General features: G+C 42.0%; 4 protein-coding genes across 11 annotated transcripts in view; 1 reads left to right on the top strand and 3 right to left on the bottom strand.

The window, feature by feature from the left end:
• The window catches only part of MPHOSPH9 (M-phase phosphoprotein 9), a 47,168-nt gene extending 36,421 nt beyond the window's left edge, over window positions 1–10,747 (bottom strand). For all 4 annotated transcript variants that reach the window (XM_027853527.1, XM_027853528.1, XM_027853529.1 and 1 more), the window contains exons 1-5: window positions 10,476–10,747; window positions 7,443–7,602; window positions 2,632–2,721; window positions 1,841–2,379; window positions 123–246 (exon numbers count right to left, since the gene is read on the bottom strand). In XM_027853527.1, the coding sequence (XP_027709328.1) occupies window positions 123–246; window positions 1,841–2,379; window positions 2,632–2,721; window positions 7,443–7,602; window positions 10,476–10,585 (1,023 nt within the window). In that variant the 5' untranslated portion in view covers window positions 10,586–10,747. The remainder of the gene's footprint in view (window positions 1–122; window positions 247–1,840; window positions 2,380–2,631; window positions 2,722–7,442; window positions 7,603–10,475) is intronic.
• A 1,812-nt stretch (window positions 10,748–12,559) lies between these two features.
• Window positions 12,560–34,850, top strand: CUNH12orf65 (chromosome unknown C12orf65 homolog). Of its 5 annotated transcripts, none has more exons than XM_027853531.1 (5): window positions 12,560–12,574; window positions 12,968–13,023; window positions 26,045–26,184; window positions 32,534–32,823; window positions 33,581–34,850. In XM_027853531.1, exons 3-5 carry the CDS (start codon window positions 26,100–26,102, stop codon window positions 33,827–33,829), a joined length of 624 nt encoding a protein of 207 aa, XP_027709332.1. In that variant the 5' UTR covers window positions 12,560–12,574; window positions 12,968–13,023; window positions 26,045–26,099; the 3' UTR covers window positions 33,830–34,850. The 5 variants fall into 5 exon arrangements, with proteins under 5 accessions (XP_027709332.1, XP_027709333.1, XP_027709335.1 ...); XM_027853532.1 differs by lacking the exon at window positions 12,560–12,574 and adding an exon at window positions 24,572–24,708; XM_027853533.1 differs by lacking the exons at window positions 12,560–12,574; window positions 12,968–13,023 and adding exons at window positions 23,915–24,239; window positions 24,572–24,708.
• A 1,464-nt stretch (window positions 34,851–36,314) lies between these two features.
• On the bottom strand, window positions 36,315–61,672 carry CDK2AP1 (cyclin dependent kinase 2 associated protein 1). Its single transcript, XM_027853454.1, has 4 exons — window positions 61,360–61,672; window positions 44,965–45,062; window positions 42,320–42,446; window positions 36,315–37,118 (listed from the first exon to the last, which is right to left on the bottom strand). The coding sequence occupies exons 1-4, from the start codon at window positions 61,412–61,414 to the stop codon at window positions 37,051–37,053; spliced, it is 348 nt and encodes a 115-aa protein (XP_027709255.1). The 5' UTR covers window positions 61,415–61,672; the 3' UTR covers window positions 36,315–37,050.
• Window positions 61,673–81,961: 20,289 nt separating this feature from the next.
• On the bottom strand, window positions 81,962–131,410 carry SBNO1 (strawberry notch homolog 1). Its single transcript, XM_027853580.1, has 31 exons — window positions 131,346–131,410; window positions 120,600–120,734; window positions 118,445–118,757; window positions 113,793–113,893; window positions 111,988–112,084; window positions 110,904–111,064; window positions 110,573–110,706; window positions 110,183–110,273; window positions 108,486–108,647; window positions 107,785–107,920; window positions 107,570–107,675; window positions 107,304–107,457; window positions 106,670–106,852; window positions 106,067–106,164; window positions 104,910–105,061; window positions 103,173–103,370; window positions 102,732–102,896; window positions 102,459–102,631; window positions 101,983–102,114; window positions 100,312–100,447; window positions 99,699–99,811; window positions 99,509–99,580; window positions 99,005–99,104; window positions 95,554–95,628; window positions 94,889–95,035; window positions 94,707–94,801; window positions 94,464–94,556; window positions 92,069–92,206; window positions 91,721–91,797; window positions 89,883–90,076; window positions 81,962–88,483 (listed from the first exon to the last, which is right to left on the bottom strand). Exons 2-31 carry the CDS (start codon window positions 120,732–120,734, stop codon window positions 88,341–88,343), a joined length of 4,074 nt encoding a protein of 1,357 aa, XP_027709381.1. The 5' UTR covers window positions 131,346–131,410; the 3' UTR covers window positions 81,962–88,340.
• Between the last annotated feature and the right edge of the window lie 12,769 nt (window positions 131,411–144,179).

The raw sequence follows: 144,179 nt of genomic DNA, 5'->3' as shown, positions 1-144,179 counted from the left end.
TGTCAGTGGAGCAAATTAACAATAAAATAGGATAAAAACAAACAGAAATAATGACTATAATAAATAACTATCTCATTCTAATTATTAGTGTAGAAACATGCCAGCTTGAAGTTATTACTTACATTCTCAATTGCTGATTTTTTCCTTTGTTCATTTCCTTGAACAGATGGGATATATCCCTCTTCAATGTGTACTCTCTTCAGGTGATTTTGTTTCAATTTTTGTGCCCATGACGTTAAAGATTTGCTATTAAAAAGTAGAAAACAAAAGTTAGTCCTTTTATATGCCAACTCCCACAGAGAAAAAGAGCCTTGACCTTCTGGAAGTAGAGAGAGAGAGAGGGAAAAAGAAAAAGGAGGGGTGGAGGGGGGGAGAGGGAGAGAGAGGGAGAGAGAGGGAGAGAGATAGAGAGCATGTGTGTGTGTGTGTGTGTGTGTGTGTGTATGTGTGTGTGTGTGCGTGTGTGTGTGTGTGTGTGTGTGTGTGTGTGTGTGTGTGTGTGTCCCTCCCTAACTCTATGAGCTCAGCTTTTCCCCCAACAGTGGTGATGACGTATCATTAACTGGCATTTTCTACCTGTAGTTTTTTGCTTACTCTCCTTTAGCGTAAAAACACACTGGCTGGTGATGACTATGCATTTTGTGGCCATGGAATACACATAACTAATTGACCCATGCAGACCAATGCTTGACCTAAAATAAAAATACATTTTGTCACTGCCTAATAATGTCTTTAAGATTATTATACTAACCAGTGGAAAGGGTCTGTATATTACATTTCATTTAAGCAAATCACATGATTTGCTTAAAGCGAAATGTAAATATATGTGTATATGAGAAATGTATATGTGTGTATGCATTATATATAAATATATACATATATACATATATAAAACTGAGCTTTATAGAACAGATAAATTGGGCAGTAACTTCACATTTTTTCAAAAGAGTATTTGCTTTATGAAATAGATTCACTATAAAATTCCTTTATTAAATAATTAACTCCCTGGAGAAACAGAAATGTAATCCGTTTTACAAAAATTACAGTTACGTATGTTTCGTTAAGACATCAAATATATAAAGGAGGGTACCCTTATAAACATTTCTCTATTTCAAACACACGCACAACAAAATTCCACTATTGAAAAAATATAGAAATGTGTTTTTTAATGGCGTCAAATTATTGGAAAATACAATCGGGACTTTCTAATTATTCCTATTTTGAGAATACAACTTGTAACAATCTAGCATAAACTTGAAGGAATTCAGATTTTAAAAGGTGCATTTTAAAAAATTATTTAATCAGCCAACAAGCATTTATTAAACATTTACCACGTGCCAGTCACTATGTTAGCCCTATCTAGATGTTAGAGATGCTTCAGGGTAATTTGGCTGACCATCTCTACTAAAGAATCCTACTCTGATGTCTAATAGTGACACAGAAGTGATCCTGGGTTCTCACAGGCTATGCCAACAAGGCACACATATCTGACAAATCCTATCCACCAAGCTGCAAAGGTTACAGATAGAGGGCAGGGTGTATGTATCTAGGAACACAGGGCATATGAGAGATTACCATCTGCATCTTGGGAGGGAGCAACCACAGTCATGAAATCACAAATCTTTGAAGCGTTAAAGTAATCTGACTGATTAACTTCAATACTAACTACCTGTAATCTGCCAACTAGCACATCTGTTTTGAAAGGCTCTACCTCAAAAATATTTCAGGTATCTGGTCAGCACTCTTGACAATATTCCAAATGAAAGGATTTATAAATTATGCTCAACTTAATAAATGAACAAATAAGATTGTTTTCAAAGCATGAAAACTGATCACTCACCTGTTTGATTTTCCACAGTGTGCTTCAAAAATCTTATTTTCACTGGTAAAATTATGTTCGTATTCACCAGGAAAAACAGAGACATCCTCTTTGAGTGCTGAGGCATACTCTTCTGGAGTCTGGATACATAGGCTCTTGTTCTTGATATCACTTACAAACGAATCTTTCTGGGGCATAGGGGTTATATGTTTGCCTTTGGAAATGTCTTTGTGCTCCTTGAATTCTTTTGTGTCTTTAGATTTGTAAGGATTTCGTTCTGAGATAAAAAAATTACTATATCCACTATTGTTCATTGAAATACTATCCATAATGCTGTCCTGATGTGAAGAAAATGTTTTTGGCCGAATTTCAGTTTCCTTAAGCTTTGGATAACTGACAACGTACTCATTTCTTTCACAGCTTTCAGAACACAGCCCCATTTGACTTTCTGATGTAGAAAAATTGTCTGTCAGTTTGTCAGGGAAATGTCTGTTACAGGAAGAGCAAGAAGCATTATTCTTCCGTAACTTAATTAAATTTCTTATCTCTTCCTCAATATGCTGAAAATAAAATGCAGGAAAATATGTAAGAAAAATAAGAAAGCACATGAAATAATGCCATCTGAACTTATCATAATACTTCATCACAATTTGTAAAAATAGATGAATATGTTCTTGCTGACATATTTATTCTAGAACACTCATTTATTTGTACAAGACATATTACGTAAGTCATTGTAGTTCAGGGGGACAGCAACGCGAAAATACACAGAGGAAAAGAAAGGAGAGCAGAACATGCAAACAAGTTCTCACTTTGATTTGGTTACTGAACTGTTCTTGCTGCGCAAAGATCTGCTGCTGTCGCTGCGCCTCCACCAAACTGAATAGCTGTAACCACTGAGCCTAGTAGATTTAAAAACATTAAAAAAGAATGATTCCAAAGAGAAAACTTTGTGTTAGTCGTCTGACAGCACAACAGGAGGCAACGTTTCTTAACAAACATGTCGTAACTGAATAAGCTACAATAAAGAATTTCTAAAAAGAAAGATGACTGAATACAGGAAATCTTCAAAACTATTATATTTTTAACTAGAGTTTGGAGAAAGCAAATAAGAAGAACATCTTCCAAGTGACCTTCATTATCATTTGAAATGTTCCCTTTCTGGAGGCTCTTCAATGATGACTTTAACTTAAAGTTTTCCTCCAGCTTTATTCTCCTTACCCCACCCAGATCAAAGAAGTAATGATTTTGGAACAAACACTTAAATGTTCCTAATGAAAGAAACCTTATACCATAAACCCAAAGAATTCTTCTATACTGTGAATAATTACTCCAAAAATATATTCTTTAAGTTGATATAATCATACAGAGAGTTTGTTTGTTTTAAGTAAAACAAGTTATAACAGAGATAAATAAGCTATTCCATAGATCGGGGATCATAACTGTAGTTCCTTTGGCAGGCTGGTGAAGTCTATGGACCTCTTCTCAGGATATCTTAAATATTCTTAAATGCATAAAATAAAATACATAGGATCACAAGAGAAAGTATTATTATAGTCATAATAAAGATGGACTTTTTTTCCCATCCAGGTTCATGGACCCTCTAAAATCTAATCCCTGCCATACATGGTCTTGGGGCACAGTAACAGTTCCCTCGCAGCTTCCTCTAGACTTTTCTATTGAACTCAACAAACCCTCATTAAACACCTACTACGTTCAAGGTACTCAAGCTATAAAGAAAAAGTTTTTTAAATGGTTTCTGCCTCAAGGGGCTTTACATTTTCCTGGAATTCCATCACCCCTTGTTATAAATGGGACAAGCGTTTAAATGATTTTGTCCACAGCGGAACAAAGTGGTGAAAATCAAAAATGGAAAAACTAAGTTGTCAGGGTAGTCTGTGTTCAATAGTAACTCATTTTTCCAACATTAAGATTGCTGTGGCTTCAATGAGTCTAAATATATTATCACATATTTTAGCTCTACACAATAAAATCCTAAGGAATGACATAAATCAAATTTAAAAAAAAAATCAAATAGAACTGAACACCACACTGTAGATGTGATCTGATCAAGGTAGAGTATATACCTTGAGGTAAGAATAATTTAATTTACTAAATCAATTAATAATAATGAGATAATAAGAAAATCAAGGGCAAATTTTTATCAGAAGTGCCACTCTTTTTGGTGTTTTGTATTAGTGAACCAATCTTTCAGGCTAACTTTGGTCATATTTGTGTTACAAAGCTTCTTTCTCAAGTCTCCTCCTGTTCTACAATTTGAGAGAAATATTTTTTTCTAATTTATAATAAGTTAAATTGACAATAAAACATGAGAAGTAAGGGAAAATATCTCACAGGAAAATAAAATGCTATTATTTAAATAAGTGATATTTAGTATTTCTCCTAAACCAAGTAACTCTGGAACAAGGTATGCTAAGATAAATTAAACCTTATTTTTTCAAACTAGACTAAAATCTAAGTAAATAATATAAACTGAAATAGGGAAGAGACATATAGACTATACGATTGACTTAAAAAAGAGGCTAATAATAATGCAATAAGATGTTCAGAGTTTCTACAAATGAAAAGCCAAAATGCATTAATGTTTATTGAAATACAGTGAATTAAACTAAATCAAAACAGCAACTTTTTACTCAGGCCTGAGAGAATGAGTGAGAAAAGCAGCAAGCATAAAGACAGCATGCTGATCTTAAAATAAGGAAGACCTCGCTTCAAATTCCTCCTCTAACACCTTCCATCCACTCTGTATAAATCTTCCATGTATATGTTATCCGCTTCATCAAAATGGGAGTTCCTTGAGAGAAATAACAACAGTAGTTTTGCCTTTCTTTGTATCCCAAGCAGTTGGCATAATGCCTGGCAAATAGTAGGCACTTAATAAACACTTGGTGACTGACTACACGTCCATGAGTAAGTCATTTCGTCTTTGTAGGCCTCGTTTCCTCACCTGTAAAATAACTGTAGTACATTAGCTTAATTAAGATAATGTATCTTTATAAAGCACTCTGTAAATCTGAAAGCACTATATAAATACCAGGGATTATTATTATTATTATTGCTATTGTACATCCAAACCAAAATGATTTGTGTACACCTGCTATGGCACTATATTATTGCTATACTTTTATTACTTTGGGATATAGACTATTGAAAAGATAATTGTTCTTTCACATTAGACTTTATTGGATATGAAATATCTCAGAGATACATGAAGTGTAGATGTATTCTCTATTAAATATTTTATACAAAACCTGCTATTAAAAGCATGTAAAGAGGTGGGTATAATTAAATTATAAAATAAAAATATAATGTTGGCTATTTTTTAAAAATATTCTTAAAAGGCCTATCATTTATTTGTGGTAAATCTTAACATTATTTTCATTTTACATACATTTGCACCATAGGCACAACTACTTGGAACTCTCAAATTATACTTAATTTTCAGCTATTTAACTTTGAACTAGATTTCTGCCTTAATCTGATCTTTTGTTTCATATCATAACTGCCCAAATAAAAACAGGTTTGCTTTTTTTTATACTTTGTATCAATTATTTGTACCAAAGTAATGGAAACATGAACTGCACTCTCAAAATTTCTCTCAAGAAGATGAAAAGAATATGAAAGAATCATAAATTTGGGGTTGATAAGGACCTCAGAAATCCCTCATTTTACAACCAAGGAAGATGAAGCACAGAAAGGACGCGTGACTTCCCCAGCATCCTGAAGGTCACAAGTGGTAAGGCTCAGATTTGAACCAGAGGTGGATCTGAACAAAGGTTCACTTCCTCCAAATTCAAGTTCAAAAGTACAAAATATTTTAAGCAACTCTTCACTGAATTGGTGAATTAATTAATAAGCACAGAACCAAGCGGTTCTCCCAAATTCAAACGAAAATGATTTAATGCTTACCACATATACCAATAAGATGTGTTTTTGTTTTGTTTTTAACTAAACTGAGAAATAGGAAGAAAAATTTGGATGCCAATATGGTGAGTGAATTTGAATGCTTCCTTGGGACTTAAAATTGAGTTATTCGTAGGGGGAAAAAACCTAAAAGCAGCAGATTGACAAACAGGAGTGTGTCAAAATTAATAAATCCTCATCTACTTTAAAGCATACCAACAGATAGCTTGTTGTTCCAAGCAAATAAAAAGGTGTTTTGTTTCACATTTTTAATGATAAATTAAAAGCCTTTACCTTAGCACAGGCCTGCACAACTTGTGGCACACTGGGATTTCCTCTACATACAAAGGATGTTTTCCTCTACATTTCCAGGCCCTCCCCACCAAAATCATTGGGCTGGCCGCAAGTTCTGTGGGCTTGCCTTAGCAAATACTAATGGGAAATAATAATAATAATAATAATAATAATAATAATAACAATAGCTAGCATTTAATTTACATAGCGCTTACTAGGTGCCAGGCTCTGTGCTAGGCACTTTACAATTACTATCTCATCTGATTCTCACATCAACCCTGGGAGGTAGGTACTATTATCCCCATTTTACAGAAGAGGAAACTGAAGCAAACAGAGGTTAAGACTTGCCCGAGGTCACATAGTTAGAAAGTGTATGAAGCTGAATTTGAACTCAAAGAAAAACATAAACAAAAAATTCCTATTATCCCTTTATAAAATTTTTGAAAACTATTGATTTTTAAACTTTATAACATGTTTCATTAACAAAACTTCAACAATTACTTATACAACTCCTAGTGATGGCTTTCATGGATCTTTTACTATAACCCACATTTTATCTAGTCTTTCACTATAGTAAGAATTTGCTGCTTGAGGTCTCCTTTATGAAACATTAATTTGCTTTTCTTCAATACAGTACTAAATATAACAAAAGATAATTTTACAATCCTCACTAGTGTTTTAAAGCAAACCCATTGTTTTGGCCAAAGTGAAGAATCCAATTCTAACAACTGCTATAGTGAAAATTTTATTATAATTTAAATGTCATCAATTCCAGCCAATAATGAAGAGTATTTTGAGAAAAAATTTCAATATACAAATAAACAAAGACCACTATTGTTATTTATGAAGAGTTCATATGTAACCTGCATTCTAAAGAAAAAAATATTCAGTGACATAAGAAACAGAGAAAGACTATAGGTAAATGTGACACAATACTAGATAAAAACTTAGGTTTATAATTATTTTTAAAAATTTTACTTCAAAGAAGGCTTTGGGTAATTTTTTTCAACTAATTAAAATATGAGGTATGTACATCCAGGATTTTTTTTAAAATTAGATTACCAAATTTAAAATCTTACGGGCTTTTCTGCTGCTCTGCAGAAAGATATCATACAAGTAAAAATTCAGTACTACAAGAACAAATTAGCATTGCAAAACACATCTGCTTATTGTGATATAGCAAAGACAAGCATTTTGGTTATCTTCTGTTCTTTAAACATCCAACAAATTACAGAGAGAGGAAGGAAGGAAGGATGGGAGGAAGGAAGGAAGGAAGGAAGGAAGGAAGGAAGGAAGAAAGAAAAAGAAAAAAGAAAGAAAGAGGAAGAATAAAAGAATTAACAAAGCTATGAAGTCAAATTTTTCTCTTCTCTATGAAGAATTCTATGGAACCCTCCATAGCTACCTCACATTTTCTCCAAATTTCAGAATCCGCCTTGCCAGAGTTTTGCAGATCTTGCATAAAAGAGGTTAGGACTTCGACTGCACTTTGAATTAGAGAGATGCTGGTCTTCCCTGAGAAAGAGGACAACCCATTTGCACTAAGGGGATCCCAGTTTCTGCTTCTGTGGAAACATAAATAATGCAAAAGTTTTCTTCATTCTACTGAACTGTTGAATAATTCACTAGTTCAGATTAAGCTAAGCAGCACAAAACCACAGTATTTAATTCTACTTAATGGGATCTCATTTGCTGAAAATCTGATCACAGGATTACACATAAAAATAAAAGAGAAAGAAATACTGATAGCTTTCATTTTTAAATACAAAAATCAAATATTTCCTCAAAGGTGGCAGCTTTCCTGAAAATAAAAAAAGAACAAAACAAAACAAAAAAAAATTAATGCAAGTGCATGTTAAAACTTCCAGTTTCTCAAAAGCATTATGAGAATCTTCTCACTAATGATTATTAAAACTTATACCACAAAACACCCTTTAGAATTACAGTAAAACCTCATCAACTAGAATTCACTAATTTAGTTTAATAACGATATTGGAATGAAATTTATCTTTACATCATCTATAAATAGGTGTGCTAAGCAAATTAATGATGTAAAGAAAAATATTTAGCCCACTTAATGTTAGGTTAAAAAGCTATTATAGCATAAAAACTCTTTTCAAATCTAGTGCTGCAGTTCAAAACATAAGATAGCTTTGCTTCAGATTTTTAATTGCATCAGTCAAGCTGCAGAACACTACAAAGCCTTCTCTCATTGAAGGCAACAGTAATCCAAAATAAATCTGTCTTATCATCCACACTGCAAAAAACAGTGGATGAAAAATGCAGATTACTCCAACCAAGACAGTCAAAAGCTATTGATGGGGAACCAGTTAAGTTAGTTCATCAGTGTGTATGTATACCAAGGACAGACACTACAGCTGGAAAAGGAGCTAGACTCTGAATTCCAGTATGAGATTAGGCGGGATTGACTTTGAGAAATCACACAGGACATTCAGTGAGGCCAGTCTCTTCAAGTTCTTCAAAAGGCCATCTCTTCAAGACCAATATTCTCCACATGACACTAACGAGCTGCAAGTCACAGAATACCATGACCTCAAAATAACCAAATTTATAAATCTGAATGGAAAATAGAAAGCTACAAGGTAAAAATAAACTGGCACCAACAAAAAGAGACATTTTTCAAATACATGTATGACCAGAAAAGGAAATGGTCAGTCAAGAGCAAGAATGGGCGAACAAGACATAAACAAATTTCCTTCACAAAATATATTTTAATCTTTGTTTCCTATATATGTATATATACACACATTATGTAGTGTGTGGGTATAGATACATACACATACACAGTGGGTATATATTTACATACACATGTATACACATAAACATATACACAAACACTTATAGTAAACAAATTAAAGGTCTTAAACTCATAGGTTAGAACCTCTGTAGACAATTTTAGGAAATACGTGGCCAAAAATTATGAGAGATGACATGGGGGAGTTGCCATCTAAACCTTTACATTGAGAGAGTATCCACATCAATGAAACCAGCAGCTCACCCTACTGAGCATCAGATTTATTTGAAATTGTTGTATAAAAATACGTGACATACAACAACATGGTTTTAAATATGAATTTTTTTAAAAGCTAATTTGATCAACATATTTATGATGTTTTAAGCTGTACAAGCTATGTTATATGCTAGGTATATTTTTCAACATGAAACCTCAGCTAACCTAAGCACTTGGGAAATGAGCCATCATGGATAATTAAGTTTTCCAGAAAGTTGAAGGTTCATCCTTTTTAAGCATCAAAATATTTATTTTAGCCATATTAAGTAGAAATCTCTCCAAAATGTTTTACAATTCCCACTTTTCCAAACTAACAGAATTTAAACTTTTCTTGATGTCTCAAACTCAAAAAACCATTATGAACAACTGCGTTATACAGTTGTTGTATACTGCAGTCCTTTCATGATTTCTAAAACATTTTACATAAATTACTTCATTTGCCCTATGACATAGTGAATAGATTAATATCCTCTGGGCTTTGAGGAGGTATGAGGACTGCTTCATGCTACATTAAAGACCGACTATCCTTTTGGGGTTTGCAGAGGTCTGGGAGTAAGTGCGGGTGCGTGGGTGGATGGGTGGGTGTGTGGGTGTGGGGAGGTGTGTGTGTTTTCCCAGTTTTATGCCTCTCAGGATATCAACTATGACTCCTTATACCATCAATGCAGCTGCCAGAGGACTCTCTCTCTCTCTCTCTCTCTCTACTTCTAATTTGCTATAGATTTGACTAAGTTGATCAGAACTCCATATAAAATAAACAGACTCTAAAGAGGAGCTACTGACTCTCTTAAGAGGCAAGTAGGTAGACTTTGTGATACCTATTTTAGATGTTCAAAGATCTTCTTCATTTCTTTGAATTTCAGTAACATTCTGGATAAGTGATACTGCTGAATACTGTAGTTCCAAATAGGAAGAGTATTATTATAATATAAACCACCAATTCTGTAACTTTGGGGAGACCTGAGACATAAGACTTCAAAGAAATGTGATTTTCAAAAAAAAAAAAGAAACAAAAGAAACAAAAATCTCATGTATAAAACCACAGGTAGAAAAGCAAGTTACTATTTATCTGTTCCCCAGATAAAATTTCTCTCAGATTAAAATATATCTTGAAAAAGTGGGCAACACAAAGGGGAGTAGAGTAAACCAGACTGACATAGTGCATAAACTAATTAGTTACACCTAAATAGTTCCTGGTTATATAAATATCACTAAGAAACTACAAATTTCAAAGGCCAAAAAGGTTATGACTTAGGGTGAATTGGGGTACTATCCAAATATACATAATGAATAACACATACTGTTTGAGATGTTTAACATATTGCTGAATTGAACTGTTTAACTGAATTAATACATATTACAATACATAACTACTTTTTTAAAAATTTCACACTTTTCCATTGTTACCTGTTTGTATTTAAGCTATCTCCAACAGAATTGTGAGTATTTCTGACATCGGATTCTACAGAAGATGGAAAGGTTTCTCGCTTAGCTTTCACCAAGTCCAAATCTTCCATAGTTTATGTCTAATAGAAATGTGGTTACATTCTTTTATTTGGAAAAGTCGCTTGACTCCATTGTTTGAAGAAACTGAATTCGATTCATCTTCAGGTACTTCATCATCTAGGGACATTTTCAGTTCCTAACATTCAGAAGCATAAAGTCCTAAGCTTCCAACAGATTCTGAAAAAATGAATGGAAAAGACTTAAAAGCGACTAAATATATCCTCTGTTCTTCCATGACTGGAAACATTTTAATTTTTGCACATAAATCCACATTTCAAATGATGAAATTAGAAAATGACATCACCTTTTTAGTGATATTACTGAATTTTCTAAAAAAAATAAATAAATGGCCGAGACACTATTCTGTTACATAACCAAATAATGATAACAGTTGACTTTTAGCCAGGGAACATGGAAAAGTAACTCATTTTGCTATCTGTGGTTTTGCATACAGATAAGATACTTGTTTGCAAAAACACCAACATATCTTTTGTATAGTTATTAATTTGGTTTTTTTAATTAAGCTCTACAAATTAGAACTACTTCTATATCAAAGGCTTCTTGTGCTACATATAGGCAGGCAAATAAATACTCGATTTGATATGTCAATTCAAACCATATGCCTCCTTCAGTAACCCCTGGTCCTTAAAAAACACACCAAAAAAAAAAAATTAAAAACCGAGAATTGCAAAATGCAAATTATTGCAATTTATCCAACAATTTTATACAGTTTTGTTTTTTTTTTAACTACTTTCCACCTTGAAACCTATTCATAAAGAGGGCATGATTAGGAACACCAGCACACAAAAGGGAGATTTCCTGAAGGTACAAATATAAGAATAAAAGGGGAATAGAACCCAGCTAAGCAGATTTCTCCTCAGTGGCTTGGGCAGTCACACCAGCTGACCAACACCATATATACAAAAGAAAAAAAAAAAGGCCAGACAGCATCTGCACTAGCGACAAGAAAAAAATAATCTCGATTCAAATCAGCTTGCCTCTCGTGTGTTGGATTTCTATCTGGAAAAAAAGCCTTCTGAGAAGATGGATCTGCATGTCAGGCTATTCCTTTCCCAGTGAGGTAATCTTGATGCAGTGGATGGAGATGTAAATCCAGTTGAAATTCAAAGGTGCTTTTCTAGTCAGGAGGCAAAGAAGAAAAGAGAAAGAAAACCGAATAACCAGGTGCTCAATGTGGAATCTGTCTAAATCCTGATACTGCAAACCTAGACCCGGGAATGGGTTTGGCGTGGCTTGCGTTTTTTCCCTTCCTCAGCCACAGAACACGGGTTTATCAGCTTTTGCCTCATCCTGCGGAAAGGAATGGAGGCGAGGGAGGGGGGTAGGGAAGGGTGGAATTGAGGCCATCAACCACCACCCCACGAGCTGACCTCGCGCACGAGGTAGGAACGGGTAGGAAGGGGGGAAGGGAATGGCCTGATGTGTCACCCACAGCCTGGCTCATCCATAACGGTCGGGCTGGAGAGCAAGGGGAAGGGGGACGGAGATGGCGCACCAATAAAGTAAGAGTCCGGTTAGCCGCACCGCGCAAGGCCAGGACGAAGGAGGGAGGGACGGACGGAGGGAGTCAAGCTACCACTGACAGCTCCTGCCCGCTACCTGTGGTGGGGAAGAACACACCAGCCAGCCAAGACACGGAACTCCCGGCAGGAGGTTCCTCCGCAAGCCCCGCCCCTGGAAGTCGCTTTGTAATTGGACCACAGAAATGTCACTCACAAGCAGGGGGCGGGGAGCCTAGAGAATGGGTCCCAGGTCCCGCCTTCTCCCCCCCCCCCGTGAGGTAGCTTTGGGGAGGCTGGGCTGCGACAGCTAACGCTCCGCCCCGCCCCCCGCCCCCTCACTCCTCCATCCGTTCCCCTCTCAGCCGCCCGGGGTCCGACGACTCCTAGCCATCCCCAGAAGCCCTGAGGGGAACGGCCCCCGATCCCTGACTTCCTAAAGCTCAGGGGCCCTTTACCTGGCGAGCGCCCCAGCCGATGGTAAGGGCCAGACGAGCCGCCCAGCGCTACAGTTAAGACTCGAGTGCGCGCGCCCGGCGCCCCGCCTGCGATTGGTCGCTCGGGTGTTGGGAAGGGGTGGGGGGGACCCGGCGAACGGGAGGCGCGCGCCCGCGCAGTTGCCACGCCCACTCCCGGCGGATTGATTGTGGGGCGTGTGGAACCTGCCCGCAGAGGAGAGGCGGGGCTCCTCCCCCCGCCATTCCCTCTGATTGGCCTGCCCCGATTCTTTACCGCATCCACATAGGCGGGGACAACAACGGCTCCCATGCGCAAAGGGCCGAAAGAAAGACGTCACGGAGTTGGGGGAGCGGGGTAAGAGTGAGCGCATGCGTAAGCGCATGCTCTGACGGTACTTTTGGTTTTTTTCCCCAGCGGTTGGTCGGTTTACCCCCCTTAGAGTGTTCCTGGCGGCTCCTTCTCGGGCCCAGGTAAGAGACCCCGCGACGAGCTCGGCCAGCCCCTCGCCTCAGCGTCGCCCCTGACGACGTCCATCCGGCGTGCTCCCCGCACGCAGCCGTGCCGGGGAGGCGGGAAGCGTGACCTCGACGGGCCTCAGTTTTCCCCATCTGTAAGTGGAGGTCCGTCAGGGTCTGGAGGAGGAGGCGCCACCGCGGGCCCTGGGACCCGGCTCCCCCCCACGGCACTGCGCTGGACGCCCCAACGTGCCCGCCCTTCTCAGGAAATCATGTTTGTTAGGTGCCTAGCACGTAGTAGGCGCTTAATAAATGCTTTTCCCCTTCTCTTCTCCTTCCCTTGCTTCTCCCTTCCTTTCCTTCCACTCTCCTTCCTTTTCTTCCTTCCTCCGTCCCTTCCTTTCCCTCTTGACCTATTTTCCTTCCTCTCTCCTACCTCCTGGGGGCGGCCTAAACCCCCACCCCAGTTTCTACAAAACCTTTCCCCCTCAACCTTCACGAAGTGCCCGCCTCCTCGATGCAAAACTAGTCCCTGGCGTAGAGACACGTAGAGACATCAGCCCCTCACTCAGTTCATTTCCCCAAAACCATTATTAAAGCGCCTACTATGTGCCAGCTGTCAGTTTAGGAGAAAAAAATAACTAGGAGGGGGAGATATTCACGTGAACCTAAATGTCTAACTAAAATTATGCCGCCTGCTGTTTTGAAACCCCTTTCTTCTGATCCAATCCTGGAGAAAAGAATGAATGAATGAAAAAGCGTTTATTAAGTGCTTACAACGTACAATGTCCAATACAGTGGGGGGTTGAAATGCAAAATAAGGATCCCTGCTCTTAAGGAACCTACATTCTAATGGGAGGGAATACATAATATTTATATGTGTGTATGTACTATATATTTATACATAAATATATGTGTAGGTATATGTGTGTGTATGTATATACATATGTGTGTGTGTGTATCATATATATATATATATATACATACATATATGTGTGTATATATATGGAAGAGATTGGCCTAATGTGTATAGTAAAGTATGTTTGTCGTTTTGGGCCACAGTCATGATGCCTCTGTCCAGTGTGCCTGATTTGGGGCATTTCTTGCCTCTGATGCAGACTACGTGAGTGCCCCTGACAGTTCTCTATGATTTGCAGAACAGTTAATTGATCTTCTGGTGCAGGGAGGGAGATGGGGTTTCCTCACCTGGAGTTCCCTACACTAAAGGAATTAACAGGTCTGGACCAAAAAAACCACCTTGGTCAAGGGCAGTTTATCACCTTGATGGGATCTCTGAATCTTGAGGGGTCTAAAAACTTGCCTGGCCTTCATACATTCTGGGCCATACAGGAAAACAGTTTTGAGAGTCACTTGGAGAGCCCGAAGCAGGGCTGATAGAAGAACCTAAAAAAACTCAGGCTTTTCACCTTATAGGTACTCTGTAAGTATGACGGCAGATTTGTTTGATGGCCACAATACAGCACAAAAATAACAGGCTTTGCTGCTGACAGATCTACACATCATAAAGATGACTGAGCTAGGTGAAATCTTTGTTGTGCAGCAAACCCTGTTTGTTTTGGTGCTGTGTTTTTGACCAGTGAAAAAACCAATCTCCCTCCAATAGAAATTTTTGGGTTCAGGGACTAAAAATAGGACTGTTTTTTAAAACATCCCTCACATATTGTTTTTCTAAAGGCTGTCCAGCCAGACTAGAGTCAGACACTTTCCCCTTTTTTGTGTTTGAGCAGTGAATGGCACACTTTCCCAGAAGTGGTGGTAGTCTTGTTATCCATCAAGTAAAATATTATCTGTCCCATATCAGGCACTGTCTACATCTATAGATGAGCAACATATGGTTTTTTCATAGAAATATGTTATCGAACCAAATAAACTCCCCTCTGCAGTTTTGTCTGTATGTACCAGTCAGCCAGAAGTAACTGCTTGATTCTCTAAGGTTGTTTACTTTTTATATTACATATATATTTTATGTCATATAATAAATATATATAATACATTATATTACATTTATATTTATATGTGTTCTTAACAGAACTCAGGTTATTCCAAAGCAGTGGCTTGTTTGAATCCTACCAACAAGATTTGTTGTTTTACCTCCCATTTCCATTAGCTTCACAACCAATACCCTCTGTTGGAGTCCACAATCCTATATTATTTCATCAGTAAACATCAATTATACAGTCATACAACAGTGACACAAAACCACTGACTCCTAAAAGAGTTAGTAAACTACATTGATACTAAAGCAAAAGATGTGCTATTGTGACAAAAACCTGTGTTGCTTATAAAGTTTATAACGTGTGTTAACTGCAGCAAGTGCTAGTAATAGTTGTTTCGTGTACAGTAACTGGTCAGTTTCTACTAGAAAAATTCTTTCTTTTTTTATAATGAAATTTTAGAGTGCTCCTTACCCAGTAAAAATATCTTACTGAACATCTTAGTGAACCAACTTATTCAGGAAATAATGGTCATGTTAACTGAATTTTCCATTTAACCCATTTACTCATGCGTCCCAGGGCAGAGGTAGTACTCTGTCTGCCTTTATAGCTGCATCATCTATAGCTGCAACGCAGTTTGAAAAAAAAAAAAAAACTTGTAAAAAGTTATTTCTATACTATGGCTTGATCTAAACAGAATAAGCCTTAAAGGCTTAAAGATGTTTGTACCTTCATTTTGTGACCACTATTTTGTGGCTTTACGTAGTGATGATTAGCATATAATAATAGAATTTTGTTATTGCAAAATAGTTTTCCAAAGTGAAAGGCTTTTTCTTTGTCTGAAGGCTTCACATAGGCCTCTTTTGGAAGATCTTTGATCATCTTAAAGCAATAACTAGGAGACTGGTAGCTTACATGTTATTTTGAAATATCACAGTTGCCTATAACTCACTTATAAAGTCACTTTTAAGGTCTTCAGAGTGCTTTTCTCACAACCCTGTGAGGTTGAGCAAATGTTAAGCTGAAGAGTGAGGTAAAGGATTATTATACCCATTTTACAGATAAGGAAACACTGTGAAGTTGTGATTTGCCCATGATGACACAGATCTCTTGGGCCAGGTCCAGTGTTCTGTCTACTGCAGTATACTGTTAGCATGCAGTAGAACATAAGATTGAAGGTAAGGACTTGGGTTTTTGTCTTTGTATCCACAATGCCATGCACATAGTAGGTGTTTAGTAAATGCCTATTAAATTGAAGATTTCATTAACTTTCATATTCAAATTGTACCATTTGGGAACTCATCTCTCCAAAATAAAAGTAAAATGTTATAAATTGACACCTGCAATTTAAACATGAAAGGAAATGACATTTTCAGGGTGAGTGTGAATCGTGTAATTTCCTGTGTCATAGTTTTTCTTATAATTAGTGTTTAAACCACCGTACTTGCACTAATCTTGGTGGTCTTGTCTTCCTGTGTGATCCTTTATATTTGATATCATAATTGCCTCCTTGGCAACTGAATTCATAATCATTGAATTGTGATCTCACCAAAGATTTAAGCTAATGATAAATAGGGGTATGAAAATGATCCTTGACTAAGAAAATACCTCCAATATGTCCATTATGATCTTTTAAAAACCCAGGGAATAAGCTTCTTCCAGGAGAGCAGTTGTTAAATATAGTTTTCCCCTTGGTAGAGGGGGTGGAGAACTAGGGGTACAGTTGCTGCCTGTGTCTGTTTCAGTTTTTCTTTGTTCAAGAGAGGGTTTCATGTGAGGGGATTGTATCAGAAAATTATTATTGATATAAATTACTTAGAAAATAAAAAGTCAGTAAAACTTTTTTAAGGTAAAGTCATCCTAAGTAGCTTTTTGAGTACTTCAGTACCCAGTGATTTCTTTGATGTGAGTACTCCCTCCATTGGTGCAGATTATAAACCTTCAAGCCTTCTTCATCCCCTGTAATTCTTAGCCATGTCTGTAAATCCTCTTGAGGGCATCCACTCAGTGTTCTCCAGGGGGACTTCTGGTTCTTTTAATGTGTTGTAGACCTACCAGTGCAGCAGTCAGGCCGTGCATCTGTTTGCTAGCCTGCACTCTAGCTACCATAACTGGTCTGCTTCCATTTCTGGACACATATGTGTGCCCTACATAGTATCTTATTTTTAAGGAATAAAAATGAGAGATGTGAACTCACACTGAATGCAGTGAGAGATCTTTACGCAATACAGATGTAGATATGGTAACTGATCAACACAGAAAGCAGTGAAACTGTCCAATTATTTTGCAGATTGGGTTTGTTCTGTAAACAATCATACTGTAGTCATTTTACCTGTGCATGTGGGCCAGCTTTCTACTGTTCACATAGAGATTGTCAGGGATAGAAGATACTACTGAGCAAAGAGGAAATGAGTGACTGAGAAGTGGAGGGAGATATGAGATGAAGAGATTGAGGAAAACAGGCTAATAGTTGTTTATTGAGGAAGAGGGAAAAGAATCATCAACAAGTCAACAAACATTTATTAGACATTTATTGTGTTAAGTGCTCGGGATACAAAGAAAGGCAAAAACAGTGACTGCTTTCACGGTTCTAATGGAGAAGACAACATGCCAACAACTGTGTCCAGACAAGAATCTCAAAGTGAAGACACTTCACTTGGATCATGTGTCGTGGAGGAGACTGGCAAAGGCTTCTTATAGAAAGTGGGGTTTTGGTGGAGATTTGAAGGAAACCAGAACGTGAGGGAGGGAGATCATTCCAGGCATGGCAAACAGCCGGTGAAAATGCAGAATTGGGATTACAATGTTTTGTGTGAAGAGCAACAAGGAGGCCCGTTTCACAGGATGAGAAGGTGTAAGAAGCCTGGAAAGGTAGGAAGGGCTTTGAAAGCCAAACAGAGGTTATTGCATTTGATCCCAGAAGTAATAGGGCACCATTGGTATCTAGTGAATGGGGGTGGAGAACATAACGTGGTCACATCTGCAATTAAAGAAAATGAATTTGACAGCTGACTTGAGGATAGACTCGAGTGGGGAGAGACTCAAGTTTGGGAAACCAACCAGCAGGCTGTTCCAGTAGTCAAAAGTATGAGGTAATGGAGGGCCTACCTACTCCAGGGTGGTAATAGTGTCAGAAGAAGGCATGCAAAAGAGACGTTATGAAGGTAGAATCAATCGTAGAACTTGGCCACTGAGTGGCTACGGGGGGGTTGAGAAATGATCAAGAGTCAAGGATGACACCTCGGTTTCCAGTGCAGTGGTGGTGTCCTCAATAATAATAGGAAAATTAGAAAGGAAGGCTTGGGGAAAAAGCTAATGAGTTCAGTTCTGGAAATGTTGAGTTTAAAATGTTCAAGGGACAGTTCAAGATGTCCAGTAGACAGTTGGACATGCAAGACTCTGGAAGTTAGAAGAGAGATGATAGCTGGGTAAATAGATCCAAGATTCTTCTATGTAGAAATGATCCTTGAGCCCATGGGAGCTAATGAGATTGCCAAACAAAATAGTACAGAGAGAAGAGAAGAGAGCCCAGGGTAGAACCTTAGATGGGGCCTGGAAAGGGGACGGAGTCAGATCAGTCAGACAGGTAGGAGGAGAGAACCAGGAGAGACCTGTGTCATTAAAGCTTAGAGAGAAAAGAGTATCGGAAAAAAGGTGGTAGGGGCAGCTAAATGGCACAGTGGATAGAGCTCTGGCCTTGGAGTCAGGAGGACCTGAATTCAAATCCAGCCTCAGACACTTGACACTAGCTGTGCAACCCTGGGCAAGTCACTTAACCCTGATTGTCTCACCCAAAAAAAAAAAAAAAGAAAGAAAGAAAAAAAAAGGTGGTAATCAAGAGTGTCAATGGCTGCAGAGAAAGAGAATTGAGAAAAGAACATTAGATTTGGCCATTAAGAGATAATTTAATAGCTTTGGAGTTATGCTAGAAAGTAAACACTAATTAACTGTGGGTCCTTCAGGAAGGATGAATTTAGGTGTAAAAAAAATGCAACATCCACAGCCATTCTAAGCCATGTAACTGCCTTAACTAGATCACATAGTAGTTGTCTCTCAGTTTCCTTATTCTCAGTTTCCTTATTTATATGAGGAAATGAGATAATGGATATAAAAAGTGCTTTGAGATCTTCAGAAGAAAGATGGTGTGAGAAATGTAAAGTGTTTCTAGCATTTATAAGACTTTCAGAATAGTGTTGTATTTTGAGACGAACTTTAGTTAGTTCTGTTCTTATACTTGAGTCAATATGTCACAAGGCTACTGTTAAATAGGACAAGATCACTCCAGTGCTTTCAAATGGGACAGTTGCATCATCTTTGGAATTCAAAAAGATCTAAGCTTTCTGTCTGGATTTTAAAAGCAGAATGTTTTCTAGAAGGTGGTGGAGGGGGATTCTTTTTTTTTTTTTGGCTAGGCAATGGGGTTAAGTGACTTGCCTGCCCAGGGTCACACAGCTAGTAAGTGTTATGTGTCTGAGGCTAAATTTGAACTCAGGTCTTCCTGAATCCAGGGCCAGTGCTCTATCCACTGCACCACCTAGCTGCCCCCAGAAAGGGGAATTTTGTAAAAATTGTTCTTTTTCCTTCTGTCTTATAAGACTAAAGTTAGAAGTCTGAATTTCAGGCCAGAGCCACAGTAATCCCATTTCCTCTTACCTACTTAAATTAAAAATAACTGTTTCTATATTTCCTGGTTAAGCCTTTGTGCTTTTCCTGTTTGGAACAAAAATTCTCTGCAGACACTTGAAGCTGGGGAGAAAATGCTATATTCCCAGCCTGGAAATCAGGATCCTACGCATGGTTGTACAGTGACAATGATGGGCCTCTGCTGTAAGCAAGCTGCAGCAGCGATCTCTGCAGTCTGACTGTTCTTTTATGGGGCTGCCTTGATCTGGAAGAGTCAAGATGGCTTTTTTAAATACAGCTTTGTAGGAAGTGATGAAAAGGCGCTCTAAGTCTGAAGTGCTGGACATTTCCCTGATCACCAGCTCCCTCCCATCAGCTGGCTTCTGGTGCCGTCAGCTCGTCATTCTGTTTCATCTTAACACTGCAACATTGCCTTGCCTCAGTTCTACTTTATTAATTTCTTAGGTTTCTTTGTTGTTGTTTTTCAAAGCTTATTGGAGCATAAGAGGCAGCGTGGCCTAGTTTAGCAGAGAGCCAGCCTCGGAGCCCACAGGACCTGAGTTCCAGTTCCACCTCTCTCAGATTTGGAGCCTCAGTATTCCACTCCAGAGGTGTCAGACACAGAGCAGCCGACAGGCAGGTAGCCACAGCTCCCAGGCCTGGAACCAATTTCAAATGAAGTTGGGAAAAATTTAACAAAACAGATAAAGATATAATAAAACACAGATCATGTTAATGTGGTTTTTGAAGTCAGTGTGTGCCTTCAGGGATCCTTATGTCGTTTATTTTCTATTTTAAACGAATCTGGTTCCATGTGGCTTGGACTCCCCGCTCTGCACATTCTCAGAACAGAAGTAGCAGAGGCAGTGCCAACCCTGTATTGGGTCAGTAGTCCTGATCCCTTCAATAAAGATGTCTTGGAAAACACTGTACATCTTTTAAAAGCAAAACAACTTGCTGCAGCCAATGGCAATTCTCTCTGATGGTCACTTTAAGAAATATGCCATAGTTGATGGGAAAAAAGCTGCTCATTGCATTGATGCTGATTTTATTAAACATGAGCAAATAACTCCTATGCCTGACCCAACTATTGAAGTTCTCCTGTCAAAACCAATCAGTCTAGCACAATAATGCAGTGGTGACCTTATTTTTGTCTATCTTCACTTGTCACCTGACCAAATTTTACATGAACTTTATTTCTTTTCTTTTTTTCTATTTTATTTTATTTTTTCCCTTAATCTTAATTTATTTACTTTTAGTTTTCAACATTCACTTCCACAAGATTTTGAGTTCCAAATTTTCTCCCCATCTCACCCCTCCCCCACCCCAAGACTGCATGCATTCTGAATACCCCTTCCCCTAATCTGCCCTCCCTTCTATCACCAGCCCCCTCTCTTATCCCCTTCCCCTTCTATTTTCCTGTAGGGTAGGATAGATTTCTATACCCTATTGCCTGTATATCTTATTTCCCAGTTGCATGTAAAAACAATTTTTAACATTTGTTTTTAAAACTTTGGGTTCCAAATTCTCTCCCTCTCTCCCCACTCACCCTCATTGAGAAGGCAAACAACTCGATACAGGTTATACATAAATTTTGCATGAACTTTAAATAAATGTCTTGGCTTTTTTCCATCAATTTTTCTCTCTCTCTATTCCCTACAAACATTTACTGACCCCTTCCTTGATTTGATCCCATTACAATCTTTTGAACTTTCCTTGATCCCCAGCAGTACTTTTGATTTCTTGTGGCCATGACACAAGGCACTGTGTTTGAGTGAATGTTTGAGTTAAAATAACCAAGGACTATTGGACTTGGGGTTAGAAGACCCTGGTTCAAACCTGAGCTCCCACACTTAGTAGCTGTTAGACTGTGAGAGAACCACTCCACTTCTTAGCGCCTTCAGTTTCCTCATCTGGAAAATGAGGATTATCATGCTTATGCATCTTTACCTTTTAAGATTATTATGGAAAGGGGCAACTAGGTGGCGCAGTGGATAGAGCACAGGTCCTGGAGTCAGGAGGATCTGAGTTCAAATGTGGCCTCAGACTTATTAACACTAGCTGTGTGACTCTGGACAAGTCACTTAACCCCAATTGTCTCACAATAAATAAATAAATGAATGAATGAATAAGGATTATTATGGGAAAAGTGCTTTGTAAATTTTACATGCGTAGGAGTTGTAATGTAAGGACTTGTGCCAGTTTCTGCAGAATCCCAGTAAATCTCAGAGCCTGCCATAAGGAAAACGACCTGGCACTTGTAGGAAGCTATGAAATCCTGTGTTCATGTCTTGAGTAAGACTTTTTTCTCAGCATTTTATTTGCAGTTGAAGTCAGTAGATTTAAGTGGCCACTATATGCAAAATGAAGACCTGGCTTCAAGCCTAATCTAGCACAGCGTTTTGCACAGTACGCACCTGATAAATGTTTATTGATTGATTGATTGATTAATCGCTGACATATATTTACGGGTGCATCTTCTCAGTGCTGCAGGCAGCTCTAAGCCTCTGTGTTGCAGAGAGGATACTGACCTGCCTTCCCCCTGCAGTTCTATGTGTCAGTGACACCACAGTTCTAGTCCTGTTCCCATGAGGAAGACACTGTTTCTGAGACACACTTGATTTTAATAAAGATGCCCATCCTCCCTGCTCTGGATGAGTTCCTTTCTACAAAGGTGGGACGTTTTTATAAAAAGTTGAAGTTAAAAGAAAAGATGTTTTACCTTTCTAAAATGACTTTGATGGTAATGAAATATGTACAAAAGGGAGGCTTACTCAACAAGCATTTATTAAGCACCTACTACTATTTGTCAAGCACAATACTAGTTCCTGGGGAAACAAAAATCAAACCACCTTTACCTGGTATTGTGCATATAACTATATATGGGATAGGGGATAGGGACTACACCTGTAATTTGATTGATCTAGGTCAGTAGTGTCAAACCCCAAGGGAATATTGACTTAGAAAACTATGAATTAACATTCTCTGTGTTGGTTATATTTTTGTATTTTTATCTATTTTGTTACTGTATTTCTACTTATTTTGTCAAACATTTCCCAATTACATTTAATCAGCTTCTGGCTGTGGACCCTAGGTAACTCACTTCTACTACCAGTGTTGGTGGGTAGGCACCTTCTCTGATACTGACAGTCTTCAAGAGTTACCTAGAAGCAGGTGAGAGTGGTCCCCCAGACAGGGTGTGTCAGAGCAGAGCTTGAATCAGGTCTTTGAGGTCAGGTCTCTGTGCGCTAGGCAGCATTGCCTCTCTGGTGCAAAATAAATGCAAGGGAATTTTGCGGGGGAGGTCTTAGTAATGGTGGATCAGGAAGGGCCTCAGGTAGAAGATAGAGCTTGAAGTAAGCTTTGAAGACAACTAGCAATCTGAAAGACAAATGAGGAATGCATTTCAATCAGGGGATACAGCCTGTGCAAAGCCCAGGAACCAGGAAATGAGTGGCTTGTTTGAGGAAGCACCAATTCGGCTGACATAAGACTGCATGAATGGTGGCATTGTATAATGAGGCTGGAAAGATAGATTGGAGCAAGCTTATAAAGAGCTTTAAATACCTAACAGAGTAGTTTGGCTTTGTCTCTAGAGTAATAAGGAGCTCAGAGACTAGAATCTTCCAACCCTGTGTAGCTTTCTCCCTTTCAGAAACACTGCAACAAAATGGAAGACACTGTTTACCTGTGTCCCTAACCCAAGGTTTAAAGGCAGTGGATTCCATCACCAGTTCAAATATCTGGTCTTACTCGTGCACCACAGTTCTAAACTACTGACATCATTTTAATCCTTGGTTACTGTTCAAGATAAGCTTCTCCCCTAACAAATAGCAGTTCTGTGGTGAATAATGTCATACTGAGGTCCTGCTTTCATTTTTTTCCAAGCAGCCTAGCATATAAGTATACCAAATGGTTCAGTTTCAACCTGCAAATATGAGAAATAAAACTAACATTCTTTATCATAGATCCAGAATTGTTAAAGGCCCAGTCAAGGTAAAAAGAGGCAAAATCTGTCAGACTTTATGAAAAAAAAGATGACCAAATATGAGATGCTTAAGCCTGGACTGAAGTCAGCTGTTTTGTGTGGAAGTATTCATGGATTGGGGGAGGGGGTTGTCAAGAGAAAATTCAGGTAGAGAACCAGCTCTCTACTAAAAATCTACCACACAGAAGGTAGGAAATGGGTCAGAGCTGCCATGGGTATTGGTTTCCTCTTACTGGAGCTTTTTTATTTTTCCTTTTTTCCCTTTTAAATGTCACTAGGAACAAAAATTTGAGCTGCTTTTATTGTTCCCTAAAGACTCTGAGCTCCCTCTGTGAGTGTCACAAAAACCAAGATCCAATCAGGATTCTTCATTTAGGCTTGGGGAAGTGGAACCATGGGCGTGTTGGTCATTTTTAGCAGCCTTTGGAGTGAGGCCAGAGCTCCAGAAGATGCTGGGAGTACCTAGAAGAGTCTGATTGGCTACTAGAATTAGCTGCCAAACAGAGCAACCAGTCAGTGAACACTGGGGACCTTGTTGAACTCCAGTTGGGTGGGAGTCTTTCCAGGGCATCTGAAAGCACTGAACCAGGACAAAAAGGTGGAGGCTTGAAGAAGAAACACAGTGGGCAACTGATAAAAGCGCTCTGGGCTCCCTCCTTTGTCTGGTAGGTTCACAGCCTTGTCTCAGAGTTGTTTCCCCTCTTTGTTAGTGCCCTAGACTCTTCACTGTCCTGCCTGCTCATATTTGCTAAGGGGGCGGAAGAGAAGCTGCAGAAAAATCAATAGCCCTGTGTTCCACACCCGGCCTCAATCAGAGACAAGCATTTTTCACAAAGAAACCTTGTTCCACAAGGAATATTTGGAGAAGATAGTACAAAATAAGCTGGGGATGGGGAGTTGGTGGGGGGGCACAGCCCAGGTTAGGAGGGGGGGAGTTGTCCAGCATTCTTCTAACATGAGAGAACCCAATCTAATCTACATCTTTATGTGTTTATAGTGGACAGTGTTGTTTCTTGTGGAAGTTACAAGAAAATGGCAGTGCTGATACTACCCACACTGGCTGCTTGATCCAGGGCATCATGATGTCAGTTTTTCATTTAGCTTACCAGCTCATGAAAAGCCTCAGTCAATTTAGTGAGTCATCTTCGTTTTCATTTGGCTGTAGTTGGACTATCCTTTGCCTCAAAGGTCTTCTCAGAGGCATGGAATTACTTCCTCGAATGCCCTAATTAGCATCCCATGGGGCCAGCCCAACTGAAAAGGAACAGGTTCAGACCATTATAATAGCCACACAAAATGATAATAGCTTTGGTATATCTCTATGCTTTGGATATGTTACGTAATCAATGCAGGGACTCCCTCCCCAGTGCAGATTGCAGCCCAGCCTTATCCCCCTGTCCTGTGTGATTATTATTGAAGACTGTCCATAAGCCATCCACAGAGAATCAACCCAACATGCTGGAGGTCTTCCCCTTGATTCTTTAATATCACCTGGATCCCAGCACAGTGCTTGGGCTATTGAGCTGTTATCAGCTGGCCCACCTCCTTTTCCATTCAGTAGCAGCATTGGCACTTAAAATATTCAAAACCTCCATGGTTTTATCATTACAAGAACTAATTCCATCAATGAAGGCACAACTCTTCCATGACCTGGTTGATGGTTTTCATTGCTTGCTTTGACCAAAATGCTAAGTCTGAAATTTGGTAGGCTGGTTGGTTGGTCCTTAGATGATAGACAGCACCTATTACCAGGCCTGTACTTGGCACCTTTGCAGTTTGGTAGAACCTGCCAGAGTTTGTGCCCTGCTGGCATAACATCATCATCATCTTCATTACTGACATTTCCATAGCACTTTAGAGTTTGTGAAAAGCTTTACAGGTCTCTTATTTAGTCTCACAACAATCCTGTGAGAGTATAGGTACTATGTGTATCATCCCCATTTTACAGGTGAGGAAATTGAGATTCAGGTAAAGTGACCTGTCATGGCCACATAGCTAAGTGTCTTTGAGAGGCAGGAATTGAACCTAGGGCTTCCAGACTCCCAAATCCAGCATTCTATCCAATATACCGTCCTGCCTTTTTGAGAAGCCAGGATCACCTGCATGTCACAAGGTATAGGAAGACTTTAGTGCAATGTTGACTGGATGCTTGAAAAATTCTTTGTAACATTTTCGATCATGTTTATTTAGCAGACAGGGAGAGTAGAAGTCCTGCACTTTACTCATTCAAAAGAGGCATTAGAACGCCATAAATAAGCAAATGTCTAGCAAACTTTAGAATCTGTATATTTACCAAGGAAGCAATGAATGCATTCCTTCATGTTTCTTCTTTTTCCTTCCTTCCCAGCACTGGACACAAAGGAGATAAATTTAATTAATTCATCCCCCCTAAAAAAAAGGGTAGATCCATTTGTAGCGGAACCACTCCCACCATTGGTTCCGCTACAAATGGATCTATCCTTTTTTTTAGGGGGGGATGAATTTTATCCCTCACTTTTGACATACGATGGCCAACCACGTTGTTGATGTTTTGTACTCGGCTGCAAATCATTGTTGAGTCAATCACCAAGTATTTATTGATGTCTTCAGAGCAATTTCTAATTTATACCAGTAAGTGTAATCAAATACATTTATTATTAAAATAATTAACTTATGTTTTCATACTGAAGAACAAGTTATAAATATGTCAAATATATTTCAAAAAAAGTTTTTTTAAATGGATCTGTATGCTTTTAAGTTCAGTTCATCACCAGACACTTGTGGGCTGAGCACTGTGCAAAAACACTGGAGATACAAAGAAAGACCAAAACCCAGCCCCCTGTCCCTCCAGGAGCTCACATTGTCATGAGGGATGTGACATGCAAGCAACTACATGCAGAAAAAACAGACATGGTGTGAATGGGAGGTGATCCCAGGGCAAAGGCAGGAGGGCTCAGAGGAAGAAGCAGAGTAGGAAAATCCTCTCGCCAAGAGTAGGGTTTAAGCTGATTCTTGAAGCAAGCCAGGAGGTGGAGGTCAGGAGGGCGGACCTTCCAGGCTTGTGAAAAGCCACAGCATTGGTACCTCGATGGAGTATCTGGTGCAAGGACCAGCCAGAAGGCTGGCTAATGGCTAGACGCCATTGGATCGGAAGACTGGGCAGGGGTATAAACAATTGAAAGCGAAAGAGGGACCAGGATGTGAAGAGCTTTGAAAGCCAAATAGGGCTTTATATTTGATCCTGAAAGTAATAGGGAGCCAGTAGAGTTTATAGACTGGGGGGAACATGGTCAGAATTTCCTGCATTTTACGAAAATCATTTGGGCAGCATAATGGAGGATGGACTGAGTAGGGGGGAGATTTATGGCAAGGAGACACACAGGCAGCTTCTGCAAATACTCCTGTCGAAGGGATGAGTATGTGCCTGCCAGGCCTCCTGCAGGGTGTCTGGGGATACAAAGACCAGTGAAACAATTCCTGCCCTCAGGAAGTTTACTTTCATTAGGTGAGCCAGTAGGCAAATACATATAAATATATGCAAAGTGCAAGACAATCTGGGGAGAGGTCACTAGCAGTTGGGATCAGGAAAGGCTTATTGTAAAAGCTGGCACTTAGGGAGTTTTGAAGGAAACCAAGGATTCGGATTGTTGGTAATATGCTGCAGTCTGCTTACAACTACCATACATTTTTGGTATCTTGGAGTCACCTGCAAGAGTGATGCTTCTGAGATAAAAAGCATCATGGAGATGTGCTTTTGCAGCAGCAGAAATAGTCTGACCCTTAAAAGCATTGCACTGCAGTACTGCCCTCTGTGCTCCCCCTCTTTGTACCAGGCCCAGCTCACTGTCCACCTGCAGCACCTGCCTAAGGAATGCAAATGGAAAGACTTACTGACTGACCAAAGGACCATGTCACTTTTGGGTCTGGATGTGTTTTCATCAGTAAAGAGAATTCTTGGGATGGAACTTCCTCTCAATTCAGATCAGCAACTCTTTTGTGCCATTCAGACTAAGGAGGTTGCTTGGGCTTGGGAGAATACTTGCCTTTGTTTATACATGTATATGTCAGAGCTAGAGATTGAGCCTAGGTTTTCCTGACCCCGTGGCCACCTTTGTACCCACTGTGCACTTTCATAATCAGGCTTATACCTGGTTTGTGGACTTTTTTTTTCAGTGTGGGTAGTTAGACCCCATGAACTAACTATTACCTGCTTTTAATTTTTAATCCAAGCAGGGGATCTTAGTTGTACTTAGAGTATTTGGGGGACATCTCACCAGTCTGCTTTTACAATCACTACCCTTCTCAATTTCACCAGAAGCATTCAGGTTATCTTTGTAATTGATGCCTGTCTGCATTTGGCCATTTCTGGGAAAGCTGTGTCCTCAAGAAGGAATTGAAATGACATTAACCATCACAAGTATCTCTGTTGTGTGTAAGGAAATCAGATTTAGGGCCTTACAGGTCATTGAGTCCAACTTCTCATTTTACAGAAGAGGAAACTGAGGCCCAGAGAGGTTAAGTGAGTCAGGATCACAGATAGTAAGTGAAAGAGTCAGGATTTGAACCCAGATTTTCTGACTCCAAATCTAGTACCCTTCCCATTGCTCCAGGCTGCCTTTCAATCCTTTCAGTATAATCCAGTATAATTCTACATGAGTCACCACCATACCTAACCCCCACCCCATTCTAAAGAGCTATTAGTTAGCAGCTTGAAGTCACATTTAAAACACATTTGCAAAATAGTGGGACACAATCTACGACATTGAGGGAAATCATTTACTACTTGTATTTGAAAATTTGGATGGTGAGCTGGGCCTGGTACAGAGAGGCTCCCTACTACCTACAATTATCCCATTATATTTCACAAAGAAGGCCCTTGGGAACAGCCTATTTTCTTCATATACAGAAAGTCTTCCTAGTAATACCAGGGGGATTATAGATTTTGAGAACAAGTCCATTCTGGGGGTGTCAGATGAGCAGGTCCAAGATATTCTACAGAAGGTACAGAGGTACCTTCTCCACCATTTTGCTACTTCAGTGTGTCGGACCCCATAGCAGCATCATGGTCATTAGAAGCACAATTTCCCAAAGAAACCTCAGCTTATTATATTTAATTCTGGGCCACTTTCAGATGGGTCCTTACCATTAGGAGAATCTATCCAACACACACACACACACACACACACACACACTAGCTTTGTAGGTTGTCATGTCTAACTATATATCCTAGTTTGAGTAATAGGCATTCTTCATCCACTTGGGTTTTTATATGGATAGTAAGAAAAAACTTTTGAGTGATTAAGTATCTCATTTAGGAGACACTACAGTGTTCTGAAGTTTGATAATATGAGCACAATATCATCCTCAAAACAAGAGTTTTTAGAAGACCTCACCTTCTCTAGGGGGATCTTTACCTTTGGACTCTGCTGGACATCATTCATGACAGTGGCAAACATCTCCCTGCTTTACACATATTTGATATTAGTGATCACAGGGTCCTTAAAGTCACCTCTGTTACCTCTTATATAATTTTAACATATGAATAGGAGACATATTGGGGGGTGAGCCTTTCAAGTGATGTTTTATTCCATTTTCTATAGATAACAAAGGAGTACAATAGAATCTTGTGTTCTTTACACCTTTGAGTCAATTGTGTGATTCTAAAGGTGTGATTGCTATAGAACGTCATTTGTGAAAGCCTGCCTGTTCCCTTCTTATACCTTCATCAAGGATGCCCTTGGTGGACATGTATATTATTCTAATAAGGATTTTGTGTAGAGATGGTAAAGTAGCCATATAGATGGGTAATTATGGCCATCCCTTCTTTGGGAAATTGTGCTTCTAATGACCATGGTGATGCTATGCGGCAGCTAGGTGGTGCAGTGGAGAGAGCACCAGGCCTGGAATCAGGAAGATCTTAGTTCAAATCTGACCACAGACACTAGTGTAATGATAGGGTCTGTAATCTTTATCCAAGTATTTTGAACCTTTCAGAATTCTCGAGAATTGATCCTTCAACATCCTCAAAACTGTCATGTCCAGAACAGACCTCCTGTCTGCAGATTTATTTCAGTTCAAGTAATCTGCCCATCTTTGATTTCTGTAGTACTGTTTCCACTTCTGCTTGCAGCAGTAAGGCACCGTGATGCTTTGTAGTCCAAAAGATGGGTGGCTTCACTGACATTGGTAAAGAGAATGCATTATAGAAATCCACAGATGTTTTCCATTTTTTTCTGTTGTGCTCCTTCCATTTTCACCCATAAATGGCTACAGGATGATCTGAATTAACTGACTCACTTTCTGTTGCCATGTTATTCTCTGCATTGTACTCAGTGTTTTGTGAAATTATACTTTTCATAATCTTCTACGATCATCCTCCCTAGGATTTTACAGACTTGTTATATTTGAAGTGGAGTTGATGTTGGCTAGCGTGTCTCTTTGCTTGTCAGGAGATCATCTTTGCCAGATGAAATGGTGTCCAGGCTCTCATGGTCTCCTCAGCATGATAACTCATTTATCAGTAAAACTGCTTAGGAAATGGTAGGAAAATTAATTTGATGTCTGTTCTTTTATCCACTTCCCAGATTTTGGCATCAATGTTTTGTTTCATGGTTAAGGTCAGAGTTGTCTTAACTACTCCCCTACGTCCATGTTCTGTTCTAATTAGATACTGATCTTGATCGTAGCTGAAGTCAATAATCTGACTGTACAAAGCCTGATGTTTCCCATTTCAGCCACCAATTGTTTCTTGTTAAAATAACCCATTCCATTTTTGTGGTGTTACTTGGTCCAGGCCCTCTCAGCTCTTAAGGAAAAACATTCATGAGTACAGGTGCAAGGCTTCAAAGTCCACAAGCCTTTGGCCTCTTTTGTTTCTTGCTTCTCACCCTTGCTTCCCTGGATCCCAGAGTCCTCATCTGTAAAAGGAGAGGACTGGACCAGATGACCTCAGAGGTCTCTTCTAGCTCTGATTCTATGATCCTAAGTTCAGATGATCCTTGTAATAGTAGCTAATCTTCCTGTAATATTATAAAGCTTGCATAGTATTTATGTAGGTTTCTACCTTCCCCTGTCTATGCCCACCTTTGCACCAAAGTCACTAACTCTTTTTTCTTTTTAAAATTTATTTTAAACTTTAATACAAAAACTTAAATACACAATAAGAAAAGAAAAATAAATATATTATAAACTTAAATATTAAAACTTAAATACAAAATAAGAAAAGAAAAATAATGCATTGCCAGGTGCACAGCAGAACTTGAGAGGATTCAGAATATATGGCAATAAATTTCCATTTCAAGAAAGCCTAAAAAGTCCATCAATCTAAAAGGTTTTCTTGATTTAATTTGGATGTTCTTCTCAGTATCTTCTTAGACCTATGTGACATCCTCACCCTCTGCTGCCTGTTGACACATACGCTACAGGTTTCCTCACAGACTTTGGGAAAATGCTGACCTAACTTCCCCACCATCCTCCCAGTTGTGCAGGCGGTCTTACCCCCCCATTGCTGAGTTGTTGAGTCTCCCCAACAAATTGGATATTCCTCTTTGTCTCTGACACTGCATCTACCCTGGTGCAAGCCTTCATCACTTCATGCCTGGGCTACTGCAGAAGCCTCCTGGGTGATCTCCCTGCCTCAAGTCTACTCCCACTCCAATTTGTCCTAAAGCACAGGTCTGATGATCCCCCCTCTCTCCCTCAATAATCTCCAGTGGCTCCCTACCACCATCAAGATCAAATACAAAATGTTCTGTTTAATGTTCAAAGCCCTTCATAACCCAACCCCTTTCTACCTTTCCAGTCTTCTTACACCTTCCTCCCCAGCACATAATCTTCCATCCAGTGACTCTGGCCTCCTGACTTTTCCTTAAAAGAGACACGCTATGCATATCCTCAAACCAGACAAGACTGTCACAGTCCCTCTGAGACTGTGCCCAATTATTTGTATGCATATGTCTTCCCCTTGAGACTGGCCCTGAACACAGAGACTTTTTTTTTTTGGCCTTTCTTTGTATCCCCAGTGCCTAGCACAATTCCTGGCACTCTGTTGTAGTTTCTTAGTCATTTTCAATCATGTCTGACTCATACTGGAATGGTTTCTTCCTTCTCCAGCCTATTTTGCAGATGAGGAAACTGAGACAAACAAGGTTAAGTGAATTATCCAAGCTAGGAAGTGTCTGAGGTCCTATTTGAACTCAGGTCTTCCTATCCCATATCACCCTCAGAAGGAATTGGTGCTTCTTTTTTTGAAAACAAAAAGGGAAGCCAAATGGTCCTGTATAGAGACTTGGAGTTAGGAAGTATCGGTGGTCGGGGAGGAAGTCCTCCTGGCCTCAGACATTTACTGACTCCATGTCCTGGGGGTAGAACAGTGCATATGCTTATTGTCAGAACTCATCTGATTATTGCTTTGGTTGAACTGCTCTCCTCCCCTCTTTTCTCACTTTTCTGTTCTTTGTTACAAGCAGTGACCTCTGGGGAGGGAAAAGAAATATTTGGAAATGAAGGTGAAGTAAAAACAACAGATTTCAAAAAAAAATCTTTTTAAAGAAATGTAAATGTCCTTATCAAGCAAGTATACTTGTTCATGTCGATCATGTATAAGCTTGGTAGTAGAGTGGCTATCTCACAGGACTTAAAGTCAGGAAAAACTGAGTTCAAATCCTTCCTCAATCACTTCAACCTCAGTTTCCTTATCTTTAGAATGGAAATACTAGCCCCCTACTTAACACTGTTGTGAAGATGAAACGTGATAGCCTGTGCAAAGTGTTTTTGAATACTTTAAAAGTCCTACGTAAACGCTGCTGGCTGTTATTGTTAAATTTCTAACAAAGCTTTAATTTTTTAATTTAAGAAGAGAGAAATGTCATCTGTTTATAAGCTCAGGATCCCCATTACTGTGAGCCCGAGGTTTCCGTAGTGGGGTGTGTTTGTCTTTTGCAAGTCACATGTGGTCCCACTCTTCTCATTTTTCTCACAGACTCCCTTATGAACACTTGGGCCTTCACTCACCTTCCAGTCTCACTGGGCAGCTTCAGCACAGGGTTGTGGAGGCTCTGGCCATGGAAGAAGCCTTCATTTTTATTCCCCAGGACAGGAGCTTTTGGGCCCCAGGTGGCAGGCAAGACAGACTCCCACATCCTCCTTCCTCTGAACGAAACCGACTTGGAAGAGCAGTTTGTGAGAGGCCACGGTCCTGGCGGCCAAGCCACCAACAAAACCAACAATTGTGTGGTGCTGAAGCACGTCCCGTCTGGCATCGTGGTCAAGGTAAGGGATGGGGGGGCGTCGTCTAACCCTCCTCTGCCCCAGAACCTGCCTGGCCAGAACTACGCCTTAAAAAGTGACCTGTGAGCCTGTCAGATGAGGCAAGGCCGTCTTCCTGTTCTTGTGGGAGATGCCTGTGCCCTGAAGCCCACTATTGATGGATCGGACCGGCCCTTCAGGGATCCATTCCTTGGCTTGAGGGCTGTGCTCCAACCAGGGCGTTCCAGGCCATCTGCCACTAGAGGGCGCTGCAGCACATTCCATGTGAGGGGCTGCGAAGTAAGACAAGTGAGCCCCCAACAACAGAGGCCCTTCACCATTAAACTCAGGCTACATCCCTTGTGCTTGGCCACTGTCCAGCAAGCAGTGACTGCCCAGAGCCGACTCATGGCGGATGGGGAGGCCTTTTGCTTGGCTCGGTCCTTCACACCTGCATTTGTGTGCTCAGTCAGGCCAAACTCTCCAAGTGACTGGATCTGTCAGGAGGGCAGATGGAGAGCCCAAGCTAATCTCAGCCCCTAAACTGACTCAGCCAGTTGAGTTAAGAAGTTCACCAGATTCTGTGACAGGCCGGCCAGAGCTCCAAGCTCCAGTGCCCGCTCTGGCCCCATCTCAGTGTAGACCGCTGGGCAAGCCAGGGCCCTCTCTGGGCCTTGGTCTCTCCTGTGTAAGACAAGCTCAGGGCCAATGAAGTGTACAGACCCTTGTCTCTGAGGGCCATGCCACAACTGCTTAACAAAATGCCGTTATGTTTTCCCAGTGCCACCAGACAAGATCGGTCGATCAAAACCGTAAGCTGGCAAGAGAGATTCTGCAAGGGAAGGTAGATCTCTTCTACAGAGGAGAAGACAGTCACATTCACAAGGCCAAAAAGGAGGCAGAGAAAAAGAAGAGAGAAAGGAAAAAAAAAGCAAAGGAGACCCTGGAGAAGAAGAGACTGTTCAAAGAGTTAATGTTAAAGGAACCGAGGCCCCAGCATCGCGGGAGGCGGGATGCCGCTGGTCACTGACACGGCGCAATGGCTGCTTCCTCTGCCAGCACCCGCCTAGCGGCTTCCAATAAACATTTGTGGACAAACTCCCGAGCCCCGCTTTGTTCTGAGCCAGGTGCAGGGGCCGCATGTTGGTGATGGTCAGTGGTCCCTCATCGCAAGCTGGGAAAAGTTGTCTCTGGGAGGTGGGGAAGTCCCCAGTTACCTCTGTGCCAGGTTATGAGAACGAGGTGGAGAAAAGCTAAGGAGAGATTTGGAAAGCTAACGTGTCACTTGCCCACTTGCTTACTCCCTCAGCTAGTGAAGGACGAGCAGGATGGGAAAGCGTCCCAGCTTGCCAAGGACCTTTTCTGATGCCCAAAGGTGTGGAGCTGCCCACTCAATCCACGCGTATTCAGGTGTGGCCCGGGGACCCCATGTGTTCACAGCCAAGCTCTGCATCCGCCCCTCTCTCCACATGGATCATCCAGTAAGGGAGGTGTTCACCTCATCATTCTGTTTTAGGCAAGGTTAGCGGCTTGGCTTGTGAGCACACGCTTGAGATTAATGCACAAAGGGAGAGGGAGAAGGAGAGAATATTTTTGTCCAGAGAATGACATCTGTGGGACAATAATAACACAAAGGTTGGTTTTATTTAATCTGTTACTTTAATCAGCAGACCAAGCAGCTCCCCCCTGCTGAGATGAGTCATTTACTGGATGTTAAGTTTAGGTCTCTAACCAAAATCAATTCAATTCAACAACTTATTAGAGTCGTGTTTCACTCAATCTGTCCTCTCTGTTCTGCTTTGTATGTGGAAATGTTCTGTCTTTTTTGGGGTTAGGGTCAAAATAATATTTTGAATAATCACTTATTACAACTTTCAGAGTTCATACCATAATTGATTTCTTCCTGTAACAACTAAACTTAATTTTTTTTAAGACTCACCACTTCATCATCTCATACCTAAATCATCAAAGATAGTAAAAGAAGGAAAAATTTGGGGCAGCTAGGTGGCGCAGTGGATAGAGCTCTGGCTTTGGAGTCAGGATCTGAGTTCAAATCCAGCCTCAGACACATAACACTTACTAGCTGTGTGACCTGGGCAAGCCACTTAACCCCACTGCCTAACCCCTCCCCCCCAAAAATATTGGTCATAAACCAATATGGGGCAGCTAGGTGGCGCAGTGGATAGAGTACTGGCCCTGGAGTCAGGAGGACCTGAGTTCAAATCCAGCCTCAGACACATAACATTTACCAGCTGTGTGACCCTGGGCAAGTCACTTAACACCCACTGCCCAACCAAAAAAAAAAAAAAAAAAAAAAGGAAAAATTCACTGTTGGCAGGGTTGTGGGAAACAAGGCACAACAACTCACAGTGGGTGGGGCTGTGATTTGGTCCAACCATTTTGAAAAACAATTTGGAATTATGCAAGAAATTTTTACAAAATTGTTCCTACCACCTTGTAACCCAGCAGTCCCACTACTGAATGAATACTCCCAAGGAAGCTACAGACAGTCAGGGAAAAACCATGTGTACAAAAATATTCACAGCAGCGCTATTTGTAACGGCAAAAAGTTGGAATCAAAATGTGCTTCACAATGGGGGAATGACCAGACAAATCATGGTATCTGAGTATAACAGAATATTATCCGTGCCATAAGGAACAACAGATATGAAGAATGTGGAAATACTTATGTGAAGTGAGGAAGGGGGGAAAGAAACCCAAAAGAATGCCAGACAGCAACCCAGGAAATGGACACTCTGAACAGCACAAGACATGGAGATGAGTTGAACTAAACATTCCTGCCAAGTCCCCTCCCAGACTTGAAAATCCAGGGTGCATCAAAAACGGGCGTTGTGGGTACTGATTTATGACTTGTCTCCTAAAGTACCAGGTTGACATAGCATTGGTTGGCATGGCTCTTAGGCCCTTTTAACTTTTCAGAATTAGCTTGAGTTTGGTGGGTTTGTACCATGTGTCAAAACAAAATCAGTGAAATTTTCAAAACTTGCCACCTGTCAATGAGGGATGTTAGAACTGCTTCTCCATTCTGCCCCTGCCCAAGCTTTTCAGTATATGTGACCCCCTCCCCAGCCCTGTAGAAAGGAGCTGAGAAAGCCCACTCAAGAGGTCCAACCCTACTGCTATTTGGGAAACCAACGTAATCAAGTTAGGAGATGGTGCATCTTCCCCTACTCTCCTTTCTATCAAACTGACCCCATCTCATTTTTAACTGATGCAAATCAACATTCAGATCACTCTCTCACTAGAAGCCTGTTGTCCGTTTCTACCCCTACCCAAAAGGCTTTGAAGCTACATCAGTCAGCACATTCCTCAGTGACCCTAGTTCAAATGAGTCCTGACCCCTTGACTCTGACCCTGCTTCCCTGGCAACCCTAACCCCATTTTGTCCAGCATCTCCAAAATGAAAGCAAACTTACATATATTTTGATACAAATTGTTAATGAAAATAAGCTTTATTACATCAAGTAATAAATACATACAAAGATGCACGTAACAGTTTTAGTCATTTATCCAGATTTTTTTTTTTTAATCATTCTATGGCAAACTCAAGACTTGAAATCTATAGTCTTCATCTGAAAAGTAACTATCTGGGTTCTTAATTTTTTTAGTAGGCTGCTCAGTCCTCTGTATTTATAACTCATGCATTTTAAATTGACTTCAAAGCACGAACAATCATGCAAATGCTCACACACCAAAAACAAAACACGAAAAAAACCCATGTTATTTTTTAAAGCAGGGTCTCTATCACGTAGCCCTAACTGGGAGATGCCCAACTGCCAGGGAGAACATGCAGTCAGCACTGACTCATGAAAAAATCCTTAAGAGTTATTGGAGATTCTGGAAAAGGTGCAAAAGAATGACAATTTGGGTGGTTTTAAGTGGACTCAAAGGAAGAAAATCAAAGATTGGGGCAGGTTAGCAGGGCAGTAAACTACAGTCGGCAGCAACATAAGCAGAACTTTCTACATGCAGTTTCTGGACTCAATGCTTAAAAAAAAAAAAAGTGACCTAGGTTGTTCCTAACTTACTTAAAACGCAACTCTTAACTGCAAAATTGCCTTTTCTTCTATTCTTACAGACTGTGGTGGGGATGGGAGGAAGAAAAAGGGAAAGAATCCAAACTTTTAAAAAGAAGGGATTCATACGAATGTTTTGAAAGTCACCAGAGGAGTAAGTGTTATTCTTTCTTCTTCACAAAGAAATGGAAAACTTTTGAAGTGAAGCGGGAGGCTAGGATCTTGCATTTCGTTCAGTCTCTGCCAGGCATTCCCGGACTAATCCTCGAGCGTGAATGATGCCTGGAAAAGGAAGCAAGAGAGTGGAAATCACTGAATTCATGTGATGGCTGCTCGAGCCAAATCGGTAGCAGGAGAGGATGTGAAGGCCCTGCCTTGAACCCCAGTCCTGGCAAGAAACCATAGGGGTCAGCTGGCCCATCCAGAAGACTGTGCGTCAATGCCCCCAAGCAGGTGGTTATCAATCCTATTTTGCTTAGCCTGCACTAGGGAGGGCTGGGGAAGTAGCTAGAGCCTGGAGGTTTTCCTTGGCTTCTGCCCATTCCTCACCATCCAGGTAAGGAAGCATGATCTGATGGAGTGGTACAAAGTGGGCTGTTTTGGGGACCAGAGGCTCTGAGTTCAAATCCTGACACTGCTGTTTACTAGCTGAAAAGTGGCCTAACCTCCTGGACCTCCCCATCCCTTCCACCACCTTTACTGCTCTATTCTAATTCCTCATTCTTTAAGCTGTGGAGAACCCAAGGGGACACAGTTCACTGACCAAAGACACCTCAGCAGAGCCATGATTTCACTGCTCTGGGCCTACCTGTTACTTCCACCTCTGGTAGGTTTCATGAATTGCTGTGGCTTTTTTTTTTTTAATAAAAAAAAAATAAGTGATTAACAGTGACCTTGGGCTGGTTATTTAAAATGCCCTGGGCCTCAGTTTCCTCATCTATATTAATTTCCAACCCATCTCCTGAAGTGATGTATTCAAGATCCAGAATGAAACATAACATTTGTGGACGTGGCCAATGCAGGAATTTCTTTTATTTGATTACACAGATTTGTTACAAGGTTTTACCTTTCTTTTCTTCAATGGGGAGAAGGGGAGGAATATTTGTTAATTACTTTTAAAAGGTTGAAAAGAAAAAAAAATAAGAACTAGTATTTACCTGGCATTTTAAAATGATTTTGCAAATCATTTTACAAGTATTATCTCATTTGGTTGTCACAACACAGTGAGTTAAGTGGCCATTATTACCAGCATTTTACAGATGAGGAAACTGAGGCAGACAGAGGTTAAATAATTTGCTCAGGGTCACACAGCTAGGAAGTATCAGAGGCAGAATTCAAACTCAGGTCTTCCTGACTCTAAGTCCACACTACATCCACGGCACCACTTAGCTACCGCCTGAAAGATGAGGGGGCTGGGCTAGCTGGCCTAGCTGGCCTGAGGTCCTCCCAGTTCAATATCTGTGATCCCATGGACTTTCTGCTACTGAGCTTCTCCAAAGTTCCTTAAGCCATCCCTCAGAGTGGGCATGGTGCATCCCCGATCCACATCATCTAAGTGTGTCCCCATTTGGAGAACCTGGCACAGGATCCACACTGCCAGTCCAGGTTGCCCCCAGCCCTCCATTCCAGTGAGCCCCCCGTACGGAAGGCTTTGGTGGGGGAAATGCCAGTCCCAGGAGAGAAGTCGCTTTTCTAACTCCTGGCGGGTCTCCCAGAGCAGCAGGGCCCCTTCAGCATTTGAATGAGTCACTGCACCATTAAGGACACAGCATGGTCCAGGAAAAAGAACACTGGCTCTGAAATCAGAAGATTCGGATTCAAATCCTGCTCCTGGCAACGATGACCTCTGCGTCCTTGGACAAGTCTTGGGAGTCTCTCCCAGCCTCGGTTCTCAGACCAGATGGCCTCTAAGGTCCCTTCCAGCTCTAAATCAATAGATGATCTTCAGCCTCTCTGGGCCTCAGCTGTCTCATCTGTAAAATGAGGGGTCTCTAAGGTCCCTTTCAGCTTTAGCTTGATAAACCTGTGATCCTAATACACTTCTTTCCTCCACCTCCAATGATGGCAATTTTTTGCAAATAATAATAGCTAGCATTTACATAGTGCCTTAAGGTTTGTAAAACACTTTACGAATATCTCATTTGAGCTTCACAGCCACCCTGGGAGGTAGGGGCTGTTATCATCCCCATTTTACAGATGAGGAAACTGAGGCAGACAGCAGTTAAGTGACTTGCCAGGGTCACATAGCTAGGAAGTACAGGATTACTCGTGTCTTCCTGACTCCAGGTCCAGTGCTCTATCCACTGGGCCACCTAGCCTAACTACTTTATTTCAAGGCTCCAGGGTCTGTCAGTGGGCCAATTCCCTCCACTGATGCCTATGACTCTTTTGAGCTGCTATGTCCAAAAAAATTCCTCTCCCCATCCCCCAGGATCAGCGTTCTGACGAGGCAGGCTGGTCCTGCCACCCCATTCCACTGACACAGCCTTCACCAGCCCAGGTCACCTGCACACGCCAATAAGGCTTCCAAGGGGAGGGGCAAGAAGAGGCCGCCATGGGAGGTATGTTCTTTTTCTGTGCACTTGGAATGAAAGGAGGACCTGACTCCTCTCATCTTTTGTTTCCATTTGACTTGGTCCTTTGCAATCATCACCCCCCTCCCCCAACCTCTGTTCTCCATGACCCGTTTAGCTTCATTTATAAAAAGGCAGCACGATGGCTCAGTGGATAGAGTTTGGGGGCCTAGGAAAACCTGAGTTCAAATCCCACCTGACTTACCGGCTATGTGACTCTGGGAAAGTCACTTAACCTGCCTGCCTCGGTTTCCTCATCTGTAAAATGGGGATGCTAATAGCCCCTACCTCCTAAGATTGTTGTGAGAATCCAATGAGATATTTGTAAAACTGCTTAGCACAGAGTAAATGCTATGTCAGTGCCAATTGTTATCTTTATAGTATTATTCTCCCAAGATCTGCTAATAGGTGACTCAGCCATAAAAGACTGAGCAGCAAGCTAAGTAGTCTCTTCATTCAGACCAATGACAAAGATGGCAAACTACACTAGGACTGACCCCTACACTGACCCACAGATCCCCTGGCTGTGCTGGAGCCAGCTCATACCGGCTCTCAATAGTCGACTATTGAATTTTCAATGTAAGCATCTACCCTTCAAAAATCTGCCAATGCTACAAATCCAAGCTTGATTTATTGTCGTCTAGATTGTCTTGACTTAAGAAAGTGATGAAGAAAATATCAATCACACAGGTTAAACTTAAAAGTGTGTCCTTGGGTCCCCCCACCTGTCCAGGAAAGTGGAAGTCACTGAGCAATGCATCTTGGGTACAGCCTCACACACCTTCCTTATAGCATATGGGCTGCCATGCCTTCTCTGTTCATTAAGCCTCTGGCGTATCTGAGAATCTCAAGGATTGGAAGGGACCTCAGAGGTCTTACCTGTCCTCTCTGGGCCTCAGTTTGCCCATCTGTAAAATGTAGGGGGGGGCAGGCGGGAGACAACCAGATGCCCTCTCTAAGGTTCCTAATAACTAAATCTTAAGCCCAGGTATCCTCTTTGGTCTAGGCTACATGTGGCCTGGAGGCCGCAGGTTCCCCAACCCTGCTGGCCTAGGTCCTTCAGTGAGAGTTGGCTTGTTTAAAGTCTACATCCCTAATCCTACCCCGGCCCCCAGGCCCTAGGCTTTTGCTCCTCTGAACTGCCACCTTTTAAATTAGAAAAGTTTTTTTTTTCTTCCCCTTCTTTTTGGGTACATAAGATAGCAACCTACTTAGGTCGCCTCTGCAATCACCCAGTCATTTTCACTTTAGTCAAGCTTTCATTTCATCTAATCCTCTTGGAGGAGAAACAATCCCAAAAGGTTCCCTGGCCCCATATCCCACACTCGGGCTCATCCTCCCTGGCACTCTGTGCTAAAGGAAGCCCAGCAGGAAATGTCCACTTTGGAACCCCTCAGTCCCATCCCTTCCTGCACGCTGCCCAGGAACTGGTCCCTTGGGAGAGAAAGCTGTGTCCATTTCAGGTGGACGGCGTCTTTTTGGGAAGCCAGTCTGCCCACTAGGAAGAGGTCACTCACCTCGCCAAGATGAGGGCTTTGTTTCCAAGGGGAGGTCTGTTTTATTTGGCACTCTCTGCCCCAGGGCTGGGACCAGTGTCAACTAAGTGAACCACAGGCAAGCTGGGGCTAAGCTTCCATGGCAAAAACCAGATGGACTCCAGAGAGACCTAAAAATTCCCCTTACGCAGGGCATTTTGCTGGGGAGAAAGGCCTTAAGCTTAACACTGCACGGCCACATGTGCCCAAGTCAGCAGTGAGACTGGGAGGTAGCTCTCCGAATCATCCTGCCACTTCACTCAGGGACCTCTGGGTCCCAAACTGGAGCCAACACTGGGTCCAAATCCCAGCTCTGCTGCTTACTGCCCGTGTAACCTTGGGCAAATCACTGGCCCTTTCTTTGCCTCATCAGTCAAAATCATTTTAAGAGCAGGTGCCAGTCTTTCATGTAGAAGGGGCCTCCACACTTGGAACTGAAGCTAGACTAATAATATCTCCCATTTCAACAGCTTTTTAAGGTCTACTAAGTCTTTTACAAATATGACCTCATCTGATCCTACTTACTGTTGTTTTTCAGTTGTGTCTGATTTGTGACCCCATTTGAGATGTTCTCGGCAGAGATACTGGAGTGGTTTGCCATTTCCTTCTCCAGCCCATTTTACAGATGAGGAAACTAAGGCAAACAGGGTCAAGCGACTTGCCCAGGGTCACATAGCTAAGAAGTCTCTGAAGCAGGATTTGAACTCAAATCTTCCTGACTCCAGGCCTGGCGCTCTCTCTACTACGCCACCGAGCTGCCCCAACAGAAACAAAGAGCCCTTTACAAATATGGCCTTATCGCATCTTCACAACAACCCGTCATTATTCCCATTGCACAGACCGGATTCCTCATTCCATTTTACAGGTGAGGGCGCTGAGGCTGAGTCAGGTGAAATAACTTGCTAATCATACAGCTAAGACGTGTGGCAGGCAGGAGTCAGGCCTGGGTCTCCTCAAATCCAAAGCTGGTACTCCATCCACTAGGTCAGATTGCCTCCCCTTCTAAGATCCCTCCCAGTTCTGGTACTGTGATACTAGGATTCTCACTGGTTAATGGAAGAACGGGGCTTCCCTTCCTTGGCCGCTCCATGCAGCCAGGGCCAGTGATGAATTCTGTTTTTGAAGCTGAAAACAGCAACAGAGGACCTGTGTTTTAATCCCATTTCTATCACCTACGTGACCCTGGGCGATCACTTCATCTTCCTGTGCCTCAGTTTCCTCATCTGTAAAGAAAGGAGCTTGGCCTAAGGTCCCCTCCAGCTCTGGGGCTCTGATCCTATATTCCTTCTGGCCTGTATCATCAAATGATGATTCTAAACCCCCTCAAATAAGCCCCACCCTCTGGGGCTGTGCCCAGAGCCCACCCAACACGTACCTCGCTTTAGCCTCTCCATGGCGCTTTTGCTCCCTGCATACGTGGGTCTGATCTCTTTGCCTAGTTCTTCAATGATAGCCAGGAGTTCTGCATATTTGCTTTGGGGTACCTGGCTGCTCCCCGTACCCTAGAGTCAGAGAGAAGTTTATTAGGATGACTGGAGAAATCCAGAGCTAGAGACCTGGCCTGGCTGCAGCCAGCCTGGGCCACCAGCTGGGTCATGTCATGTCCTGGCAGCTGCCAAAGTCAGGACAATATCCGAGAGCAAGGGACGGGGGTCCCCAATCACACCCCCATATGCCCCCCCAGCCCAGGCAGCAGCATAACAGGGAGCGTTGGGTGGGCAAGGCATGTGAGGAAGAGCATGATGGGAAAACAGTCTGGCCTTGAGAAAGGGAAACCTGAGAAGTGGGAGTCGGGAAGGCAGCCTGGCCCGGAACCAAGCTTCCAGGCCTGCTTCTGTCATTTGTTACCCACGTGACCTCAGGCAAGGACTTCCCTCACCTGTAAATGCGGGTGTGGGACTTGATGGCCTGCCAGGGCCCTTCCAGTCTACACCAGTCTACCCTTTGAGATCTCTGAGACGGGAGAAGGATTCCCGGCCTGAGCAAAGTTTCAAATCTCTCTGTGCCTCCATCCCCACTGGCAAAAATTAGTAAGAATACCATGCTGCCAGTGGCACAGCTCTGCTATCCTAGAAGGAGCAGCCCCTCAGGCCCCAGGAGCCACACATTAGAGATTTGTGGCCAAAGCCAAGGGGGAAGACCTGGGCTCTACAACTGGCTCGACTTTTTTTTTAAAAACGACAGAGGGACAGTGGAAGGCATTTTTATTCATCTTCTCTCTAGGCCTCTGTGATGCTCTTCCGAAAAATAAACCTTTTTTTTCCTGACAATTACAAAGAGTACTGCAAGGCACGCACCCAGATCAACAAAGCGGGGAATCCCAGGAACACAGATGTCTGTTGTGTTTCTCTCCTTTCCCTCTCCTCCTTCTCCTCCCTTTCCTCTCCCTCCTCCTCCTCTCCCTCCTCCTCGTCCTCGTCCTCCTCCCTTTCTGACAGCTGCGTCAGGGCAGCCACATCTTGGTAGAGTACTTTCTCCCTCTCTTCTTTCTTCTCCCTCCTCCGCCTCTTCTTGGCTTCACGGTCTTTCTTCTGCTCCTTCTCCTTTTCCTCCACGTTCTCCCTGCGCCTCCTCTTGGCCTCTTGGTCTTTCTTCCGTTCCTTCTCCCTTTCCTTCTCATTTTCCCGCCGGCACTTCATGGCCTCTGCATTCCTCTGCCTCTCCAGACTCCTTTTCAGGCCATCCTCCCGTCTTCGACGCTTTTTGAGCCGGTCCTGCTCCCTAGCCCTTGCTTGCTTCTCCTCCTGGGACAAGAAGGCTTGGCGGGGCATGAGGAGGGGAGCTCTTGACCCCACTGGGCCATGGGCTTCTGTGTTCCGAGGAACAATCACCCCATCTCTGAATGGCTAGATTCTTGGGCTGGATATGTAACAATATCCCTGCCTTGGAATCCTATTCTGCCCCGCTAAGGCTTGGGGACCCAGCTGCAGCCGATGGTGGGGGTGTGGGCACCTGGCTCCCATTCTTGGAGGAGGGTATTAGAATTAGGGACCCAACAGCCACCCTTCCTGTTTGATTAGACCAGACAAAGCACTGGTCTTCCTTCTCCCCCGTCCGTCCAAAGGGGTCAGAAGGCCCACACACAGGCCTTCTAGGACTTTGTTCTCCTAGGGAACAGCACTGACTCACAGGAGACTCCTTAGCTAGCTTAGGTTAGAGGAATGGTGCCAGTTGGAAGGAGCTGTCCTGGTCCCTGCCACTGTCCCCGAGTCTCTGACCTCCAGCATGAACTGGAAAAATCTGTGTCGGGGTCACTTTTGAAGCCTACACCTACTTTGGCCAGATGGGGAGGGAAGGCCTCTGGTCTTTTGTTAATAACCCAACGTTCTCTGCTGCCATCTTGGCCAGCGTGGAGATAGTCCCATTACCAGCCATCCCAAGCCGAGGATCTGGGGGCAGAAAAATGACTCCAACCTACTACGAACTATGTGGGGCCCCCAGGGAATCAAGAAGTAAGCTTCTGAAAAAACCATGAGGCGAGGGACACCTTGCCCTTTTCAGGCCCTGTTCCAAACTTCCTACCTCCAAGAAGCTTTCCCTTTATTATTTAATTATATATTATTTAAATTATTTAATTTATATATATATATTTATATATATTTATTAAATAATTTTTATATATTATTTATATATATTTATATATATTGAATAATTATTTAATTAATTATTATTTAATGCCACCCAGCCCTGGTCACTCCTCAGCTCCAAACTGTGTACCTCATGTGCTTGGTGGGTGTGGGTAAGGGCAAGGGCTTGTGTGCCTTCTGCTGTACGTGTTTATGTATGCCCACCTCTCTGCCTACATGGTAAGGTCCCTTGGGGGCTGGTGGGGATGCCCATCTTTATGGTATTCCCCTAGGACAAGACTATTTGAAGAAGGATATTGTGGTCATTCTCTCCAAGCAGGACAGGATCCCCCAGAGCACAGTGGCTACCTCTCCCACCCTTGCATCCCTCCACTTCCTGTCTCTCAGGCCTGACATAGCCCACGAGGAAAGATAAGGAGAACCCTTGCCTTACCTGGGTGTAGCCTAGAGATGGGGGTCCATAGTCGTTGATCAACTGCCGGTACTGGGTGGAGGCCGCCATGCTGGCAGAAGGAGAGTGTACACTCCCAGCTTTCAAAGGAAGGGAAATGATAGCAACAATTACCAGGACAGGCCTGGAATCCTGGGCTACCTTCACGCCCCCTCCCAACTCCACCCTCCTTTTCTGGCCTGATCTGTTTATTTCCTGTTTTCTATCCTCCTGGGAGACAGCAAGGCCTAGAGAGCAGGCCTCAGGCCAGAGCAGCCCCACTCTGACACATCCTGGCTGTGTGACCCTGGACAAGTCACTTAATGTCTCCATTTCTCAGGCTGTAAATTGTAGAAGTACAGATCTACATTGGCAGAGGGAGCTTCCTCACTGGGAATTTTTTAAATACCAGTGAAATCATAGGTGTGGTCTTTAAAAAATAAAAAAAATTAAAAAAAGTTTTCCTCACAACAGCCCCATTAAGAAAATAGTTACCCTATTTTACAGATGAAGAAACTAAGGCTAGTTTCCTTCTTTGACCTGAAATCTACAAGCTGCCTCTACACCCTGGGATTGATTCCTGGACAGATCTGAAATGTGAAGCTCCTGGATTGACCAAGCCCTCACCTCCTACTAACAATAACTGACTTAATTGACTCATGCTTGAAATGCAAAAACTAGGGCAGCTAGGTGGTACAGCGGATACAGCCCCAGCCCTGGAGTTAGGATGACCCGAGTTTAATTCTGACCTCAGACACTTACTAGCTGTGTGACCCTGGTCAAGTCACCTAACCCAGATTGCCTCAAAAATAAATAAATAAATAAATGAAAATAAAAACCACCAGACCTCTTATTAAGAGCTCTTAACATGGGGTTTGGAAACTTGACTTTTTTTATATATATATTTTGATGGCTGAATTTCAATATACTTGATTTCCTTTGTAAATCTATGTATTTCATATATGATGCATTTAAGAACATGCTTCTGAAAAGGGTCCCCAAGTTTGACCAAACTGACTGTCCGAGGGGTCCATGGCACAGACAAGGTTAAGAACGAATACATGAGCTCATCTGAGGTTCACAGCATCCCTGTGGCATGAGTACCATTTTACAGGTGAGGAAGGTGAGACCAAGGTGAAACTACTCACCTAGGAGGGTTACAAAGCCAATTACCTTGGACCCAGGGCTCCCTGACTCTGAGTTTAATCCTCAAAGCATTATGCCACAGAGTGTGAAAGGACCTCAGGGGAATCAGGGCAGGCAGCAGAACACTAAGTAAAAAGGGCACTAATTTGGCACCAAAGAATCCCAGTTTAAAGCCCTGCTCTACTCCTTACTTTCTGTGCGATCTTGGGGAAGTCTTTTAACCTCCAAAAAAAGGCTTCAGTTTCCCCCCTGTATAAAATAAAGAAGTTGGACTAGCAGTCTCTCAGGTTGCTTCCAGCTCTGGGTCTAGGAGACTATGAGATTGTGATTCCTCCTAACTCATGAATCCTTTCTTCATTTCTGGCAAGTGGTCATACAGCCTCCATCTGAAACGTGGGTGTTAGGGAACCCAACCCACTGGGAGACATGAAGCCTATTAACACTGTTAGACCAGGTTCAGGGTTCTCAAGTTCCTTCTGAGTAGCCAGCTATGATCTTTTCCCTCAGACCTGTAACACGGACCCTCATCACCAGCTCTGTAACCTCCCCCCATCCCTGACATTCATGTGGTTTTTCTTGGTTTGATTAATAGGTTATAGAGTGATGATACAAGCTGGCTCAAGACAGGACATCATTGCACCCATATTACATTCTGCAAAATATGGGTAGTGGGCAAAATCCTCAGGGTCACATGTGGAGCTGGAAGGGGCCTCTCAGACCATCCACCCCCAATTTTGTTGTTGTTTGTCTGTCCTTCATTCTCAAAGAGGACCATGACATCAAGGAGATGATGCCATGACGTGCAAGTGAATCGGACTTAAGTGAAGGAGGGCTGTGCAAAGTCACCAGCCTCACTTTCTCCTCTAGAGCCATCTGGGTCCAGTGGTCAGATACAGATCAGAACAACTGCAGATGGCCCCGGATGCAGTGGGAGATGTGGGAGACGTTGGCCTTTTCAAACTAAGGTCTTTAACAGGTCTCATTTTGACTGAGGTAACACCCATTCAATGATTAAAACTTGATAAGAACTGAGGCAGAGAATGGTCTCTTTACCTAGTCAAAAATTTTTTAAAAAATTGATCTGGGAAGGAAGACCCTCAGGGTTTCTGGCCAAAAATGACCAAGTAGCAAATTGGCCTGGAACCGGTTGTTGGCCAATCAATGAGAGCCAGAGTGACCAGGGGTTAAGGCTGGTCTTTAAGAAAAACATTTTTTTGCAGATGAAGAAACTGAGGCACAGGGAGGTTAAGTGACTTATAGGATCACAGCTCTACAATGGGAAGGAACTCAGAGGGCATCTAGTCCAACTTCCTTGTTTTATAGATAAGAATACTGAGGCCCACGGAGATCAAATGTCTTGTCCAAGGTCAAAGAGGGATTAAGTGACAAAACTGGGATTTGAATCCAGGTCCTTTGACTCCAAATCCAGTATTCTTTCCCCTATACCATTGCTGCCTCTCATTACAAAAGACAACTGTGATAAATCAGATGTTTTTCCAATTTCTGGACCAAAACAATCACAATGATCTCCAAAAGCCATAAAACTTTCTGGCAGAAGGTAGTTAAAAAGCAACTAAAGAATGATTGTTTAAAAAATCTAATGAGTTTCTGCCATCACACATCAGCCAGAAACCCATGGGAAATAAGAAAGGTGACCTCTCCAACCCAGCCAGTACCAACATCTCCCCCCTCTGAAGGCAAGACACATGGAGCCTGCACGACTCTGTGCCCAAGGACAGCATGAGCGGACAATTCCCCTGAGAAAGGCCTGGGGTGGGGAGTGTGGAAGCTTCTGGAGAGCCAGCAGTGACCAGTGCAGTACTCACATGGGGTGGGGGGGGATCCTCCAAGTGACCTCACACTCTGAACTGAGAAAGTCCTGAACATCCAGCATTATGAATCTCCACAAACTGGGGGGCTGGCTTTGGGAGGCAGAGGTCAGTAAAAGGACCTAGGAGGACTCAGGGTGAGCCCAAAGAGAGCCAAGCACCCCACCGCACCCAAGAGCAGTGAGTGAACCATGATGCTGGCAATGAGCACCAATCAGGAGCTAAAGCTGAAGAAACAAGTAAGGCAAAGGAAACACCAACCAGTATCAAAAATGATTATAAACATACAGTTCTCCCAAAAAGGGGTGAATACAACTTCAAGCAGAGACTTAAGGACTACATGAATACCAGGAAGAAATGAAGCAAGAGATACATTTTTTTAAAAGCTCCAGATAGAAGAATTAAGAGAATAAACAGCTTAGAAAACAAAGTAATGGAATCTCTGAAAACTAGAATAAATCAAACAGAAATCAATGACTACATGAGACAGCAAGAAATATTAGAATAAACCCCAAGGACTGGAAAACAGATCAAGGAGAAATAATTTAAGAATCATTGTACTCTCTGAAAAATATGCTTTAAAAAAAGCCTTTATACAATATTTCAAGAAATCATAAATGACAATTGCTCAGAACTGTTAGAGCAAAGTGAAGACAGAAGAAATTCACCAATCACCTTAAGAAAGGAACTCCAAAAGGAAAAGTTTCAAGAATGTCATAGTCAAAATTCAGAATGTCTATATCACAGAAAAAATACTGCAATTATCCAGAAATTCAAGTACCAAGTAGATAGTCAGGATCACACAAGAACTGGTAGCTTCAACTACAAGTAAGAGGAGAGCTTGGAATAGAATATTCCTAAAGGCAAAAGATAGAGGTTTACTACTAGGAATAACTTACCCTACAAAGATGAGTATCATTACTCAGAGTTTTTAAAAAAAAATAGACCTTTAATGGAATAGAGGCCTTTCAAGCATTTCTGATGAAGAGATGAGAACAGAGTAGGAATTTTGAAATATAAACACAAGAGTCTAGAGAAATCTATAAAGGTAAATGTATTCCAGCAATTGGAAGACAATGTATGATGATACAGTACTAAACTCCTAATAGAAAAGAAACAAGTGTGTCCCTCAAGGGACACTTCAAAAGGCATTTAGGAGAGTGAAACAAGAAAAATATCAATGCTGAGGCTGACTGGATCTATTCTGAGGGTTTAAAGAAGAAAAAAGAAGGAAGACTAAAAGAAAGACATAGTGTAGAAAATAAGGGAAGAAGGGGGATGGAACTTGCTATTCCTCATAACTACAATGCATGAAAAGAATATCTAAATATAGAGAAAAGGGTGAAAAGAGCAAGCATCAGAGGAACCTCGTTTCTAAAATGGAGAAAGGAAGGTTACATGCACACAAACAGTCACACACACAGACATAGTTTGGTGTAGAAATACATCAATCCTAAGAGGGAAAGAAGGTAGGACAGAGGGGGTGGTGAAGAGAGAGGATAATGCTGGGGAGGGAATAATCACAAGCCAAAACAAATTTTCTGATCCCAAAAGAGCTGACTAAATAAAAGTGAGGAAGGGGGTAAGGAGAGTGACTCAAATCTAAAGGAAGGGGTGCCATACATTGCCACCGCCTAACAAACTTGCATATGAATGGAATGGAATACAGATGCACTGTAAAAAATCATGAATGAGACGATTTCTGAGAATCCTGGGTATTATGAACAGACACAGAGTAAAGTGGGCAGAACCAGGAGAACAATTTATTCAGAGAATGAAACACTAAAGAAAACCGACTTCGGAAGACTGAAGATGTGATCCACGCAATGCTCAATTATTACATTGGAGGCCCACGACTGAAGCGTGTTATGCCCGTCCCAGAGAGAAAGGGCTTGGGGTGGACACAAACTACAGAAAGAGACAAACATTTTGGGACACGGTCTCTTTGCTGACTCCTTTGGCTTTACCAAGCTTAAAAAGATTTTTGGGTTTTTTTCTTCTCAGTTTTATGGGGGAAATGTAGAGGAGGTGCAACAGTGACACAAAAAAGGAAAGAAAGACATTGTAACTTTTTTTTAACTGCACAGATGCAAATGGAAATTAAGAAGAAAGCACATTAAAGTAGGGCAGTTCTGAAAGTAATGTTTAAGATTTATTATATACCTTTTTTAAAAAGCAAGGGGAGTGAAATGGAGATTCACAATTTCCTATAGAATCCTCTATGTTCTGTTCCATGTATGGGAATTTTTTTTTTTTTTTTTGGTATTTCAGATTATTTTTTTTCCCCAAAAGGCAACCAAGGCAGAATGGTTTCTGGGAAGTGAAATCAAGTCATGAGAAAAAGCTTCAATAGGCAGCAGAAACGGAGCCTGATGAAGCACTTGGCCCCCAAGTCGATGTTCTCGTCATCACCTACTTAATTAGGCTGATTGAATAAAATTCAACAAGTACTATTAAAGTGCCTACCTTATGCCAGGCACAGCTAGGTGACTCAGTGGATAAAGTGCTGGTCCTGGAGTCAGGAAGATTCGAGTTCAAATTTGGCCTCAGACCCTTACTAGCTGTGTGACGCTGGCAAGGCATTTCACCTGTGTTTGCCTCAGTTTCCTGATCTATAAAATGGGAATAATACTAACATCTACCTCCCAGGACTATTAGAAGGGTCAAATGACACACAAATTGTGCCTGTCACATAGTAGGCACCATATAAATGTTAGCTATTAGAGACAAAAAGCCAGTTCCTGCCCTCAAAAGAGGCATTCTACCGAGTCCCAACGCCTTATTTTGCAGCATTCAAGACACCCCACAACTGCAGCCCAATCTACCTTTCCAGCCCCACCTCCCACTCTTTCCCTCCACAGAGCCATTCTTCTGCACCCCTGGCCATTTTCCATGTTATTGTTCTACCCTCCCAACCCAACCTGCAGAGACCATCCTTAAGTGAAGCTGGGTCTCAGCTCTCAGCCCCCTGGGCCTGGGCCTTTTCACTCATGCTGTCCCTACCTTCTGGAAGCCCTGCCCTGCTGCACCCCACTCCACCCTACCCCACCCTACCATTTCCACCTTTTGTCCAGAAAACTAATCAAATCAACACCATCCTTGCCTCTGGAATGGTGCCCTATCGTTCCACTTCTGGCCGTCCAAGACACCCTTCCCTGGCGTACCTATACCCTATTAGAACGGAAGGACCTAGAAGCAAGGAACTCATGCTTTTGTATCTCCAGCACAGTGCATGGCACATAGTTAAGCATTTAATAAATGCTGTTTCACCTGGAAAGACTTGTATGGACTGATGCTGAGTAAAGTGAGCAGAACTAAGAGAACATTTTATACATACTAACAACCACATTGTTTGATGACTAACTTTGACAGACTTAGCTCTTCTCAGCAATGCAAGGATCTAAGACATCTCCAAAGTCTCATGATGGAAAATGCTATCCACATCCAGAGAAAGAACTTTGGAGTTTGAATGCAGATCGAAGCATACTATTTGCTCTTTTTTTTTTCTTCTGTTTTGTTTCTTTTTTCTTGTGGTTCTTTCTATTGGTTCTAATTCTTCCTTACAACATGACTAATGTGAAAATATGTTTAATAGGAATGTATACGTTTAGCCTATATCAGATTGTGTGCCATGTTGGGGAGGGAGGTGAGGAGGGAGGAAGAGAAAAATTTAAAACTCAAAAGCTTATGGAAGTGAATGCTGAAAACTAAAAATAAATTAATTAATTTTAAAAAATAAATACTGTTTCATTCCTTCATTCCACACATCCTATGTTCCCATAAGAACAGGCTACTTTCTACTTCCTCAATAGCCATTTTGCTTTCTTGCCTCCACACCTTTGCCCATGTCATTCAACCTGGAAAAACCACTGTTTCTGTCAAGTATTCAATCAAAAAGCATTTAATCAGTACCTCCTACATTAACCAAGTATTGTGCTTGGTGCTGGGTTCAAAAATCAAAAGGATAGTTATTCCTCTTTTCAAGGAGTTTACAGTCAATGGGAAAGACTTGTACATATATAGGTATAGGTGTGTGTAAATGTATTCATGTATGTATGTATATACACATATAAAATAGGGGGAGTGAAGGGAGTGTTTATAAAGCGCCTACTAAGTGCCAGGCACTGTGCTAAGAGATTTACAAAAATTATCTCATTTGAGCTTCATAACAACTCTAGGAGGTAGGTACTATTACTATCCCCATTTTGCAAATGGGAAACTGAGGCAGACAAAAGTTAAATGACTTGCTCAGAGTCACACAGCTAGATTTAAATCAGTTCCCAGTGCTCCAGACACTGAACCGCCTAGCCACCTCTAAAAGACGAGAGTTATGGAAGGAAGAGCCTAACTTTGGGGAGGATACGGAGAAGTCAGGAAAGGCCTCCTGCTGAAAGTGGCACTTGAGATGAACCCTGACAGAAAGGAGGGATTCTAAAAAGCAGCCGGAGGTGAGGAGGATGTGCCAGGGTGAGACCTTCACCTTGGGAAATTCCCCTTGGCATCTGAGTGAAGGATGGTTGGGAGAGGGGAGAAATCCTACCCATCTTCTGAGGCCCAGATCAGGTGCCACCTTTTTTGTGAAGCCTCCTCTAATCCCCCAATGGGAGATCATGGGACTGGAGGGCTAAGCAGGGTCAGAGGTCTTTCAGTCCAACCCCCTCATCTTACAGATGAGGATGGGCAAGCTGTCTGCTCAAACTCACAAAGCCGGAATTCCAACCCCAAGGCCAGTGCTCTTCCCAAAGTGCCCTGCTGCCCCACCTCCACTCCAGGCCTCCAGCATCTGCCTGGCTCACTCAGCACTCCTTGCCAGGTACGCTCAGTTCTGTGCCCAACTTAATTGCTCCACTGAACTATATGTCCCATAAGGGCAAGAACCACCAGGCTTTATGTGGCTTAACCTGCCTTGTCACCTTGGGCAAATTACTTGCCCTCCCAAGGCATCGGCTTCCTCAGTTTTAACTGGAATGAGATGAGCCAGAAAAGCATCAGAGGGGTCAGCAGAGCTGGGTAGCCTAAAGACACCAGCTCTCTTGACCTCATGGTTTCCCCTATGCCATCTTCCAGCAAAAATATTACAGATCTAGCCTAGCAGTGGCTTCACCAGACACCGTGATGTTCCCATCTCAGTAGGGACCAGTCACTCATAATCTGCCCTGCTGAGCACGGCTGCCACGTGGGAAGAAGGGCTTGGACTGCACTTGTTCACACACACATACACACACACACACACACACACACACACTCTCTATCTCTGTCTGTCTCTCCCTTATCTCTGTCTATCTCTGTCTTCCTTTCCCCCCCTTGGACATGTTAGAATTTAATCATCACGATTAAATCAGCAAGTGTTAAGTGCCACCCATTCCAAGGGATAGGCACACAAAGTCAAAAACCCAACAGGCCCTGCCCTCAAGGAACTTACCATGGCCTGGGAGGAAACAGCTTGGTAAACAGAGAAGTAAATGCAAAGTAACTTTGGAGGAGAAGACAAAGCCCTTCTCTTTTGGGAGGGTCAAGAAATGCCACATACAGGATGGCAGTAAGCCTTGAATGGAGCTAAGGCATGCAAGAGGCAGAGGTGAAGAGGGAGAGCATGCCAGGCACGGGGGGACAGCCAGTGCAAAGATGTGGAGATGAGAGATGGAATGTTGTATATGGAGAAGAAGCAGGAGGTCAGTTTGGACTGGACAGTATTTTTAAAAAGTCTGGAGAGCTAAACTGAAGAAGAGGAAGGAGGAAACAAGTGTTTATTAAGCACCTACTATGTGCCCAGCATGTGCTAAGTGCTTTACAAATATTATCTCATTTGATCTGAAGACAAATGGAGAAGGCTTTTAAATGCCAAACAAAACCAAGAGGGAGCCATGGAAAGTTCTTGAGTAGGGGAGTCACATCTGTGCTTTAGGAATATCAATCTGGTGGCTGTGTGGAGGACACACCAGAGAGTGGGAGACTGGAACCAGGGAGGCCAAATCAGCAGGCAGTTGCAGTTGTCCAGGCAGGAAGTGAAGGGGGGGAGGAGAGGCGGGGTGAGAGTGCAGAGAAGGGATGTTGTGGATCTTCACACTTCCACAGCATTCTCCAGAGATTCTCTCTGTCATCCCTACAAGGTGCTGCCCAGAACTGAACGGGACACTGCCGAGAGCCTGCAGCTGCCCCACAACACCCCAGCATGCCCGGCAATCTTCTGTGCGCCTAGCATGTGGTGGAGGCAGAAAGAGCAGGCCTCAGGATACTGGTACCTGGCTCTGCACCCCAAGGGTTCCTGCGGGGGGTATCCCCTACCTGCCTCACTGCATTCCCCACTGGGAGCCCTAGCTAGGGGTACGTGCAACAGAGTCTGCAGGCCCTAGCACCAGAGCAGGAGGTGGGCTGAGGGGGTGGAGGAGGGCAGGCCTCTCACCCCAGCACAGCCAGACCAACAATTCCATTCATAAAACTCCCTCTCCAGCCTCCTTCACGCCTGGAATGCATCCCCCTCAATACCATCCCTTAGAGTCCCCAGGATCTTTCACAGCTCAGCTCAGGGGACGCCTCCGCCATGAAGCCCTTCCTGATCCCCCCCAAAATTACACTGTATTTCTTTTTCATATATTTATGAATATACACATTGTCTCCCCTGATAAGATGTCAGCTCTTTCCAGTCTAGACAGTAAAGTGTGGGGGAAATGAAGCTTACATTCCACTGAGAGCTCACAACCATTCATCCGTCAGCGTGGTGACTGGGCATCAAAGAAGACCCTGAACCTGGTAAAGAAAGTCTTTGGGCTTCCCTGTCTTCCCATGCTTCCCCTCCCCCACTCCCATCGTTCCCCACCCAATATTCCAAGCTAATATCACGCCCCCCCCCCCAACCTGACAGGCCCACAGCACTACAAAAAGCTGCCTGCCAGGCCTCTGTTTGGGGCAGCTTCCAGGAAAGCCTAGCCCCAGATTGCTCTAGAGGGCAGGAAGGAAGCCATATGGCCCCAGCCTGGGGGGAAGAGGCTGTGATGTCTTGGGACAACAGGCTCATTCCTCCTCGGACTTCTGTCTAGAACAGGGGTTCTAGATTCTAAACCGGGGTGGGGAACCTACAGCCTTGAGGCCACATGTGGCCTTTGAGGTTCTTAAGTTTTACAGAACAAATCCTTTCATTAAAGGGATTTATTCTGTGAAATCTGGACTCAGTCAGAGGGCCGCACTTGAGGACCTAGAGGACCACATGTGGCCTCGAGGCTGCAGGTTCCCCACCGAGGTCTAGAATCTTTCTCAGCCTCAGTCTGTCCTCATAACATGTCCTCTGAGAGAAAGTGAGGCCCAAACCCCACAAGACTGAAAAGCAAAGTCTGAGGAAGTGAGGGGATCATAGGATTGAGAGCGAGAAGTAACCTTAGAGAAATCCAGTCCCACCCTCCCCCCCTTTTAAGGATGAGAAAACTGAGGCCCCCAAGGGACTGGCCTTAAGAGCATACAGGCAGTTAAGTGGCAGCAGCTGGATTCGAATTCAGGTCCTTAGACTCCAAAACCAGTCCTCTTTCCCCCATCCTAGGCCCAGAAGGCCCTCCCGTTTGTTCCCAAGCAGGGCCCCTGAATGACATTCAGGCCCTGAAACTGACTGGCTCATCATCAAGGCCTGACCCTTTGGCACACTAGTCACACCAAGACCACCCAGCCACTGCCCAGCCTTAACCTTCAATCCCCTGGTCTGGCCCAGCAGAGCCGGCATCCCTCAAAATGCCACTTTCTGAATCGGTGGGATCTTATCAGCAGTAAAGGCAGGGAGAGAGCCTTTGGATTTACTTTACCCTGAGCATATGCACCCCCATAATGGAGCCGCGAGTGGCCATCAGCCAGCTGGCGAAGGACGTCCTGCAGAATCACAAACAGCAGTAACCATGGAGAATGTACCTATTCCTCCGCAGCTCGCCTTTGCACGCGCACACACATCCCAAACGGGGTGGGCAGGAGAGCAATAGTCCCCCCTCGGGCTGCCGCCACCCGTGAGAGGCAGTAGCAGGGCAGCCACACACGGACACACACTCACGACACCATTCGCAGGGACACAAACCCACCAGCCTCTGCAGAGCCCGGGCTCGGCCCCAAGGGCACGTCCTGGTGCCAGGGCTGGCCGGGCGAGCTGGACTGTCTGCTCTTGGAATCAAGGGGGGATGAGAAAAAATGGGGGGGGGGGGAAGTTCAAGATCAGGAAATTTTAGAAATTGGAGGGGACTTTCAGAGACCATCTAATTAGACACTTTTTTTTTTCTCAAACAAATAAGGAAACCAAGAAAGGGAGAGTTCTTTGAGATCACACAGCAAGGCTCTTTCTGTCCATGACCCCAGGTTGCCTCTCCCACTAGAATGTTGGCCCCATTCCTTCTGCCAGGTAAACAGGAGCTTTGCCATTTTGCTCCTCTTAAATTCACGTGGTGGGCAGAACTTTGATCTGAAAGGTGCCTTGTGGGCTCATCTCTAGGGCGCTTTGCTCCCCAAGCTAGCACAGATGGTTCTGGGACAGGGAGGTGCTGCTGCCCTGGCCAGCTGCAGTGGTGCCCAAGAACAAGGGGGCAGCAGCATGGTGAGCAGGAGAGCTCACCCTGGACAGAGAAAGGAATTTTCCTTCTGTATTTCAAAGATGGTCTTCAAAGGGCAGTGAGTGTATCAAGTCTGGAGTGGAAAGTCCTGGGTTCGAATCTTGCCTCAGATACTTACTAGCTATGTAATCTTGAATATCTCACTGTCCTCATTGGCAAAATGGAGATCATAATACTTAAATACCTTACCTCATGAGATTGTTGTGATGAAAACCTGTAAACTTTAGACTATAAAAGTGTCCATTCATTTATTAGAAAAGCATCCATTAAGCACCTTTACTATGTGTAAAGGAGTGGTTAAGTTGTAGATTGGATACAGCACTGGACTTGGGGTCAGAAAGACCTGAGTTCAAATCCAACTTCAGACACTTACTGGCTGTGTGAACCCAGGCAATTCACTTAACCTGTTTGCCTCGGTTTCCTCATCTGTAAAATGGGAATAATAATAGCACCTCCCTTCCATGGTTGTTGTCAGGATTCAATGAGATAACTGTAAAGCATTCAGCACAGTGCCTAGCACATAGTAAGTGCCATATAAAATGGGGGGGGCAGCTGGCACCAGCAAGAGATCAGCAAAGGTCTCTTGTGGGAGATGATGATACAAGGAAGCTAAGAGACACAAATGGAGGCCCCTAAGAGTCCTCTCTATGAGGTGGAGGTGGGGAGGAAGTGCCTTCTAGGAATGGGCATGGGGAGACAGAATGAGAGACTCTCCTGAAATTGCCGGGTCTTTCTGACTGGCATAAGAATTCCCATAGGCTGCAGGGCTCAGCCCCGGTGTCCTCCTCCTTCTCCACCCTCCACCCCTACCACAGCACCCGCACTAACCCCTCTGCCATGGCCAGGGACCTCTCATCAACGTCAGATTCCAGGGCTGAGTCAAACTAGGGACCCGCCCTGTTGCTGATGCTCTGGGAGGGCAGGAGGCAGGGGCATGAATGGGGTCAGGTGACTGGAGGGAGTGATTGGGGCCGGGTTGTGGCGGTGGTAGTAAACTGGCTTCCCTACGTGGTGCATCTCCTTTCTTCTCTTCTCCCTACTCCACCTCTCCCTTCCTTCTCACCTCTTTTCCCTTCTCTTCCATCCCTTACAGTCCCAGGAGAAAAGCTATCAGGATTGGGGGGAGGGGACAGGAGAAACTTAGGAATTCTGGTTCTTTCCTCCCCATCACTTCAGGCCCTGGGCACAGTGCCCAGCACATAGTAGGAGTCTTAAGAAACACTGTTTGAAATTGACTGAATGTTTGTTGATGAGGCTGCTTTGTCTAACCCTGTGCAGGCAGAGGGGGTTGGTACTGACTGGGTGACAGAACCAGCCACCAGCCAGCTTCTCCGTCCTTCCACCTCCCCTCCCTGCTCAGAGGACAGGGGGAGGGCTATGAACTGAATTGTTAAAAGAAAGCAGAGCCCAGCACTCTCCAGACTATGCCCCCCCCCATTCACCCAAGTCAGGAAGCCTTCCAAGACTGGGGGGGGGTTCAGATGGGGGGGATGGGTAGGCAGTGGACAGGGAGAAGTTTTGAGTTCTCCCCAGACCTAACATTGCAGTCCCATAATCCTCTGTCCCAGAGAAAGGACAGCAAATAGGCTGGCTTTTTTTTTCCTGTCTGGTCCTCATTAGGATGCTGGTTCCTGGGGGGCCCCCTGACCTGAAGCTGAGACACTGAGAACAATGATCAATGGGCACAGCTCACCAGGGACTCGGGCCTGAAGGCAGATTGAAAAGCAATGACCCCATGGGATCTGAGAGGGGGGAGGAGCAGGAGGAAGGGAGGGGGTCAAGATGGGAAGAGAGTGGAAACCAAGAAATCCCTGAACTCCACGTCAGCCCTCTCTGGAAAATACCAGACAATGAAGCGCTGTGTGAGGCAGACGCAGCATTTCTGGGAGGGCTCAGGAGCCAAACAGGGGTTGGCAAAGGACAGGAAAATCTTCAGGGCAGGAGAGAGCTGTGCCCGCCCCCTGCTCCCCCCTTCCCCTCGGGCCCAAACAAAGCCCCAGACCCAGCACTGGCCTCCCACCCACCCCCACAGGACCAGTTGGGGTCCTGGCTAGCTCCCAAGAGGGAGGTCTGCTCCTAGCCAAGCCAGGGGGGGAGGACGGAGGCACTGTCCAGAAAGGGGGACAGAGCCCCTGTGGAGGTGGCTGCTGCAGCTGCGAAGGAAGAGAGGGAGGGGAAGGGAAAGGAAGGCAAGGGAGGAAAGGAAGGGAAGGGAGGAAAGGAAAGGAAGGGAAGGGGGCCGAGCTGGAGCTGCAGTCACGTCACTGGGAGTGTGAGATGTGCGAGGGGAGGACTCAGGCTTTGTCTAACTCTCTTGGCCTTAGGCCACGGGCTGGCATTCCCACTAGCAGGAGGCAGGGCTGGTGTGTGAGGGATAATGACAGGAGAGGGAGAGAGGAGAGAGGAGAGGAGAGGAGAAAAGAGAGTCCATCTTGGATGCAGATGGCAGGGGAGAAGAATGGGGATTGTGACCAAGAAGGACCCCAGGGATAGGCAGGAAGGAGGCAGCCCCCCCCAAAAAAGAACAAGTATCATTTGAGACTTGTGAGGCATCTGACCATTGGGAGTAAAAGGAAAATGACCAAAGAGGAAGGAGAAGGAAACATTAGGTCCTAGACAGAAATGGTACAGGTCAGAGTGCCAGAATCTGGGAGATCCTGGGATCCACTGTCAGGGCTGGGGCAGGAAGTGACCAAGACCCTTCCTCCACTCTCCTTCCTCTCTCCATATACACAGCCTTCCGTAGGGCACCAAGAACAGAGCTGAGGAGTAATTATCCTGTATGTACTGCTACACTGTCACTACCCCCCCCCAAAAAAAACACCTTGAAAGAGAGTCAATAGAGAAAGAAAAATAAATCAATTGCCTGTCTTCCTAAGGGGAGACAGGAGCCGGTCACCAGCTCAGAGATAAGAATATTTAAGGGGAACATGGTGGCCACTTTCTCTTTGTCCTTCAACCACATGCCCACACCTGGTGGAAACATGGAGGGGAGGGGGAGGCTGACCGGGGCAGCCCTCTCACACTCCCCCCCCCCCCCCCGCCGCCAGACCCATCCCCAGGGACAACACAGCACCACCCCCATGGGGATGCGGCCAAATCTGGGGCTCTCTCCCCCCCACCCCCAAGGCGGTTCTCTCCCTGGCATTCCACCCCCATCCCAGCCTGGGTGTATAAAGGGTCAGAGTTCACCACTTCAAGGGGGAGGGGACAGGGCCGGAGCCCAGTCCCAGAGTTGCCATTTCCCCCCCTCCTCCCCGAATGGAGAGAACCCCCAGCCGGGATGACTCCTCCCCGAGGCACACTCAGGCTTCTTGGGTTCCACCCTCTCCTCCCCCCAACTCTTACTCCCCAGACCTTAGCTCTCCTCAAACTGGCACCAGAAGGGCAGAAGAAGCCCCTCCTTGGGAGCGTCTGGCAGACTGACGGCTCCCTGCTTTTCTTAGAGCTCTCTGGTCTAGGGTACCCCGAGCTCCACTTGGGAGGCCAGAGGGGGCCGCTTACGGGGATCTTCCAAACTTTTCAGTCTCTGCCGATCCTACTCCCCCTCCTCCCGACCCCTGGGCCAGTCCTGGACAGGAAACGATGAGTCGGTTCCCGATTCATGGAGGCAAGATGTAACCTCTTCATCCAGCACCCTAGGCCCTCCCCTGAGCCCCAGAAGGTAGACTGAAGTAACACCTGCCTGCCCCCCGCCCCAATAAAATACATGCACCACAGACGCCGGCTCCTAACCACACTTATTGCCCCAGTCCCACCTCAGGCACCTTCCTCCCAAAGACACAGGGACCCCTCTTCCATTAGCAACCCCCCCCCCATTTCCTGCCTTAACATTGACTCCTACACCTATATTCCTGGACAATCCCCCCGCCCCACATACATACGGACACACTCACACTTCTATACACGTGCTTTTTTTTTTTAAACTATCTACTTTTCTATCCCCGTCTCACCGTTTCCCATTTGCACACGCACATCCAGTCACACACACACACACATACACACACACGCATCCCTTCCCAAACTCGGGCTCCCCCCGCCACGCTGCCTTTCCTCTGGCACCCCCAGCCGCGCGCCCACCCGGGACCCTTCCCCACGCACTCGCTAGCGCACACACCATCGCCGGGGTCTCGGCATGCCCGGCTCCTCGCACTCCCGGGCACGGGCGCTGTCTGCCCCCAGCCCATCCACCCACCCACCCAGACACTGATACGCACACGCACTCACTCACACACTCGGGTCAGCGAAGCGGCCGGCAGCCGCTCCCCGAAGCCGCCGGCAGGGGCCCTCGCCGAGCCGCCCAAAAGCTTAAAGCGGGGGGGGGGGGGGGGAACGAGAAAAAAAGCCACCCTCCCCTCCCGGGGCAGCGGCACCGGCGGCGGCGGCGGCGGCACCGGCGGCATCTTCGGCGGCTGCTGGAGCCTCGCCGCCCCCTCCCCCACCTCCCCAGCCAGCTCCCTCCCGATCAATCAGCCGCCCGGGGCCAGGCAGGCTAGGACCACGGAGGCAGGGGAGTCGGAGCGCGCGGTGGCGGCGGCGGCCCGCAAGCGGGGCCACCCGGGCTGCCTCCCCGTGCGCCCCGCTTCCCAGCCCCGGGGCCAGCGGGCGAGCCGGCCGGGCGGGTGAAGTTTGCAAGGGGGGCGGCACGGGGGGGAGAGCCCGGCGCTCGGGAATCATGGCGGCTGGGAAGCTGCGCTCCGCCGCCGACCCTCGCCGGGGCACCGGTCCCCGGCTGCCCCCGGGCCCCCGGCGCTCCCTTTGTGTCCGGCTCCGGGGCGCGCGGGGCTCCGGGGGCAGAGCCCGGCGACCGCCAAACTTCCCCTGCACTTGCCCGGGGGCTCACTTACCCGGGTTCAGGGACGCGCCCGGCATGTGGGCGTTCAAGTTGGGCTTGTAAGACATGCCCGGGGAGGCGAGCGGCTCCCGGAGCCCGCAGGTCCCGCGATGCGGTGGAGCGCCTCCGCGCCCTGGCTCCCCAGCCCACTTTTTGTTTACGGCTCCGCCGGCACCGGCAAATATGGCCGTCACTTATATTGACACCCACAATGCAGTATAGTTTCCATACATCACCGGGGAAGGGGAGCCACAAAGTTTGGAGAGGGCGCAGCCCGGGGGGAGGCGGCGGGTCGCCCTCCCCGACCCCTCCTCGCACGCCCCAGCAGCCAAATGCGCCTCACTTGTGCCCGGATTCTTTTCTTTCTTTCTTTTTTTTTTTTGCAACCAGCCTTAGGATTTTTCCCCCCCCTGGAGGATGAACTTGGCAAACTTTTGGGGGAATTGGTTTTCAGCTCCTGCGCAGGGTGGGGAGGGAGGGGCCACGAGGGTCAGAGGGTGGCGGGCCTTTTTTTTTTTTTTAATTTCAATTTTTTTTTCAGTGAAGAAAGAATTAACATTTTATTCCTTTATGGCCATTTTAACTCTTTAAAAAATCCACACTGGAAAAAAATGTAGAAGATCCTAGCTGAAGAGCTTCAAGGGGCCTTAGAGGCTAACTAGTCTAACCCCCTCTTGTTTTACAGAAAGGGAAACTGAGGCCCCGAGAGGACAGGTGACTTGCCAAAGAGTATACAGGTCCTAAGTCATGAGAGCAACGATCTAGAGGTTGGAAGGGCCCTCGTAGGCGATGTAGTCCAACACTCTCCTTTTACGGAACAATCCACAAGCATTTTATTAAATGGTTATTGTCTGCCAGGCACTGTACTAAATCCTGGGGTTACAAAGAAAGGCAAAAACGTGGTCTCTCTGAAATTGAGGCCTAAGGAGATGGAATGCCTGGCCCAAGGTAACACAGTAGCTGCTGGATTAGAACTCAGGTCATCTGACTCCAAACTCAACATTCTTTCCATGGGCACAAAATAAAACGGACAGTGGGTAGATTAATTTCCCCCTGTTCTCCTCCTTTTTTCCCTACTATGTTTCAAAGGGATAGGGGTAGGAAGTGGGGGACTGTGCAGACAGATGAAAAATTACTCAGTGAAATTTACAATTAAACTTTGTAATCACTCCCACTGGGCGTTTTTTTTCCTCCCTAATTAGGAATAAGGATAGGGGCTGGCCCTGTGATTATAATCCATGCTGGGAACTCCCAGTTGAAGAAACTCTCTCCACCCTAACTGGTGGGCACCTTCTCTGTAACTTGGAGTCTTAACTCCCTATAGCAATGAGAGGTTAAGTGACTTGCCCAGTCAGACAGCCAGTAGGTGTCAGAGGTGGCCCTTGAACTGAGATCTTGCTTTCAAGGCCAGCCAGTAGGCAATATTGCCTAGTAATTAAGATGCCAAAACAAGCAATTGAAATCAGCTTTATATGACTAATTTTCAGGCAACCTGGTATAGTGGAAAGAGCAATGACCTTGGAAAGGAAAGACCTGGATTTAAATCCTGCTTCCTATGCTTACTAGCTGGGTGACAATCCAAAGCTCACTTCATTTCTTTGAACCTCAGTTTCTTCTTCAGTAAGATTGGGATAATTAATCATCCTTGTAGTGTCTACTTCACAGTAGGTTTTGAGACTCAAATGACATGATGCAAGTAAATTAAAACACTTAGCAAACCTTAAACCATTGTATAAACGCCTATTATTGTTATATTATTCTTCTTCCAGCTTCTCTGAGACAGGATTCCAGATACCAGTTTGATGAATTTCATTTATACTCATTTGATTGATCTGGACCCTTGTGCCATCCCCTAACCTCAACTAAACGATAAGTTCTTTGATGACAATAGGAACTATCTCATTTTTACCCAGAATGCCTAGTACAGGTGCCTGGCACATAGTAAGCATTTAATAAATGTTGATTGAATTAGACACAACTGTTTCCTTGGTTCTGTGTTGGGTCCCTTGAGCCTCAGCCTAAAGCCCTGCTCTTTTAAAAAATATATATATATATATTATATAAAGCAATTTTAATTTTAAAATAGTTAAACCTCTCTCCTTCCTTTTCCAATGAATAAAACATTCAAAGACACAAATCTCTGGGGCTGATCCACAGCCTGAGGGCAGACTGGCCTGGTATATGCCTCTGGATTCCAGGCCTTACTTTTTCCACCCCTCTTTTCACTTTAAAAAAAAAAAAAGCACACTGGGAGAATACCAGCTTCCAAAGATTTCACCAAACCTACCCATCACTCCCTTTATCCCATTTTCCCACCAGGTATTGAGCAATCTCTTCCTCAGAGTAAAGTTAGTTGAATGCCTTTAATGTTAATGCCTTCCCAATGTTGAAAATCTCCACTTTATTTTGTCTATATCTTATTTGTCCATAGTCTGCATGTTGTCTTCCCCATCAGACTGTGAGTTCCTTGAGAGTAGGGAATGTCTTTTGCCTTTCTTTGTATACTCACCATTTTACACAGTCCCTGGTACGCTATTGTTCAATTGTTTCTGACACGTCCTGACCCCAATGCGTGCTAGGGCTGTCCGTGGGATTTTCTTGGCAAAGATACAGGGAGTGGTTTGTCATTTCCTTCTCCAGGGGATTAAGGCAAGCAGAGGTTAAGTGACTTGCCCAGGGTCACACAGCTATTATGGAGAGATTTGAACTCAGGTCTTCCTAATTCCAGGCCCAGCCCTCTATCTGCTGAGCCACCTAGCTGCCTCTTCCTGGCACATACTATGTATTTGTTAGATGCTAGTTGACTCACTAAGTCCAGGGGTAGCTGATTTATTTTTTAGGCAATTGGGGTTGTGACTTGCCCAGGGTCAAACAGCTAGTAAGTGTCAAGTGTTTGGTCCGAGGCCGAATTTGAACTCAGGTCCTCCTGACTTCAGGGCCAGTGCTCTATCCACTGTGCCACCTAGCTGCCCCAATAGCTGAATTTTTTAAAGAAGACTGGAAAGGACAATGCTAAACCCAAAGGAATAACTCTCTAATGGCAGAATTTCAAGTACTTTGGCACTGGAGTGGCTATAAGGGGCTTCCCAGTGCATTCTAGCGTAATCTGTAATTCAGTAGAAAGAACTCTGGCCTGGAAGAACTGACTTGATCATTTTCTTATTTATGTGAACCTGGACAAGTCATCTCTCAGAACCTCAATTTCCTTAACTGTAAAATGGGAATAATTTTTGAAAGTTCTAGCTGCTCAGAGGCAGCTCAGTGGCACAGTGGATAGAGTCTTAGACATGTAATCATGAAGACCTGAGTTTGATTTTTGCCTTAGACTCCTATAAGCTGTGTGACCCTGGACAAGTTGATTAACCTCTGCCTCAGTTTCCTCCCCAGCAAAATAAGGATAATAAGAGTACCTATCACCTAGGATTACTGTGAGGATCAAATGAGATGATGTTTATAAAGCTCTTACACAATGCTTGGCACACAGTAGGCACTATGTAAATGTTAACTATTCTTTTTATTCATAAACTGGGGGTAATAATAGCACCCACATCCCAGGGTTGATGTGAAGATCAAATGAGATATTTGTAAAGCACTTAGCACAGTGCCTGGCACACCGTAGGTGTTATTGTTTGTCCTTCGTTTTCAAAGAGGACCATGACCTCAGGAAAATGATGCCATGACTTGCAAGTGAATTAGATGTAAGTGAGGGAGGGCTGTGCAAAGCCACCAGCCTCACTTTCTCCTCCAGAGCCATGTGGGTCCGGTGGCCGAGATCTAGATCAGGACAACTGGAGATGGCCCCGGATGCAGTGGGAAACCATGGCCTTTTTTTCCTAGTATATAGTAGGTGCTTAATAAATGCTTGTTTCCTTCCTCCCCTGGCTGTAGTCAGAAAAGTACTTTTTAAACCCAGAAGTATCAGAGATATTGTTATTATTATCTTCTCTCTCAACAGAACCAATACTGGTTCCCTTGATTTGGAGGGTTTGGGATTTATGAAAGCCAGGGAGTGGATTGGGGGAGAGAAATTTGGGAAGTTTCTGGGGAACGATGAAGAGGAACTCAATCTAAAGGAGGAAAGGGTTTGAGAATGACCTGAGGAAGGAAGAAAGGAAAGAGGGAAGGAGGAAATGAGGGAATAAGCATTTATTGCTTACCAAGTGCCAGGCACTTGACTAAGAACTGAACATAAAAATAGAAGAAAGGATACAGTCCCTGCTTTCAAAAAGCCTCATACAATACATATCGGGGAGTGGCTGCCACGGAGTATTTTGGACAGGGGTGTCCCAGGGCTGAGGAGTCAATTCAGTCAATCTATTGACCTGCCCTTTCCAGAAGCAATGGTTTTATGAGGTGACTATACTCAAAAGGGAACACTGGGCAGAGCCCTGGACCACAGCTGGACATCTGAAAGGAAAGTGGAAAAGGGAGACAATGGAGCGGCTAGGTGGCGCAGTGGATAGAGCACCGGCCCTGAAGTCAGGAGGACCTGAGTTCAAATCCGGCCTCAGACCAAACACTTGACACTTACTAGCTGTGTGACCTTGGGCAACTCACTTAACCCCAATTGCCTCACTAAAAAAAAACAAAAAACAAAGGAGAGGCAAGAAGAAAAAGGATACTGATTGAAAATCAAAGGTCAAAGGTCAAAGAAATAGGCAGGCAAGCTCCGTATGATTCCCGAAGGCTTAATAGGTGAAAAAGGGTTAGAGGATGAGATGGAAGGCTATAAAGATGCTCACAAGTTGTAAACAGCCACTCTGGAAGACAAGGACTGAGGATCTCACTGTAAGTACACATGGAGAACGTGGTCAATTTTGTCCTGCTTTGGATGGAGGGCCTAATGTTTCCCTATCTGCCACACCCAAGTGACTGATAGCTGGCTCCCAAATTCAGACTGGGGTCTACCTCCCAGAAGAGACAGTGGAGAGACCTGAGGGATCCATCTCCTTACTTCACCTTATTAGGGGTTATAAAGGGATAATGGGTTTTGGTTTGCTTTGGTTTTTAAGTTGGAGGAGGAGAAGAAGGGCTTTCACAAACACAGGAGAAAGTAGAAAAAGAGTCTTAAAAAAAAGTCTAAAAAGGAAAGAATCCTGACCTGGGTCAGGAGATTGGAGGATGGAAGAGTACCTGGGAGAAGAAGGGAAAACCAGATACTACTGCACATTTGAAGCCAGAGATAAATGTGAAGTTCTTCTTTTAAAAATTTTATTTATTTCCAATTACACATAAAAACAAGTTTAACATTCATTTTTTTAAAATTTTGAGTTCCAAATTCTCTCCTTCCCTCTTCCCCCCCACCCCAGAGAAGTCAAGCAATTTGATATAGGCTATACATGTGCAAACATGTAAAACATTTCTATATTAGCCATGGGGCAAAAGAAAATGCAGACCAAAAAATAAACAAACAAACAAAACAACCCAGGAAAAAGAAAGTTTTTTGTTTTTTGTTTTTAAGTATGCCTTGATCTGCATTCATACTTCATCAGTTCTTTCTCTGGATGTGGATAGCATTTTTCATCATAAGTCCTTCAGAATTGTCCTGGATCATTGTATTGCTGAGAATTGCTAAGTCATTCACAGTTGCTCATACAATATTCCTGTAACTGTGTACAACGATCTCCTGGGGTTCTGCTCACTTTACTTTGCATCAGTTCACATAAATCTTCCCAGGTTTTTCTGAACCCATCCTGCTTGTCATTTCTTTTTTTTTTTTAATTTTTATTAATTTATTTTGATTTATCAACAATCACTTCCATAAACTTTTGAGTTTTAAATTTTTCTACCCCTCCCTCCCCACCTCCCTCCCCAAAATGGTGTGCAATCTATTATAGACTCTACATATACATTCCCATTAAATGTATTTTCACATTACTCATGTTGTAAGGAAGAATTAGAACCAATAGAAGGAACCACAAGAAAGAGGAAACAAAACAGAAGAAAAAAAAGGAGCAAATAGTATGCTTTGATGTGCATTCAAACTCCATGTTCCTTCTTTGGATGTGGATAACATTTTCCATCATGAGACTTTTGGAGATGTCTTAGATCCTTGCATTGCTGAGAAGGGCTGAGTCTATCAAAGTTAGTCATTGTACAACATGGCTGTTATTGTGTACAACGTTCTCCTGGTTCTGCTCGCTTCACTCAGCATCAGTCCATATAAGTCCTTCCAGGTTTTTCTGAAGTCTGCCTGTTCATCATTTCTTATAGCACAATAGTATTCCATCATATTCATATACCACAATTTGCTCAGCTATTCCCCAATTGATGGGCATCCCCTCAATTTCCAATTCTTTGCCACCACAAAAAGAGGTACTATAAATATTTTTGTACATATAGGTCTTTTCCTTTTATCATTATCCTCCTCCTCCACCTCCTCCTCCTCCTCATCATCATTATGATCTCTTTGGGATACAGACCTAATAGTGGTATTGCTGGGTCCAAGGGTATGCATGGTTTTATAGCCCTTTGGGCATAGTTGCAAATTGCTCTCCAGAATGGTTGGATCAGGTGAAGCCCTTCTTGCAGAGAAGAGAGAGGGATGCTCTGTGGAAGAAGGAGATGCTTATCCTCCCAGATATGGTAAAGGAACTCCACAGGTGCTATCAGGTGGGATATTAGAGAGGAAGAAATACACAGTATTAAGTGATGACTGGTGACTCCTTGCTTAGGACTATTGAGGCTACTATCTGTTACCATGATATCAGACCCCTCAATTAACGTAGTCTAACTTTGAGAGAGAGAGAGAGAGAGACTTTGAAGAGTTGTTTTAAAGGATGACTCTTAAATTCGCTTCTGATGATGATTCATTCATGTGGGTACAAATGATATTGCCAGAAGAAATTGCCAAAGATTATGAAATCTTAACCAAGAAATTGAGGATCACAGGGCCACAGGGAATGGTTTCTCTGTGGCTTTCTATTGAAGGGAAGGGACACCGAAAAAGAAAAACAGACCTAGGAAGTAAATAGCTGGTTAAAACGAAATCTGAGCAGGGGATTTGTATTTCTGAACCACTTCTTAAAATACAGCAATGACAAACTCTTAGGGATGCAGTAAACCTACCAAAGATTGGTAAGAATGTATTTGTCCAGTGTCTTGCAAGAGATTGTTACACAAGTCTAATCAAAAGGGCTTTAACCAGGAAAAGGAAAGAGGAGGCAGAATGCCATCTACATATATCTACCAAGCTGGATACTGCAGAGAGTAGCTACAATGTAAGATTTGCCTTCAAAAGGGAGAGGGTTCATTATGGGGGAAATTCTATTCTGTATCTGATTCTCGAATACTGAGAATGGTTTGCTGGGGTGGAAATGATGGGAACCTTGGGATGAAGGGACTAATCCCTTATAAAGTTTGTAACAAAAAAATACATGAAGGTCAGTATCGACTGACACGCATCCTAAATTCTGGTAGAGAAGATTTCAGTGGTTCAGAAGAAGGGTGGATAGACTCTCATGGACTAAATAAGTAGGGGAAATCAGTTCAGGAAGCATAGAAAGTGCTCAAGAATGAAATTTGGAAGATGCAAAGAGAAACTCATCATTTCTTACCAAACTACACTCAGGAATTCTCCGTCATGCCCCTTTGCTGGGTACCCTCCTCCACCCCCACCAGACTCCAGCCTTTTAGCTTCCTTTGACGTGTTGTTTCCCCCCATTAGACTGGAAGCTCCTTGAAGGCAAGGACTATCTTTTTGCTTGTATTTGTATCACCAGCACTTAGCACAGTGCCTGGCATGCAGTGAGTTCAGTTTTGGATGCCTGTGAAACATCCATTTCAAGATGCTTAATATGCAGTTGGCAATGTGAGAAGTTGGGGTTGGATAAGTAGATTTGAGAATCATCAGCATAGAGATGATAATTAAATCCATGAAAGCTGATGAGATCATCAGAAGCAAGTAGTTGGCACAGTGGGTAGAGTACTGGTCCTGGAGTCACCTTCCTGATGCCATAGTCCTCTTCACGAATAAAGGATAAGGCAGCTGTGTAACTCTGGGCAAAGCTCAAATCTAGCCTTGGACACATACTAGCTATGCGGCCCTGAGCAAGTCACTTTACCTCTGTCTGCCTCAGTTTCCTTATTTTTTTTTTTTGGTGAGGCAATTGGGGTTAAGTGACTTGCCCAGGGTCACACAGCTAGTAAGCGTCGTGTCTGAGGTCGAATTTGAACTCAGGTCCTCCTGATTTCAGGGCCGGTGCTCTATCCACTGTGCCACCTAACTGCCCCTCAGTTTCCTTATCTGGAAAATGTGGACAATAGCACCTACCACCAGGGTTGTTGTTAGAATCAAAACAAAAAACGCTCTGCAAATCTTCTGTGTCAGTTATTTTTATTAATATGTGCACGTATTTATTAATATGGGTAGCTAAGTGACACAGTGGATAGAGGGCCTGGCCTGAAGTCAGGAAGACTTATCCTCCTGAATTCAAATCTGCCCTCAGACACTTGATAACTGGGTGATCTTGGACATGTCACTTCACTCTGTTTGCCTCAATTTCCTCATCTGTAAAATGAGCTGGAGAAGGAAATGACAAACCATTCCAGCATCTTTGCCAAGAAAATCCCAAATGGGGTCATGAAGAGTCAGACAGGATTCAACAACAACTCATCTCTTGCTCTATCCTTAATGTTTGGCACATAGGATACAAAAAGAGGCAAAAGACTGTCCCTGTCCTCAACGAGCTTACAATCTGTGTACACAAAGTACTTGGACTAGAGACTGAACGGAGCAGGATTGTTGTCTTCCTGTAGAAGGCAGTGCTTGTTTATCCTTTATTCTTTTCTTTTTTTTTTTTTCTTGGTGAGGCATTTGGGGTTAAGTGACTTGCCCAGGGTCACACAGTTAGTGAGTGTTATGTGTCTGAGGCCAGATTTGAACCCAGGTCCTCCTGACTCCAGGGCTGGTGCTGTATCCACCGGGCCACCTAGCTGCCCCTTATCCTTTATTCTTTTTTTTTTTTTTTTTTTTTGGTGAGGCATTTGGGGTTAAGTGACTTGCCCAGAGTCACACAGCTGCCTTATCCTTTATTCTTGAAGAGGACCATGGCATCAGGAAGGTGATGCCATGACCTGCAAGTGCTTCAGTTGAGCTCTGAAGGAAGTTTGGGATTCTCAGAGCCAGGGATAAAGAGGGAAAGCATTCTCAGAATGGGAGATAGCCAAGGCAAAGGCACAAAGACTGAGTAACCCTAGAGTGCCTGGGCTGGAACCTGGCTCAAATGCCAGTAGCATACCGTAGCATACCGTAGCATACGGTCAGTGTGGAGAGGGGAGGGTGGAGCTAGAGCGTGAAAGGCTTTACAGGACAAACAAGAGTTGGTCGTTCACCCTACAGATGACAGGGCTTCACTGCGGCTTCTGGATCGTGGAAGTGGCGTGTTCAGACCTGGCGGATGAGTGGGAGCTGGACTGGAGAAAGGAGAGGCCTGAGGCAGGGAGACTGATTAGGAGTCAAGATTGTGAGAGTCCAGGGAAGAGGAGATGAGGGCCTGACCGAGGGTAGGGGCTGGGCCAGTGGAGAGAAGGGGATGGATGCAGGAGAGAGTTAATGGTAAGATTATAGCTACAGAGCTGGAAAGGAACAAAAAAGCCATCAGGTTCAACGCCCTCATTTTACAGATGAGGAAACTGAGGCTCGGAGAGAGGAAATGACTTGCCCAGGGTCACAAAGCAAGTAAGTGTTGCAGAGAGAAATTGAATTCAGGTCTCCCTGAGGGAAGGAGAATAGTGGAGGGCGATGCTGAGTTTGCAAATCTAGGGGATGGTACCTGCAGAGACAGGGGAGCTTGGAGGAGGTGTGGGTTCAGATGTAAAGATAAAGAGTTCTGTCTTTGGGGGCAGCTAGGTGGCACAGTGGCTCAAGCTCTGGCCTTGGAGTCAGGAGGACCTGAGTGCAAATCCAGCCTCAGATACTTGACATTTGACCCTGGGCAAGTCATTTAACCCCAACTGCCTCACCAAAAAAAAACCACCCACACAAATAAATAAATAAATAAAATTCTGTCTTGGAGATGTTAAGTTTGGGAAATCCCATCAGAAGTGTTCAGCAGGCAGCTAGTAATGATAACCTTATAGATTTATAGCTGGAAGGAAGCTGGATTTGTCTGAACCCAGTTCCTCCTGACTTCAAGGCCAGTCACTATAACCACTATGCCTTTCTTCCTTGGAGTTCTGGGGAAAGACATAGGCTACTCTTCCAAACAGTTCTAGAAAGCACACCAGAACAAGTCCTGATGGAGAAATGCAAGAATAAAATAACAGTGAGTCATTTTTTCAGCCCAGGTTAGGGCTGGAAGACAGAGAGAGAGATCTGCTGACACTGGGAGGCCAGGGTGTGGCCAGGATGGGGCATTCCAGAACACATGCAAAATGCGTACTTAGGGAGAGATCCCTTTGGCCTGCCTCTGGGTCCTCCTGACCCCTCTCCACTGTTCCCCAATTTACTGATGCACCCTACCATCCCCTTCGAATTGCTATCACCCCCACCACTGCACCCTTGGGAATTCTGAGTTTTTCCATCCATCCTCTAGCTGATCTTTTTTTATATGTTGTCTTTCCAAATTGGAGTCTGAGCTGTAAGAACTCAGAGGCAGCTGGTTGATGCAGTGGACACAGCACTGACTTTGGAGTCAAGAAGACCTGAGTTCAGGTTCAGCCTCAGATACTTACTAGCTGCGTGACCCTAGGCAAGTCACATCACCTCTATTTGCCTCAGTTTCTTCAGCTGTAAAATGGGGATAATAATAGCATCGATCTCCCAGGATTGTTGTAAGGCTTAGATCAGATCAGATATTTGTAAAAGTGCTTAGCACAGTGCCTAGCACATAGTAGGAGCTTAATAATGCTTATTCCCTTTCCCTTATCCCCCCTTCCCTTTCTGGTGAGCAGGCACTATCTCGATTTTTTCCACTGGAATCTTCCACTTTAGCACAGTGCTTGGCACAAAGTAAGTACTTCATAAATGCCTCTGCATTCAAATGCATTCATTCATTCATACATATATACATATGAAATAATGAATGCAAAGCGCTTGAATATAAATAGAATATAAAGGAAAATATAAGAAAAGTATGACAATAGCACCCTGACGCTTGCAAAACACTTATCTTATTTGATAACCACAGTCTACCAGACTCTAGGGAGTATGTGACTATTCCCAGAGGGAGGAGGAGGAGGAGGAGGAAGGGAGGGATAGTGGGTGGGTGGGAATTGCTCGGGGGAGCAGGGAGGGAAGGTCATGCCAGGCAGAGAGAACAACCAGGCCAGAACAAAGGCTATGGAGGAGCGTGGGGGCAAGGAACAGCCAGTGCCCTGCCGGGCCTAGTCCACGGAGGGGAGTGCCTGCAGATAATGAAGCCAAGGCCTGCTCCTTCCCGGCAGGCTTAACTAGAGGCTGGTACTTGCAGGGATGAAGCCAGTCCCCTCCCCACCCCCAAGGTGCCCTAGAAGAGACTTCAGATTCCCTGGGGAAAATAAGCAGTCAGCCCCTTAGTCAATGTTTTCTAAGCTCCTATCATGTGTCAGGCAGTCTTCTAAGCATTTGGGATGCCAAGAAAGGTGAAAGGGACCCTGGCTCTCAAGAAGCTCACCATCGAATGGGAGAGGAAACACACAGAGAACTACGCCCAAACAAGCTATTTGCAGGAGAAACGAAAAACCCGTTGGTATTTTAAAGATTTCCAATGACGGCACAGCTCTGTCACTAAGAAAGGAGTATAAGGGAGGCACATGTTCTACTGAAGGCAGAAAGACTTGGGTTCAAATTCCCCTTCGGCTGGCCTGGCCACTAGCTGCGTGACCTTGGGTCAGTCACCTAATTTCTCAGTGCCCCCAGGAAACTCTCTAAGACCCTGTGTTACTGACCAGTGGAGTTGCTTATCACCCTGGGTAGGAGTTTCCATACCATACCAATGAAATCCCAAATAAACGATGACTGATTTAGTGTTATTAGCTGCCATGTTATAAATAACACAGATATGAGGTATCTATGTTGTTTGAAAGTTTACAAATTGGGGGCAGCTAGGTGGCGCAGTGCAGAGAGCACCAGCCCTGGAGTCAGGAGGACCTGAGTACAAATCCGGCCTGAGACACTTGACACTTACTATCTATGTGACCCTGGGCAAGTCACTTAACCCCATTGCCTAGCAAAAAGAAAAAAAAAGTTTACAAATTGCTTCTCTATGAGGTTGTGGAAGTATTCTTATCCCCATTCTACAGATGAGGAAACTGGGGCTTTCTTGCCAGTTAAGGTACTTGCCCATAGTCAAAGGATCTGAGATTTCTGAGTCTAACCCCATCATTTTATAGATAAGAAAACTGAAGCCCAGAAAGGTTAAGTGATTTGCCCTGCTAGGTCACACAGGGGTAGATCTACAGATTCCAATTCTGGAGCACCCTGGTAACTTGTGTTCCATACATAGTGAGGCCATCCTCCACATGTTGCATTAGGGTGTTGTGCGGCTTGAAGGGAGGCAGGATAGACATCTCTAGCCTCTTCTCCCCTCACCCTTTTCCAAGGGAGACTTTAATTCCACCAGAAAGAGAAGCAGGAGGTTGGGGCCAGAAGTTTGACCGCACTGTGGTGGTACCAGAGCAGAATTGCTCCTCTAAATACTGTTAAATCTAGGGAATGTGATTTTTCAGATTCAAGCTAAACTTCTGATGGCTGATCATTCATTAATGGGGAAAGGAGGACCTAAAGTTTATATCCAAAGCTTGGTTTCCCTCTTGCCGAATACCAGTTATACAATAATCGCACATAGGAAGTAGCAAAGAAACAGGTTACACATATGATTAAATCTCCAAGGTGAAGGGAGGAGAGGGGGAGGGACAAGGTGGAAAGAGTCATAGATCACAGAATTTCAGAGTTGGAAACCACTTCAGTAGGCGTCTGGTCTGACCTATCACTGAACAATGGCATGACTAGGGGTCTTCCAGTTTCTTCTTGAAGAACAACTTCAGTGAGGGGGAGGGGGCCCACTTCCTCCTGAGGCTGCCCAGGCCACGTGGGTCGGCCTCTCTTATTGTGAGGAGACTTTTCCTGATATCAAGTCTAAATCTGCCTCTGTGCTACTTGTACTCAATGGCCCTGGTTCTGACCTATGGGAGCAGGCAGAACAAGGTCAATCTTTCTTGCAAAGCCTGTCAGTTCCTTGAATGGAGCTCTTCAAGTGGTTGAGTTGTTTCAGTCGTGTGCAACTTTCTGTGATCCCATTTGGGGTTTTCTTGGCTGAGAGACTGGAGTAGTTTGCCATTTTCTTCTCCACATCATTTTACAGATGAGGAAACTGAAGCAAACTGGGTAAAGTAACTTGCCCAGGATCAGACAGCTAGTGTCTGAGACCGGATTTGAACTAAGGTCTTTGTGACTCTAGGCCCTGGAACTCTTTTCACTTTACCACCTAGCAGTTGAGGAAACTGAGGCAAACAGAGGTGAAGTGACTTGTCAAGGGTCACATAGCTAGTAAGTGTCTAAAACCAGATTTTAACTTAGGTCGACTCCAGGCCCAGTGCTCTATCCACCCAGCCATATGAGATGACACAAAGCTTATCAATGTCCTTACTAAATTATGGCATCTAGAATTGAACAAAATACCCTAGATGTGGTCCAACCAAAGCAGAATCTGGTGGGACCATCACGCTTTATTCTTGGATCGTCTTAAAGAAGCCCAAGGCTGTATTAATTTTCTTAATCCCCACACAGCCCACTTATAGTTCCCTAAAGCCTTCCAAACCAGCCAGGTCTTTTTTAAATTTGACTCAAGTTTTGCCCTGTCTTCCTCATCTTGTCCTTGTGAAGTTGATTGTTTAATCCACGTATAAAACATCTATTAAATGTCGTCTTATTAGATTTGGCCTAAAGTTCTAGCTCACCGAGAGCTTTTTAGATCCCGCCTCTGTCACCCAATGTGTTAGCTACCAAATCCAAACTACATCCAATCAATGTTTATTGAGTGCCTACTATGTGCCAGGCACCGAGCTAAGCACTCTATCCCACCAGCCTGCTATATTCTGATAATTTGATAAAGATGCTGCCCATGCCCTTTGTTCAAATTATTCCTAAAAATGTGAAACAAATAGCACAGGGCCAAGTACAGATTCTTCAAGATCTGGAGAATTCTATCCAAATGGCCATGGAACCATTAATATGCTCTTTGGGTCAATTTTGAAAAAAGAGAAAATAGGATTGGCCTGCCATGACCTATTCTTGATGATACCATACTTGTCTACTTGTGATTCCTTTCTATATGTTCACTAATTATCTCTTTAATAATATATAGTGACTATAAGAAATGATGAGCAGGTTGATTTTAGAAAAACATGGAAAGACTTGCATGAAATAATGAGTGAAATGAGCAGAATCAAAAGAACATTGCATACAGTAACAGCAATATTTTTTGGAGAATAACTGTGAATGACTGAGCTATTCTGAGTATTATAAATGCTCAAATCAACTACAAAGGACCTATGAGGAAAGATGCCATTCACCTCCAGAGATAGAAATGGTAAATGGAAGTATGCATAGTATGGTTTTATACACACACACACACACATCTACGTCAAATGGTGGCCTTCTCTAGTGCAGTGTGGGGAGGGATAGTTAAGAACTTAAAATGTAACAAAAAATAAAAGTGTGTATGTGTATATACATGTATATACATGGACACAGAGAGAGAGAGAGAGAGAGAGAGAGAGAGAGAGAGAGAGAGAGAGAATGTGTGAGAAATATCTGCCCTTCAGGGTTCTAGGGTTTTCTGAGGGGTTAGGGGATGTCTTTTCTCTATAGCCATAAACTTGAGGTCCCCACTTGCTGTATTTTCCTTCACTGTTAGGTGCTAGATACTAGCAGCCCAGTTCTAGCTGCAAAGCCAATTGAAAATGTTCTTCATAACCATGTTGGTAACAGGGGTGAAACACATTTCCATTCCACATCATCACTCCTCTCCCAGTAGTAGATTCCCCAGCATTTCTGAGTGGGATTACACTATCCAAAGTACTCTTTGCATGTGTCAGATCCCATTACAAACATGTTCTAGAATTTTTCCAGGAATCGAAGTCAAGCTCCTTTCCCTGTAGTTTCCAGACTGTCATTTTTGTTCCTCTTTTAAAAATCAAGATATCTACTCTTCTGTCCAATGGTACCTTCTCCAGTTTGGCAGTCTTTTAAACCTCAAGGAAAGTCACTCAACAATCATATCTGCCAGTTTTTTTTCAGTACCCAAGGACTTGGTTAATCTGGACCGGGTTACTTGAATTCATTGAAGGCACCAAAATGGTCTATTCTCCCTTTTCATATCTCGATTTTCAATTCCTGTTAGCTATTTTTGTTCTGTCTTTTCCAGTCCAAAGGCCATTCCTCTTGACAGAAAATAACAGCTGTCTTCTGTTGTTCATTACCATTGTCCCCTCTCATTCACTGTGAGCATTGGTCCTATCCCTTCCTTGAACTCCCCTTTTCATCAATATAGGGAAAAACTCCCTTTTTTGACTTTTGTTTTCTTCATTAGCTTTAGTTCACTAGGAGCTTAGCACTCTTGACACTATTCCTACATAACCAGGCAATGCTTTTGTTCGCTACTACCATCCAAGTGTGTATGTGAAATGTCTTTGACACGTCCCCTGCTCCCAAAGCAAATGCACTAAATACTTATTGAACGTATGGGGCTACCTTATTTTAATTATCCTTTTATTTACCTTTAAACATGTTTTATTGATGTTTTATTTTTCTATCAGTCATTTCAATATGTATCTTCTCCCTTCCCTCAAAATGACTCCAACAAAAAGCAATTTAAGCAAAACCAACAAACATAATGACCTTGTCTAATATGTACACCATTCCATGTTTAGTTTCCCACCTCTCTACCAGAAAGAGAGGAGCTTCCTCATCTTTTTTTTTTTCTTCTGTAGTGGTGAGGGTGGTGGAGGGGTCGACTCCAGCTTCATTTTAATGTTCTTCTCATTTGAATTATTGTAACTATTGTGTATACTGTTTTCCTGATTCTGTTTCCTTCATTTAGTTCATAGAAGTCTTCTCAAGTGTCTTAATTTTTCATAATGGCTTTTTCCTATATTAGAATAATATTTCATGTACATTTTTTCAGCCAATCACCTATCTGTGGGTATCCATTTTAATTTCCAATTCTGAAGTACTGTTATGAACATTTTGGTGAATGTGAATTCTATCTTTGACCTGATTGGGATATATGACCAACCGAGGAATCAATGGGCAAAAAAAAAAAAAAAAAAATTGTCACTTTTCTCACATGACCTGAAATTATTTTCCAGAATGGTTGAACCACTTCACAGCTCCTCCACACAGTATATGTGTGCCTAACCACGGCCACTAAAACATTGAGTATTTCATCTTTTGTCATCTTTGCCAATTTAATAAGTGACAGATGAAAGATATTTTACATTCTTCTTATTGGCAATTTGGTACAATTATCCAAATGGTTGTTCGTAGTTTATGATTCTTTTTTTTTTTTTTTTGGCTAGGCAATGGGGATAAGTGACCTGCCCAGTATCACACAGCCAGTGTTACGTGTCTGAGGCTGGATTTGAACTCAGGTCCTCCTGAGTCCAGGGCCAGTGATCTATCCACTGCGCCACCTAGCTGCCCCAGTTTGTGATTCTTTTAAGAACTGTTTATTCATATTCTTTGACCACTCATCTAGCAGGGAGTAATTCTTGGTCTTGTATTTTTGTATTAATTCTTTTATCCTGGATGTCAATAATAGTATTAATAATAATAGCTAGCTAACATAGTGCTTACTATGTGCCAAGCACTGTGCTAAATGTTTTTCCAATTATCTCATTTGATACTCTCACAACCCTGAGAGGTTATACAGATGAGGAAACTGAGGCAGGCAGCGGTTAAATGACTTGCCAAGTCACACAGCTAGTGTGTTTCTGAGGCCAGATCTGATCTCAGGTCTTCCTGACTCAAATACATAACTTTTTCTGCACATGTTGTCCATCACCTGTCAGGAAGTAGGTAACACACTTTATCCTAGGTCCTCTGAAGACATGGTTGGACATGGCATTTATCAGAGTTCTTTAGTCTCTCCAAATTAGTTTTCTTTACAATGTTGCTACGCTTATAGAAATCATTTTTCTTCTGCTCACTTCACTATCAGTTCATACAACCCTGATTACCTGAAATTATCCCTTTTGTCATTTCTTATGGAGCAATAACATTCCAATATGTTCATTATAGTAGTTTGTTCAGCCATTCCCCAGTTGTCTAAGAGGCACCACCTTAGACTCCAATACTTTTCTTTTCCCCCTTTTGATCCTCCCTTCAGGGTCGGGAAGTTTGTTTTGCTTGCATCTCTCCCCTTTCAGATACCCTCCCCTCCCCCCTATCTTTGTTTCCTTCCCTGTTGAGTATGACATTCTCATTTGTCTGTTTCAGACAAGAGTGAAGGTTCATCTCATGTCCACTCCTCCATGTTTGTATTCTCTTCTCACGTACCCTAATCATAAGAAATAGCAGGTTCCACTCCCTTCTTCCGCCTTTCTACACTAATGTATTTGTTTTATTCAGCACAAGTATTGATTGATCTCTTTTACTTTTGGGGGAATCCATTTTTTCAGGTAAAGTTTACCGTTTTCTTTCCTAAGCTATTTATTCTCCTAATTCTCTCCTCCAAAGCTTTTACTTCATTTTATCTTACTTCATTTCTTCTAGGTATGCACGTACTCCCATTTCTCACATAAACTGAGGCTCAGAGAGACCTTCCCCATGGTTACACATCTAGTAAATACTGATGTGAGGGTAAGACCTCTCTTTCCGTATTGGTCTTCCAAACATACCTTCATTTTTATCATCCTTTGCACCAAGCAGTGCCTGGCACCGCCTAAACGCAGTACGTTATGCACTCCTGGCCCTACACTTTTGTGCACATCCTCCCCCGACTTAAAACTTCCTTCATCTTCTCTATTGGATTCTTTCCCATCCCTTCAAGGCCCATATCAGTTTCTAAGAAGTCTTTGCTGAACACCCCAAGCTTTAGTCATCTCTGCCAATGACCTTATCTCACTGTGTCCATTAGGCCTTAGCTTTTATCTCCCCATGAAGAGGTAACATATGGTGCCCTTAGATATATCTCTTATCTCCCCCATTGGACTTCAAGCTGTCAGAAGGCACGGAGGCCAGAGATTGTCTTGTTTCTTCTGCTTGCTTGGTGTCTTGGAGTGCTGAACCCACATGGTGCTCAGGGAAATGTTTGTTGATTGACAAGTGTGGCCGTTACGTTGGCACTTTCTGGTTCCGAGTCTCCAGGAAAGGGAAGCCATCTCAGACCTGCCTCTTTCTACCACGTAGGGTACTGTCTGAAGTACAACTCCCTTGAACTGACAAAACATAACCTCTGCAACATGAGGGACCACATCTGAGGTGCCTTTCCAAGCTAAGTCAGTAACTTTGCCATCTAGTCAGATCTCTTCCAGCTCCACACCCTGTAAGGATGAAGGCAGTGTGGTGTATGGAACGGGCTCAAGTCAGAGGACCAGGTTCAAATCCTGGCTGCCTGTACAGCTCTCAGTTTCTTCTGCAAAACGAGGGAATCAGACTGATCTCTGAAGTCCTCCCAGGTCTAAATCCATGACCTAGTCCATTTCAACTCTAAGTCTATGACCCTATGAGGCTACAAAAGGTACCCAACATGTTCCTGGTACGAATAAATGTGGAGTGTTTCAAAATTACTTCCATTATTTCTCGGTGGCACAGTGCATGAAGTATTAGACTTGGAGTCAAGAAGAGGAGAGTGTGAATCCCATTTCAGACACTTACTAGCTGTGTGACCCTAGGCAAATCACTGAGATCGCTCTCAGCCTGTTTCCTCATCTGCAAAATGGGAATAATAGCACTTGATCTCTCAGTGGTCCTGAAGATCCAAGGAGATATCTGTAAAGTGCTTTGCAAACCTTAGATATTAATGCTGACATCATCACTTGATCTTTTCAACAACTTTGAAAGAATTCGTTCTCTGAAGTATGGATTCAGTCAAGGGCTGCACTTGAGGACCTAGAAGCCCCACGTGGGCTCGAGGCCACAGGTGTCCCATCTCTCCCCTCCCCCCCCAACCTGGACATTGCCAATAGCCCAAGTGATTTTCCTAAAGTGCAGATCTGACCGTGTCACTTTCCTACTCAAACTACAGGGACCGACAACCTATCATCTCCAGGGTCAGATATTAAAGCTCCTCACAACTGACCTCTTCCTATTTCTCTCTTCTTACACATCACTCCCAATGCATAAATTCTACAGTCTGGCTATGCTGGCCCACTTGTCCCTCACACAATAGTCCACTTCTCACCTACTTCTCTGTATGCCTTGCTATGCCCCATGGGAATTCTCTCCCAACCTTCAACTCTTAGAAGACCTGGCCTCTTGTAAGACTGAGCTCAAGCACCGCTTTCTCCAGAAGGCCTTTCTTTGTTCCCTCAGCTACCAGTGCCATCCTCTTTTCAAGATCTTTTCCATCTACTTAGTATATTTCTGGCATGTACCAATTAATGTACTATTGTTTTCCCCATTAGAGTCCAGTGAGGCCAATGAACATGGATTTATTTTTTTTTTTTATGCTCAGAAGTTGGTACAATACCTGGCACATAGTAAACTCTTAATAATACTTGTTGATTGTCTTATCAGAAGACGAACACAATTTCCCGATTCTAGTACTGTTCTCCTATGGTTTTCTATTTACAAGGCTCATCTGGAAAAAATCTGGGATAGATTTTAGTGAATTGAATCAATAGTGTTACACAGCCACCAAAACAAAGGCTAAACTAAAGAGCAGTAAGAATGTTAACGTCTAGAAGGAGGGGTGGTGATATGCCTACCATACTCTATCCTGGTCAGACTCCACTCTGGAGTATTCTGTCCAGTTATGAGAACATTTGTAGCAATGACTAATTTTATATATTAACAAGCCCTAAAATAGCCTTTGAGATTTATAAATCAATATAGACATTAGTGCTGGTATTTGGTCCTTAGTCAAAATATACTGAAGAAATAGCTCAATGATGGAGATAGACTTCCTGTTTACTTTTAGCAAGGCTGTACCATTAGCTAACTGCCACCTGTGTGTATTCCTGCTCAAGATTAGGTTTTCCTAAATTTTTGTCTAGAGCCAATCCTAGAATTCTCAGGTGACATCCATGCAATCTTCTGCTCAACTTTCCCAAATTTGAAAGAAACTGTTGTCATTACAAAGAATTCAGAACTCATAGAATGCCTCACATCCGCAAGGTGTTCAACAATAATAATTTTAAAAATAATCTAGTCATTTAATGCTCTTGGGTCCCAAGAATGCATCTAACAAGAGCGGGCAGCTTTCAGGACTAGAAGCCACCTTCTTTGAGATCTGGAATCACGAGCATCTCTACCATTCCTTCCAATACCGAAGGGCCTACGACTGCATGAAATTTCCTACAATTCATCAAGTCTGGGCAGACACAAACAGCTGAGACAGATGACCCCTTTCTAAGAAATAACTATTGATGCTCTCATTTACCTGTTAAAAATGAAAAGGCAAATCTGGCACCAACGATCCCAAAATAGGTACTCCTGAAAGTATTATTCTCTCATAAAGGACAACAAAGACTCCAGAGTATTAGCCAGTTTAATTTAATCATTTTACAAAAAAAGCCCCAAAACAAAAAAGCCCCCAACAAAAAACTAAATACAGATTTCCATAATGTCCCACTGTTGATCTTTTTCACTTTACAAGTAAAAACCCTGCTAAATGCATCCAGTACATTTTTTTATTGCATGAGATTCCAATTTTGTCAAGTTAAAAACCAAAATGGTGCAAACAGCAGATTCTGGACACTCAGAGAACTGTTTCACCACGAGAAAGTTGCATGGAGCAGTGCAGCATGACCAAGACAGTGAGAATCTTTACACGGCAGATTCCAAAAACAGAGTAGAAATATAAAAAGGGTGATTCAAAACAAAACCAAACCAAACCCCAGTAACAACAAACCACCAAAATGATAAGTCAGCAAAATTCACAATCTGCCTTGGTTGGAAAGTTGTCTTTGGAATCCATCCCGCCATCTCAAGATGCACCATTTCGGAATCATAAGGAGGTTCTGTGCCTACATGAAAAGGATCCTTTGCTCGAGGTAGAACCACAGCAAGTCTTATTGCAGAGATACAATGTACCTCTTTCCCACCTCTCATGGCTGATGGTAGATACAAGTGGTCATTGAGAAGGATCAGTAGCTTAGCCATTTCATCATAAACCAGTAAGGTGGATGGTTTTGCTCACAACAAATAGAATGTGATGTACCTCGTGAAAAGTTCTCTCTGCCCAGAAAAGCCAAGGTCAGAAAGATGAAATATCGATAGTTCAAGCTTCTTTATCTTCTTCAGTGCCAGAATACTATCAAAAGAAGTGCTGCCCCGAAATTGCCCAGGGTGCATTTTGGCTAGAAAGGTTTCCTCTGGGTAAGCAGGGGCCCAGAGGCCTCAGGGCACTTCACATCGGCACCAGAAGTTTAGGAGTGAAAAGCTCCCTAGGCTGCAGACACCCCTGAATTTGTGAGGAATTTGGTTTCCTGCCCTTCCCACTCTTCTCTAAGACAACTCAAATGATGATGTCTTTTCTCACTCTCTAAGTCTCCTCTTTGCTTGATTCTGCAGTTAAGGTACAGAGTGTGCTGCAGGTTGTGGTGTCAGACATTGCCACAAATGTGATTTATGATGCTACAAACACAAGATTTCAACTTTACTGTAGGTGGAAGGCAGAGTCAGGGAGCAGGAAGATGTGTTCAAACAAGGTCAGGCACTGGAGGTATTTGTAAAAGGATTTTATCAAATAAAAAGAGTAGCCTAAACTTGTTGAAACAGATAGCTTTCCTAAATATCACAAGAGATGGAAAGTACATCTACTTCCCGACTTGTGATATTTAGGAAAACTACCTGTGATTCAACGTTGCACTTCAAATCCAGCCATGAATGAAAGCCCTTGCTAGCCACACAGTAACAACAGCTAAACTTATTTTCTTTCCAGGAAAAAATGTTATGTAGGTACCTGGGCTTGTTTTGCTTCTAAGGCGGTAATTTCTTTTCATCTCCTCCCAATTCCCCCAGATGTAGGCTAGCAGTTATACTGAGGGGGGTTTCCTATCCTACACTGCCCGAATTCACCCCTGTTCTGTGATAGCCTTTGCTATGGAAGACCAAACAACAATACATTGCTTCTCTCTTGTGTGTGAGCACATGTGCACACATGGACAAACTCTTAAGGATTCCAAAATGTCAAAAAACAAACAGCCAGTTTTAGATTTTTTTTTTTGGGTTGGTGATGCTAAATGTCTCCATTTCCGCCCAAATGAGGTTATAAATTTGTTCCTAAGTCCATTAGGTGAAATGCCTAACACAGCCTCAAACGGCTTACCACTCCATTCTTCGATATACCAATCCACTTAAAATCATGAATTTAAGGCTTCTCTCTAGTATGTACAGCTGTACAGCACAATAATATGCTACTACATACAACAGGTCCTGGCCCTTGGCCTCTCAAAAAACTCAAACTTTATTGTCAGCTCAACTGTTTAAAAATTAACACACATGTCTACATATACAAACAGATAAAAGGTGATCACCAATTCCTGCCTACTACTCACAGGGTCTAAAGTGTTGATTGTGGAGGCTTCCTAAAGAAATAGAAGAGGATGGTGATGACAAAAGGATCATGCATGGTTTTTAAAGCAGCAACCTTTTCCTTCAATTGCTGCACTTTGGGGATATAAAAACGGAATCTAGGGTCTTAAGTGGAAGGGCTGGAGGAATAAGCCTAATTTGCTTAGGAATGAAGTTTGAACACTCCAAAATGCACCAAAGAAGGCAGAGGAGCTTAAAATGACGTCTGCGATAGAGTGAATCAAAGCTCATAATGGCATCAAAAGATCAACATAAAGGAGCATAAATAGTCACACGATGACAGTATCAGAAATTGCACGAGTCCACCCCCCCCCACCCCCAATGCATTGCACAGTATAAATTTTGGAACAAAAATGCAAAACAGGCATGTTTAAAAATATATTAAGACACGAAAACAGCTGAAGTTCTATAGTAAGGATGCAGAACAGAAAGCTTAAAGTATATGGAAAAATTCAGCTAAGACTATCTCACATTTTTCTAGATTAAAAAAACTCCCATGCCCTGTAGTACAATAAGTGAATAAATAGGACGAAGGGGGAAAGGAAAGAGGGAAATCAAAACTAGGAGGGGAAAATGTCTCCATTTACAAAAATATTTACATTCCTCAACTCAGTAACTTTCAACATGTCTATATACAGAGTTCTGTACACATCTTGTAGGGGGTAGGATTGAAGGGTGGGTACTCAGGAAAGGCATCGCTAACTTGAGCTGCATGTTTATAGATACAAGTTTCCTTCATTTATGTGCCCTTAAAAAACACTGTATTCTGACCAGAGGACTGGTAGCTTTTTCAAGTTTTAGCTATTATAGCATTTGCCCTCGAGGGGCCTCAGGTGACCAGAGGATAGAGGATCAAGGTAGTTATTTAACACTCCGGTGGCATAATAGTAATTGCTTTTCTACTGTGGGAACGTACAATACCTTAATTTACAGAATCTCCAACTTCTTGCTCATATTTATACAATCTCCATCTTCTGGGCAAGGAAGACAGAAGAAAAGCAGAATGAGGTGTTTATCTGCAAGGCCCTCAGGGTTCTGGGCTCTCTCCCTCCCAAGCTCTTTGCCTGTACCTTACACGTACTCCGTATGGATGGGCTCTGCTCCTCACTAGGGTGGCAGATCTCCAGCCCGCTGACAAAAGACCAAAGTAGCAATCAACGGTAGGGAACACTTGTTCTCCCACTGCCCCCATCCGCATCTTGGTATATGTTCTGCTTGTTCTTGACCTGACCAGAGGATGGTTGGGGTGGGAAGCCTGTTTCTGTTGACTAAAAACTGCTTTCCATCACTCCCTACTGTACAATTTAAAGGCAGTGACCTTCTTTTGTCCCAAAGTTACTAGTCTCTAACAGCAGCTGTGAAGTAATGTTGAGTTTTGAGAGTTTATCCCAGGAGCTGGATAACTAGAAATTATTTGGAAAATTAAACAAGTTATGATGGCTAAAGTTGCAAAGGGGAAAACGAAGTTGTGTTTTTGTTAAAGATGTTTCACTAATATCCTTATAAATACGAATCACTAGTTGGCATATTTTGATATTCTGACTACTGAATTACAGAGACCTCTCTGGCAATGAGGAAATTTAAGGGAAAGCCTCTAAAAATTATTTTTGTGCAGGGTTATGGTCCAGAATTAAAAAATGTGGAAGCAGTGATTTTTCAACACACCCTGAACCATAATTCTTTTCTTTTTTTTTTAAACACAAACACTTCAAAGCTCAATATCATGATGGTAAAAAGGCCAATCAGATTAAAAATCAAGTCTTCAGTTAAAAAATGTGAGACTAAAATAACTGATCCTATGATGAGCTTCTTTGGCTAAGGCCTCAAACAGATAACTTCATGAGTTTGGAAATCAAATCTACTTAGCAAGGGGTCTTTTTAACTCTAGGATCCTACCTCCCCACCTCTTAAAAGTTGACCTCCTTGAATAGGTTACTATTACAGTATACCATAAAGGTTATCAAATGCCCAAATCAAGGTTTTCTGTTTTGCATGCTTCCACACTGAGAAGGGTTCCAATACAGAACCTCCAGCATCACTTAACGTCAGGCCATCTTATACCCACTACTCTGACATTTTCAGGGACAATTTTGGTCATTTAAAATGTGTGTGTGTGTACACACACATTAAGACACTATAAAGACACACACACACATGTATATACACGCATGTATGTATGTATATACGCACGCCCAATTCTACAGAGAAATCAAAACACTATACAAATCATGTCCCCTTGCAGCACTTATCTACCCCAAGAGTAAATATCAATATATTAACTATAGTGTCATTTAACTGCAGGCTGAAGGACTTGCCTAGTGCTTCTTTAAAGGAAAACACAATCTACTTACAAACACCACCAAAAAGCAAAGACGTTTGGGAATCTACTTCCTCACAACATCTTTCCACTGGAAGGGGTTGTTTGACTTCAGAATCTCTAAGTGCAATCACCCTGGGGCCCCAACCATGTGCCCTGTACTCACACCCTGTGGGGCGACCATATTTTTTGCTGTCTAACTAGAGGCAGAAGCATAGTCCTTGTACTCTAAGAGGAGATCACTTGAATGAAAAGACTCCTTCAACCAGATAAGTGAGCAAAAAAGAGAGGACAGATTCTTTTTCTCAATTTAATACCATGTTAAGTAAACTCAGATGAAATGTCCAAGTAACCAAGTATATGCTTAAAGAAAATACACCAGGCACCATAAGAGACGGTTGCACTCAATTTCCACCAGGAAGCACCTAACTATACTGAGAGAGAAATTCTCCACTTCCAGGTCAATCCCAGAAGACTAAAAGAAACAATGTGGAAACTGACCTTGTCCATGTATGGGTCAGTGCTACCACCTACCACTGCCTTATGGCAGGAAGAGCTTACTTACACTGGAACAGAAAGCTACACAGAGTGCTGAGGCAACACATATTTCTGTAGGATGCCCAAAGTGAAACTGTTGCTAAAGGGGATGACTGCCTAAGCAAGAGTCCACTTCTTGTTAGTACAATAACTTTTATTTGACATCTACAAGATTTTGGTGTCTTGCAGCTTTCTGGACAGGTTTATACAATCTCAAAAGTTTTCAATAGTGCAACCTGTGCAAGCAAAAAAAAAAAAAAAAAAATAGACAAACATTGTCCCTCACTTGTTATAAACATTTACTATTATAGGCAAAACAAAACTTACCCATATTATAGATAAGTGACTATTCACATTTGTACATTACCATTTTAAACAGCTCCAGATAAACTCTACAAATGTCTTACAACATATTAAACAGTATTCAAGTTACTGGGTAACAAAGAGCACATACAGCAGAAGCCTCAAGTGTTTTCCCCATTGTCTAGTTTACAGCTCAAGTAAGGTTTCATCTTACAAGTGACAAATTAAATTACGTTAATGAAGTAAAAAATAAGAGGATTGTTTTGCAAGATAGAGGTCAATTTGCACTTAGTTTCCATAACCATCTCCAATTAAGGAAAAATGCCACCTTGAGAAAAACAGGCTTTGAGCCGGTTTTTTTGTTTTTGTTTTTGTTTTTTTTTGCAGCACATTAGGAATATTATTAATACATTAAAATGAACTAATTTTGAATTTAAGAATTTTATCACAAAGAAGGGCATACGTGTGGTGGACTCACTGCCTCAGAGAAGGAGGGGTATAAACCCTATACAAATGCACCCCACAGAGCTGTCTGTACAGGTGTGTTCCTCTTCGCCCTGACTTTGGTGGGATCTTACAGCATGCTTTCAAAGACATGCACTGTCAGAACAAAAACTGGGAAAGAACCCGAATGCATGATGTGCAACCATTTCCATTTCATGCTTAGTTCTAAACCTGTTTTACATGTTGAAAAGAAAAACCAAAACAGATTTTCTCTATTTAGAGACTCAAAGACATGCATCCTCGGAGGTCTTGCCCAGCCACGGCATGGATGTCCTGCGTAAACCCTGAGCGCTGAAGGACAAAATCAAGGTAAAGCCAGTTTGGAAAATTCCACACATTTTTGCACAAACTGTGGTCTTAGTTTAAGAAATTAAAAAAAAAAAAAAAGACACCCCTGCTTGCCCAAAGTCAAAGCAAATGGGAAGTTAAGTACTAGAGGAAAAGCCTACGTAGGGAAGGACATTTGCACCACCATCAGCATCGCTGAGTCTCAGTTTGGCCATCTTTTCCAGGTACCTCCTCATTCCCAAAATATTACCAGAGAAAGCGCAACTGAAAAAATTCTTTGGAATCTGTCCCTGATATTTATGCAAATGATATGCTTGGATAGCTTTTCCAGAAACACCCATGTCAAAACCTGCAGTCTATCCTTTTACAAGTTGTTCAAATTGGTGATGCTCTGTGGGTGATGCTGCTGCCATATCTGCTTCTGCTGGACTGCGAGCTGCTGGGACTGGTCGGATGTCGACAGAAGATTTACAAGGGGAGAGACACAATTTGCAGGAATGATCAAACCTGTAATTAGAAATAAACCAGAGGTTGGCGTTGCAAAATTCTTAGGGTTTGTCTAGTCACGGGAAAAGCTAAAGCCATTCTTTGGAACTGAAACAAGTTTCAAAAGAGGAAGAAAAACTATCTTGCTTTCCAATAAAAAAGCTGCTGATGGAGATGCTTTCCTATCTCTTCAGCAATCAGCTGAAGAGGAAGGCTTCTCCTCTCCAAGTCTGGATAGCACTGTAATTCGACAAGAACCAGGACCAAACACTGATCTAGAGTGGCACAGCCACCTTTCCAGGTCACATCCTGGATACCCATCAGCATATTTTGGTCCATTTGATCAGCTAACTGCCCAGAGACAACAATGCCATCAGGACAACGATGCAGTTGCTCTCTTTCTGTCCTGCTGAGAATGCACAATAACTGAGGCTTTCTTCTACAGGGCTTTCAAGTTCAGGCCTCAGCACTTGGTGGGGCAGATGCTGCTATCCTCACTTTACAGACGAGTAAGCTGAAGCCCAGAGAAGTCAGAATGACTTGTCCAGGATCATACAGCTAAGTAAGTGTGACCTTCCCGAACTTCTTCATTTAATCCTCTATCTTCTTTGCTATGATGCCTTTCATGTGGAAAGGATACATAGAACCAAAGGTGGCTGTGTCTCCCTCCTGCTGTCGATTACTGCAGAGCATTAAGGCTGGCTCAGGAAAGGATGCTCAAGAGACGCAGAGGAAGTAGGGGAAGGGCAAGGAGACAGGAAACCATGATGCCAACTATTGTGGAAGAGGTACAAAGCTACCAGAAAGAGCTGAAGGTGACAATTCAACCCTGGCTAGAAAAATACCAATAATAGCTAGCATTATATATAGCATCGGAAAGTCTACAAAGCGCCCTTTACATAGGTTATTGCATTTGATCCTCCTAGCAACCCAAAGAGGTAGATGCTATATCCCCATTTTACAGATGAGGGAACTGAGAGAGGGGGAGGTTCAGTGACTTGCCCAGAGTCACACAGCTGGTAAGTGACTGCGGTCACATTTGAACTCAGGTTTTTGTGATTTCAAGTCCACTGTTTCACCACCTAGCCAGAAATAAAAGAACATTTTGGGGGCCTTTTTCATAGCGGCTTGGACCTATCACTACATCCTTCTGTAACTTCTAACAGAGGCACAGACAGGTTAGGTGATTTGCCTAGGGTCTTTACTCAGTCAGTATGTGTCAGAGGTGAGAGACGAAAAGAGATCTTTCTGACTCGGAGGCCAAGTGCTCTCTCTGGTACGCCATGTGACCTCTTCTAGAGCATATAATTTATCTTTTAAAATAAAAAAAAAAAACAGAAATAAAAAGCAGAAAGCAGTGGGTTTTCTCTTGTACCTTATAGACTAGCACTAGTCACTAAGCAATATAAACAAGACTTACCCACAATCCGCTGTCCATCCTCTGTTCGTAGCCGAACTATCTGCATCTTCACATTTGTGCCGCTGACAGATGCTAGAACTCCCTCAACTTTTGTCCAAACACTCAGTACTGAACCACATAAAACATAATACGTTCGGCATCGAAGACCTATTTCACAAACCAATCCCAAGCTTGCTTTTTTGCAATTGCCTCTCCTGGGGGGAGGGGAGGAAGAAAGAGGGAAACAAATTAATAGACAGAACTTTCTGATTCTTCAATGTCAAAGACACATTCGCAACCCCTACCTATCCCACGAGGCTCCATTCTCCCTTTTTTATTCTTTTCATGTATAACTTTTATCCCAGGATCAGCAAATATTTCTCATTAATCTGTCTTTGTTGTTTTAGATTCTCTATCCAAACTTAGCAAATAACCACTATTTTGTTTGTCTTGGTTCCTTGAAAAAGGACTAAGTTTTTCATCAACTACTTTAGTTATCTAGTCATTTTAATTTTACACTCATTACTCTAAAATGTTAACACTGCCAAATAAATGCTGCTTCTATTACTATAAGAAGTAAGCCAATGATGTATTATTATTTAAAACATTATTTATTGGCAAGACTAAAGCAGAAAGACAATTTCAGTCCCCAGTGGAAGATGATGTATATTCCATCAAATTATCAGACGAAAAGTTATCTATTAGTGCAGAAACAAATTCAGAATTGAGTGCTTCTATGGCAAAACACTAATATGTCTTTAAAGGATCATATCAAGATGCTAGGATTGAAAGATTAATAATGCATAATAAGCTTACTGGTAGAAAGGGTATTCTTATAAAGTTCAAAACTAGTGTTCTGAATAGCATTTTCATGGCAAGTAGTCGATTAAAAGATTAGGCTTGTTCAAAGACCAGGCTCTTCTAGCCCAAAGCACAAGAGATTAGAAAACGTTGATGTTTTACATCCACAATGACAAAATTTCAGATCTCTGAAAGCACTGAAGTCAAACTACATATAGCATTCAGTTTATTCACAAAAGCAGAAGTTATTACCAGAAGGCCTATTTTTAGGTTAGCTTCTTTAAATGTAAAATCTGGAGGATTTTCCTAATACTCAACTCAGTACCATTTTCCCAAAGAAATGTATTGCTCACTGCAAGTCAATGTTACCTATCTGCCCAATAATGAGTAGATTAAAAAAAAAAAAATCAGGCCTATTTTTTTCTATCATTTTTCACCAAATGGGCCACATTCTACCAATTGAGCAAGTAATTTTAGGGAATACAAGATGTCCCGATAGAAAAGGTATGCTAAGACAACTGGAATATTAGAAGCCACTGAATATTCATTCAAATCATACGTAGTACCCTATGAGTTACTAGGAGGAACAAACAAGTAGTTCCTCACCTCCATTAGAAAATGCAATTCATCTAGCAGAATATAATCCAACATATAATAGTTTTGGAACTTCTGGTGCTTTATTCCTATTGTAATTCAATTTGCTTACTCAAGCACTAAATACTAAAATCCAGCTCTGTGATGGTTCTATCTTAAAAGTTTTGGTTTACAGCATAAGAGTGACCTAAATAAAAAGGAAATTTGGAAAACAGGATGATACATTTACTCTCGATGACCAGAATAAGCTGAAATTTGAACACTGAGTATAAAAATCAATGAGGAACATAGGGAATGTATAAACAGAAAAAAAGTAGAAGTCTGCCTTTGCAAAAATCAATATTTAATACTTTAAACTACTTGACAAAACAAAGACATCAGTATTTGTTAAAAAAAAAAATGCAGCCATGTTACTAAATCTTCATTACATTATCAATTATTCTGAAAATCATTCAAGTACTAACCAATATGCATGAGTACATGTATCTGCAGATGAATTATACTGATCTAGCCAGTGAACCAGGGCATCATCTGAAGCCACCTGTAAAAATATGGCAAAATCCAAGTTATGAGATAATAATAGTGCTACACAACACCTTTTTACAGGAAATCTTTCTCGATTTCCCCATGTGTTAGTGCCTTTTTCTCTCCCACCCAAAACTGAACATTCCTTGAGGGACTGGGTTGTCCCTCTGAAATCTCAGTCATCTTGTGATAGTCATCCTATACATTTTTAATAAAATCAGAATCACCATTTAAAAAATAAATTAGACAGGAAGTTCACAAAGTCTATAAACACATAGGAAAAGTACCTTCTTATACTTCTTTTTCAGATCGGCCAAAGTCTCTAATTTAAGCTGTTTCCCAGTATTTGGTCTATAAACTAGGAAAAGCTTCTTTTTGGGATTCACTTCTTTCACCAAGATGGCAGTTTTCTTGTTATTTCTTATCTACAAAAAAAGTCAAGAGACATCATTCTAATAAAATATTTTAGGGAGAGAACGCAACTACCTGGCCTACTGTCATTGATTCTTGAAGGTAGCCAAATCTGAAGAGCCATTGTATTTAAACTTCATTGATATGAAACATGTGCACCTACACATAACTTCAAAAAATAAGTTACTTCCACCTTTAGTTTCTTACACTGCAATCATCCCCAATTACCTAACTGCTCCAGCACCCTCACCAGAAAAGATAGGACTACACATCTGTCCTAGACCTCCTCTCTACTAAAAGGGAGTTTCATCTGCTTTCTTTTCTAGGACCAGGACTGTTACTGTAATTAATCTAGGACAGGAAGCATTTTAGTATTGCTAGTGCTTATGCATATTCCAGGCAACAAGTAGTAGACTGTAGTCACAAAACGTCCCCACGTTCTGTTCTCCACAAGAGTTGCTGGGGCATATGCAACAATTACCTTCCTGGTAATCTTTCTGCAAATACTCATCATTAGAACAGTACTAGGGGGTGACCTAATGGCCCATTCGATAACATTTCTTGAAGTTTTTGGACATACAATAAAACCAACTCCTTTCTTTGCTTCTCCAAGGGGAACCTGTGAATCACCTTCCATTTAACTACAAATTTCCCTGATTCTTCTGGTTTCCCTTCTATCAACAATTACAAGGTTAATAGGATCTAGCTCCTCTGGCCTTATGTCCACCTGCTAGTCACTGGACAACGATCTTAACATGTAGAGGATCAAAAGCCAAAAGAAATCTGGTAGCCTAAAAATGAACTCTGAGCATTCGCTGCCCCTATCCTGCTACTGTGACTACAAAGTAAGTGGGCACAGAGTAAGGATGATTTGATTCAGGGCTTGCCATAGCCCCAAAAGTTTCATCACCAGGTAGCTAGGCTTCTGGTGATGACAAGCTCACGATATCTAACCTCAGTCTTTTCAGACCTTAGCCTGAGAGAGAAGGCCATAGCTTTTGAGAGCACAAGAACACCATAGAGAACGTGTACATAAATTGTTCTACTCCTTATATGTTTGCTGAGAACCTAAGATGGGGAGCCTTTTGAAAGCAGGGAGTACTATTTTTTTTTTATTTCAGGTGCTTAGCACAGTGCTTGTCACATAAACTCTTTAATAAATTCTTTCTGACTGACTAGATAAGAGTTGTAAGCAAAATTAAAAGCAAGCATCAACTTGGCTCCTAACTTTCATCATCATCATCATCATCAGGCAATTTATAATGCTGATTCTTTCCAGAAGGCCATCTGACACTTTCATGATCTTGCATCTAACGACTGCTTCTAAAACTAGTGGATGTCACTGTAGAGGCTCCAGTTGGCTGGTACTCAAATCACTTCTGTAAAGGGGCAAGGCTGGATCCTTCCCAGGCCCTCACCTCCTCCCTGGGGGTATGGGAGAAGGGAAGAGAAGGAGGGGGAGGTTCCCTGGTCTAGTCTCACTGAAGGTGTAATCGGCCAGCAGGTTAGAATAATGAGCTCCCTTCCTAGCCTAGGGGTAATGCTCTGCCCCCCTCTTTTAGAGGAAAAGCTCCAAATAATCAGCTCCCAGCCCAGCCCTGTCACTTTAACACCATTTTTATACCTCTTCAATTTCTATAGAATAAAAATATTTTTGATATGTCTCCTTTAAGATAAAGAGAAAACAGAGGCATCCACAAAATGATGGGATCTTGTTTTCCATTTTTAACATTTTATGATTCTGATATGATCAAGAGTACACTGACCTTCCCTTCTGGGCCTCAGTGTTGTCTGTGCCTCACTTGTCCTTTTATTTTATATCCCTCTGCTCTGCTGCCCTCTTTTCTGGAGGAGCCCAGGGCCGCCAAAATCCCCTGCGACTCCCACCCCCCAGTTTCTGGCTTTCCAGACTTTTGACACTCAGACCCAGGCACTGGGCCCTACCCCACCCCCCACCCCCATGCCCTTCCAGCTCCCTTTTGTGTATTATCTCCCCCTATTAGATTGTAAACTCCTTGAGAGTAGAGACTCTTTTTCCTTATGTTTTCCTAGCACTCACTCAGCAAAGTGCCTGGCGCACAGACATCGACTGATAAATGTTTTGCCTTGCCAGAGAATGTTAGCTAAATAAAGGAGGTTAAAAGTTTCATAAAAGTATCCTACAATGTGGTTTTAAAAACATGAAAGAAACCAATAAAAACTATACTGCTGGAAAAGAAATTGGTCCCATCTCAAATCTCAAAGTTGTTCACATTTATTAGAGGTTCCTACTTGCAGCGATAAATAAAAGCCATCATCTGGGCCTGTCTGTTCCGCCCAAATCTTGGTTGCTTCTTCCCAAGACATTCCTCTCTCTACACTGATCTGTAAGAGAAATAAGGTAAACACTAATGAAGGTACCGCTGTGAGATACCTGACAATGTTTTAAATAAATTTAAAATACACAAAATCTTCAACCGATATTCATCTAAGTATCATATTTGACCGTAACATGATTGCGTATATTAAACTTACTGTGTACAGTTCAACATGGCCTGACGTTGAATAGCCTGGTGTTAGAAATTTCTTAGCATCTGTTTTCCGCACCTTCTCATCTCCAGAACCAAGATCTTTAAAGAATGATAAAATTAATGTAAGAAAAAAAATTAATAATACATGACTATATTTAATTACTTCATTTTGAATTTGCTACTTACCTAAAATACCCATATCATATCTACCATTTTTTTTGGCATTTTGTATGACTGCATTAAGTGTGTCTGAAAAATACTGAAACAAAGCATTCTGCTGGTGCACCTCCATACCCAAAATACGATTTAAGAATTTTCCTATGTTATTGTAATCTGAAAGGGAAGTCACAATAAATCCAATTAATTTAAGTAATAAGGAACAAAGATATATATTTAATCATCATCCTTCAAGGACCATCTCAAGCCTTGCTCCTTTCTTATGTATAGTTAGTTCCCTGATTTCTACAAATCCTCTTCTCATCTGAAATTGTCCTTATGAAAAGGACCATACAATTTTAACACTACAGCATTTTCTCCTGCTACTTCATCTATACATATGCATTGTCTTCTTATGCTCCAATATGTACTGCCAATTACTACATGCCAAGCTTTGTCCACAGCCCTGGAGGATACAAAGACAACGAATGAAATAATCCCCACTCACAAGAAAACTTAGATTTTATCTAGAGACATAAGGACATGCCTAGGTGTACAGAGACTACAAAAAAAAGAGTTTGTCTTTGGATTCTCCCACAGCATTTGCCAAATGCACATTTTTCATTTCCAGAAATAGTCATTAACTTAAAATAGTGAATTCTAATTGACAAGTTAAACAAAGTCAAGAGGAATACCTTTATCAAGAGTCAAAATTCCAGAGCGGTCTTCCACATTTATAAGGCCCACACCTATTAATCCTTGTCGGACATCTACAAGAAAAGACATGAATGCCTCGAGTTACCTCCTGGACAAGCCATTACCTAATCACGGCCATCCATATTTACCACCGTTCTAAAACCCCAGAGAAAAGGAGTTTTATTGTGGATTTCAATTTCACAAAGTGGGCAAAGTGGTGGTGGTGGAAGAGGGGTAGGGGTGAAGGGCTGCCTTGGTACACCCGTTATTAAAGGCTAGATGACTAACAGAAAAAAAGATCACAGAGTTTACAAAGATCTGTTCTTCTGTACTCTGGTAGCTCTAGGGTAAAATCTGGATATAGAACGTCATCCACACAGGACCCTGTTTAAATGTTAATAATTTAATTTGAAAATATAACCTTAAATGAAGCCACTGAAAACAAGTATTCCTACATGCCAAAATCTTTACAGCAGCACTCACTGTTTGTGATAACAAAGAACTAGAAACAAAGCACATGCTCACTGATTAGGGAATGGCTAAAGAAACTGTGGTACAAGAATGCAATGGAATATTAATTATTGCTTTGTAAGAAATAATGAATACAGAGAAGCATGGAAAGGTCCACATGAAATGATGCAGACCTAAGAAAATAGACACAGTGACCACAATAATGTAAAGGTAACAGCATTCACAAAAAAGTGAATGTTGAAAAATTCTGATCACGTGCATTCAACATTTTTTTGTGTGCTGATTTTTGGTCTTTTTTGTATTTAAAAATATTTCCTTTTTACATGAAAATAAAAGATGCCTCTGTAATGGTGAAAATTTAACTGATTAACAAAAGTCTTCAACAAAAAATTTATCTGAAGAAAGATATACTTAACACTTGTGTTTTAAAATTGTCATTAACATTTTCTCAACATAATCTATTCTCCACCTTTTGGTCAAAGCTTTATACTTCTGAAGTGATAATCTGATAGGTAAAAATATAATCACATTAGCCTCATCCTGCTTGTTTTTTTTGGTGAGGCAATTGGGGCTAAGTGACTGGCACAGGGTCATACAGCCAGTGTGTGTTATGTGTCTGAGGCCGGATTCGAACTCAGGTCCTCCTGACTCCAGGACTGGTGCTCTATCCACTGTGCCACTAGCTGCCCCAGAGACTTGATTTTTGATGCTGGTTCTTCAGCCTGGCATATACCCAGTTACTCAGAGTCTTTCCACGGATTTCTTCATTTGCAAATCAAAGGATAGACTAGATCTGCATTTATTTCAGGGATTAAAATGTGCCCATGTACTTAAGGACAGGCAGTACCCAGAGAACAGGGAATAGCTGAAAAAGAGGGTGGCATGAAACTAAGCACTTACTACACCCTAAGACAAGATCAATAGGAGGCATTTAATGAAACTTGTTAAGCTTTGTCGAAGTGATGCAGAAGAAGCAGAGGCAGGAGTTCAGCTTACATGAAGACTACAATAACGTAATGGCCACTAAAGACTTATTGTGGTCGATGTAGTGACCAGTGGTGGTGACTTCAGAGAGCTGGCAGCGAAGCAGGTTTCTCACCTCTCAGGAAGAAAGGATTATTTGTGCAAAATGAGAATGATTTGCAGACATGGCAAATGTGTTGATTTGATTGTCCACAATGAGTGAAGTGGGAAAAAAAACTGTAGTAATGGAATTCAAAAAAGTTAATTTACGAAATTTCAAATACCCCTGGTTAGATGAAGAGGCTTATAACAAAATGGTAAAATGAACTGACAAGTGTTACAATTATTTTCAATTCATAACTGTACTATTTCAGAGTAAAAACATTACTGATATATTTTCTATTAGATTTCAGTTATGGCAAAAAAAGAATATAATTTAAGCAAAGTTCAACTAGCACTAACATTTGACAACTGTTAGGTATTCTTTAAAACACTTAGAATCATCAATGAATCTATTAAGAAAAGAGATAATTCAGAAAAGATTATTTTACAAAAAATACAAAATATTACGAGAGTAGACCTTCACAAGCAGCGTTTACAGTAGTGATGTCTAGCTTAAAATATGAGGCCAGGGACAGACTGTTATCTAACAAAGCGCAGGAAGAAAGTGCTTGCAGTCAAAAGGGCAGGTTTCAAAATGAAGAGAATGGAGAAGGAAGAAAACTATCTTTGCATACTCACCCATCAGGTTTGACATAAGAGGGATTAAATGAAGGAAGATTAGCAATAGACACTCAGTGGTTCAAAAGAAAAAAAAATATGCAACAAAAGAGCTAATAAGAAAATCTATGGTCTCACATAATCATGCTTTCTACATCTATATGTGGAAAATGAAATGGAAGTAAATTTGACCTTACAAAACTCAGTCAAAATTCATGGAATTAGAACCAATGAATGATATTTTAAACACAGACACACAAACAGAGTAGAGCAATATTATAGATTAAGAAGATGGGTGGGGGCAGCTAGGTGGCACAGTGCATAGAGCTCTGGCCTTGGAGTTCGGAGGACCTGAGTTCAAATCCAGCCTCAAACACTTAACACTTACTAGCTGTGTGACCCTGGGCAAGTCACTTAACCCCGATTGCCTAAGCAAAAAAAAAAAAAAAAAAAAGATGGGTGAAGATCAATGAATGTAATGGTAAGACCTTAGAGGCCTTTCCAATAAGAAAAGGGACAAAGCAAATGACTTTGTTATCTTGATTTTATCTGATATAGTCCTAGAATTGCTAGTTATAGCAGTGAGACAATAGAAAGAAATTGAGAAAATAGGTATAGTTAATCAAAAAAGAAACAAAGTTACTGCCTTTTACAAATGATGACAATTTAGAGAATCCTGGAAATTCAAGAAAACATTAACTGAACAATTATTAACTTCAGTGAGATATAAAATAAACCCACAAAAATCAAAGTTTCTGTATGTTACTGAAGAAAACTTAGTGGGGAGATACAAAAATAAATTCCTTCCATAATAACAAGAAAATGTACAAAATATCTGAGAGACTTACCATGAAATATATAGGAATTATATTAACACAAGAATAAAACAGGCTTTATATAGTGGAAACCATAATTGTTGCTCGTGATTGGGCAGTGCTAATCTAATAAAAATTACAATTATCTAAATTAATTCATAAATTCAGTGAGTGCCATACCAATATGCCAAAGTTACTTTATCTGACAAAATAGTGACAATTCAAGAATCTCAAGGGAAACAAAACAAGGAGAAAAAAGATGATAATTTTCATGACTCAAGATGATGAGGAGAGTTCTTGACCAAACAGGATAGAGAAATGACTACAAAAGATCAAATATACAACTCTGATTACAGAAAATTGAAAGGTTTTTGTACAAACAAAATTGTTTCAGGGAGAATTCAAAGGGAACAGATAAACTGGGGAAAATTTTTTATTTGTTTTAATTTACTGTTTTCACTTAAACAGTTTAAAATTTTACCTTTGAAGAATTCTCCTGGATAGTCAGGAGGTGGTGAGACCATCGGGGAATCTAGGTTCACAATAGATTTCATAACAATTTCCAAAGCATTTCTCCCATACTGAAGAAAAAAGAGAGAAAGGAAGAACAACCTCTAAGTATTAAATATCCTATATAAAGTTAGCATTTTGCTGTCTGACATACTGAGTCTCTCAAGCAGATACACAGCATGTACAACTAACTTCCAAGTGATTTTGAAAGCTAGGCTCTCAATCAGAAATATTTGAGAATTCCAAGTCTATATGGCATAAGTAAAGGAGGGTTTAATGTAATATTTAGACTCTTACATTGCCCCAAGAACCACAACTGAATGAACACAAAATTTTTACCACTTATACTCGTTTCAGTGTGTTCTCTTGGCTTTCTTATTTTTTTCTGTGAGAGGAACCTTTTGGGATTCATGACAATACTATTTCAAATAAGAGACAAAAATACTTAAATACTGAGACTACAAGGAAAACATACCTTGTTATCAAAATTGAACCTGCTCAAATCTCGAGATTCTGTTGCTCTTCGGTCACCATGTGTGAGCGCCCCCTACCAAAAACACAATTTCAAAATCACAGCACAGTAGCTCCTGTTACCAGAAGACAGCCAAATAGAAACCATCACATTCTTTTAAATTACACCAAAAGTGGCCTTCACAGCAACCTACCAAACTCTCCAGTCTTTTAGCAACTATGGATGCAAATCTTTGCTCTCCAGCCAATTCAGAAATTAGAAATACATATTCTGGAGCAGTAACTTGGTTTGATCTATGAGTTCGTCCTGCATTTAAAAAAAAGAAAGTAAGTGAGCTTGCTCATTAGGTAAGATGATTAGGTCTGTTCTTAGCTTCTAGAGGAGTTGGTATCCAGGAGGACTGAAGCAATAAGCAGAAAGCTCAACCTAAAATGTGCTTGTTTCTGATCTAATCAGCAAAGTGGGGGGATGGGGGGGGTGTTGGTGCACTTGCGCACACGCAGCGCAACACGGGGAGAGCACCACTCTGTAACCAGGAACATGTCAGTCAAATAAATACAAATGCAGCCTTTGGGTGCATTCCTTTCCTCACTGGGAATCTGAAATGAGGCAGGACATGGTGGTGCTGGCAATCAGCTGGGAGATTGAGGATCCAAATGAAGCTTCAGTCTACTGACTTATCAATATATTAGGGAACTATAAACTAAAATAAGGCTAAATTTATATATTTTCAAAATTAAGGACATGTTAATTGTATAATTATTACCTTATTATGCCACGTGAAAGTAAAATACAGTCTAACTCACCAAACTGCTGAATTGCTCTATCGGCACTCCAAGGCAATTCCAAAGTCATATGTACTCTCCGCCTTTGATTTTTAGCTCGACGATCTGCTTGTAATGAAATACCGGAGCTGGCAGCTTCTGAGATAATGGCAATATTCTAGATCAAATAAACACAAAATATAAACGATCTCCGCAAACAAAAGGAGGATGCTAGCACTCTGAATTCCCAATGAGAAAATACTAAATCCAAAATCTCCAAAAGAATTTTGGCTGTATTTATGAAACCTTTGCTCGAAATTACATTTAGCAACATACATAAGCCCCATTTGCAGAAAGAGAATATTAAATAATTTATTACTGCCACACCTACTTTATTCATTCATTCATTCATTCATTCATTTGGGGGTGAGGCAATTGGGGTTAAGTGACTTGCCCAGGGTCACACAGCTAGTAAGTGTCAAGTGTTTGAGGCTGGATTTGAACTCAGGTCCTCCTGACTCCAGGGCTGGTGCTCTATCCACTGAACTACCTAGCTACACATCTACTTTAAACTAAAAAACTACAATGTTTTAAAAGGAGTATTTTTTCTTATCCAGATTATACAAGAATCAACAAAAGCCAACAAATTATTGTCATCTTTGTCCATATCATACTTGTTATATAAACTCCTCTAATTTGGTTTGAGAAAGAGGAATTTTGGTATCACATTTTCTTGTAAGCAACCATGTCTAACAATTACAGTAACAACCAGTTGGAGATGAAATCAGTTCTTATCAAAGTTGTCATGATTTCAGATCTCTCCAGGAAGTCTAGTGGCCACCAAAATGTATAAGTTGGCCTTATCACTAAGTTACAATACTACGAAAATACCTTCATAGTAAATGGCATTTGGACATGATAATGTACCCGTGTAAATAAAATAAACCAAAAAACCCAGTGCTGTAAAGTTTGCAAAGCACTCAATATATATTATGTCAATTGACCAAAACAAAACCCATTTAAAAAATCCTCACTTTATACATAAGGAAACTGTTGTTCAGAGTTAAAGTGACTTGCTTAGGATCATGGAGCTAGCGAGTATCTGAAGCAACATCCAAACCCAGGTCCTCTTGACATGGTCTTTAACAGCCAGTTAAATCAGATCACCATTTCTGAGAGGCAAAAGTGAACAGAGTCACGTAACCAGCTTTTAGGTGGCTTGGGAGAAGTCAATCCTGGATTCTATCTATTTGGTTTGAAGAGGAAGCAACAGTTCTAAGTTTTGTGTTTTTTTTTTTTTTTGTTTTTCCTCATCTTTTTTTTTTCTAAGCAATGGGGTTAAGTGACTTGCCTAGGGTCACACAGCTATTAAGTGTCAAGTGTCTGGTCTGAGACCAGATTTGAACTCAGGTCCTCCTGACTCCAGGGCTGGTGCTCTATCCACTGTGCCACTTACCTGCCCCAACAGTTCTAAGTTTTTATATAACATCCAATGAAAACATGCCAAAGGGCATAAAAAGCACTTAAACCAAATGATTTTAAGGGATTATATGAAAAATGTTCCATTACAGTATTATCTGAAAAATATATAACCACCAATGTTACTCAAACCATATTTATGATAGCAAAATTTGTCCAGTTAAAATTATTCCCTGAGATTTAAGTAATGTGTCTTGTGCATACTAAGTACTTTAAACACTCCCTGAAACTTGCCTTATTCCCATCCATGAATCTCTGCTTTTCTGTGATGTTTAGAATTTCCACTGGCACGTCAGCTTCAGACCTCGACTCGTAAGATATGCTTCCATCATCATTGCTTACTACTCTCCCCTTTCGGCCAGTCATCTGGAAAAGGACAAAGTGGTTACTTCTCAACCGAGGCAACGGAGCACAAGGGGACAATACTTTTAAGAACTCCCCAAGAGACAAGATGGAAAGGGAATTAGAGGTCACTCAACTTGGTAAAAAAAAAAAAAAAAAAAAAAAGGGAGGGCCCTCAGAGTGTCAGAAATGAGCACTCACCCAAAGTCACAGAGACAGGATTCCCACCCACTTCACTCCAGACCCAGTACTCTTCCTGCTACTAAAGCCCTACCAAAGGAGGGACAAAAATCCCTGAGACTTTCAAAGCACAAATCATAATACACAAAACAACAGAGCCTTCATTTGAGAGCTTTTTAATTACCTACCTCAGCCACATTCTCTGGGCCACCCAGCTCATCAATAAGTTCATCCAGTGTATTAGGAGGAAGATCTTCAGCTAATTTTTCCAATTTGTCCAGCAAATCTTTCTTCATCTGCTGGGCTCTTTCAACAGCATCCTGACTTGTTACAAGGCTGTTGCTGTTACTATTATTATTAGCTATAAGAGAAAGTCAATACACAAAATCAGTAGTAAGCTTTTAAAAAATTACACTTAAAATACTATATATACTTCCTCTGTAAAGAAATCATAATCATACCTTGTGTATTATTAGGAGTAGTGACAAGAGACGCAGAAGAAAAACTTGGTCGTTTTGATCCCAAACCTGACGCTAATAAGGCACTTTGAATAGAATCTGGATCAATACTTTTTTTCTTTTTTTTCTCTTTGCTTTTCTTGTGGTCTTTTCTGATTAACCAAGGATCTGAATATGAGAAGAAATAAGTTCAACATTAAATGAAATGAAATTTGTCCCCATCACATGAGCCTGTGGATGTGTTGGATGATGAAGAGTTACTTACACATTGTCATAGATAAAAGCTCTATTTTTGAAACACTTGGGTCAAACAATACTTTACGGTCAACTTTTACTCCTATTTATTACTACCGTGCATAAAGGAAATTACATTTAAAAAAAATTCAAACAACATCACAATGTTATTTTTAAACGTAGTAAGGATTTAAGAAAATATAAACTTGCCATCTTCATCATCTTCACTAGATTCATCCCGAAATGGGTTGAAATCATCATCATCTCCAGAACTCATGTTTTTTGAGCTCTCATAGTCAGTTTCTTCATTATCAGACGCATCAGATTCACTTCCACTATCATCAGAACTGCTTCCAGTAAGGCCACCAACTTTCCGTGCTTTTTTGGCCTCTCTGCTAATTTCTTCCCCTATATTATATCATAAAACAAAATGAGTTGGCAAAAATATTTTTTTTGATTCCCAAACACCAGATTCAGTATTTAATCCTAAGAAACTATTATTTTAAGTAATTTTTCCATAACAACTACAACTTTTAGGAGGTTTTCCCCAAATCAAGTCAGAATACAATAACCTACATGTACTTCTTACCCAGCATCTGCCTAGCTCTGTGTTGGGGATACAAAGATTGAAATGGAAGAGGCTCTGTCCACCCTCATATACTCCTATGTATTCTTGTACAGAAATGGAATCTTGATAATTTGCCTTACTGAAGTATTTTTAAAGAGGCCTCTAATGTCGCTTCATTAAAATCTATGTACCAACCAAACCATCTAGGTATATGGAAATTTCTCTTTGAAAAATCCACTCAGGAGGCCAAATACTCATCTTAAGGCTAGGAACTAACTGTAAATTCTAAATAATGACCAAGTAATTTTGAGAAGGACTAAACAACATCATTATCAATTGTTCAACAAACTCAAGTAGTTTAAATGATGAAAATTTAGAACTATATTTCAACAAAAGCAAGTTCTATAAAATAAAAGTTATTTTCATTTCCCAGTGAACATGCAGAGGAACACAATGTTTACTAAGGCAGGTGGCAACAAGATATGTCAGGAAAATCTTGTCTATCACCTGAGGTCACGAATCAAAGGTATCTGTTGATGCAGGTAGCCCCCCTTTTTATGGGAGGGAGGGAAGTAGGGGAATGATGAAAAGTGTCATTTTATAGGTACAGTAAACTCCCTCAAGGGACGGGGATATCTATTATCTATAACCTAAAGAGTTGTTGGAAGCAGTGAGAGGCTGTGATTTGTGTAAAGCCACACAAGCCAGTACTCGGCAGAAGGAACAATGGAACCCATATGTTCATGACTGCAAGGCCACCACTCAGCAGCCAGTACTGTCACGATGCCTTGCTAAGCAACAGCCTTAGTAAAAGGCATATTGGTGGGTACGTGACACTCAGAAACTGAGCACTTTGGGAGGACGTCCTATTGCTGGAGTGCTTGGTAAAGGTGGTTTCCTGGCTGTCTGGTGATGCGACTATCAGGATCTAATATTTCAGAAGCCCTGCCAACAGTGATGCAACACAAGGCAACAGAAGACAGTGGGATACATGAATTCACTTCCCCCCCAGGCTCTTCAGCTAGTTTGATCATTTAAGTTCTGAAGGCTCCACCAGGACAGGACAGGATCATCACATTGTAGAGTTCCCACCAGTTCCTCTACCAAACAAGTTAAAAGGCTAGGCTTAGGTCTCCCGGAATCTTGAAAATCAATAAGTAAAACTGGATTTTTACTCACAGGTGGACGACACTGGTTCAACTTCACTTTTTAGCCAAGTTTTAGAAAACTGTATTTAGTACATAATTAAAAGACTTAGGATCAATATCTGTGAAGGATATTTTAGGAATAGCTCCAATTTTAAGAACTATCTGGTTTTAAAATTTATTACTTCCCAATATTCAAATTCCCATATGCATTAGAGAAGAGCACAAACCTACCTTTCCGTTTCTTTATTTTATTCTCCTTACAAGGACTATCTCTGGGGGAGCTGTTGTTACTCTGAGCAGTCAAATCAATTCCGAGCAAACTAAAGAGTTTCTTTCTGTCTGGAGCTGGAAAGTGTTTTTCAATGAGTGATTGTAATACCCCTCTGTTTAAGGAATAGAAAAAAATAATCAAAAAAAAACTGGCACTCAGTATATCCTAACAAAATATCATTTACCAAGTAGGAAAAAAACACAGATTTAGGATTTTCTAATAAATTAGAGTAAACCAATCATTCTGATCCTTTACATTCAAATAGTTTAAACAAAGCTAAAGTGAAATATATCATGGTAATAACTGAAAATATGTAAAAATACACTGGGGAAATCATATTCTCTTCTCAAGTGATACTTCATGTATCAAGCAATGTTCTCCATTAAAAGCACACTAGTTTTAATAAATAAAATCAGCCTTGTAAAAAGCTTAATGCTTATCCAAGGTAAGAGAGGCTAGGTAGGGAAACCAGAAAAAACTATTTCATTAATTTTGCTCCTGGAGTTACCAGCAAGAGAAATGAGAGTTGTGGTCAGTAAGTTTTTTTGGTACTGATTTATAAGGTTGAAAAAAAAATCCCTCTCAAGAAAAACAACAAGCACAGACTCAGTGTTAATATACCATCCCAATGAAATGAAATAGTATTCAGATGGATATCTCTGCATTATACTCTAGATCTTTGCAGGCTATGCCTCAAACACTGTGCGCATACCCAGTGACAGTCCCTACAATCTTTCTGTGCCCGTACACACCCTGGCTGGTATGCAGACCACTTGTTTTTTCTTAGCACGGCTGCCCAACAACTCCAGAATCATTAGGTGGTGAGCACCACTACAAAAAATAAACTCAGGATAACTGCAGGATAATAAAGCAACCTATTAAGAGTCTCCACAGCATAGAAGTCTAATGTACTAAGTCACAAAATAATACTAATACTTTGAATGATGCTATCAGAAAGTGTAAGATTTCACAAAAAGTGAAGTCAGATTTGAACATTAATTTTCCAACAAATGTTAAATTAGAGAAAAACTATTTTAATTACTGAAAAACTCCTAACTTTTAGAGTAAAATATACTAGTATAGATAAAAAGCTCAAAGGCAAAAACAAAAACATTACTTGGCTGTTGACACAAAGTCGTTTAATTCTCCTCCACCCTCTTCCAAGGCTTCTAAAGTTCGAGCTTCTCCTGTTGACTGCAGACCAATGACAACACACTAGAGAGGAAGAAATAGATTAAGTAAAATATAAAAGGCTGAAACAAAGTAGGAAATGTATGGTTAAACTTTGGATATAGAGACAGGTTTTCTTATAAAAAACTGTTATACAACAAGAAGCTTGTTTACTTTTATTTTTTTGTGAGGCAATTGGGGTTAAATGACTTGCTCAGGGTCAGGCAGCCTAGTAAGTGTCAAGTGTCTGAGGCTGGATTTGAACTCAGGTCCTCCTGACTCCAAGACCAGAACTCTATCCACTGCGCCATCCAGCTGCCCCACCTGTTTACATTTTTAAAGAAGATTCCCACAGCACAAATGAATCAAGTGCTACAATATGAAAAATCTCAGCACCACCAAAAGACCCCCAGAATCATAAGAAATGAAAGAAATCCTTCCAGATTGTTGAGTCCTGGCCCTTCATTTTACAAATGATAAAAAGGAAGCCTCACCACAAACTGTGCCATACGAATCAAGGTCTTTTAGTCTAAGTCTTTCAGTCACTTACTTTTCCGTTCTTGATTTCTTCTCGAGCTAGCTGCACAACTCGCTTAACTTTGGATGCTATACACAGGTATTTGAAAAACCTCTGATGAGCGGACCAGAACTGCCCCCACATGGATTTCTTCATTCGTTGCTCTGCATCTATAAGATCAGCAGCTTGCTGAAATCTCTCTCTAGCATTTACCCACTAAATAAAAAGAAATAACAGTTTACATGCCGCACAGTTAAATAGAAAGTTTTTCAAATAAAGATCCTTGAAGATTTTCCAGGTTACATTTGAATATGTGACCAAACAATCAATGACAAAGCAGAGTCAACTTTTCCTCTATAGTTTCCTTGTTTACATAGAATATCAGTATATTTAATTTTGTATAACATTCTAGACAATTATAAAACTGAAGGGTATGAATAGATTTTTAAAATATTAACTGAGTAAGTAGAAACTTAAAAGCTTCTTTAAAAAAAAAAAAAAAAAAAAGAAGTCACTGGTTCAGTAACCAGTTATCCAACAAGTACTTTATTATTCTTTATTTCATATTTTAAAAAAAAAAAGGGCAGATAAACTTTCACCACACTAAGCAATATGACTGAAACAGCAAACGTGAATTTTAAAAAACACTAGGAAAAGCCAAGCTTACCAGTTTTACTGCTTTATTATACATTCTAACATAGCTCTGGGAAAGGAGAACTTCTTCAATTTTGAAGGTCACACCAGTAAAGCTCAACTGCCTGGCGATGTACATGCCTCTCAGCTTCATATCCATAGCAACTATTTCCATAGCACCAACACCTCTGAAAAACACCAATACAAAGTAACCCAGTAACATCATTAAAAGAGTAAAAACTTAATAGAAAATTATTTTCATTTCTAAAAGAGACAAAGCAGAATTTCTATACTGTTTACCTTCGCTCTACAGCTTGAATGAAATCGCTGAATTCTCTAAATGGGGTTCCCTCACCCCATATTCCAAGCCGGTTCATATAGGCCATGTTCCTCGGTTCAGAAGCCCCTTTAGGAAGGAGAAAAAACAAACCCCCAACCATTAGTGTCCGTGTGTGTGTGAGGGGAGGTGTAGGGAAGAGAATAGGCATACTGGGGGTAAATAAATAAGCCCATACCTGTGGCACTGGCGTAAACCACTCTGGCTCGTGGCAGTTTGTTCTGCAGCTCTAATACAGCTAAGCCTGTCTTGGTTGGTTTGGAAGAACCAACAGGACATAAGTTCTTAGCTTTGTGGCATTCATCAAATACTATCTATAAGGAATGAGTCAGGAAATGAACCTCATGAACACCAGGGTCCCCAGGCGTGGGATGAAGAAGAGCTGTATCTTTCAAACCTCTGAAACCTCCATATTCTTGCTTAAGGAAGAAATATAAAGGTTGGGGAGGCACTTACAAAGGTTTCTCTACTCGCCTTGGGGCCTGGCAACAGTGAGAAAAGGGACTGTGCCTGCAGATGTCTTAAAGATACACCAATTAACTCTTCAAAATCTCAGTAGGTCTAGAAGAACAGGTTGAAAATCCCCAAAATACAGCTTAGCAAATCCCATTTTACTTAGAGAACACACATGGGAGTCAAATTAAACTACTTTTCTTCACAGGATTAGGCTGCCCTAAATATATGCGCATCTTCATATGTATAGAATGCACACTTACATTTTCAGAGAATAATACATACCATTTCTTCACTTCTACAACCAATGAAAACTCTCCTTACGTACACTCTTTGCTATCATTTTACTTGAGAATAGTATTTTAAGGTTTCTTCTTATATAACCTCTCCATTTAGCCCCCCTCTTTTCCAACATGTAAAGGATACCACTCCATCAAAGTCATCACTGCACCAATGCAGAAGCTGCTTTAATCTTGTTTTGTATTTGCCACCAGACTGACTTTCACCAATGAGAGAAGAATAGGTGGCAAAAATAACGCCCTTTTTTACACTCCCATTATGTTTGGAAGAAATTTTTCCGTATTTAAACTAGAAGAGAAAGGATAATAATTATTCACAATTAGCTTTACAGACCAAAAAATTCTTTAACATTCAGCATCTCAACTGGATCCTAACAGCTAATTCAGAGGGGAAGGTAGTGTTACCCATCCTGCCTAAAGCCATACTGAGTGACCAGGGTGGAACAAGAACAGGGGCCTTCTGACTTTCAGTCTAGGCCAGGGGTTCACTTTACCACCCTCTGAACCAGCTCTTCACTACCTTGTCTAGGTGGTGATTTCCTTTGAACTTTATTATACGTTCTGCAAGGGCAGAAGAGAACAAGAACTACAAATAGGGTTTTCTTTTCCAATTATATGGGTTCAGTAGTCAAACAATACTTTTAGATGCTAGCCATTTTGGGCTTTTACGTGATTTGTCTTTAAAGCTTCTGTTGACATTCACTGACCCGTTCAATATACCACATAATCTAAAAGTATGTAAAAACACAGAAGTAAACATTGCCAGAACTAGACAGTGAAGATGATTTTAGAATAAAATTCTATTACTATACCCTTGTCAAAATGTGTTTTCTCTCTGTAAAATTATTTTTAAAAATTAAGCTTAAAAATAGAAGTTCTATGGTCAACGGTCAATCACAACCAAATTTGCAAGACACCCCAATTGTTCATTATGGAAATTTCAGGGCTTATGCTACAAAATCCAGTCTTGATAGTAAGAAAGTACAACAATTTTAGCATAACCCAGTAGTGGGGCAAACGAGAGATAGAACACATATTACAGCTCCAGCACTGCCGTTTGACACTGGGCAAGGTACTTTACCTTAATGTGCCACAGGTTCCCTCACCTCTAAAATGATAATACCTGTTTATTGGGTGTGATAATGGGAAAGCAGTGTGAAAGGTTAGAGCTTTGTGTGTAGGTCAGTGTTCCTCTCCTCAAAGCATCAACATATTTGTGCTGCTATTTGGTCTGGGCTGTGGCTACAGAGAGTTTTCTTTTGGTGACAGGGCTGTTAGAGCAAGGAGACGCTCTCAGCTGCAAAGAGCTCTCCTCATCTGATGCATTTTTCATCTGCCACCTGCTAACCACAGCCAAGCACAGACAGATTTTTAGGTACTTTTATCAGAGTAACTGTTACAGTATAGGGCAATAAGCAGCATTGTGGCCAAGATGCAAGGTTCATAGTCACTAGTTACTCTGGGGAAGGTACTACACATCAAGATATGAAAATTCTTCTGCTGTATGCAGCATCCTTCTTTTTTGCTACTCACTATCATGAGATTAGACCTATACATAAAAGCTACACATATGCCGCATCATTCTGTCGATACTGAAAGCACGCAAGGCAAATCCACTGAGTTTTGAGGAAAACAATATTCAAAATTACTCAAGTCCTCTACCTAAAGCAATTAATCTGTGTGAATTTAAAATATTTTACAATAAGTGAATAACTGATACTTGGTCAATAACACCACAAAAAACATATAGCATGCATTTTAGTCTCCTCACACAAGCATACCTAAAGTTTTGCCTCAATCGTACATAGTAAAAAGTTTCCACACCTTGTTTAATGAATGAACCGAAATGTTTTTTGCTCCAATGTCCCTCAAATCTCTTTCGGCATCATATTTTAAATCATTTGATACACTAAACCTGTCAAAGGGGGAGGAAAACACCAAGTTAAATAGATATCACATTATCCTAAAAGAATTTTGTTTATTTGCTTTTTTGTGAGGCAACTGGGGTTAAGTGACTTGCCCAGGGTCACACAGCTAGGAAGTGCCAAGTGTCTGAGGCCAGATTTGAACTCAGATTCTCCTGACTCCAAGGCCTGTCCCCTGTACCACCTAGCTGCCCCTCTAAAAGAATTTTGAATGAAACACACCACACTGTCTTGCACTCCCCAAACCAAACATTTCCCAATTACATATTTGGACAATCAATAAACTTACCATAATGCTCTTTTTCTACTCAATAGGTAATTCTCATAAATTATTCCAGCTATAGTTCTCCCTTTTCCTACACCTGCACCATCACCTATCAAGAATCCAGCTCGATCTCCATTAGGTAGAAAAGTTTCATGTTGCTGAAAGAGAATAGGCATTTAATGAATCATTTCATTATTTACAATGATACAAAAGTGAATGTATCTTAAGACAACACGAGATCAACAATGATTTTCCCAAGGAAACAACAATTATTTTTAATTCAAAAAACCACACGCTATATAAAAAAAAATCTTATAAAAATAAGACTTTATATAGCACTAGTACTACATCATACCTGGGCTGCATATGTGATAGCTTCAAGCTGTAATGCTGACAACCAGCCATTATCAATACTTTCTTCAGATATAGATGTTTTATACCAAACATCAGGCGGTGTGACACTTGATAAAGAGCTAGTTTCCACTACCGCATCAGGATGTCTGAGGCCAATTTTTACTGTTTAAAAAAAAAAATAATAATATTAGTCATTTTAAATACAACTGATATCAACTCTATCAAAGGGCATTTCAGCTTATTAGCTGTTAAGAAACATCTTCAGAGGAAGCTAGGTGTGGATGGAGCACTGGCCCTGGAGTCAGGAGCACCTGAGTTCAAATCCAGCCTCAGACACATAACACTCACTAGCTCTGTGACTGGGCAAGTCACTTAACCTCAAATTGTCCCATCCCCACCCCCCAAGAAACATCTTCAGAAGCACAGAGCATATCCATAAATATCTGTTTCTTCTGCTATGAAATGGCACTTAAATATGACAAACTCCCTAAGATGAATGCAATAATGGAAAATTGTTGAAAAAGACATCTTAGTTAATAAGGGGGATAAAGTGGCAACAATCTGCTAAAGTGCTACAATGACATCAGTGAGATCATGGACCAAGAACAAACTAACTATTTTTGTCTTTCTTTTATAAACTAGCTTAAGAAAGCTCTGGAAAATAAAGACCAGAATACTGTTTGCTGTACAATGCTCTATTAGCCACATAACTATCAGTTCCATGGCAAAACAAGACAACATTATCATTCAAATTATCTTAGCTTTAATTTTAAAAAGCTCTAAGAGCCAAGCCTTAAAAACACTCGTAACACACCTATTTTCAGTTTAAAGTCTGACATAGTAAATGTATGTGTAGATACACAGGTATGATCTAAAACTCTTTAATACTTTATGGGCTCATGATTTAATCAATCTAGGTACAACTTTTACAGATGTACACTAAAAAGCTAAAAACAAAAACACCCACCCCCCAAAATACCAAGTGGCCAAGTTGAAATCTGATAGTTGATCAGCAATGAAAAATTCAAACTAATTTTAATTCATTTGGCAAAAAACCAATTCTGTGGCAAACCAGTAAGACATACATTTTATTGGCATATACTCTGCATAGGTTTCTGCATGGCCCATTTCTTCTTCATCTTCTTCCTCTGGTTCTTCTTCATCTTTAACCACTGGTACCTTCTACAATATAAAAAGTTTGCTAATCAAAGAGTGGCTTTCATTTCCTGGACTACTGATAAAGGAGAATACAGCTGCTCATTTTTGGAAACATCAAGTCCCAACTGCAACACCACTAGAATCTTGATAGTTTGATGAAACCTCTCCCAAATCCTGTACATTCTCCTCCTTCTCTCAGACAATCTAATTCAAATCCCCAAACCTCCTACTTCTTTATATAGATTTCTTGCTGGATGATTTCAGGTGTTCCTTCTTTCTTCCCCTTTATTCCAGGAGTTAGAGGCAGAAGAGACCTTAGCAATCACTTAACCTATTTAATTCATAAAGTTGGATGATTTGCCCAAAGGGAGCAGGGAGGATTTCGCCACAATACCCAGCTGCCTCTCCTCTGCAATGGAGGGCCTTTGCCTGGGATGGCTCTTATATTCCACGTCCTTCACATTCACTCCCAGAGCAAGCCCAGGGTTGGCAGGATAGGAAGGGCAACAGAAAAAGAGCAGGGCTGAGCCCACTCTTCCTCTGCTTGAACCAGCTCACAGGCAACTCCTTCCACCCCCCTGAGATGAATGCTCCTACTCTTCCTCATAAAAGCACTGTTATATGATGTGATAAAATGTTATCATGCTTTAGATACATCTTGAATTGAAATCCACAATAAGGCTTTTTTCCTGGGATTCTAATCATTTACCCGTTTCTGGAGAAAAATGCTTTACAAATTCTCAACGATCAGTTCACAAAATCAAACAGCTCCCCTTAAAAGATGAGATTGCTTTTGACAAACTAATTAAAGATGGGCAGCTAGGCCTGGAGTCAAGATGGTCTGAGTTCAAACCCAGCCTCAGACACTTTCTAGCTGTGTGACCCTCGGCAAGTCACTTAACCTTGCCTCAATTTCCTCATTTGTAAAATGAGCTGGAGAAAGAATTGGTAAACCATTCCAGTATCATGACCCAAGTGGGTAACAAAGAGCCGGACAAAACTGAAATGACTCAACAACACTAAAGAAAGTCCTTCCAATTCTTTTTTCCCCCTAATGTTTCCTTCCACATCATTGCCCAAATTCTGGTTCTGGCCCATTATACACTATGTCGACATTGTGGCAACAGCCAAACCTCATCCCTGCCTTTGTCCACTAGTCTTTCCCCCCTCCAATTCCCTCTATATACCGCCAGTCTCATTTTACTAAAACATCCACAGTGGAGCTTTTTTGTTTGTTTTTGGTCGAGAGAGACAGCAGTGCAGTGCCCAAAACTCAGGCTTTAGTCAGCACATGTGCTGGCTCTGGAAGACTTGGGCAAGTCACTATTCCCTTCAGGCCCCCAGAGGAGCTTTCTGTGACTAATACTTATAGAAGTGCTGCTCTGCTTTGAGAGGACATTTCTTCCTGGGAGCGATGAAACCACAGGTCTGGTCAAAGACAGAAACTTTAATCACGTCCTCTTGCTCAAAATATGCCCAAGGTTCTCTACTCCTCCCAGGATCAAGTCCGAGCTCCCCCTCAGCCTGCCAATCAAGATATTGGAACAAACGTCTCAACACCCGCCTCTCAATATCTGTCTGCTCTCGTGAACCTTACCCCCCCCCCCCCGTATCCAATGGCTGAACAGCTCAAAATATTTTACTCTATTCACTTTTGAATTTTGCTAGGAACAAATTCAATATACTTTCTTATCCCCAAGGAAATTTAGCCAGATATTCCTTGAAAACTCACCATAGTGGGCGAAAAACTTCTCATTTTGATATCATTTATCCATATTCGTGCAACTTCTTTATTAGAAGCTTCTTTCTTGACTGTTCCATTGCTGACATCAGCTTTAGAAAAAGAAAAAAGCCATTGCATGTTTTAAAGAGCAATTTTCAATTCCTGTCTCCTTCATGGTTTTACCATAAAGTTTACCCACCCCTACAAAGGCTTAGGATCCCATTACAGCCCAACACAACTACCACTTTTTCAATCTTTATTTCTTACAGAAATTATACCCTAGAATTTTAATACCACAACTTATTGGACCAAGGAACACTTTCATGACAATTTTAACCTCAACTAATCAATGTCTCACTAGAAAAATGTGGACAGAAGAGTTTATGAACCAAGGGGGGGGAGGGAGAACTACACAAAAACCTGGATTTAAGATACATATAAAAGGATAGTTTTCTTTTGAGACACCTAAGTGGTTGAACAGAAACCCACAAACCCAGTGTTATCACCAAAGTGGAATCATTCTTACCTGAGTTTATGGTACTTACTACCTTTGAAGGCAAAACAATTATTTCTGGAAGAAAAAAATCCATTTGGGAACTTTTTCCTCCCTCCTCCCCTTCCCAGAGATAAAAACTCAAAACAATTCTGTGCCTGATGCTGAAGGGGGCTCTTGGTGCCCTGTTACTCTACAATAAGAACAGCCTGACGGAAATCGATGGGAGACAGAAATCTCATACAAAGATCATTCATCTAAGGCAGCATGGCACCATGGAGAGAGGTAGCCTTGAAGCCAGGAAGACGTGAGAAAACACGCACACGTACACTGTGCAAGTCATTCAACTTGTTGGCATTCTACCCCAGCAGTATCAAACTCAAGCAGAAATAGGAACCATACAGAGTACAGGAGGATCCTCGTGAGCTAAATGTTGACTTATTTTAAAAATGTAATGTTATCTATGTTTTACTGTATGTTTTCTAAATTCTGTTAAATATTTTCCAATTACATTTTAATCTGGTTTGGGTCAGTACTCCATAGTGGCACTGGCGCATCATGTGGCCTGTAGGCAGCATGTTAGACACCTCTGTTCTGAAAGCCCTTCAAAACTCTCAGTTCCAGAAGCGACCTTCACTGGTAAAGGGAGTTGACATACAAAAAGTACTTTGCAAACCTGAAAGCACAATGTAAATACGAGCTGTTGTTGTTATTATTATTCCTGTGACAATGAAACCAAGAGGCTAATTCCTCTCACTAGGTCAAATGACATGTTCAGTTAGAAGTAATAAGGATCAGGACTACTGACTGTCTTCCTCTCCTCTCACAATTCCCCATGGGAACACCAGGGACCCCATGAGGCCTAGAGAGTCCAGCAGCAGCAGAGAAGCCTTATTTATCCTTTGTACCAGAGTCAAATCCTAGAAACAATGAAAAGTTCCAAACCACCCAGCAACATAAAGGGGTTAGCTCTGAATATCTAAGTCTCCAAGTCACTCTTCATAGTTTCTTTTACCAATCCCAGATCTTGCAATCAACAGACACGTCAAAGGATGGTGTGGTTATTTAGTTGTGTCTGACTCTTCATGACCCCATTTGGGGTTTTCTTGGCAAAGGTACTAGAGTGGTTTGCCATTTTTCTCTACCTCATTTTACATATGAGGAAACTGAGGCAAACAGGGTGAAGTGACTTGCCCAGGGTCACATAGCTAGTAAGTGTCTAGAGGCCGGATCTTAACTCAGGAAGATGAGTCTTCCTGACTTCAGGGCACACTATCCACTCTGCCATCTATCTGCCCCACCAAAGGACAGTATAGTGACTTGTTAAATTGCTAAGAAAAAAAAAAAAGGTGGAAAATGTTTAAGCATCCCAAAGGCACATAAATTAATGCTGTTTAGGGGTGGTTGATGGGGGTGCTACTTAACATTCTAGTCATCTGCAAAGAAAATGAAGTGATGCATTGTTTAGGGATGTTTTATTCGGAGTTAGAATTTATATTGGCTCTACTGGAAAGTGTGGAGCTGGTAACAACTCCCTATTAAAAGGATTACCTTCTCTATCTCTAATCTGATGTCAAAGTACATTATTTACCATTTAATCTAAACCAACAATTATGGCTACATTCTATTCCTACTTTGGATTCTTACCATGCTAAGCACTTGGTGTTGGGAAGTAGGTATACAAAAAATGGTCTCCTGCCCTACAGGGGCTTGCTATTTTGAGGACAAAAGAGACAAATAGGAAATGGTTATAACAAAACCTATGACGCAGTTTCAAAAATGATTCTTACATGATGTGATGGTAAATGTTAAACTTGAATTTAGAAGGCAGATACATCCACGAAGGCTGATACATCTATGGAAGGAGAAGGTGATGACTGAACTACGTACTGAAGAACAGGCAGAATTTAAACAGATGGAAAGGAAATAAGGGTATAGGGCATTCCCGGCAGAAAGAACACAGGCAGGAATAAAAATGGCCTGTTCAAAAGACAAACAGAGGGGGCAGTGAGGTGGCGCAGTGGACAGAGCACTGGCCCTGAAGTAAGGAGGACCCGAGTTCAAATCTGGCCTCAGACCAAACACTTGACACTTACCAGCTGTGTGACCCTGGGCAAGTCACTTAACCCCAATTGCCTAAAAAGAAAAAACTTGCTTCAAAAGACAAACAGAACAGCTTGACTGAAACTGAGGGTTTATGTCAGGAAGTAGTGACAGAGGGTGATATTTGAATCCTAGGTCTGATACTTCCAACCTGTGTGACCTAGGACAAGTGCAGGAGGTACCCTCGAGCTTGCCTCCTCACCTGTAAAACAAGGAGATTGGACTAGATGGCCTCTAAATTCTCTATCTGTGATCTTATGAACAAGTGTTGCTGAATGACAAAATATATACGGAATTGAATAAGGGACAGAGTCAAACATAACACTAAAGTTTTGAGCCTCAAACAACTGAAGTATCTTAACAGAAAGTGAGAATTTGGAAGCTTTAATCTAGTTCTGTACATACTGATTCTGAGATGATATACATGTAAGTGGAGATGTCCTATCAGAAACTGACAGTATTCCCAGCACAGAAAAGACAGCTGAAGCTATAAAACAGAAAAGCATTTCACTGAAAGAATATAGTAAGAAAAAAAGAGGGGAAAAGAAAAGAATCTCAGAGAATGCCCAGTTAGGAGGCAGGAGGAGTCGTCAGCCTTCTGCTCTGTTTTCAATTCCTGATTCAGTGTTTTCCTACTTTAGTAAAAAGAAGAGCTTCTAGTACCTAAGTGATTACACCACTTTCAATTTCCAACCCGACATCCCTCTCCCAATCTTATTCCACTGCAATGGCTTTCTAGGGCCTTTCCCTTACCAGTCTCTTTTCTTCCAAAACTGCTTCCATGAGCTGGTAGTCAGTGACTCTTAGCTTTCTACACTAGCATTCCAAAACACAATGCTTTCAAATCTGTGCTCTACTTTTCTCAACACAGTCCAACAAGTAGAAAGCCTCTACTCTCAGTCCACACACAGACCAACCCCCTTCCCCAAAACAAAACCTTCTCAAAACCAAGAAAGTTACAATCAATGCTGATTATCCACAAGTGAGTTATACATGTATCTGAGGAATCATTCCCCTGCTGTGCTTCCTAGATCAGTCAGGCCCATGACCCTATCTCCATGGAAGGGAAATTTACTATGTATTCAGTGAGAAGCACACTAAAGACTGCCCAATTAAGGGTCTCTAATCCTAAAAGGCAAATGTCCCTTAAGCACAGAAGAGTTTCATTAGTGAGTTTCTGTAGTGCTTTTAAGATGGAATTAATGATTGGCGGTATCAAAATAAGCAACTGATTGCTTTAGAAGGTAATAAGTTCCTTGTCACGATGGGTCAAGAGTGACCACTTGTTCTCAAGGGATCGGATTTAAGTTTGGGTACAAGCTGGACTAAATGATCTTGTGGTCCCTTTCAAACTCAGGTTCTAGAAAACACTATTTTCTCCATGAATAGCAACTTCTTACACTGACACGGGAAACTATGCTGGGTAGGTATTTCAAGTATTATTAACTCCACTTGGCAGATAAGGAAACTGAGGTCCAAAAAGGTCAAAGGAGATGTCACAAAGCTGGCAAGTTGCAGAGCTGGTATCGGAACATGGGTTCCTTGGCTCCAAATCTATGCTCTCCTTCCTGTCCCCATACTGCTCCTCAAATGAAATGTTTCCCAATTTTCCCAGACGGGAGTAATCTCTCCCTCCTGTGAATGATACTTTGTAGCTCTCTTAGTGTACTTTCATATTCTACCTTTTATTACAGTTAAATGTGTACTTCTCTCCCCACTACAGAGTTAAGCTCTATGAGGACAGAGATCATGTTGTTGAGTTGTGGTTTTTGTTTTTTTTTGTTTTGTTTTTAAATTCCCCCCAAAAAATGTGCCCAGGGCCTCAATAAAAGGCTGCTAAATGAAATTCCTGGTGATAAGTCAGGTATTTTAGATCAAAGCTATTTAAATCTTTAAAATTTACATATACATATATGTTATACATCCTGTATACAACATACCAATTCATGTAGAAAATTTTCCCCATGCCCAATTCTCTTATTTGACTTAAAAAAAAAAAGACATTCTTAATTTCTCTTCCTCCCGAAGAAATCAGAAAGGTGTTAATGAACATGAGAAGACTTACTGGCTGCCGTCGCCACTGGCTGAGCGATGTTAGCAGGCGGCTGCAGTTTCATGAGTTCATTAAGACTATTATTTTTCAGCAGATCTTTCAGCTGGATCTGGTCCTTGGAAGGTGTGGTGGTCAAGGCATTACGGACTGCTGGTGCTGAAACCGAAGGTCGTGTATTTGTGCTAGTCTGGATAATCTTTGTTAAAGTTATGGTTTGCCTTGTAGTTGTTACTGGTGTGGTTTTAGTCATCACAATTGTGGTTCCCAAAGTTGGAAGCTGATTTATTTGATTCAGCACAAAAGTTGTAGTAGATGGTGGTTGTGGCTATGAAAAAAAAAACAAACAATATTGACATCAGGGACTCGAGAAGCAGAACTTAGTTTAATGAGAAGCAGAACTTAGTGAATATGTCTCTAAGACAAATGTTACCAAATGATTTGAAATACTGCAGACTGTTTTAACTGCCAGGTCCCTGACAATTTCTGGTTTGTTTTCCTTAATGTCTCTAGCCCTCAATTTGCCTCATCTATATATAAAGTAAATTGGGACTGGACAACTCCCCCCTCCCATCAGGGTGCCTTTAAAGCTCTAAAATTCTATTCCAACACTGAATTCGCTTCTATACCATTTGGTATGCAGAACCCGGGAAATTAAAAACAAAACTACACATCCCAAGCATGTGAATTAGTCTGGCAAATAAATGTATCTCATCTGCAATTAAATTACTACTAAATCTGAGTTTATTATGAACCACATGGTCATGGAATTTAGAGAAGAAAGGAGACAATAAGTTGACTTATGGATAAAGGTTAAGATTTTACAACCCGACTATCTCTCTTATTTAGGTTTCAATGGGCACTTTCATGCAAGTAATGATAGCAACAACTTCTTCTCCATGACCATCTCTTTTACAACAAAATGACAGGAAGGTTCCTCGATGATTTACCACGACAAATGAAAATTCTGTATTTCCATTTTTCAGAACATCCGTAACTTCCACCCTCCAGTCCAATGAATGAACACCTCTTGCTTTTGGTTAATGCACACTCTAAGAGTTTTTAGGATGTGAGAGGAAGTTTAAAATAAACTCAAGAGTACCTCAAGTTTAAATAATATAGGCAGTTTCTCTTCATGCATTGTCTTAATGTGGGCACTGCCCCAAGAAATAAGATTTCTAAATGGAACCATAGTTATGACATACATTGATAAGCATGGCTTTGGAGACCTCAATGAGGTTTTAGACAAATGCTGTGCTTCTATGAGGGGACATGATACTTGAAAAGACAAGAGGGAATCCAATCCAATTGAATTTACTACCAGGTCCCCTTTCTTTCTGGAACCCTACACCCTGGTACTATCATACACAATTCTAAATCATTCTTACCCTAACATTTAATAGTGCTGGAGTAGACACAGTCTCTGGTTCTTGCTTAACAGGAACTGCTGCCTCAGTGTCCAAGCCTAGTTCTAATGCACTAAGTGGCACTGACTGGAGAAAGAGACAGAGAGAAAGAAGAGAGAGGAGGAGGTGTGTGTGCAGTAGACAAAAGATAGAGAAAGAATGAGTGCAAGCAAGTTTTGGTATTTTTGAGATTGCTTATAATTTTCCAAAATTAAAATACCTTTTATTTAAACTGAAAACAAAGTCCTTCAATATGAAGACATCACAAAGGAAATATAAATTCACTAACTTACAATAAAACCTTTTATTTCAATGCAGCTGGGATCTCCAATGAGATGCCAGATCAGCACAATGAACACAATGAACTAAAGGTATCAAATCTTTCTAATCAGCTGCTTTGAATAAATTTGTAGTCTTGTTTTGCTTACAGAGAAGATGCACAAATCAATCATAGATCTAACTTCCTAAAAAATAGTACATATATAAAGATATTATAGGGTTCAACTAGCCAGTAAGTGGATATTACTAAAGTCTAAACAATTTCTCTTACTCTTAAATATGTAGTAACATGTAGTAAAATAATCAGCAGAAATATTAGCAGAGTTCTAGCAAGTAAATACTTAGAAGTAAAGTCATATCCAGCTTAAAACTTTAAAGTTCAAAATCTACGCATACTCTCTGCATGTAAATCACAAAGCATGCCTTAAATTAAGGAAAGAAAACATTAACAACAAAATTCATGAGGTTTTGGAGAATTTTCTTACCTGCTGAACAGGCGGAGTGGGTGTTGTTGGAGCTGCAAGGCCTGGGTCTCCACTATCAATATCAAAAAGATCATTTGGACTAATTCCACTTTCACTCAAAGCAGCAAGCAACAAGTCTTGTCCTGGCTCCACCATCTTTAGAATGAAACATTGAAAACCATTAACATGTCACTTTGATGTTATACTTTACTATTCTCTTTGACATAACAGATTTTTTTGAAAGATGTATTTCTACAGGAATCAAAGTTGACGACCTTTACAATGTACTACAGAATACTGCACATGCTGGGGGAGACAAGAAGGAACAGACCTGGCTGTGGCACTGAGTGGTCAGATAAAGATGTCTGTGGGCCCAGGAGGGAGAAAGGACAAATAGGTCTAGGGGTTCCCTATCGTTAACCAACAACGATCAGGGTCCCAAAAAAACAAACAAAAAAACCACACACACACACACTCTGGGGGAGAGGATGAGAGAAGGCAAGTGTCAGGACCTCTCTCCACTGCACAAATTTTATTGAGAACCATCGGAACTCAATGTTCTCCCTCCACCTCAGCTCCTCTTTCTGCCATCTCAGACCCAGGAGTGGCCACCGGGCTTCTCGATCCACATACCCCACTGGTGGGCCCGGAACTACCCAGTCATACTGCCACAGGTAATCATACTTAAATACCTGTCAAGGAGAAGAATTAAGACTTGATCTGTTTGGTCCCAGAGAGCAGAACAAGGAACAACAGGAAGACAACGTGAAGAAGCAAATTTAGGCTTACCATAAGGAAAATTTCCAAAACATTAGAGCTGTTTAAAAGTAGATCACCTCACTTTCAGTAGAGGTGATCAGGCCAACAACACTAGGTGACCCACTGGTCAGTTATATCGATCAAACAAGCCTTCTTGCTATTCTTCACACATGACACTGGATATCCCATACCATCTTCCCTACCTCTGTATAGGCTGCAATCTATAGTTCAGAAGCAAGTAACTTAACAGTAGATACCAGGAAAATCATAAAAGGTTTACTGTGTGGGGGCCAAGGATTATGTAGTTTAATTTTCGGTTATGACAGTCATATTCCTTAGGACAAAGAAATAGACATCGAGAGGCAGGTAGATGGAGCCATGGACAGGGCACTGGCCCTGGAGTCAGGAGTTCAAATCTGACCTCAGACACTTGACATACTAGCTGTGTGATCCTGGGCAAGTCACTTAACCCCATTGCCTAGCCAAAAAAGATAGAAAGACAGAAAGAAGGAAGGAAAGGAAGAAAGAAAGAAAGAGAGATTGAGAGGTGGTAGCGAAAGCCATTAAAGAAGATGGGTGAATATAAAGCGTGAGAATTACCCGGGTCTCAAAGGTTGAACTGTGCACTGGCCACTAAAGAAAAGAAAGAGGTAGGAAGGATCCAAAAGAACAGTATAGATAAATGGGAAGAAAAAAGAATACACTCCACCTCTGAGAATTCTTGGACTCTTTCAAAGCTTAACGAAATCACCTAGAGGCCTTTCCCAATCCAACCCAGCTGCTTGTGTCTTCCTTGATCTCCCAATCCTATACTTATTTTACATATTTATGTAAGTACATTGCCTCCCCTGATAAGACTAGGTTATCCCCTGATAAGCAAGGTTTGGTGCCCCTAGAGCCCAGCACAGTGCCTGACACATAAAAGTCTCCTAAGATCATTGTCATGGCACAGAGGAGATTTTTGTTCAACTGCACATTGGCTGGATCTAGAATCTTAGCCTGGGGCATAAATACATTTTTCACTAACCTCTAACTGAAATTTACTATTTTCTTCAATTCTAGACTTCTAGTCTTTGGCAAGCTTGCCCAAGGAGTTCCACCAACATGCAAGGAAGGTAGGACAGCTCTCCTTTCCCCAAAACCTGCTTTTGATAAGTAACCAGCCTACTTCTCCTTCCAGTCACAAGCTTCTTGGAAGTTATTCTTGGTAATAAGCTTCACTCTGTTTATATCTTCTTTTCTACTACTTAATAATTACCTAAATACATGGGGCAGCTAGGTGGCACAGGGAATAGAATGCTAGGCCTGAAATCAAGGAGACTCATCTTCCTGAGTTCAAATCTGGCCTCAGACACTTAACCAGCTGTGTAAACCCTGGGCAAATTACTATAACCCTGTTGGTCTCAGTTTCATCTGTAAAAATGAACTGGTGAAGGAAATGGCAAACCACTGTAGTATCTTTGGCCAAAAATCCACAAAGAATCTAACACAATTGAAAAAAAAAAATGACTGAACAACAAAAGCTAAATTCAACCTAACTCTTATTTAATAATAATGCCTTAGAGACAATGGCATTCAGATTTGTAGCCAATAGAGTGAGACCAGAAGAATACAGGTCTCAAAAATCCATTGTTCCTTTTGCCTCTCAGATGTAAACTCATCAGCCAAGAAAAAGGCCCTTTACCTTGACCCTCTTTTAACTTTTGTAGACTTGTTTTCATCCTATAAATCCACTGCACTGCAATATATCTCTTCTTGCCAACATCCACATGGAACACAAGCTTTTACTTAGGTCACCCCCACCTTGAATGTTTTCTTCAACCTCTACCAACCCATGCTCGTTATTTTAAGAAATGGTTTAATTTACCATTCCTTCAAGAAGCATTTCTATAATTTCAGACTATTTTTCTGGTCTACATCCTCTGAGTAATTTTATTTTCAACTTATAAGGTTATGGGTAGGTCATGTAGGTCAAAGGTGCACAACTTATCCGGAAGGGACTTTAGAGACTTAGTCCAATCCTCTCATTTACGGAAGAGGAAACTGGTCCAGAGAGGGTGACTTGTCTAAGACCATACAGATGACAAGTGACAGCACAGGTCTTCTGGATCGAGTGCTCTTTCCACTACATCAGAATGACAGTCAGCAAATACTCAGCAAAAGGAGATGGGAATCCACACATAGAGAGGCAGCTTGTTGTGTGTCCTGAACTTGTAGTCTGAAGGGATCTGGCTTTGAATCCCGCTTTTGACACTGATTAGTTCAGTGCTAATCTCTAAACCTCAGTTTACTAATCTGTAAAACAGAAAAGATACCTATACTACTTACCTCAGAGAGCTATTTTGGAAGGCCTGATTGAGAAACTTGTGTATAAAGCTAAATGGGCACTACTGTTACCAGGTAGTCAGTAGTATTTAGTTGTCTCTTATAAGAATGTTTTCTGTCTTAACCAGTTTGGTTTTTCCACCAAAAAGTGTTACCTGCCATTCCTTATCAGATCACATATTGGTTACAGCTAGCTTGATGGAGGTGCTTTGCAAAATGTTCAAATCTGAGAAGTACTTCACTGTCAAATAGAAAAAGGAGTGACTCAATAGGCAAGCACAAGAGCGGTCAATCTGACCAAGAAAAGGGCAAGAATCTAGTGTTGTCTCTGGGATTCCAAGAGAACTGGAACAGTTTCAAAGAACATTTCTCATACATCATTTTCTTGGTCGAAGGCAGAGCATACAAGCTGTCCATTTGTCTTTTCAACTACAAAAACATATTTTAATTCAAAGGCAGGACGTATGGTGTGAATCTACCTATGTTTTTATATGTTGAATATACACACATGCACCACTCTTTTGGACCACATAACATCTTACAGCTTCACAAGCATGCAGAAATAATCTACAAAGTCTCCATTTATACAACCTCTATCTATAATTCCCCTTTGAGACAGAAGTGTCAGCTTTTTTTTTTTTTTTTTTTTTGCCAAATATAGGTATGGGAGTGGGGAGAAAAGATGTGAATAAAGACTGGTCAGACCTTATCGAAGTGTAGGTGACTGACAGGAAAAAGAAAGACTGGAAAAAAGGGACTCGATGGAGTATGCCAGTAGCTTGCTAACTATTCTCTCTGGAATAGATGGATAAATCTGTATAGGAAGACCTCGTGTCTCAATTAAAACTGTCATGCAAAGATATTAACTACTCCTACAGAACTGAAAAAGTAACAGGTACATTATGTATGACTTAATGGAATTTGTGTATATAATCCAAAGGAACAAATTTGTTTGTGTTATACTGTATCTCACAGAATCATAATCTAAACTGGTACCAAAGAGATCATCTAGTTCAGAGGCTCTTACCCCTTTTTGTGTCATGGACATCCTCTCCTTTCCTCTTTGGCAGTCTTGTGACTTGTGAAGATGGAAATGAAGAAAATCAGAATCTGTCCATGAAATGTTAGAAACCTTTTAGATGGTTTCATTGGAATGATGAGAAAACACAAAAGTGAAGGGAGTGGTAAGGAAACAGGCTACGGGAAGAGACGACCTATTTTGAATTTAAAAAAAAAAAGTAAGCGGGAGAAAAATATGATGGTTGCTGGACAGCAAGATCCATTTAATTTCTTTTATTTCCCTCCAGCATCAAGAAAATTTGATTATAATTGACATATCCCCACATTCAGGTTTCCTGGAGAATTAAGCCAGAGGTAGTTCAAAGAACTTGTCCAACGTACAAACTACTTCATCAAGGCCTTGGCCATGGTGACCGCCATGGACCACCAACTACTCATTATGTTACCCCTGTCTCAAAAAACTCACCAACATGAACAGAAATACACTGATAACATCATAGCTGTTTTTTTTTTAATTAGGTATCAGCAATTAGAGATTTGGCAGAAACAAAAGTATGGACATTGTATTTCATACCTATTATTATACTAAGGGACAGACAAGCATTAATGGGATTAATATCATCACTGGAGGAGTCCCCACACCAACTAGAACCTGATAAGATGAGCTCAAAAACTGTAGATGGTTCTCAAACTCTACTCTTTGACAACCACTGAGTTCATTAAGATCCTTAAATGCCAAGAAATACTACATGAATTCTTCATTTTATATATATACAATGAAATCTAAGCATTCTTTTCCTTCTCAAAATTCCTTTCAACTTTGCTTTCTACTTTGGTAACAAATAATCAAGTTGAAAAAAAGAGATACAAATAACCTGAATAAACAATGTATAATACAAGCTATGCTAACTACATAAGAATACAAACTGTTAGATCAGATGAGGCAGGAACCCTCAGTCCAGCTCCTTGGTGGGAAGTTGCGGGTACCAAGCCATCAAATTAAATCCTTGTTTAATGTCATCTTAGGAAAACGTCACCTGCTGCATCTTTAAAGTACTGGGGTTGTATCTTTAGGGTCCCCTTTGGACCACAGATTTTGAAATGGTTTCTGAGTAGGCAGGAAAAAATATATATATATGTTTTGTTTTTTTGGCAAGGCTGGGGTTAAGTGACTTACCCAGTGTCTGAGGTTGGATTTGAATTCAGGTCCCCGACACCAAGGCCAGAGCTCTAGCCTAATATATGTATATACATACGTACATACATACACACATATGTATATATTCATATTCCTGCCTACTCAGAAACCATTTCAAAATCTATGGTCCAAAGGGAACCTTAAAGACCCAACCCCAATACTTTAAAGATGCAACAAGTGACGTTTTTGTAAGATGACATAATATTTAATGAAGCAGCAAAATTTGTTTCTTGTTTATTCAAAGGTCCAGTCTTTAAGTTATTACTTCTTATTCTTTTACAAATAAACTTATCAGAATAAGATACAGTTAAGAGAAGGCTATGAGAAAAAAGGCTAGCAATCAGTCCACAATTCAAATACTAGTCATTCACCCTTCCCTACCTGTCCTAATGCATAAAACAGGTACAACTTAGAATCTATTTCTTCCAAATTGAGAACAAAAATTTTCTGAATAGAAGCCAGACAACCTATCGTTCAACATATAAGTAATATATGTGCAAATGAAAGAGAATTGTCACAGGGTGTATGCAAAGGGATATGTGGATTTTTATATTTCATGATTGTAAGTGCTCTATAAAAAGGTGACCAAAATGGTTCGGCTTCTAGTGTGGCTCCCAATTCCTAACCCCAAAAACTTACATGTCTTTTGTCTTTAGAAGTAATTATATAATATTATATATAGAAACCAATACAATATAGTAAACTCAAGTCCTTTAAGATCCTGACTATTGATATTCTTGAAAAACTTAAAAAGTACAGTCACCTGGCAAATTCACCAAGAATGATTCCCAAAACAACAAGAATTTCAGAACGTGATTTGTCTGAATCTCATAGGTCCCTATTATCTTGCTACAAAACATAGCATTTATAAATTCTGGGTCTCACTGAGTTCTCAGACAAGGATATATGACAATGGGAAAGAGGCAAAATGATGTTAGTAAAGGGAATAGGACTTTTTGAGTACCATATTTTTGGTTGCTTTTCATATCGAACAACCTGCAAAAAATAAAACCCACTACACAAAATTCCCCAAACTTATCAGTTTGCAACTATTGTACACTAAAGCATTTGTTTCAAAATAATTTTTAAAACACCTCTTTACACTGATGTGATAAGTTTAAGCGTTTCAAACCCAAAACAGCAAACAATGTGTTTAAGTAGTCTTAATCTACAATCCAAATACCAAATACATTAGATATCACTAACAATTTTTCACAAGTTTTTAAATAATTTGAGGATTATTGACCAAATTTGACCAACCGACCAGTCAATGACAAATTTTCAATTACCTATGGTTAAAAGGAAACAGGTAATGACTTACCGTCCACAATGAATACAACCACCTCACTTATTTTAGTCACTAATTTCAGTTTCTTCCCTATGAATATATACTACCAAAAAGTGAACAAGTAGAAAAAACTGAGCAATTTAGTTCTGCCTCTCCCTACTATCTTTATTTCTTTCAGTAAAGATGTTATAAAGCAGTAAAAGGAACCTTAAAAAAAAAAGGACAAAAGGAAAAAAAGAAATAAAGAGCTCTGATGGCCCACCACCTGATTAAGTCCTTGAGTACTGAAGAGCTGGGTTTACTCTCTATACTAAGGACTAAAGCCTTTCATTGGAAACAAACTAAGAATACTGCTCTAAAACAGCAAAAAAAGAAAAGAAAGAAAGGAAGGAAGAAAGAACCACCCTCTGTATGGATTATCTAGCTAACCATCACAACTGAAAATGGAAAACCATCATTATACAAGAATAAAATTCCTATTCTTAAAAAATGAGAAAATATAGGTAAAGTGCTTTGAAAACCTTTAAAAGCTATATAAATATTAGTTGTTATTATCATCTACACTGAAATGTGTTGAAAGAACAAGGTTAAAGCTCTCTTTGCAGTGACCCACTCTATCTTTGTGATGACTGAAAATAACATGAGACCAAAAATTAAGATTTTTAATCTTCTCCCTTCCATAATACTGAATGTATACCATCTGCTGCTAACCCAAAATAAACTTTAATCTACATACTATAAAATGTAGTCATTCACTTAATGTCTAAAATGATTAATCAAGTGAGTTTCAATGATGTATCTACTTGTCATTAATCATTAGGGGGCCTCAAGGAAAACTGATGCAGAAATCCTTAAATATGAAGCAATCTTATCAGTTAATCAAGCACCCAAGAAAAAACTTTTATAACCAACAATACCATGCACTTAAAAACTTTAAAAGAACAGGCATGTTTTCTTACACTGTATTGCTTAAAATCTCACTCTGCACAGATACAGTAAAGTATATCAGCATGTCATTTTATATGCATATAATTTAGTTTCACCTGTGTGCCATGCAGCTCTTTAGAGGCAGAAGTGAACAGATAAAAGTTATTTATCTATCCTTTTCCTAAAACGGCACCCTCAGCAATCCTCCGTTAGTTTCTCTGTTAGTTTTAACCACCTCAAAGGAGTAGATGTATTCCCACACTTGAAACGTGTGCCCTTGGCAAAATTTACATGAAAAAGTGAATCCATGTCTGTACAGTTTCAGAATTTTAAGTATTATAATTATTAATGGAAAAAAAATTACCAAACAGCCCAAACACCAATTACCCCAAAAAAATGGTAACAGGAATTAAACAAGATTTAAAGTATATTAATAATATATTGGGAACCCATGACACTTATCTTTCTTGATCACACATTCAAATTCCATTGGCTCACTAACCAAGAAATTATACTGATAAAGAAATGAAAATCTGACACACAAAAATAATCTAATAAGTGTTCACATTCTTTCAATAGTGTTAACCCCCACTTTTTTCTTCCTACATGAAAACCTGTATTTCTCAAAAAACAAAACAAAACAGAACAAAAACAAACAAACAAAACCAAACAGCATTCCTGGAACCAAAATAGCATGGATGTTTACAGAATTAATTGCACTCAACCAACATCTAAGTAAAGGCTTTTAAGGGATCTAACTTAAGTTGCATATGTATGATTATTACTTTAAGTTGTTGTAAGTACAAGTAGTAGCAAAGAAATCAAATTCCCCCCACCCAAAAGTGTAAGTAATAGCAAATCAACTCCCCCTGAAAAATCTGTGCTCATTTAGGTGAAGCAAAACCCCTTCCCCAAAAAATTAATCCAGAGAGCCTTGGTTTAGAAACTCATGTTAGTTGTTTTAATTATTTTCCTTCTTCACACAGAACTATCAACTTAAGTAATAATTTTTGTATTATTAGAGAAAAGGACTTCTCTAACTGCAGTTTACTTACAAGGAATCATTTTAGGTCTCAACGGTTCTTTCAGTTAAAAAAAAATCGGCATCAAGTCCTTAAACAGGGAGATATCCTCTGTCTAAAGCTCCTCAGAACTTGGTCCCTTTCTACCTTTTCAGTCTACCTTACAATCTACTGGCCTCGTTATTGCTCCCTTGAATTAAAAAAACTTCCTTCTCCACTTCAGGAATTTTCACTGATTTCCCACCTGAAACTCCTTCCCTAGTCCTCTCTATCTCCTGACTTCAAGTACCAGATAAAATCCTACCTTCTTGGATGAGAAACCTCTTGATTCCCCCTTAATTCTAGTGCCTTCCCTTTGCGGATGATCTCCAATTCACGAGGTACACTTATCTTGTTTGTACATTGTCTAACCTGTTAGATGGCAAGTTCCTTGAGATCAAGGACTTGTGTTTTGTTTTTGCCTTTCTTTGTATCCCTGGGGTTTACACAGTTCCTGGTACACAGCAAGCTGTTAAATACTTGTTGACATGACACCACCTACAAGTACAGCTTCCAACTGAACCTCTCCTGATCACACTAATAACTAAAATAACTAAATAACTAAACCGGTGGGAATTTTCTTTCGTTGCTTTTGTTCCATTAGGGTTGTGGAAAGTATAGGGCAAAGAAGACCTTTTCTCAAAGAGCTATTGGGCAAAACCCAAAACTATTAAGAGAAATCTTCCGGTTTTGCATATTCTTCCAAAAGAAAGACAAATGATACGTTTCCCAACACAAACTTTAACAAACATTTACTGCCCGTACAACAACAACAATAGTTTGACCTTTGAGAAACCCAATTTGAACATTACTGACAAATGACGAAAAGCATCTATAAGCCCTTCTGCTCAGGTCTGTGGCTAAAGAGTGTTGTAGGATTACTTATACTAGACCTATACTGGTCTGTTTTCAGTACTAGACACGGAGCTTTCGGGACCCTTCAGGCTCGCTCTTCTGGGAACTCCATCTTCAATACTAAATCTGCTCGGGCCTCGAGAATTTTTAAACACTTAGCTACAGAGAGAAGTTGCTAATATTCAACTTTTAAAGGTCAATGGGGCTAGTCTTCTAACCTTCCCCCATCAACACGTGTTCAGCACAAACTTCCGGGTGCAGTTACAATTGGCTGCGGAATTCAACGGCCAAAAACCTTGCTTCCTTTGACCCTGTTTTCTTTCCCTATCTACCAAATTTTCTTTTTAATAAGCACACCCCAAAATAAACGGCTCCCACGTTCAAAAAAAAAAAAGGTTCTTCCCTAACATGGAACTTCTCCAGAAGAGAAGCTGAGCCTAGCTGGGTGTCCGCAAGCAATTCCCCAAGAGAAGCACAAAGCAGGGATGCAAGGGGGAGGAGCTGCACGCCGGGGTCAGGAGAGAAACAATCACCAGGGTTTCCAGACACCCGCGAGTCCGGGCCCTTCAGACGCACCCGAAGCCACTCCCCCCACCCCAGCAGCCCATCGATTTGGGGAAGTTTCAGGGCTCGCGGACAGCGGCACATCCCCGTCCGCATGCCCCCGGCGGCCCGGCCTAAGCGGCCGGCGCAGCTGCTCCCCACACCTGGACCCTCTGAGTTGGGGGAAGGAGAAGAAAGAAGGGATGCCCCCGACCCAGCAAGCCCCTCCCAGACGGGAGAGAGCCCCCCACGTGCCGAGGCTCCCCCTTTCTGACAGTCACGACCAAGACAGAAAGGAGGCTCCGGCCCCGGAAGATTCGTACAAACCCTCTTCCCGACCCCTCCGGGCCTTTGCCCGAGGCAGGAGGGTGTCTCCGACGACCCCCCTCGACCCTTCCCTCCCTGCGCGAGCAGGGACAAGAAAACCGTTAAAGCTGGGAACGAGGAGGAGGTCAAGCACACCCGTACCCTTCGTTCCGGCGCGGTCCCGGGGCCGCAGCGCAGGGGACGTGGGCCTGCGCTCCCCCTGGCCGTGCCTCAGTTTCCTCTTCTGCACGGCCGCTCCCTCGAGCCGGAGACCAGGCGCCTCGCGGCGTGGCCGGAAGGGGAACGGGGCCGGCGAGGGCCTTGGTGGGAGAAGGAGCGCGGCCGAAGCCGGGGCCGTGGCTCGCCGCTCCGGTCCCGGCGTCAGGCCCGGGGCCCCTCAGGAACCGCAGCCGCCGTCGAGGGCTGGGGGAGGGGAGCGCAGGAGAGGCTGCCCGGGCAGGAAGCCGGAGCCTGGGGTAACTCACCTTCTCCTCAGGATCGGGCGAGCCGGCGGCGTCGCCAAGACTGCGAGGGCTCGGGGGGCGGCGAGGCTGCAGGAGCGGAGGCGGCGGCGTCGGCGGCTGCGTCCGGGTCTGCCTACCTCCCCGCCGCCATCTTGACGCCCCTCCTCCTCCTCCTCCCCCTCCCCCCGGCACCACCGCCCCCCCTTCCCGTCCCGCCCGCCCCGCGAGGGGTGGGGAGGGGCAGGAAGGGGGCGCGCGCGCGCCGACGCCGTTCCACGTGACTTCCGACCAGGTCTCCGCCCACCCTCCTCGCCCCGCCTCTCGCCGCTGGGAAAGGGGAAGGTGCCCCCCCCACCTCCAAGAACTCTCACCCCCCAGGTCCCCAACCCCCAAATCCCACCGGCCTGGAACCAGTGGCTGGATCCGAGCGAACTCCGGAACCAGATGGGTCCATCTCTTCGGCCTAAGAATGGGCGAACGGTAAGGGGGGGCGCGTTTTCGAGAAGGGGGAGGGGGACAAGCGGAGGCCGCCTCGGATAGTCACGTGGCTACCGCTTCCGACGACGCAGCAGCAGCTCTCGCGAGAATTCCCTACACCCTCCTCCCCTTCCCAGTTTCACCACGCTCTTATCACCCACTGGCTTCCCCCGAAAGTGTTGCCGGGAAGAAGGTCTCAAACACTTCGCGGCGCCATGAGGAGGTCTGCCGGCGCGCAGGCGCACTCCGGCCTCATAGTCCCAAATCAGCTGTTCTAGATCTATTCCACTTAAAAAGCCTGAGTCGTACTGTTCCCACGCTTCCCGGGCCTACTGGCGGGAACTTGTACCCTGCCGGGAGCGCACCCATGTATGACCACGCCGGGCTGTACATGCAGACAGTGCAATTTATTTGGGAGCCTCTGCTTTGGGGAGAGGGAGACACTTCTCCCTATCACCACCTCTCCTAGGCAGAAGAAACCGGGGTAAGGGGGTCCGGTCCCACCACGACCCGCCGGCTAGAATGAATGAATGGAAGCTTCCTCAAGGGCTGTGACCGTCCAGCGTTTGTGCTCAGCACTGTGCCTAGCTAGTATATCAAAAATGCACGGGAGGTGCCAACCCCTAGCCTAATGTTGGAAGACCTGCATTTGAATCCTGCCTTAGCTACTTCTTAGCTGGGGCAAGTCTCCCTTTCATAGTTTCAGTTTCCTTATTCCAAAAATGAAACCAGACTAGAATCTGAGTTGTTATGAGACTTGGTCCAACTGGTGCCTAAAGAAAAATTTCCTCTACAGCACAGTTCATGAACTTTAAAAACATACAGTATTCAATTTACAGCACTATAATTGATTTTCTTAGTCATCCTATGTATTTTATGCATTTAAAAACATTATTCTGAGAAAAAGTTCCTGGCTTCCCCTGCAAGACATTATATAAATTCTAGCTTGCTATTAAGTCGGATATTACCTGGAAACAGATTGTGGCTTGGAGTGATCAATGGGGAAAAGAGGAGCTCATCAACTTATATAGTTGGGAGTCTACTGAACAGCTGTGACTGTTGATAGAGCCCTTTTATCTAGAGGTGACTATGATAGATTTTTTGAACAACAGACTGAAAAAAATTGGGTTCCAGAGGTAGACCATCCCCGTTTGAATAACATGGGAGAGAGCAGAAGCTGGGAGGTGAGGGAAATAGGGACAGTTCTGTGCTGGGGAGATGAACATGGAGAGATATTGTGCTGTTTTAAGAAGGGAGAAAAAAAAAAGGAAAAGGACACAGTCTCCCAACTATATATAGACTCTTGAGTATAACCAATATTTGGGAAAAAATTATATTCTATATTGTCAAATGGATGCTTTGTGATTATATAGAAAAAGGAACAATGACCACTAAGAGCTAGCATGATTTCACCAAGTCATTACAGACTAACTTTTTTTTTTTTTTGGTGAAGTAATTGGGGTTTAGTGACTTGCCCAGAGTCTCACAGCTAGTATTATATGTCTGAGGTTGGATTTGAACTCAGTTCCTCCTGACTCCAGGGCCAGTGCTCTATCCACCACACCACCTAGCTGCCCCTCCTTATTTCTTTTTTATGAAGTTTTTTTTTTCTTTTTTATGAAGTACATCTGTGGAATGCTATCAGAATAATCAAATGTTTTCCTGAAATCTAAATATTATCTTTCAGGATAAGATGGAGAGCTATGAGGTACAGTAAGTTTAGGGGAATTCAGAACTAGTTTAACAAGGGGACCCAAAAAACAGTCATTAATGGAATGACATCAATGTGGAAGGCCTTTGGTTGAGTGCCCCAATGATCTGGCTATTTTTTGGTCCTAAGATGTGTATCTTGGATGAAGGCACAAGGAATGCTTAGCAAATCTACAAAAGAAACAAAGCTAGCAGAGTTGAAAGACAGTCAAGAGTTCAATATGGGGAATATAAGGACCCAGCCTAGTAGGATGAACTATAGTAGAAATAACCATAAGCTATAAGACAGTTCATGTGAAAAAGATCTGGGGAGCTTTAGTGTCCTGCAAGCTGAATGAGGCAATATTTTGGCATGCTAGTCAAAACCTAAACTACTGTAAATCTTAGGCTGCATTAAGACAAATAGTTTACAGAACAAGGGAGTCAGTCACTAGTTTCATTACATTCTACCCTGGGTCAGACATCTGGAGTATTGTGTATTCAGTTCTGGGTGCCCCATGTTGGGAAAGACATCAACAACAGGGCATTCAGAAGGGAGCAGCCAGAAGGAGGAAGACCAGGATTGTGAGGGAGCTGGAGACTTATATACAGGGATTAGCTGGAAGAACTGGGGATGTTCAGCCTGGGGAAGAAAAAACTTGGGGAAAGGGGACATAGATAGCTTCTGGTCTTAAAGGTGTGTAAGCTTGGAATTACCCTCTACTATTATAGAGAGAGCTGGTGGCATAGTGGAGGTCTGGGGCCTGAAGCCAGGAAGGCTTGAGTTCATATCTGACCTTGGACATTTACTAGCTGTGTGACCTTGGGCAAGTCACTTAACTTCTGTCTGCCTCAGTTTCTTCATCAGTAAAATGGAGTTAATAATAGCATCTTACCTCCCAGAGTTGTGAGGATCAAATGAAATATTTGTAAAGAGCTTAGTACGTACATAGTAGGTGCTATACAAAATGTATATTCCCTTTCCTCCCCTTACTGTTCCTCACTCGCTCCGTATTTCCAAATCAACTGTCAAATCTTGGTATTTTTACCTCCATCTCTCCCATCCATAGTCCCTTTGTCACTCTCAGCGTAGGCTCTGCTCTCTTGCCAGGACCTATCTGTCACTACACCTCTCTCATCTACTGTCCAGGTGGCTGCCTGAGAAATCTTCCTTAAGCACAAACTTCAGTGGCTTCCCATTTCTCACATAGAAGGAATATATAAACTCCTCTATTTGGCATTTTAAGCTCTTCACAACCATCACCTCCATCCACCTTGTAAAAGGAAGCTAGCTTCATTATACCCAACACTTGGGCCCACCTGTCTTCTCTTGGAAGCCATGGAGGCGCTGCCTCCTGTCCCTGCCCGTTTGTGCACTTGTCCCTCATGCTTGGCAGGCACTTCTTCCTCACCTCTGCATCACAGCATCCCTCTTCCTTCAAGATTCAGCATAAGCACCATCTTCTACATGAAGCCTTTCTTGATCCCCTCTACTGCTAATATCCTTCCTCCTACCTGGTATTTATTTTGTATATATGCTTTACATACCTCTTTGGAATACTCACACTCTTACTCTCTCTTCTCTGTCTTTCTCTTTCTTTCTTAATGGAATATAAGCCCCTTGGGGGCACAGACTTTCATTTTTGGCTTTGTATCTCTCAAGCTTAGCATATAGTAGGCATTTAATAAATGCTCGTTGAAACTTTGAAAGACTTAATGATGAGTCTTCTCCTCTTCCTGATAAAGAGAGACTTTTTTTGGACGTGGCCAAAGTGGGAATTTGTTTGCTTGACTGTACAAGTTTATAATAGGGTTGAGTTTTTTCCCTTGCTTTCTCAAGGGAGGGTGGAGAGAGGGAGAGAGTTACTATTTGGGAGAGTGAGAGAAGATAGATCATCATGAAAATAAAATACAATTTAATTTTAACAAATGCTTGTTGATTAACATCTGTGAGGCTCTCTTAGACTTGTTCTATGTGGTATGAGGGCAAACAAACATGGAAATGGACTGTTCCTGGAGGTAACAAGTTACCTTCACTAGGTTTCAGGTAGGGAGGTGAGATTGCCATCAACCTGGAACATTATACAGGTAATTCCTGCTCAGCTCTAGTTTGGATTGGATGGTATCTAAGGTCCCTTCTACCTTACAATCTACAATAATAAACCAAGTAGTGGTTTGGGTTTTTTTGTGAACTTTACAAAGTCATAGTTAATAAACACTTATTACACCCTTTACTATGTGCCAGGCACTGTGCTAAGTGTTAGAGATACAACTAGGAAAAAAAGAAAGACAGTTCTTACCCTCAAGAAGTTTACAATAGAATGGGAGAAGACACACAAAAGAAAACTAAAAAAGGAGGCACATGTTGTGAAGAGGTCAGAAAAATCCAAAATTAGTGCAGCCAGGTAGGAAATGAGATGTCTGTTCTTCCCCTCATCCTTAAAAGGAAGTTGAGAAATTCCCCCTCTTCCCCACCAGTTGAAGGGGAAGAGGGCACTGATGAGTTGTGAGTACCAAGGCTGAATAAATCTTGCAAGCCGATGAGCTTTCCCAATGATAGGTTTACTGGGAGGCTTGGTAGAGAAAGAAGTCAACCAAAATGGGTGGGAAAGAAGATTTCTTGCTGTTATATAAACTCACCTCTCCAGCTGACTTCTGAGCAGAGCCCAAGATCCTGGCCTATTCCTGCCTCCCTCCTACTGCTGGGAAAGGGGAAGGGTCCATTCTCTCCTCCCCGACACTACTACTCCCAACGCTCTTCTTTCTCATGGTTTTTCCCATTGGTTCTAATTCTTCTTTACAACATGACTAATGTGAAAATGTTTAATAGGAATGTATATGTAGAGCCTATATCAGATTGCATGCCATGGAGGGGGGGATTTAAAACTCAAAATATTATGGAAGTGAATGTTGAAAACTAAAAATAATTAAAAAAAACACTAAAACCATTAAAGGGTTAAAGAGTAGATTTTTTTGGGGGGGAGGGGGTGGCACTTAGTGGTGGTGTTTTTTTTTAAAGGGGGCCAAATAAGTTTGGGAACCTCGGTTACAAGCTTCCCTTCACATGATAATTAAAGGCACAGAATCTTACTAGCCCATGGTGGTGTTTCTCATAACACTTAAAAAATGAATTATTTTTCCTGAATTCTGATAGTCATAATAAGAAGAATGGCTAATATCTGAAGTTAGCAAAGTGCTTTACATATATTATCTCATTTGATCCCGAAAACAATCAAGTAAAGTAGGTGCTATTATCATCCCTATTTTACAGATGAGTAAACTGAGGCTTTTAAGTGGCTTGCCCATACCGATAGAAATCTACCTGACCAGCCTCTCTGTGAGGGAGAAATAGAACAGTATGTGCCAGGCAGGACAAACCATCTCACCTCCCACCCTGGAGGAGACAAGCCGGGACCCAGAGTCCAAGAACCCTAAGAATAGCAGTGAACCCTTGTTCTGGGCTTCCAGTCTGGCCCCAGGAGTCAGTGACCAAGGAAATAACCCTCATGGAGATGTTACCTGGCAACTCTGCTGAGAACCAGGAAAAGAAAGTTGTCAAAGTCCTGGCAAATGGTTCAACATCATCAGTAATGAAGATATTTTTATTAATGAAAATGACAGCAAAGAAGAGGCTGAGGCCTGATTTGAATTCAGGTCCTCCTGACTCCAGAGCCAGTGCTGTACCCACTGAGCCACCTGCCTGCCCCTCAATAAGCATTTATTAAGCTCCTGCAATGTGCCAGACACAGTGATAAGTGCTGTGCTAAGTTTAGTTGGGAAGATAACAAGTATCACACTTAGAAGTATTAAGTAATAGACTATGAGTACAGTATTTAACCTCCACACTCTTTTTTTAAGGCTACACGTCTGATCATATTAAACATACTTACACATTTCATGTATAGGGAAAAACCATGAGAAGAATCAACAAAAAACAAAAGAGAGAAAATAGTATGCTTCGATCTGCATTCAGACTCTATAGTTCTCTCTCTGGATGTGGACAGCATTTTCCATCTTGAGTTTTTTGGAATTGTCTTAGATCATTGCATTGCTCAGAAGAGCTAAGTCTAGGGGGCAGCTAGGTGGGGCAGTGGATAGAGCTCTGGCCTTGGAGTCAGGAGGACCTGAGTTCAAATCTGGCCTCAGACATCTGGCACTTACTGTGTGACCCTGGGCAAGTCACTTAACCCCAATTGCCTCACCAAAAAGAAAAAGAAAAGTTAAGTCTAACAAAGCCATCGAACAATGTTGCTGTTACACTCCCTTTTCTAAGACAGTCAAAAATAGTGGTGGGTCCATAAACTGAGATTTGGAGCATAACAAAAATTTGGGAGAGAGAGAAGAATCACTGATTTAGAGCTGGACTGAATTGTTAAGAGACCACCCAGTCATTTTACAGATGCAAAAAAACAGTTAAGATTTGCCCAGAGTCTGGTACAGTCATCAGTAGAATTTAATCAATCAACATTTTTAAGCCCCTAAGGTAGCCTAAGCACTATGCTAACACAGTAGAAACAGAAAGAGGCCAGTCCCTGCCCTCAAGAAGCTTACAATCTACATCATGCAAACAAATCTATAGGAAGAAAGCTATATACTGGTTAAAGAGGAAATAATTATAGGACGGAATTAAGAAGGATGAGGAAGGCTCTCAGTAGAAGGTAGAATTTTAGTTGGGACCTAACGAAAGCCAGGGAAGTTAGGTCAGTAGTCCAAACGGGAGGGAGCGCATTCCAAGCATGGGGGACACCCCAGAGAGAAAGCCTGGAGCTAAGAGATGTAATGTCTTGCTCAAATAGCAGCCAGGAAACTAGTGTCACTGGAGAGTAAGGTGTAAGAAGACTGGAAAAGTAGAAGGGGGCTGGGTTATGGAAGGCTTTGAATGCCAAACAGAGCATTTTGTATTTGATCCTGTAGGCAATAGGGAGCCACTGGAATTTATTGAGTGTGTGTGGGGGGGTGTGTGTGTAATATGATTAGACCTGCTGGTCTCTGATACTGTAATACTAAGGATGAGTACTGTCAAAAGACCATGAAAATAATCCTGGCTTATGCTGAGGGCAGTGGGAGAGAAATTGTATTAAGAACTTAATATGACTCTCCCCCACTTATCACCCCTGCCCCAAATATCATTCTACACTCCAGTACTTAGGGACTTCAGTCCAAAAGTGGGGAAGGCAATGATGGGGGGAAATATATGGGACAGTAGAGTTTAAGGAGAAAGAAATGAAGGAGACCGAAGGCTTGGAGATTATAGAAAAGCCTCACACCTCCACACGGTAAACACTTTCCTCCAAAGAAGACTTGGTAGGTGCTGGCCACAGCAATCGCCAAATCACAGAGACTGACTGTACACATTTTAATAATATAGGAAAATATTTATTACAGATATGAATTGTTCCCAAGTCAGCTGTCTGTGCACAGCCTGTCAACTTGTCATAGCTAAGATTATAATTTATGACGAACAAGAAAAAATAGTAACGAGAAAAAGAGATGGTGTGCATTTAAGATTTATTGAAAATGGGAAATAGACAACTGAAGTGACATCTATACCGACCATAATCATTTCATCCAGAAGTTAAACCAATGCAGGTTAATTACTACAACGAGGAGATCCAAAGGGGCCAGAAAGCACCTTAGTCAAGAAATATCTAATTTAACTTGCTGAATGTATGCTGCATACATCACACCGGCCAGCAAATGAGTCACCTGATCATAGGAGACTAAGGGAACCACCTACCACCAGCTGGCTTTTGAAAGAGCAGCCCCCAACCACAAGCTAGGCCCTTCCTGCTCCTTAGCCAACAGGTGGCTCAGCTAAATGCTAAATGCCCAAGGCAACACTGGGTTAAACTATAAACCACTCTGTAAAATCTTACAAAGGAGGATGGTGGACAATTATGAGCAATACCGTCTCAAAACAGAGAGAAGCACTGGACGGTAAAACCAGTACAAGGAAAGCTAACTAAGCAAAGTCACCCCCAGGTCATTCAAAGATGAGAACAGAAAAAGTACTCCAAACAGAAGAAAAATGGAAAAGATTTGCAGAAACTATTATCACAAATTATTTTTTCCATCAAGTATGGTGGACCCTAACATCACAGCCTCTGGAATGCTTCTAGATGAAGTAGAAATGTCACTAAAGAAAATAAAGTTGGGAAAAGCTGCCAGACTGGATCAAGTGTCTGTGGAGGAGACATGGGGGAGACAATACAACAGAGGAGGCATGGAGGGAATAAATTACAAGGCTTCTGAAGAAAGGGAAGCTCCCAACGGGACAGAAAGCAACAGAAGCCTTGACTGGGGTGGGGTGGGGAGGGGAGGGGGGGAAGGGCAACCATGCAAACAAGGACAACTACCTATAATTCTTCACTCTCTTCCAGGCTGTTCCAGAAACAAGGTATCTCCCAGCTCCAGACATTTTCTCTGGCCATCCTCCATGCTGGAACCCTCTCCCTGTGCTTGGACTAATGATGGCTCTGGCTTCCTTTAAGTCCCAACTAAAATCCCACCTTCTACGGAGCCTTCCCCAGCCCACTTAATTATAGAGCTTTCCCTCTGTTAATTATCTCCAGTTTATCCAGTATATAATTTGCATGTGCATATTTGTTTGCTTGTGATCTGACACATTTAGACTGTGAACTCCATGAGGGCAGCAACTGTCTTTTGCCTTTTTTGTATCCCCAGAGCTTAGCACAGTGCCTGGCACATAGCAGATGCATAATAAATATTTATTAACTATTAACACTCATTTAGGATTAGCTACCCACAAATTGAAGGCATGAGGCTATTAGCAGGAAACAAGCAGGTTTTTCCAGGTGATATACGATACACCGTATCTTTACCATCTCACAACTGCCTAAAAGATGTAGAGAATGGAAGTTCCCATTGTGTTCACTGTTTCTTGATGCTCTTTTACAACCAGCTGTCTCCTATCCATATATCAAGTTCATTCAAGATTTCTTAGAAGGTCTAACAACTAAAAACAACAGTGTTCGGTGACCCTCTGATAACTGATAACAGTCGGGGGAGGCATACAACGGAGAAATGTATGATCACTGAGTGCTGGCCTCTGGGACGGCACCAAGTTGGAGAGAGAACCCCTCAGGGGATGGGGAGGTCCTTCAGATGCTCCCTCCCTCCTAGAAGGGAGCCATAAGCATTCAAAGCAATGGTAGCAAACTCAAAGAGAAACAGATCCCTGGGGCACGTTACTTATCTACATTGTATATATATTTTTTCTTTTGTTAAACTTTTCCCAATTACATTTGAATCTGGTTCCTGGACAGTCAGGAGTTTTGCAGGCACATCGGGTGATGCGATTGACACCTCTGATTCTAAGGAGAGACCGAAAGCATTAAGAATGTCTGCTGCCTGACCCCGATCTGCAGGTGCACCTCACAGAGATTGTCCAACAGCATGTCCATCCAGTAGACTATACAAATTGATCTAGAGATGAAAGGTAAAAGAGCAAGATGGATGACTGGGGAAATTTTACAGCACTTTTACCCACCCTAAGGTTCCTGTAACAGCAAAAGTCCATCTTTTAACTTCCAACATTTTGTGGGCATAAATTATAACAGCAAGATCTGGAACACTAGGGCCTCTAAATAACTAAAGATGAGGGTGCATGGTGAGTGTAAAGGATGTCATTAAAGATGGGCCGGGCATGGGGCAAGAGCCAGGGTGCTCCCCTGGGGTCCTGGGTGTGGGGAGTCTGGGGATTACCAAGGATGACCTGTGGGGAGGGCCTGACCAAGAGTCACAAAGGATGGGTAGGCAGGGCTTGATGCCTCCCTGAGGGGATCTGAGAGTTCTGCCCCGGCTGCACTGGAGGCAGTGAGCAGTGCTAGGCAAACCAGTGTGTAGTTGTGCTGGGATCTGCCAGTGCCTGGCTCACCTTTGCTAATCGTCCATTTCCAGCACTTAGCACAATGCCCTGGCACAAGAAAGAGCTTAATAAATGCTAACTGATGAACCGCTTTTTGTGTAACTTGTAACCTACAGTATTGCCCAGTTAAGGACTTGCCCAGGGTGACACTTTCAGCCTTTTTCAGAAAAAGAAGTTGACCCCTGGTCCTCCAGACTGAGGGGCTGGTACCTGCCATTTACACAGAGTGTCAATGTTTTGTTTTGTTTGTTTGTTTAGGCAGTTGGGGTTAAGTGACTTACCCAGGGTCACACAGCTAGTGAGTGTCAAATGTTTGGTCTGAGGCCGTATTTGAACTCAGGTCCTCCTGACTCCAGGGCCAGTGCTGTATTCACTGTGCCACCTAGCTGCTCTCACGTCAATGTTTTATAAAGCATTTACATGAGTTTTGGGGTTTGTTTGCTTGTTTTTTCACTTGAAGGGATAAAAATACTTGTAGGACTTCATTTTATAGAATCATAGGTGAAATAAGACTTTTTCAGGGTCAGTCGCCTAGAATCAGGGGTGGAATTGGAATCCCAGTCTTCCTGAGTCCAACTGGTCCAAACTGCTACTCAGCATTCAGGACAGAGGGCAGATAAGCAAGGTGTCCATCATCTGTGCCTTGGACCACAGTTAGCACTTGATAAATATCTGGTGAACTGAATCCTTTGCAAGGGATAAAGAGACTGCCTGGGAGAGTGGGCAGAATGCAGGTTTGGGGCTTTCCGGAAGACCCGGATTTAAGTCAGACCTCTGACACTAGCAGTGTGGCCCTGGGTAAGTCTCTTGATCCCTTTGGGCCTCTGGCAACTCAAGACTATGGACTGTGATCAGTAAGTTTAGCCAAAAAACACAGATCGATGCAAGGGTGAACTTATGACCCTAGGCAGCTTTTACATTCCTTTTTCCTTTCTGTGAGGGTTGGCCAAGTAACATCAACGTAGCTCCTTCCACTACCTATCCGTATCCTACACACCTGGCTAAGCCTCGAGAAACCTCTGTTATTTTGCTTTTGGCAGAACAGCTGAAATCAAGTATTTATTCCTGGCCACGGCCAAGCTTTCCGTCGGCTTGGGCGCGGGGCCACTCGGCTGTTGAGACGGCTCTCCTGACAGCTACCTTGGTGGGAAGGCGGTCCTGTCAGCCCCTAAGGTCGGGTGACCTTCCTTTGCAGCTCAGTGTGAGATGGCGGAGAAAAGGCCTGCACTTGGCTCAGAAAGCCCTGGGTTCAAATCTAATCCTGCAGCAAGTCCCTTCACTCCACAGCTCCTCAGTTAACTTAACCTGTAAAATGGCACAATGTGCACAGTACGCCTGGCACAGCATTGTTGTGCGGCTCAAATGAAATCAGAGCAAACACTTTCATTTTGCAAATGAGGAAACCAAGGCTGAGGGAGGCGAAGTGGCTTGGCCCTGGTCACACAGGGAGTGAGCGTCAGGTGTCTCTGTTGTGGCCGGTCTGTTCCAGAAGTCTTAATGCAGTTTTGAGCCTTCAGTTGGCACTGGTGTTGTTATAAAAGGACCTCTATGAATAACATAGTTTTCCTTAGGAGACCAAATAGTACCAAGCAAACTCAAAGATCTGGTTTAAACCAGATGACGTTACCATGTATTTTTGTAATAGCAGCTTGCTTTTTACAGAGGGCTTTAAGGCTTACAAAGAGTTTTATATGTATTATCTTAGTTGAGTCTAAAAAAAAAACCTAGGAAGTAGGTGCTATTATGATCCCCATTTTACAGATGAGAAAATTAAGGCAGCCAGAGGTCCCACAGCTAAGCAGGTGGTGTGGGTGGATCTGAGCTCAGGTCTTCTGACTCCAGGTCCAGGGCTCTAGCCACTTCGACACCCAATGCCTCGTATCATTTTTGGGTGGCCCTTTGGTGGGCTTAGGGAAAGCTGACCCGGGAGTTCCTTCAGGTGTCTCCCTACCACTGCTTACCGGCATGGCCAAGCCTCCTGTCTTCCAGTCCCACTGGCCAGCAGGCTTTCCAGCTTGTTTAATCTTACTACGGGATCCCTCACCATGCCCTCCATTTGCTAAAGCTCTCGAAATACTAGCTTGGGCAATGAGAAAAAGAAAATCGAGAGAATGAGTGAGGGCAGAGAAAGGGAAGAAATGATCACTTTTTGCAGAGTTGATCATCTTCAAGAACTCTAACTAGTCAGCTCAAAATGGTCAACAAGTCCTTGACCTTCCAGGTTATCTGGCCCCCAGACTAATTCAGACAGAATCTGTCAAGGGTGGGGCAGAGAAAAGAAGTCGTTTATTTGTAAGCAACAAATAATAAAATGGTGGTGGGGGGGTTTTCAGCTGGGGTGGGGCTCAACCTGTAATTTCATTGATAAGAATTTAATTCCCAGGGAGGAAGCTCCCAAAGGCAAAGAAAAGCAGCAACTTTTAATCTTAACCCAAGGGAGGTACTGAAAGGTTGGGTCTCTTTCCCAGGGTCCCAGGGCCAAGAGAGAGCAGAAGCAGAGGTAGGTTGGGGAGTGGAGCCATAGGAAAAATGACTGCTAATGCACAGTGCTGAACTGATGGCTGTTCCCAGAGTTAGGGGAGGGAACAGCAACAAGAAGTCTTTAAGCTCCTACTATGTGCCAGGCACTGCTAAGTAATTTATAAATATGACCTCACTGGACGATGGAAGGGCAGGAAGCGGCGGAGCATGGGAAGGCAGGGAGAATAACCACTGAATCTGTAAAATGGATATAATAACTACCACCTACCTGCCAAATAATAGAACTTATGGAAAGCACTCTGCGAATCTTAAAGCTCTGT

The sequence above is a fragment of the Vombatus ursinus genome, unplaced genomic scaffold, assembly GCF_900497805.2.
Source record: "Vombatus ursinus unplaced genomic scaffold, bare-nosed wombat genome assembly UNPS02009994.1, whole genome shotgun sequence".
NCBI classification, from domain to species: Eukaryota; Metazoa; Chordata; class Mammalia; order Diprotodontia; family Vombatidae; genus Vombatus; species Vombatus ursinus.
This window is presented reverse-complemented; position numbering and strand designations above follow the sequence as displayed.

What these genes read in the sequence shown, in the direction of transcription:
- CUNH12orf65 (XM_027853531.1), top strand. Translation starts at nt 26,100, where the DNA reads ATGTTTTGTACTCGGCTGCAAATCATTGTTGAGTCAATCACCAAGTAT. An exon ending in GCAATTTCTAATTTATACCA is followed by an intron (nt 26,185 to 32,533) that starts GTAAGTGTAATC and finishes TTTTTCTCACAG; the next exon opens with ACTCCCTTATGAACACTTGG. An exon ending in CGTCTGGCATCGTGGTCAAG is followed by an intron (nt 32,824 to 33,580) that starts GTAAGGGATGGG and finishes ATGTTTTCCCAG; the next exon opens with TGCCACCAGACAAGATCGGT.
- CDK2AP1 (XM_027853454.1), bottom strand. Translation starts at nt 61,414, where the DNA reads ATGTCTTACAAGCCCAACTTGAACGCCCACATGCCGGGCGCGTCCCTG. An exon ending in GGGCGCGTCCCTGAACCCGG is followed by an intron (nt 45,063 to 61,359) that starts GTAAGTGAGCCC and finishes TTCCTTTGAAAG; the next exon opens with CTGGGAGTGTACACTCTCCT. An exon ending in CATCTCTAGGCTACACCCAG is followed by an intron (nt 42,447 to 44,964) that starts GTAAGGCAAGGG and finishes CTCTGACTCTAG; the next exon opens with GGTACGGGGAGCAGCCAGGT.
- SBNO1 (XM_027853580.1), bottom strand. Translation starts at nt 120,734, where the DNA reads ATGGTGGAGCCAGGACAAGACTTGTTGCTTGCTGCTTTGAGTGAAAGT. An exon ending in GCCAGTGGCGACGGCAGCCA is followed by an intron (nt 113,894 to 118,444) that starts GTAAGTCTTCTC and finishes CTTTTTCTAAAG; the next exon opens with CTGATGTCAGCAATGGAACA. An exon ending in GTGATGACTTTGATGGAGTG is followed by an intron (nt 107,921 to 108,485) that starts GTATCCTTTACA and finishes CATTCCTTATAG; the next exon opens with ATAGTATTTGATGAATGCCA.